At 43.4% G+C, this 111634-nt stretch overlaps 6 protein-coding genes across 20 annotated transcripts; 3 read left to right on the top strand and 3 right to left on the bottom strand.

Moving 5' to 3' along the window:
- Positions 1 to 23989: 23989 nt before the first annotated feature.
- RNF212B (ring finger protein 212B) lies at positions 23990 to 54711 on the top strand. The gene is made up of 15 exons (XM_005211442.5): positions 23990 to 24185; positions 25717 to 25817; positions 28417 to 28469; positions 28944 to 29018; positions 39268 to 39383; positions 40006 to 40066; positions 40734 to 40762; positions 41724 to 41770; positions 42002 to 42044; positions 42199 to 42259; positions 42612 to 42660; positions 50948 to 50987; positions 51287 to 51387; positions 52095 to 52156; positions 54012 to 54711. Exons 2-15 carry the CDS (start codon positions 25718 to 25720, stop codon positions 54075 to 54077), a joined length of 903 nt encoding a protein of 300 aa, XP_005211499.1. The 5' UTR covers positions 23990 to 24185; position 25717; the 3' UTR covers positions 54078 to 54711.
- Positions 54712 to 55109: 398 nt separating this feature from the next.
- On the bottom strand, positions 55110 to 67186 carry HOMEZ (homeobox and leucine zipper encoding). 6 transcript variants are annotated; one of them, XM_024997946.2, is made up of 4 exons: positions 63103 to 63254; positions 62498 to 62805; positions 61360 to 61541; positions 55110 to 57800 (listed from the first exon to the last, which is right to left on the bottom strand). In XM_024997946.2, exon 4 carries the CDS (start codon positions 57766 to 57768, stop codon positions 56221 to 56223), a length of 1548 nt encoding a protein of 515 aa, XP_024853714.1. In that variant the 5' UTR covers positions 57769 to 57800; positions 61360 to 61541; positions 62498 to 62805; positions 63103 to 63254; the 3' UTR covers positions 55110 to 56220. The 6 variants fall into 6 exon arrangements, with proteins under 6 accessions (XP_024853714.1, XP_059746764.1, XP_059746765.1 ...); XM_059890781.1 differs by lacking the exon at positions 61360 to 61541 and having other exon boundaries at positions 62307 to 62805; XM_059890782.1 differs by lacking the exon at positions 61360 to 61541.
- Positions 67187 to 69433: 2247 nt separating this feature from the next.
- On the bottom strand, positions 69434 to 76384 carry PPP1R3E (protein phosphatase 1 regulatory subunit 3E). Of its 4 annotated transcripts, XR_009496155.1 has the most exons (7): positions 76297 to 76383; positions 73905 to 73970; positions 72760 to 73109; positions 71283 to 72440; positions 71116 to 71186; positions 70170 to 70303; positions 69434 to 69867 (listed from the first exon to the last, which is right to left on the bottom strand). XR_009496155.1 is itself a non-coding variant. In XM_024997948.2 (4 exons), exons 1-4 carry the CDS (start codon positions 76313 to 76315, stop codon positions 72018 to 72020), a joined length of 858 nt encoding a protein of 285 aa, XP_024853716.1. In that variant the 5' UTR covers positions 76316 to 76383; the 3' UTR covers positions 70586 to 72017. The 4 variants fall into 4 exon arrangements, 3 of the variants coding, with proteins under 3 accessions (XP_024853716.1, XP_059746767.1, XP_059746768.1); XM_024997948.2 differs by lacking the exons at positions 69434 to 69867; positions 70170 to 70303 and having other exon boundaries at positions 70586 to 72440; XM_059890784.1 differs by lacking the exons at positions 69434 to 69867; positions 70170 to 70303 and having other exon boundaries at positions 70586 to 72440; positions 72760 to 76013; positions 76297 to 76384.
- Positions 76385 to 76837: 453 nt separating this feature from the next.
- Positions 76838 to 87054, top strand: BCL2L2 (BCL2 like 2). Of its 5 annotated transcripts, none has more exons than NM_001076533.1 (4): positions 76838 to 76890; positions 77189 to 77276; positions 77748 to 78187; positions 78782 to 81701. In NM_001076533.1, exons 3-4 carry the CDS (start codon positions 77756 to 77758, stop codon positions 78929 to 78931), a joined length of 582 nt encoding a protein of 193 aa, NP_001070001.1. In that variant the 5' UTR covers positions 76838 to 76890; positions 77189 to 77276; positions 77748 to 77755; the 3' UTR covers positions 78932 to 81701. The 5 variants fall into 5 exon arrangements, with proteins under 5 accessions (NP_001070001.1, XP_024853639.1, XP_024853638.1 ...); XM_024997871.2 differs by lacking the exon at positions 78782 to 81701 and adding an exon at positions 86676 to 87054 and having other exon boundaries at positions 76852 to 76911; XM_024997870.2 differs by lacking the exon at positions 78782 to 81701 and adding an exon at positions 86676 to 87054 and having other exon boundaries at positions 76852 to 77073.
- PABPN1 (poly(A) binding protein nuclear 1) lies at positions 86396 to 93285 on the top strand. 2 transcript variants are annotated; one of them, NM_174569.2, is given in 7 exon segments: positions 86396 to 88841; positions 89204 to 89318; positions 90018 to 90085; positions 90559 to 90665; positions 91133 to 91220; positions 91303 to 91454; positions 92375 to 93285. In NM_174569.2, coding segments are annotated over 7 exon segments (921 nt in total). In that variant the 5' UTR covers positions 86396 to 88490; the 3' UTR covers positions 92415 to 93285.
- An 11895-nt stretch (positions 93286 to 105180) lies between these two features.
- On the bottom strand, positions 105181 to 111381 carry SLC22A17 (solute carrier family 22 member 17). Of its 2 annotated transcripts, none has more exons than XM_010808978.4 (10): positions 111123 to 111381; positions 110419 to 110925; positions 110223 to 110326; positions 107998 to 108152; positions 107257 to 107422; positions 106913 to 107058; positions 106725 to 106830; positions 106341 to 106558; positions 105950 to 106061; positions 105181 to 105820 (listed from the first exon to the last, which is right to left on the bottom strand). In XM_010808978.4, exons 2-10 carry the CDS (start codon positions 110824 to 110826, stop codon positions 105532 to 105534), a joined length of 1704 nt encoding a protein of 567 aa, XP_010807280.1. In that variant the 5' UTR covers positions 110827 to 110925; positions 111123 to 111381; the 3' UTR covers positions 105181 to 105531. The 2 variants fall into 2 exon arrangements, with proteins under 2 accessions (XP_010807280.1, NP_001124227.1); NM_001130755.2 differs by having other exon boundaries at positions 105194 to 105820; positions 110419 to 110928; positions 111123 to 111371.
- Between the last annotated feature and the right edge of the window lie 253 nt (positions 111382 to 111634).

Genomic DNA, 111634 nt, shown 5'->3' with positions numbered 1-111634 from the left:
AAGTATCTGAAAATAGGAGGAAATCGGGGGTGGGAAAGGGGAGTGGAAAGAATTAAGACTAATGGAAAAGAAGTTCATTTAGTATAATTGTGAGCAGCCTTGAAGAGTACAGTGGAAACAGAAGTATCTCTTACTAATATTTAGTGTTAGATGAAACAGAAAAAAAAACACAAACCCTCAACCCTGGTCCCAGGAAAAAAATGACACAAAATCCGGTGGAATGGGGCCTTTTATAGCTTCTAATATTATATTTTTGCATAATGAAATTATTAGAAAGGCAGACCAGAGAGGAGGTGGGGAGTTATCAGCACCTCTCTGATCATGAAGCAGATTGTTGATGTTAAGCGATGACTTACTTCCATATTGATATTGTATCTAGTCTTCTGTGAAGAATTCTACCCAGAAACTCCTGCCTGAGGTGAGAGCAATGATGTCTATTTATAATTGCAAAGTACTCTGAAAAAACAGCAGAAAGCAATATAGCAGACAAAAGTATAAATCTAAAATGAAATTATTTTGAATATGTGTTACATACATTATGCAAAAGCACTTGAGTTTAAAGTGGGTCTAAAAAAGAAAGTTCCCAAGTTGTCACTAAGTGTGGAAATTTGGCCTTACTTTCTGCAGAATGTTCCAAAAGATTTTGGATTTTAAGAAAAGTAAATACTTAATTCCTTAAAGTGGGGATGGTTGAGCTGTTGTAGGAAGGTCTTTTCCAAATGGGGTAAAGTCCAATCAACAATCTTTTCTACTCCCCTTGACCACTCAGCAAGTATTAAGAGGTTTCAAAGGTTGAGAGTTCAACTGCTTCTCCTTCTGCAGTTCATGATACAATAAATTGAAAGCCTCAGCAAAAAAAAAAAAAAAAAGTGGGGGGGGTGGTGATGCAAAAAGGATTTTTTTCTTAACAAAAGGAGCAGACGAACAGACAAGGCAGGGAATATATAGCCCAAAACTCCACAGGAGGGGATGAGTCATGAGAAATAAAAAAAATTTGAATTGCTTTTGGCCTTTCCTCATGACATCAGAGAGCATCAGTAATTTCATTTGGAAACTTCTGCTCAAATTTCAGCAACAAGGTATAAAACAGTCTTTCTGCTCTCAAATATGAATTCTTTCAGTAATGTTTCCATTCAAAATGTGTAGATTTAGTATGAGATAAAATAAGAATGTGATTAATTCAAGGTCTCTTGCCTAAACTGGTGCTAACTGACCACAATATGGTAAGCTTTAGCCATCTCAATTTATGAACTAAGAAGCTAAGAGAGGAATGGGATCAAATACAAGCGTGGAATGCAGTTAAGCACACCCAATTGGAAAGAAAGCGTTGTTGAAGATTAATATTTCTATTTCTTTTGCACTTGAAGTTTATAAGTGGCTTATGATTGTCTACTAATGGTATAATGTAAAAGCTAGAAAAGGAATCTCTACCCCTTCTCCCTCCACAAGACCATTCATGCATATTATATGGCTCCCTCCAGGTTGGGATCTTTTTGTGAAATAAATTCTAAGTGTGTCAAAATTCCACATGGCTAACGTGGAAGTCAGGCAAGAAAGATTCTTCCTGTGATATGTTGAGAAAAATCTGTAAGAATAATTAACTGAAGGTTCAATTTTGAGCACTGAATTCTTCTTTATTAATAACTAATGTACATTTGCCTTTATAACTTTAAATCTACTATCCATATTTAAATAATATATTATCTACAAACTGTTTTCTGCACAATATCTTGATTTTTTTCTCATTAAATACTATGGGTAGACAAGACTATTATTTTTTCCTCTTTTAAAGGTTAGGAAGCTGAGGCTCGGAGAAATGTCTTATCTGAGGACAAAGATAGGGCACCTTTGGACAGACAGGATATCAATGGTTTACACAGAGATCTTTTCCCAGGACACTGCAGCTACTTGCTGATTCCTCAGCTTCTTTCACCTGAGGGAGACGAAGACCTTTGATCAGGGCCATGTCCAAATCTTCTTGAGTTGATATCACAAATGTGCTAGAGCCCCACCTTGATATCACACCTGATATTTGTTTAGTGAGACCCACAGGTTTTAACCTGTCCCCTACCCCTCTACTGGAGAAGGCAATGGCACCCGACTCCAGTACTCTTGCCTGGAGAATCCCATGGATGGAGGAGCCTGGTGGGCTGCAGTCCATGGGGTCGCTAAGAGTCGGACATGACTGAGTGACTTCCCTTTCACTTTTCACTTTCATGCATTGGAGAAGGAAATGGCAACCCACTCCAATGTTCTTGCCTGGAGAGCCCAGGGACAGGGGGAGCCTGGTGGGCTGCCATGTCTGGGGTCGCACAGAGTTGGACACGACTGAAGCGACTTAGCAGCAGCAGCAGCTACCCCGCTACTTGTACCCTTTTCCCATAGTCCCACAGTCCTTTCCAGGTACTTTAGTACAACTCTGTTTCCAGAATCACTGTTTACTGGGTCACTGTTTACTATTGTATTTCATGATTGAGATGAGAAGAAATTAATCTTTTTACCCAGGGAAAGGGTGGGTAAAAGGGTAGTTTTCTTAGGAATCTGTAGTCAGAAAGAGAAAGGCTGTGTGAGGCTGACATCTACTGTACAAAGAGGGGTATAGCATGGGGCCACGCTACTTGTGTAATAGTGGAACAAAAACACTGTCATGTTTCAGTATTCCGCTTTCAAAACAACAGATAAGAAGTAACTGTTAGTGCAGAGGAGTAAAGCACAAAGCACATTCACTCCATTTCTGACTTTTTTTTTTTTGCCTTGTTTCATGGCTTTCATGATTTCAGTTCCGCGGCCAGGGTTCAAACCTAGGCCCTGGCAGTGAAAGCCACTGGACCACTGGACCTCCAGGGAATTCCCTTGACTTCTTTTTCTGGACAAGCATTTTATTCTTGTTCCTTGTACCAGAGCTGTGAAGTCTGAGGTCGCTAAAAGAGGATCCAAATCTCTTTCTGGAGGGAACTCACAGTCCATGCTCCCAATCCACTCTTCTCGCACCTTCCTGCCCAAAGTCAGAAGGGAGCCAGCTTTCTTCCTAGAATCCCAGCGACCAGCCTATAGTGAAACAGTGGCTTCCTGAGCTAGTGGTTCTAAGAGCCTTTGTTTCATTAAAAATGGAAAGCAGATGAAAATTAGTAAAGAAGAAGGAGGAAGGAAGAAAAGGCCAAAACGGGTAAGAAAAAAGGAAGGTGGAGTGAGGAGATGCCCTCAGTTAAGCCCTTTCAAGGGTATGCTCTGTTTGCCTTTCAGACATATTCCTAAATTGAAAGGAACTTGTATCTCCCGGGGTTTATGTCGTCCTGAGAATTTGGATGGAGCAGACCCTGTTTTGTTATGATGGTCCATTAATTCATGCTTTTCTGGAGATAATGATGGATCCTTGCTCTGACACTAGAGATAAAAATTCCACCATATTACTCTTCTGTCTGCTGCACTTGGCTGCTTTCCATGGAACTAGCCCAGCACCAGTGGGAAAGAAAGAAAGATGCACTCCCCGAGGCAGACTGCATGTCCTTCACCCCTTTACTGGCCACATCTATCATGGCACCTTGGTATTCTTTTTAGGATTTAGGTGACTTTAGTTTTGCGTACTTAAATATGAAACTTCCACCTCCTCACTGGTTTTCACTGAGGAGTTGTATTTACCAAAGATGAGGGCTCTTGTCTTTTAAGATATGGAACAGAAGTTCTCTGAGGTCAGAGGTTTGTTTTGTTCAACTGATGTAGCCCTACTACCTTAAGTGGTGCCTGGCACTCAATAAATATGATTCAGTGAATGAATGATGATGTGCATTAATGAATAATAAATTATATAATAACCAATGAACCGTTGTGCTGACTAATTGTAGTAAGATATAGTCCTCAGTGCTGGGAGAGGTACTGGATTGTGGAAAGAGGGGAACAACACCATCCAAGTTTGACTTAAAGATCATTTCTCACAGAGCACACATCTCAAGCAGGCCTTCCACACTGCCCTACTGCAGTCCCGTAGTCATTGCCTCTTGCATTTATCTGCTTGCTGCAAACCAAAACCATCTCCCAAATCCTCACTTTCAGTTGACATCCTTGCCTATTGTTTCATGGTGAAACAGTAGAAGAGAATGGCCATGTCCTCCAACCACTAAATCTGTCCAAGTGCCTGTATCTTTCCCTGCATACTCGACCTTCTCTCCTGTAGAAATGGATGTGGTGTGTTCCTGGGTATCTCCCTGACTTGTGTACTAGCTTCTCTGTCCTTTCTTACCCACTCAGGAATTTTGCTCCTACAATTACTCCTCTCTTTCCAGAATCATGTATTTTACTCTCTCCTGGATCATTCCTATCAGCATGCAAACATGCTGTAATAACTTCAGTTTAAAAAATACAAAACTAACAGAACCTCCCTTGACTTTACTTCCCTCTTCAGCTGCCACCCCACTTCTCTGCACCCTGTTTTCACTTCTTCACCTCCATTCATGCTCTAGTCCACTACCCTTAAGCTTTTGTCTTTATCCACACGATGAAGCCATCTGCCAAGGTCACAGGTAGCCACCACAGGGTCCAATCTAATAGGGATTTCTCAGTCTCCAGCCTACTGATCTCACAGCAGCTCTGGCTCCTGGCATCCTCTCTTCTGGCTTTCCTCTACCTCATTGGCCTCTTAGGCTCCTCAGCCGGATCCTTTTTTCTTCCCAATCTCTCCTCTTCTCCATCTTCCCTCACTACCTGGGTATTCTCGTTCAGTCCCATGACTTTCAGTAGCATCTACACACTGATATTTCCCAAATTTATAGATCCAGCCCTCATCTCTCCCAGAAACTCTGGAATTAGCTATCTATCAACTTGATGTCTTTCTTGGATGTGTGTGTAATAGGCATCTCAAACTTAACATGCTCAATTACTTCAAACCTGCGCTTCCTCCAGTATTCCTCACTTTAGTAAATGGCACTCCTTGGTCAGGCCAAACATTTTGGAGTTAACCTTGACTTACCTTGTCTCTTATCTTTTACTCTGGTTTATCAACCAATTCTATTAGCTGTCAATTTAAACTTACTGAGAAATGACTTATTTCTTACCATCTTCACTGCTACTACCCTAATTCATTATGACCTTTATGACCTTCTCACCAGCTCTCACCTGGACTGTTTCAATCATTTCCTAGTTGGGCTCCCTGTTTCAGACACTTGTTCTCCTAAAATGTCCTGCTATACAGCCTTCTTAACAGAGCAACCAGAATGCTCCTGTATAATCATAAGTTGCCGGGGTCCTGCCCCGGCTGATCCAGGGTATTCGAAGCGGGGACGGCGTCGGCGACCTATTTATTTAAATATTTTATCAAAGATATAAAGAGTAATAGGATGAGGATAGCTCAGTAGGAAAATTCAGTGGAGAAAAGAGGCTGAGTAGCTTGGTTTACGCGGGAGACCAATAAAACTTCAAGACAAGAAGTTTGCACCACTTACATAGGCCGCAGGCATCCTTCCGTTCTCCCGAAGGAGAGGAGACACTGAGGCCTCCCCGGTCGGATCTTAGAAGCCCAGGCATAATTAGTAAGCATGGTGGGTTCCGCGCTCCAGATGGAGACTCAACCAGAGAGAGAGAGCGACATGGGGAGACCAGTATTTCGAGAAACTGATCCCAATTCTTTATTTTCCAGAGTCTGTTTTTATACACTGAGATGTTATACAAAAGTCACGTGGGGACAGCAGTCCTGACTTTTATTAAAGTCAGGTGCTTCAGACAAATGTATACAGAGGTCTTAGGGGTGTTACATCATCTTCTGGCCAGGGGGGCCTGCTGACAATTTACGACCCTCTCCTTGTGACAGCGGTCAGTCAATCAGGACACTTATTTCTCCAGGGCTGATTATTCTCAAAACAGATAAATAAAGTTACACCCAAATAAAGTTACATTCCTACAGGGTGAGGGTGTAGTGGGTTTTAGTTAAGGAAAGAATTTACTTAGCCTAAGGTCTAACGTGATTAATATCAAAGGTTAATACTTATTCCTTCTATATATTCATTAATGTGTGTAAGGGCAGGGGATATGGAGACTTAGCAACAAACATTGGCTCAACAAATGAAAAACCCTTCACCAACACAATTTCTAATTAGCCCACTATACTTATAGTTTTCTAACTTCTCTAAAGAACCTGTTTTTAGAGGGTTTAAAGCATCTCGTGCCTCTCACGGTTGGGAAGCTGTGAGCTCACATGTGGCCCGACGAGCCTGTCAGGCAGGCTAGAGAACCTTCAGAGGAGTTTGTAGGTTAAAACACTCTTGTCACACCCAAGAGTTTTTATTGACTGGAGCTCTAGGTTAACTCCTTCTCCGAAAGAGGTGGTGGGGGACAGCCCCCCGTAAAGTCAGAGGTGTAGGTAAGAGCACAAAGTAGTAAAGTAGGCAGGCTCTGGTTATGGGGGTAGACGCTCGAGGACTTCGAGGGGGACTCCTGAGGCTCGATCCCGCCTTTGCGTATGTCGAGCCTCCTTCCTCATGACCTTTGTCACGGGCGGAGTACCTCACTCTGGCCCCCAACAATAAGTCAAGTCATATCTCTCCCCTGCTCAGAATCCTCCAAACGCTGCCCATCCCACCTGGTTAGAGTCAGGTCTGAAGTCCTTTCTTAAGGCCTCAGGTGAGCATTCCAAAATCATATCCTTGTACTCTTCCTTCCACTTAGTCCTCCCGAACTCCTAGGCCTCTTTCCTGTTCTTTGAACACTGAGCTCCGCCTCAGATCTTTACATTGGCTGGAACTTCAGTGAGGAAGACTCCTCCTCTAGACAGTCCTGTGCTTTGCCCCCTCCTGTTATGCTCATCCATCATCAAATGTCACCTTGCAGGATTTCTTTGATCACCCAATAGAAAAATCAATCTTTATCCCATCACCTGGGCATTATTTGTTGTCATTATTACCTAATATTTTTTACTTATTTTTTCCTTGTTTCCCCTGTTAAAATGTAAGCTACAGATTATTGGATTTTTAAATTTTTAGGTGGGAAAATGATATTATGGTTATAATGAATATATAATTGTATATCATGGCTATTTAGAGTTGTATACCAATATGGATGAAACAATTTGATGTCTTGGGTTTGCTTCAAAGAAATATGAGAGGGAATGGAGAGGTAGTCTGTCAATGAAAGAAGGCCATGAGTTGATATTGTTTAAGCTGGGTGATGGGTAGATAGGAGTCCTTTATAATATCTTCTCTGGTTGTTGTTCAGTTGCTAAGTTGTGTCTGACTCTTCTGCGACCTCATGGGCTGTAGCCTGCCAGGCTCCTGAGGTTTCCCAGGCAAGAATACTGGAGTGGGTTGCCATTTCCTTCTCTAGGGGATCTTGCCGACCTAGGGTTAGAACTCATGTCCCATGCATTGACAGGTGGATTCTTTACCACTGAGACGCCAGGGAAGCCCACTATATTCTCTAGCTTTGTATATATTTACATTTTTCCATAATAAGAAGCAAACACAACCTTTGGTAGATTATCATTATCTCCCTAATGCCCAGAGTAGTACTAGGCATATAGAAGGAATTCAATAAATACATATTTGTTGTACAGCAAAAACCAACACAGTATTGTAAAGCAATTATCCTCCAATTAAAAATAAATTTACAAAAAGAAGAGAGAACATTCTCCAACACATTTTTAAGTTTTAAAATGTTTCATCTGATCCCAATTAAACAAATTTTAATTATATGTATATAAACTGTAGAATATGTTCTTTATTACATATAATAATAAAGGCTTGTATTGATCTATAAAAATTCATATTTATTTAATACTGATTGCATTTTGAATCAGTTAGGAGAGTGAAGGTATATTTTCAAGATAAATATTAACCATTTACTACTAATTGTTGAAATCTAAATTTTAAGTTCCAAAGGAGATTTTATAAAGAGTATCCCCTTCCAGGTTTTGCATTTGAAAATGTTTAATTGTGGGAATACCAAAAACTAAACTTAAGAGCAATTTTTAAAAATCCAGCTTGGGGGCTTCCCTGGTTATCCAGCTTAAGACTCTAAGCTTTCCGTGTTGGGGGTGCAGGTTTGATTCCTGATCAGGGAACTAAGATCCCACATGCCATGCAGCATGGCCAATAAATAAATAAAAAATTAAAAATATACATGTGGTTTAATTTCTTACCTCTTTTTTACCAAATCATGATAATTAACTATCATTTCCTATACTACTACTACAATTGTGTAGCAAATCTGGAAAGGAAATACAAAAGTCTAAAAGGCTACAGTGTAGAGATCACTGATGTGCAATATATTGCCCATAGGAAGAGAATGTGATTGTTAGGGAAATTTTCAATACTTCACAATTAATCAGATTAATATAGAAATAAATTGTAATAGAAGTTGGATTACACATATGGGGGTGTGCTCAATTAACATCACTTGCATAGTCAGCCCATATTTATCAGCTGTTTACTGTGCTGGATACTGGGAACAAAGACCATCTGCTGGGGCTTCCCTGGTGACTCAGTGGTGAGGATTCTGCTTGCCAATTCAGGAGACAGGGGTTCAATCCCTGGTCCCGGAAGATCCCACAGGCTTTGGAGCAACTAAGCCCATGTGCCACAACTGTTGAGCCTGTGCTCTAGAGCCCATGCTCAGCAACGAGAAGCCACTGCAATGAGAAGCCTGTGCACTGCAACTAGAGAGTATCCCCCACTCGCTGCAACTAGAGAACGCCTGCGGAGAAACCAAGTTAAAAATAAAAATGCTTAAAAAAAGAGACCATCTGCCTTCAAGGACCTCAGGGACTGTGATGATTAATTTAAGGTGTCAACTTGACTGGCCACTTGACTGGCATGCCCAGATTAAGCATTATTTCTGGGTTTGTGTAAGAGTGTTTCTGAATGAGAGTAGCATTTGAATCGATGAACTCTAAAGTACCCTAAAGTAAATTTACTCTAAAGTAAATTGCCCTTCCCCATGTGAATGAGCATCACCCAATCTGTTGAGGACCTGATTACAAAAAAAAAGCAAAGGAAGGAAGAAGGAATTCACTCCTTTCTGCTTCCTATTTGGCCTGCTGGAGTTGGGACATGTCATCTCATCTTCTCTACCCCTTGGATTGGGATTTAAAACATTGGCTCCCCTGGTTCCCTGACTTTTGGACATGGACTGACTTACACCACCAGCTTCCTGAGTCTCCAGCCTATAGACAGAGGTTCATGGGACTTCCCAGCCTGTGTATTGAGTAAGCTAATTTGTTATAACTAAATCTCTCTTCCCACCTCCATCTAATATACATATATATATATATCTTCTGCTGGTTCTGTTTCTTTGGGAAACCTTGACTAATACAAGGACTTTAGATGCCAATACTTTATATCTTTCTCTATTCTCCTAAAGTGAGGTACAGCTAGGTTGCCTGTGAAACAGGAGGGAAGAGGGCAAGGCACAACCTTTAAAAGAATGACAAAACCCTTGAAGATAACAAAAAATGGTTAGAACCTACTAAGTCGAAGATAGTGGAAGATTCAATTTCAGTAGACATTGAGGTTCAGTGTACGCTTTTGGTAATACATTGAACGTGAAAGTGTGGGTCACTCAATTGTGTCCGGCTCTTTGTGACCCCATGGACTGTAGCCCACCAGGGGGGTTGCCTGGAATTCTGGCAAGAATACTGGAGTGGGTTTCCATGTCCTCCTCCAGGGGATCTTCCCAAGCCAGGGACTTAACTTGAGTATCCTGCATTGCAGATGAATTCTTTACAGCTGAGCCAACAGGGAAGCCCTTGGAGTGTGTATCCCTCTCTTAAAGAAATCTGCTTTCACTTTACAATGGCTTGCTCTTGAATTCTTTGCTGGGTAAAGCCAGGACCCTCACTTGCCTGTGCATTCCAGAGACTCATCTGAGACGTGGGACCTGACCAGCCTCTCTTGCCCCATTTTCCTGTAACATCATGACTCCCCCAACAAAGGATCACTGGACATTTGAGGAAAGCTCCAGCATGAAAGCCATAGACAATAATAAACACAGGTGATGCAAGGAACAGAGGAAAACTTCCCCCAAATTATAATTACCAGGACCCCGTTCTGAGGCCAGGTAATAGGCCCATTAGGTCATAACAGTCACTGGGTTCAAAACCAAACTCTTCTCCATTCCACAGAGAAAGCCAAACTCCTATGTTCCCCATTTCATCATGGCCACAGTATCATGTTTTTGTTACTGAGTTCAAGCTCACTCTGTTCACCACGTGAGAGGCCAATAAATCTGAGAAATAAGGTGTTGAGGCAACCAATAGGGCTTTATTCAGAAAGCCAGCTGACTGAGAAGATGGCAGATTAATGTCTCAAAATAATCATCTGGTAGGGGCCTGGATGCCATTTTTTTTTTAATAGAGCCTGAGGGAGAGAAGCAATGAGGACGAAAGTCTGAAGGCAGAATCGAGGGAGAGGCAGTGAGGAAGTAAAGGAAGAAGGGTCTTAAGTCTTGCAAAACATCTCCAGGAAGGGCCAGCCTTTGGAAAGGGGTGTGTTAATCTCTTCTTTTTCGGTAGCCATTCACAGGTGGGCAGGGTCAGATTATCTCTTCATGGGCTGAACAAAGATACTTTAGTTCAACAATTCCCAGAGGGGCAGGATCCTTTGAGGCAGGCCATTATGTTCTTCTCTGCAATATTATCATAGCATTGTGCTCTCAATCACCCAAGCCTAACACCTTAATCTTTTTCCTTCTCTCCCCCTTTTTAACCCCGTAGCCAATTAGTTACCAAGTCCTGTTGTTCCGCCTCTGAAAATTCTTTCACATCTGTCTTATTACCCACAGTTGTTGGCCTATTCCAGAACTATTCCTCTCTCTGCAGTCCCATTGCAATAGCCTGCCAATTAATCCCCCGTCTGTGATCGTCCATCATTCTGTCCCCAGAGTTATGTTTCATAAAACGTGGGATTGATCATGTTTCTATCCTGCTGAAAGCCTCTGGTGGTTCTCTATTATATAAAGTTGTGGTCCCTAAAGTTGGCCAAGTGAGCATCACAATCACCCCAGGAACTTCTAAAATTAAAAAACACTGGCCATAGGGAAGGTAGGCCTTCTCCTATGGAATCTTCTGGTGGCAACTTCCTGCAATGGAAGCTCACCCACAAAATTCCCTCTGAGCTTTTAATTCAGATGGATATGACTATTGGTTGGGGGAACCACTAACTTAACAAAGTCTAAACTCTTGGATAGAGGAATCAATCAATCTCTCTAGCTTTTCCCCATAATATTGTCTTTTCCTCATCATTCTCTTTTGGTGTCCCATTCACTCTTCCCTTTAGACACACAAGACCAGCCTGTGCTTCCCCATACTAATGTGTTTACTGACGTTCCTCTCTGCCTGGAAGTCCCCTCTTTTCCATCTCTGCAGAATAAAACTTCCCTATTAAAACTCATTCAAATACCCGTTCCTCTAGGAAAACTGTCCAAATTGTCCTGATCTCTCTTTCTCTCTTTTTGTTCTCATAGCATTCTCTACTTCCTCAGGGAAGCCTTCCTAAACTATATTCTCATAGTTATTGGTGTTTTGATTTATATGACAGTACTCAAAGTACATAATAGTAATACATTTATTTATGAGGTTTAAGAAAACATCTTTGTCTCCTACCATACTGGAAGTGCCTTGAAGGCAACAGTCATATCTGTTACCATGTACTGATGGTACCTAATATAGATGTTCCATAACATTTGTCGACTGGGAAGGAAATTAATGTTTTTGGAATGATCACATATTCTGTTTTGTTGTGTGTGCAATTATATCTCTATATATTCCCTTACTAGGTCACAGGCTTTTTGAAGGGAAAGATAAAATTTATCTTTGTACTATATCCCTATCCTCACCTTGATCTGTGCCTGGTGGCTAAGATGGTGAAGAATCTGCCGGAAATGTGGGAGACCTGGGTTCGATCCCTGGGTTGGGAAGGTCTCCTGGAGAAGTGCATGGCAACCTACTCCAGTATTCTTGCCTGGAAAATCTCATGGACAGAGGCGCCTGGCGAGCTACTGTCCATGGGGTCACAAAGAGTTGGACACGACTGAGCTACTAAGCATAGCACAGCACAGTATCCTAGGAGAATATAGATTCCAAAAGAGCCATGACTTTATATTCTCTCTTGTCATGTCCCCAGGGACTAGAGTAGTGCTTGGCCCCTGGCATTTGCTTAGGAAATGCTTGTTGGATGATTGATTATAATTATCAGTGGCTCCTTCTCCTATAGTTCCTAGTGCTACTGTTATAGCCACGCGTTCCGGGAAACAAACTCACTCGGAAGGACAATGCAGATAGTGGAGTGCAGTTTATTATACCGGCGGGCCCAAGGCAGAGTCCCCTCTTAGCCAAGGACCCCCACCAGCATTTGTGAAAATCTTATACCCCATGTGCACGTGTCTGAACCCACCACCCCAAATTCCTTGAGACTTACATAAATCAAGGAAAATACAATCCCAATAACCCCATCATTCACGTGCTATGTGCTCATGTGCTCAAACAGTCAAACAATTAGCCAATAATCAATAAGCCCGAGGTTACACTCCGATAGATAAAGAAAAATTTATGGCCTGTCTGAAGGAAGGGGTGATTAGCGTATGTTTTCTCTTAGGCAATGAGTAACCTAGATATGATCTTCAAGGTTCCCCTGTCTGAAGGGGGTCTTATCCTTCTGTTGTTGCTTTTCATAGGCACTAAACACAGAGTTCAGAGTCCATTGGAAAGGTGGCCGAGCATGGTCAGCATGAACAGGCCTAAGATGGAGTCCAGGCCCTATGAATTCCTTCTTCACTACCACTAATATTCTTCATTTTATTCCTAGATTTCTCTTCTCCAATGAGATATAGTTCCTGTTTGAATGTACTAAAGTGTGACTTGAAGCAAGGTAAGATTCTCCCTGATAATTTCCTTTCTTATTCCATTGTTTATCAAATATCTACCCAGCACCTGCTACATATCAGACACTGTGGGAGGACTGGTAAGCCCAAATTGCAAAGTGTAGTCCCAGTCTGGTTAGAGGGAGAGGTGAACACAGTGAGACAGGGCCATGACAGTGACATGGAAAAGTTACTCTGGGAGCGCCCCACAGTGGGCAGGCCAGACTGGCATCTGGAGAAAGTGATTTCTGAGCTGAGTCTGAAAGGACGAATAGAAGTTAATCTGGAGAATATGCCAAGCAAAGGAAATAGCTTAAAAGGCACACCGGTGGGAGAGTGTGATTTAAATTCAGTGTGACTGAAATGCACTGCGCTCTTGACCAAACATTGAGAGGTGCAAAAAGAAATGTAAATCACGAAGAGCTTTAGTGCCATACTCAGTGAATTGTCTTGAAAGTATCCGGCAGTTTTAAACAGAACAGTGATTGGATCTGGCAGCTTAGTAGGATGGAATGGATTGGGCAAATCTATAGGCAGAGAGCAGTTAGGAGGTGATTAGGGTAATCAAAACAAAGAATAAGGAGAAAGAAAGCAAGATTAATGAAAATAGAAAGATGATGGATTCCAAGCATATTTATAAAATACATACTTGACGATCACTTACGTCTAGAAAATTAGTTTTAGAAATAATGGCATGGGTGCTTAAAGGTCAATAAAGATGTTTATTATATCGTATTTCTGCAACAGTTAAAAATTGGAAATGTTGTGTGTCCATTAACATGAGATTAATTAAATTAGGATATAACTTATCAAAGCATGCAAACTTTAAAAAGAATGATGTATAAAGGTAAAAATATTAACTAAAAACAAATTGTAGGGCTTCCCTGGTGGCTCAGTGGTAAAGAATCCGCCTGCCAATGCAGGACACGTGGGTTTGATCCCTGGTCCAGGAAGATCCCACATGGTGTGGAGCACTTAATCCTGTGCGCCACAACTATTGAGCCTGAGCCCACAAGTCACAACTGTTGAGCCTATGTGCTGCACCTACTGAAGCCCACGTTCCTTAGAACCTGTTCTCTGAAACAAGAGAAGCGACCACAATGAGAAACCCATGCACCGCAACTAGAGTATCCCCACTTGCCATAGCTAGAGAAAAGCCCCTGCAGCAAGAAAGACCTACAACAGCCAAAAATAAATAAGTAAAATTAAATAAAAAAACAAACTGTAGATATTATGTATGTAATGTCACATTTTCATTTAAATGTGTCTAACATATGTGTATTGTGTGTTGGTATATGCATTGAAAAAATTTCTGAAAGGATTTATATAAGACCTGTCAACCATGTTTGTCTTTGGGGAATAGGGTCGGGGTGATGGGCTTTCACTTCCTGATGTCTAAACCTGTGTTTTCATTTTTTAAAAATTGTATGCAACATGTGAGCCTGAATAGAAAACAAAACATTTTCTTTTTCTATAAAGGACATTTGTGGGACAGTGGGTGAAATTTGACTAAGGTTTCTAGATTAGATAATAGTACCATATCAATGTTAATTCTTTGATTTTGATAATGGTATTGAGTTTATGGGAGAGAATGTCCTTGTTTATGGGAAATACACACTGTATTATGTCTAATCTTGTCATAGTTAGGAGCCATTGTCAAATTCAAGGTCATTAAGATTTGGCCCTATTGCTTCTTCTAAGAATTTTATGCTTTTTGCTCTTACATTTAGGTCTTTGATCCATTTTTAGTTAATTTTTGTATATAGTATAAGTAAGGGTCCAGCATTATTCTTTTTCATGTGGATATACAGTTTTCCTTGCAGTTTGTTGAAGAGATTATTCTTCCCCAATGGAATGGTCTTGACATCCTTGTTGAACATCAGTTGACCATAGATATGAGAGTTTATTTCTGGATTCTCAATTCTAATCCATTGGAGTACCCTTATGCTAGCACCACATTGTTTTGATGATGGTAACTTTGCTTTTTTTAAAAAAATAATTAGTTAGAACTGGGCCTTTGTTGCGTGCAGGCTTTCTCTAGCTGCAGCCAGCAGGGACTATTCTGTAGTTGTGGTGCACAGGGTTCTCATTGTGATAGCTTCTCTTGTTGTGAAGCATGGGCTCAGTAGCTGTGGCTCAAGGGCTTAATTGTCCTGCTGCAAGTGGGATTCTAGTTTCCAGACCAGGGATCGAACCTGTGTCCCCTGCACTGTCAGGCAGATTCTTAAACACTGAATCACCAGTAACTTTATATAGTATGTTTTAAATTTGGAAAAAGAGAAGCTAACGGCAAAGAAGAAAAGGAAAGATATACCCATTTGAATGCAGAGTTCCAAAGAATAGCAAGGAGAGATAAGAAAGCCTTCCTCAGTGATCAGTGCAAAGAAATAGAGGAAAACAATAGAATGGGAAAGACTAGAGATCTCTTCAAGAAAATTAGAGATACCAAGGGAGCATTTCATGCAAAGATGGGCTCAATAAAGGACAGAAATGGTATGGGCCTAACAGAAACAAAAGATATTAAGAAGAGATGGCAAGAATACACAGAAGAACTATACAAAAAAGATCTTCATGACCCAGATAACCACGATGGTGTGATCACTTACCCAGAGCCAGACACTCTGGAATGCAAAGTCAAGTGGGCCTTAGGAAGCATCACTGTGGACAAAGCTAGTAGAGTTGATGGAATTCCAGTTGAGCTATTTCAAATTCTAAAAGATGATGCTGTGAAAGTGCTGAACTCAATATGCCAGCAAATTTGGAAAACTCAGCAGTGGCCACAGGACTGGAAAAGGTCAGTTTTCATATCAATCCCTGAGAAAGGCAATGCCAAGAAATATTCAACTACTGCACAATTGCACTCATCTCACATACTAGCAAGTAATGTTCAAAATCCTCCAAGCCAGGCTTCAGCAGTACGTGAACCATGAACTTCCAGATGTTCAAGCTGGATTTAGAAAAGGCAGAGGGACCAGAGATCAAATTGCCAACATCCATTGGATGGTAGAAAAAGGAAGAGAATTCCAGAAAAACATCTACTTCTGCTTTATTGATTATGCCAAAGCCTTTGACTGTAGATCACAACAAACTGTGGAAAATTCTGAAAGAGATGGGAATACCAGACCACCTGACCTGCCTCCTGAGAAATCTGTATGCAAGAAGCAACAGTTAGAACCAGATATGGAACAATAGACTGGTTCCAAATCGGGAAAAGAGTATGTCATTGCTGTATATTGTCACCATGCTTATTTGACTTATATGCAGAGTACATCATGCAAAATGCTGGGCTGGATGAAGCACAAGCTGGAATCAAGATTGCCAAGAGAAATATCAATAACCTCAGATATGCAGATGACACCACCCTTATGGCAGAAAGTGAAGAGGAACTAAAGAGCCTCTTGATGAAAGTGAAAGAGGATTGTGAAAATGCTGGCTTAAAACTCAAGATTCAGCAAACTAAGATCATGGATCCAGTCCCATCACTTCATGGTAAATAGATGGGGAAGCAGTGGAAACAATGCTTGACTTTATTTTTGGGGTTCCAAAATCACTGCAGATGGTGACTGCAGCCATGAACTTAAAAGATGCTTACTCCTTGGAAGAAAAGCCATGACCAACCTAGACAGCATATTAAAAAGCAGAGACATTACTTTGCCAACAAAGGTCCATCTAGTTAAAGATATGGTTTTTCCAGTAGTCACGTTTGGATGTGAGAGTTGGACTACAAGGAAAGCTGAGTGCCGAGGAACTGATGCTTTTGAACTGTGGTGTTGGAGAAGACTCTTGATAGTCCCTTGGACAGCAAGGAGATCAAACCAGTCAATCCTAAAGGAAATCAGTCCTGAATATTCATTGGAAGAAATTAGGCTGAAGCTGAAACTCCAATACTTTGGCTACCTGATGTGAAGGGCTGACTCATTGGAAGAGACCATGATGCTAGGAAAGATTGAAGGCAGGAGGAGAAGGGGACAACAGAGGATGAGATGGTTGGATGGTATCACTGACTCAATGGACATGAGTTTGAGCAAGCTCTGGCAGTTGGTGATGGATGGGGAAGCCTGGCATGCTATAATCCATGGGGTCTGAAATAGTCAGATACAACTGAGCGACTGAACTAAAATTTGGAAATTGTGAGTCCTCCAATTTTATTCTTCTTTTTCAAGATTGTTTTGGCTATTCTGGATCCTTTGAAATTCCATATGAATTTTTGAATGGATTTTCAGTTTCTGCAAAAAGCACCATTGGAATTTTCATAGGAATTGCACTGATCTGTATATCACTTTGGGTAATATTATCAACAATATTTAGTAGTTTTCCATACATAATCTTGCATCTCCTTGGTTAAATTTATTTTAAGTATTCTTTTCCTTTTGGTGCTTCTGTAAATGGAATTGTTTTCTTATGGATAACTTATTTTTGACAGAGGCAATATAGTTGAGAAAAGATCTTTTCAACAAGTGCTGCTGGAACTACTGGATATCTACATGTGGAAACCAAAAACAAAAGACACAGGACTTTCATGCATACCTCAAATCATGTAGAAAAATTAACTCAAAATGAATCATATTCTTAAACATGAATACAAAACTGTAAGTCTAGATTTCTAGAATTTTAGAAGAAAATGTAGGAGGAAATCCTTGTGACCTTCAGTTAGGCAAAGACTTCTTAGATATGACACCAAAAGTATGCTCCATTAAAGGACCAACTGATAAATGGGACTTCACCAAAAGTAAAAATTTGCTCTTCAAGGGGAATTGCCTGGTGAACCAGTGGCTAGGACTCGGTGCTTTCACGGCCGTGACTGCATGGCATGGCCAAAAAAAAAACCAGAAAAAAACAGTCCCTGTCCTGCCTCACCCTTACTCTTTAAAGACTACTATTAAAAGATTGAAGACACAAGCCACAGATTGGACATGTATTATTTAATAGAGAAATTTCTTCAGAATATATGAAAAACTCTCAAAGTTCAAAATATGAAAAAAAAACCCAACCTAGTTAAGCATGGTTAAACAAAGATTTTAATGACACTTCACACATATTTGGGCTTCCTGGTGGCTCAGTAAAGAATCTGCCTGCAATGCGGGTGACCTGGATTCAATTCCTGGGTTGGGAAGATCCCCTGGAGAAGGGAATGGCAACCCACTCCAGTATTCTTGACTGGAAAAATCCATGAATAGAGGAGCCTGGCAGGCTACAGTTTATGGGGTTGCAAAGAGTTGGACACAACTGAGCAACTAACACTCACACACATTCGTTTCTATATAAGCACACAAATATATGTTCATCATTAGTCATTAGGGAAACAGCAATTAAAGCACAATGAGATACTAGTACATACCTATTAGAATTAATAATAAAAAGACTGAACATTCTGTGCTGGCAGTAACGTGAAGAACCTGAAACTCTTATACATTGCTTGTGGGAATGGAAAATGGTACAACACAATCACTTTGGAAAAGTTTGGCGACTTCTTCAAAAGTCAAACATGTACCTGACATAGTTACTATATGATCTAGCCAAGGAAAAGAAGACATATGTCCAAACAAAGACTTGAATATGAACATTTATAGCAGCTTTGTTATAGCCCCAAACTGGAAACAATTCAAATTGTTTCATGAACAGATGAATGCACAAATTGTGGTATTTACATATTAGTGCTTCCCTGGTTGACTCATCCTTAAAGAATCTGCCTGCAATGTAGGAGACACAGGTTCAATCACTGAGTCAGGAAGATCCCCTGCAGAAAGAAATAACAACCCACTCCAGTATTCTTGCCTGGGAAATCCTATGGACAGAGAAGCCGGGTGGGCTACAGTCCATGGGGTTGCAAGAGTTGGACACGACTGAGCAACTAAAACCACCACTGCTACATATGATAAAATACTATTCAGCAACAAAAATGAAAGAATTATTGACACATGCAAGAACATGGATGGATCTCAAAATCCTTATGTTGAATGAAAGAAGCTCAACAAAAAGTATATATGATTTCTATATGTAAAACTCCTGAAAATGCAAACTAATCTGTAGTGCTATAAAGTACCTATGTTACCTGGAGAAAGAAATGTAGGGGAGGATTGGGAGAGATTGTTAACAAAGAAGCATGAAGAAACTTTGGGGCATAATGGATATCTTCACTATCTTTAATGCAGTGATGCCTTCAAGGCTTTATAATATGTCAAAACTTATCAAATTATGCATTTTAAATATATACAGTGGGTCTGAAAGATAGAAGGGATAGAAGGGATAGGCTACCCACTCCAGTATTCTTGGGCTTCCCTTGTGGCTCAGCTGGTAAAGAATCTGCCTGCAATGTGGGAGACCTGGGTTCAATATCTGGGTTGGGAAGATGCCCTGGAGAAGGGAAAGGCTAGCCAGTCCAGTATTCTGGCCTGGAGAATTCCACAACTCTATAGTCCATGGGGTTGCAAAGAGTCGGACACAACTGAGCAACTTTCACTTCACTTCACATGTCAATTCTGTATCAATAAACTTTTTTAAAAGCTACCAATCTGATGTATAGTTAGGTTCATTTGTTTTAGTCTTCAAATTTTAGGAGTTGCTTTTTAATTCTGTTTCTGAATATGTAAAATAATTGCATTTCTATAGACAAAATTATATAACCAGTTAAATTCAGGGAAACATTCCTTTCATATTTTCACTTCTACAATGTTCCCTTCCTATCTCCAGAGGTAACTTTTTCTTTTTGCAATTTCTGTTTTATCATCTAGAGTTGCTTTTTTATATGCATTTATACTCCCCCATTTTTTGGCCATGTTTTGGCCACAACATGTGGGATCCTAGTTCTGCCCCCAGGGATTGAGCTGGTGCTCTCTGCAGTAGAAGCTCAGAGTTTAACCTCTGGACTGCTAGGTCAGTCCCCTTCCCAAAACAAAGAATTGCACATTATGTAACCTATACCTTTTGTTTTCATTTAACAATAAATTCTGGAAATTGCTGAATATTCTTCTTTTAAAAAATTCTTTTATTTATTTACGGCTGCCTTAGTCTTTGTTGCTTTGCTCGGGCTTTCTCTAGTTGCTGCGAGTGGAGACTACTCTCTAGTTGTTGTGCACGGGCTTCTCATTGCAGTGGCTCCTGTTGTCTCAGGGCACAGGCTCTAGGTGCACAGGATCCAGTAGCTGCAGCACGTGGGCTCGGTAGTTGTGCCTTGTAGGCTCTGGAACGCAGGCTCAGTAGTAGTTGTGGTGCATGGGCTCAGTTGCTCCATGGCATGTGGAATCTTCCCAGACCAGGGATGGAACCCGTGTCCCCTGCACTGGCAGGTGGATTCTTATCCACTGCGCCACCAGGGACATCTCTCCTTTCTTTCTATTTAAAAAAATATTTGTTTACTTATTTGGCTATGCTGGGTCTTATTTGCAGCATATGGGATCTAGTTCCCTGACCAAGGATCAAACCCAGGCCCCCTGCATTGGGAGCCCAGAGTCTTAACTACTGGATCACCAGCGAAGTCCCTCTCATTTCTTTTTATATGTGCATAATACTCAACTGTGATTTGTCACTGATAAACATTTGCTATTATAAATACTAGTGCAAGAAAATAACCTTGTTCATAAGTGATCTCATATTTTTGCCAGTGCATCTTTGAGACAGATTCTTAGAAATGGAATTGCTGGGTTAAAGAAAAATATATGTGTAACTTTCCTAGATAATGTCATGTTCACTACAGAGTGGTTGCTGTGTTTGGCATCCTCACCAGCAACATATGAGTGTCTGTTGCCCCCTAACCTTGACAAGTGAATATGTTACGAAATACTTGGGTCTGCCAGTCTGATCGATGAAAAGTGGTAGTTTGATGGAGTTTGCTTATCCCACTAAAAGTGAGGTTGAATATCTTTTCATATGTTCAAGGGCCATTAAATTTTTTTCTATGAACTGTTTATGCCTTTTGCTCAACTTTCTGTTGTCATTGGTTTTCTCTTTTTAGAAGTTCTTTGTATAGTAAAGTTATTAACCCTTTGTGATTTAAGTTGTCACAATTTGTCACTTAGGTTTTCACTTCATCTATAGTGGGCTTTCTCTGTGTATATGTGTGAGAGAGAAAAATTTGGACTCTTTCTCCAAAGGGTGTTCTTTTATTTTTATGTTGCCAAGTTTATCAATCTTTTCTTTTATTGCTTCTAGACTTGGATCATAGCAAGAGTTCTTTACATGCACACACACACATCTTTTAATCACGTTAAGGAAATATCCACTGACTCTTACTTCACTGAAATTTTAAATCAGAAATGGATATGAATTATGACAAACGCTTTGTTGGCAACTGGAGAGAAGCATATGACATTTCTTCTTAGAAATATTACTATAATAAGTTACATTAATAGATTTCTTAATACTGAATTATCTTTTTTTTTAATGAGCATCACCTGGTCATACTTTAAGAAATGTACTCTATTTTCTATCTTATTTAAGATTTTTGAATCAATATTCACAGGTGAGATTGTTATATGGTTTTCTTGTGTATATGTGTGCAATCTTTATCATTTGTTTACTAAGTTCATTTCATAAAATGTTTTTAAAAGTGTTATCCTTTTTCTATGACCCAGAATGTGTAAGTAGAATTAAGATTATATTTAGGAAAACTATGCAATGGTTTGAGTTATGGGCTGAACTAATCACTTTTTAGTGGAACATCTTTTTAACCTGAAAGAACAACTAACAAACTATACTTATTCAGATTTGGGTATTTGATAGACATTTTCTCAAAAATATACAAACTGAGTTTGTCATTTCAAGGAAAACAGGTGACTTAGTGTAATACTTATTGCCAATGATAAAACTCAAACTTTCAGATGAAAATAAAAATTTTGAGAAACTTGTATCTGTAACTGTGTGCCTGACTACTTCCCAATACTCAAAGATTTTTCTGGTGAGATTGGTAATGATAGTAACAAAGGTGATTTTAAAATATTATAAAATGAGTGTGTCAATATTTAATATTGTTTCATGAAATGTGTCAATGTGTATAACTCAGTGAACTAGTATTTTCCAAATGACCAATTTGGTCTAAATGTAAAACGTGACAAGTTCATTGATACAGTGCAGCTAGCTTTTAACAAACTCCCACTTCTTAAATGTTGATGTAGTGTCAAAGAAAAATATTAACAAAATCTAAATAGGTGAATAGTGGACTCACTGGAAAAGATCCTGAAGTTGGGAAAGATTGAAGGCAAAAGGTGAAAAGGGCAGCAGAGAATGAGATGGCTGGATAGCATCACTAACTCAATGGCTATGAACTTGGGCAAATTCCAGGAGATAGCGGAGGACAGGGAGACTTTGCTTGCTGAGACCCACCGGCTCGCAGAGTTGGACAGCACTTAGCAACTGAACAATAGGCTCTAGGGAAATACTACTCTCTTTTCCAGCTACATACTTGAGTGAGTCCAGATCTTTACACGCTTCAACCAAAACAGTATACTGTAACAGAGTGATTGCAGAAGTACATGTGTGAATCCAGCTGCTTTCTATTAGGTCAGATTGTGTGTGTGCACGCGCGCGCGTGCGCGCGCACACACACACACACACACACACACACACACACGCATGCTCAGTTGTGTCCAAGGCTTTGCAACCCCGTGGGGTATATAGCCCACCGGGCTCCTCTCTCCATGGACTTTTCCAGACAAGAAATACTGGAGTGGGTTGCCATTTCCTTCTCCAGGGGATCTTTCTGACCATGGGATTGAACCCACATCTCCTGCATCTCCTGCGGATGCTTTACCACTGAGCTAGCTACCTGGGAAGCCCAGGTAGCCGGTGTTGTTCAGTCGCTGGATCCTGACTGATTCTTTGCCATCCCATGGACTGCAGCACGCCAGGCCTCCCTGACATCATCAGATGCCTGGTCAGATAGTAAGAGATTATAAAATGGTAAAATAAAAGTGATGCCACTCTTCTCACTAAATTATATTTATTTTGGAACATATAGTTATATTTCACAGGTTATGTTACCACTTAATGGGTTTATTATTGTTGTTTTCAAATAAATTAATAAATATTTTTAACTTTTCAGTTTTAATTGCTAATATGGTGAATATTGATAGATACAATCCACAGAAACCAAAACTTTGTAGGGAGGGAGTCTTCAATATATATATATATATTTTTTGCCACAGCATGCCTGGGATAGAGGATCTTCCTTCCCCAACCAGGGATCAAACTGTGCCCCAGCAGTGGAAGCGCAGAGTCCTCACCACTGGACCACTGGGGAATTCCTTTCAATACTTCTTAAAAGTTAAAAGAGTTCTGAGACCAAGAAGTTTGCAAATCAGCATTTGTTGACTTCCTCAAGAAAATTTCATGTTCACATTTTTTTTTGGTCAGCTACTTTTATAATTGAACAGAGCCATAAAATTCTTGGATCATATTTTCTTTTTGAAAACCTTGAAATGTATCTTCATTGTTTCTAGCATAAAATGATTCTGTAAGGAAGTCTTATGCCAATCTACTTTTCTTTTCCTTATAAATGGCTAGTATTTGTTGTCTGGATGCTCAAAGGGGTTTTCCTTATCTTTTTTCCCCTTATCTTTAAAGACTAATTTAATAGCTTTACTAGAAAATGTTTTGGTTTTGACTGTTCTGGGTCAGTTTTCTCCTTTGCAATAAATATGTAGACTTAGTTCTTATTTCAGGAAAAATTTCTCAAAATTTTGTTTTAAATATTTGTTCTGATACATTGCTCTGGTTTTCCTTGCGGGAATAACCGTGTGTGTAAAATCTCTTTGCTTGTTCTCTATATCTCTTTCTCTTGAAAGTTTTTATTTTTCTTTTTAGGAAAACCGTCCTCCTTTCAGCATTATTTCTGAAAAAAAATTTTTTTAATTTCCTTGATACTGGTTAGTTCTCATTCTATACAAATCACTTTTTAGCTTTTCTATTTCTGGTTTACACTGTTCTTTAAAAGCATTTATTATTTTCTTTATTTCACTTGAAAATAAAGTGAAAAAAGAGAAGAAAAAAATTACGTTAAAGTTTTCATCAGCTTTGTGACCACATTTTTCTAGTGTATTACGTCTACTTGAATATTATTAGGTTTGTTTTCACCTTTTTGTTTGCACAGTAGCACGTTTGGGATTCGACCATATTTCTTATCTTTTTCCAATTTTAAAAGAGGTAGATTTTCCCGGACTCTACTTTCGTCTCTCGGGCCCCGCCCACTCCCGGGCCCCGCCCACGCCGCTCACACACCGTCGAGGGACACGCCCAGCTGTTTGTCTCTCGCTGGTGCCAGACTCTCTATTTTTTCCCGCCATTTCCAGCTCTTCTTGAGAGCTGGTTGATTTCGGTGAGATCCGAGGCCCTCCGGGATCACTGCGGTCAAACAGGTAGGGAATGTAGTTTAAAAAGAGCTATTGGTAAATTTGAGCCTTTGCCTAATCTCCATCGCCCTTAGAAATAGGGCGAGTCTTACCCTCACAAACCCTGTTAACGGCTCTTCTTTGAAAGAGTTCATTTGGTCAACCCATTTGATTAAAATTCTTGCTCCGCCTAACTGGGAGCATTGTAACTGGGACCTTTCCAGTGGTTCTTTAGATTCACTTCTGGGAGAAGTTAGTGTTTCTGTGAGCAACAAATAGAAATCTGAAGCGCGTGCCTCTGTGTAATGTCTTTGCGTTGAAACGTTTGCATGCTTAGTCGCTCCAGTCGTGTCTGACTCTGACCGGATGGACTGTAGCTCGCCAGGCTTCTCTGTCCAAGGGATTCTCCAGGCAAGCATACTGGAGTTGTTTGTCGTGCCCTTCTCCAGAGGATCTCCCCCACCCAGGGATCGAACCGGTGTCTCTTTACAGATCCTGCATTGGCAGTCGGGTTCTTTACCACTAGCGCCATCTGGGAAGCCCTATTGAAATATTTATTCAGTGTTTTTGTCCTGAATCTTGCCCTTGTGTGACAAAAATGTTAAAGTGTGGCGCAAACTAGCCAACATCCTTTGAGCACATGTCTCCATAAACGACTTTATAACGTTTTTAAAGAAAAAACATAAGTGGGGAAGAAAATTTACCCTCTGTTTTGTTTTTTTCCCCCAATTTAATTTTAAATTAAAATCAAACCTGTTTCATTCTTGTAGAATATTCATGAAATTAAACATAAATTCATTAAATATATGAACTAATGACAGATCTGTATCAGTTCTGTATTTTTAATGTCAGTTTCTTCATTTCAAATCTTGCTGTTCAATGAATATCAAATGCATCTTTTATTTTTATTTTTTCAAATGCATCTTTTAAAAAAGGATGGGATTGGACAAAACGTTAAATGATTTTTAAGATCACTTTTAGATCTATGATTCTGAGGTTCTGTGGAGTAGAAGAAAATGTAAACAATCTGAGACGTCATTCAAAAACCATCTTTCTCATAGATAAAATGTGTCCCAAGTGGTTAATATGTGATCTTCTATATTTTGTCCACTACCTCCTCCTTGCTCCATCTTGCTGTATCACAGGAAACTATTAGGAAATAAGAAGATGGTTCTTTTTTTTAAAGATTGTTTTTTCTAATTACAGATTAATACCTGAATTAATACAGAAAACTTAGAAAACAAAACGGTGTAAAGACAGCATATACATACAACAAATATCCATAATCTCACCATTCAAAAAAAAAATCATCACTGTCCTGTTACTTTTCTGAATATGTATACTTTTTAGAAAATGGCATTGCATACTCTGCAGTCTGCTTTTTTACACTTTAGAGATATATCTTACAACCAGTTGAAATACTCCACAAAAATATGCCCATATTCCAATAAGTTAGCAGAAGCTGAGCAAGCATTAAGTAGATTTTGGAACAGCTATAATTATGTTATAGTAAATATAATTATGTTATGCCCAGAGTTGTTCTCTCTCTTTGCTGCAGAATGGATTGGTTTCACTGCAACCGATGTTTCCGAAAAGATGGGGCCCATTTCTTTGTCACCAACTGTGGCCATATTTTCTGTAAAAAATGTGTGATTCTGGGTGAGTGACTTAACTGTTTGCAGATTCAGGCAAAAATGTTTTAAACTTAGAAATAATGATTAGCCATTTCTCTGTGTAACTTGGAATAAATATCACTTAGGAGGTCAAATGTGCTGTGAGTATAATAGGAAACTGTTGATTATGAAAATTGGAGGAATCCATTAACAAAGAATGATTTAGCAAATGGAATATCTATTATTTGAACATCAAAAGGTGCTTGTCCATGTTCTGAAGCCTGTAGCAGGGAAAGCCACAAAATTATCAGACTGACTAGAGAAAAGAGAGAAAAACAAAAATGATGACTAGAAATTGGGAAATCGGTTGATAACAAGAGCCATTTCTAATGGAAAGTGGTATAGTCTGTCAAGTTAATTTATTTAGAAATATTGACGATGATGATAGTGGTGAGTAATACCTTTGTGGTTTTCACGTGTCCTGATTTTGTTAGAAGGAAAGTTATGACCAACCTAGACAGCATATTCAAAAGCAGAGACATTACTTTGCCAACAAAGGTCCATCTAGTCAAGGCTATGGTTTTTCCAGTGGTCATGTATGGATGAGAGTTGGACTGTGAAGAAGGCTGAGCACCGAAGAACTGATGCTTTTGAACTGTGGTGTTGGAGAAGACTCTTGAGAGTCCCTTGGACTGCAAGGAGATCCAACTAGTCCATTCTGAAGATCAGCCCTGGGATTTCTTTGGAAGGAATGATGCTAAAGCTGAAACTCCAGTACTTTGGCCACCTCATGCGAAGAGTTGACTCATTGGAAAAGACTCTGATGCTGGGAGGGATTGGGGGCAGGAGGAGAAGGGGGCAACAGAGGATGAGATGGCTGGATGGCATCACCGACTCGATGGACGTGAGTTTGGGTGAACTCCAGGAGTTGGTGATGGCAGGGAGGCCTGGCGTGCTGCAGTTCATGGGGTAGCAAAGAGTCGGACACGACTGAGTGACTGAACTGAACTGAACTAATTTTATATATCCTTAACACAACCCCAGGAGGTAATTATTAATAGACCCACTTTACAAGTAGGGAGCTGATTCAAAGAGGTGATTTGACCAAGTTCTTGTAACTGTTAAATCTTAGAAGTGGGACTTTAAGATATGTCTTTTTTTTTTATTTAAGTGCTAAAATACTTACAAGGTATGTATGTATTCTGGGTATGTAGGTCCAGAAGAGGGACTTAGGATGCTTTGATCAGGGAAAATTTCATGGAAGAAGTGCCACTTTGGTAAAGTTTTGAGTAATAAATTGGAGTCTGCCAAGCGAATTAGGCAGGGAAGATAATTCTAGTTTAAAAGAACATCATGTATAAAGGAATATAGCATCATAAAACTTAGTACAGGGAAGTACACATGGTTGGGATTGGTAGAACATAAAAGAATAAGATGAGAAATGTGAGAGATGAGGCTAGAGAGGTAGGCAGTGGCCAGATGATGGAAGGCTCTATCTACCAGGCTAAAGAACCTGAACTTTATCCTGCAGGTGATGGAGACCTGTGGCAGTTTCTTTGTTTTGTCTTTTTCTTAAATAGAAGAATGGTTTGGATGTGCTAGCTGATTTTGGCAATAATACAGGAGGAAGACCCGGAAAACTTTATCCCCAAGGAAAAAGAGTCAGGTTAGCTCACCTCTGGAGAAGCTTTTTTGAGGTGTGAATCTCATGACCCTTTTAAGTTCTCTGCTAATGTGACAAAGCTATTACTATGCTAACAGCAGCTCACTTTGGAGCAGTTTGTCTCAGTGAAGCACATGTCATATGATGTTTTCTCCTGACATGGCATTTATCTTAATCAATAACCAGCACCACTACTAAAAATTCAACTTCAAAGGAAAATTAGGAATTTTAATTCTCAAATCTTTCATGTTGAGTCAATTAGACAATGAGGGTAGGAGAGCTCCAAAATGATATCCAGGAATACTAGCAAAGTGCAAACAGGGCAGGAATAATTGGAGAATTTCTTCAGGTACCCGGTGTGTGCCTACTGTCAGGGAGATGGAATAAAAAAATAATAACTTAAAGTTGAGATCATTGGTACTCTTTCTGCTGCTGCTAAGTCACTTCAGTCGTGTCCGACTCTGTGCGACCCCATAGACGGCAGCCCACCAGGCCCCGTCGTCCCTGGGATTCTCCAGGCAAGAACACTAGAGTGGATCGCCATTTCCTTCTCCAATGCATGAAAGTGAAAAGGGAAAGTGAAGTCGTTCAGTCGTGTTCCACTCTTCGTGACCCCATGGACTGCAACCTACCAGGCTCCTCCATCCATGCGATTTTCCAGGCAAGAGTACAGTAAATGTATACCCCTCAATGACTGCTGGGAGGCAACTGTCCCTTATTTGTAGAAGAAAATTGGGAATTTATTTAAAAGGAATGGGTAGAGGTACAGAGTGAAAGCCTTACTTCTTATCAACATACAAGTTTGGAAACGCTGATTTCTGGCATGGTGCTCAAGTTGAGGTCCTTTTTTAGCACAATGACATTCTGAATTCAGTAAGAACCTCTTTTCTTTAGCTAGCCAGCTTGACTGTTGCCACATACTTTGGGAGAATCTTACTTCATGCCCGTGAGAACCAAACATTTTTTTCCCTTTCCTCCCTAGAAAAATGTGCTGTTTGTGGAACTGCCTGCAAGTATCTGGCTCTTTCTGATAATGTAAGTTTTTCCTTCTCTGTCACAATCTTATCCTGTTTCCTGGTGTATAGGAAGTATACAAAGAATACAGTGACTATGAACTGAAAGTTGGGGGGAATTTCCTGTCGGTTCAGTGGTTAGGACTCAGTTCTTTCACTGCAGACCTGGGTTCAATCCTTGGTCAGGAAACTAAGATCACCAAGCTACACCATGCAGCCCCCAAAAAAGAAACAAAATGCATAGATAACAATTGAGGTGGAAAAGGAGGTAAACAAGAGATAGAAGAATTATTTGTGGATTTGTGGCTACTGCCACAGAAGTGTGAGGTAAGGAGGATTAAGACATACAGTCTACATCTCCTGGTTCAGTAGTGATCACACTCTTACCTAGCACAGTGAAATTCTATCTGGTGCTTTAGAAAGGGTGGTACATCTTTAACCATATTTGCCAGTATTTTATTTCATTCCATTGTGATGTGTCTTATTCTCTTGATAGCTGAAACCTCAGGAGAAGATGTACTTCAGAAACCCTGTGGAGACAGCTTTGCAGTACTTTAGTCACATCTCTCAGGTATGAGAAATAACAGTGAAGACATTCTGATTTTCCAGGCAAGTTATAATTGCATCTTATTTCTTTTCCAAAGGTTCTCTTTAAACTGCATTCATACATTTGTATACAGTGGGGAGAAATTGGCTGCCCTATTTGCTTTCTTCCCTGATAATACAAATCTCAACAATTAACTTTTTACTGACCCAGAATCTGTGATAGGCTGTAAAAAACACTATGTAGCTGAATCTTGTAGTTCCTAGTTCTATTAAGTTATTTTTGAGGGTAAAGATGCCTCTAGGCAGCTTCATTATCCTTCTGTGCAGATTTAGTAAATCTTCTAAAAATTTCTTTGAATATATAGGTCTGACCCTGTAGAGGACTTAGCAGCCTGGCTTTCAAAGTTTTGCTTATAGACCTAAGTTCAAGAAGGGATTTCTTGTTCTCTATTCTTATTTTTCAATAACCTTTCTTAGTAATGCTTATATATTTAATTCTTAATTTAGTATTTATAATTAGTTGTCTGAACTTTAGAAGATATTTTTCTTTTCCTGATGCATGATATGTTGTCATGCTATTGACTCAGTCAGGAGCAATCGAGTTGTGGAAGGAGGTGAAGAGGAGACAGGACAGATTTGAGAGAGTTCCCAAATTGTAAAAATTTCGGTTTTTCACTTTCATTCTTTAGTTCTCCACCAAGATCATTTCATGGCCTCATAGGATTCTTATCTGGGCATGTTTCTTGAGATTTTATCACTGTTTTTCTTCTCTATTCTTCTCATTATTTTGAGAGTTATTCTTTTATTAAACATGAAGATGGTCCTTTGTCATGTTTGGCTGAAGAGAGTAGATTTCATTTTTCTTTGATGTCTCCCCTTTGATGTCATCAGTCCTGACTCTGGAGATGGAGGAAGGGAAATGAGGCTTTCACGGCATCCTGTTTTTAGCTGCTTGGGTGAACCATCATATTTGAGATACTATTTAACATTATGAGGAGATAAAATCCAGCTGAGACTCAAGCAGAAATGTAAACAAGGTCACATGGGCAAGAGAAAGAGCAGAGCTTTGGTTAATAACTAAACCAAGGATTAGTTAATGATCAGTAGAGAAATTATATGTAGTCTGAGTTCTAACCTACCTAATCATGGGACCAATTACACATGGTCAAGTAATCAAGATAAAATACATGGAAAGGGTCAGTTAATCATCACTTTAGTGAAGTGCCAGTTTGGTAAAGTCAGCAAGGTCTGAAAATGTGTTTTCCTAATCTGTGAAGTTGAATAACTGATCCAAGTAATGTCTAGATTGTCTTTTGCTCACATTTTCTTTCCTCAGTCAGACTTTTACTGACTTATCTCAAATAGCAGCCCCAAGTTTACTTATCCTGCTTTATTTTTCATTGGAAATCTTATCTCTAACATTTTATAATATATTTGTTATTGTCTGAATTCTGCTCTGCTTTCTCGTAGCATAATGTGTTCAAGGTTCATTCATGTAAAAATATTAGAACTTCATTAGTATTTCATTCCTTTCCATGACCAAGTAATACTATAGATGGATATACATTTCATGTATTCATTCGTCAGTTGAGGGACATTTAATTTGTTTCCACCTTTTGATTATTATGAATAATGCCACTATGAACACATGTATACAAGTTTCTGTGTGGACATATATATTCATATCTCTTGGATGTATACATAGGAATTAAATCACTGGGTCAGATGGTAGTTCTGTGTTTAACTTTTGAAACTGCCAGACTGTTTTCCCAAGTGCTTGCCTATTTTACATTTTTACCAGCAGTGTGTAAGGATTTTGATTTCTCCAAATTCTAATCAACATTTGTTTTATCTGTCTTTTTTTATTATAATCATCCTAATGGTATGAACTTGTATCATGGTGTGGTTTTGATTTACATTTAGAATTGATGCTTTTGAACTGTGGTGCTGGAGAAGACTCTTGAGAGTCCCTTGGACTGCAAGGAGATCCAACCAGTCCATCCTAAAGGAGACCAGTCCTGAGTGTTCATTGGAAGGACTGATGCTGAGGCTGAAACTCCAATACTTTGGCCACCTCATGCAAAGAGTTGACTCATTGGAAAAGACCCTGATGCTGGGAGGGATTGGGGGCAGGAGGAGAAGGGGACGACAGAGGATGAGATGGCTGGATGGCATCACCGACTCAATGCACATGAGTTTAGGTGAATTCCGGGAGTTGGTGATGGACAGGGAGGCCTGGCGTTCTGCAATTCATGGGGTCGCAAAGAGTTGGACACGACTGAGCAACTGAACTGACTGACTGAACTGATGTTGAGCATCTTCTTGTGTACTTATGGGCTATTTATTTGTCATCTTTAAAGTGATGTCTATTCAGATACTTTGCCCTTGCCCATTTTTTTAAAAGATTATCTTTTTATTATTAGTTATAAGGGTTCTTTATATATTCTAGGTACAAGTCCTTATCCAGATACATGATTTGCAAACATTTTCTTCCATTTTGTTGGGCCCTTTCCACTTTAAAATTAAGAAATATAATAGGGCTTCCCTGGTGGCTCAGTGGTAAAGAATCTGCCTGCCAATGAAGGAGACTTGGGTTCAATCCCTGGTCCACGAAGATCCCACACGCTGAGGAGCAGCTAAGCCCGTGCGCCGCCACCATTGAGCCTTTATTCTAGAGCCTGGGAACCACAACTACTGAGCCGCAACTACTGAAGTCTGCTCTTTGCAACTAGAGAAAAGCCCGTGCAACAAGGAAGACTGAGCACAGTCAAATAAAAATTATTTTAAAAAAAGAAATAAAATAAATATCCATTAAGTAAATTCAAATAGGCAGAACAGATAAGATGGGGTATCAGTAAAATAGGAAATAAAGAGAGAGAAGATACTGAGAGAAGAGGGAAAGATGTAAATTCACAAAGAAAGACAAATTCAGAGCAAGAGGCATAAATGAAAATACAGAAAAAGACTTTTATTAGTTTAGTGTTGGGATAGACAAATATTTCTTGAAAGGTCAGTAAATATTTAGGCTTTGCAAGCCATGCAGTCTCTGTTGCAGCTACTCAACTCTGCTGTTATAGCATAGAAGCAGCCATAGGCAGTCTGTAAACAAATGGCAGGACCATATTCTAGCAAAAGGCAAAGGAGAAAAGGAAAGATATACCTATTTGAATGCACAGTTCCAAAGAATAGCAAGGAAAGGTAAGAAAGCCTTCCTCAGTGATCAATGCAAAGAAATAGAGAAAAACAATAGAACAGGAAAGACTAGAGATCTCTTCAAGAAAACTAGAGATACCAAGGGAACATTTCATGCAAAGATGGGCACAATAAAGGACAGAAATGGTATGGACCTAACAGAAACAGATGTTAAAAAGAGGTGGCAACAATACACAGAAGAACTATACAAAAAAGATCTGATCGATAGTTGCCTGACTTTGAAGTCATATGTTTTGCTAATGTACATAAATAACTACCATACAAGTCGTTTGAATAAAATCAAGTCAAGCCCCGATCTCATCAATAGACCAGACCAGTTTCCCATCCTTCACTTGAATTTAAACATTGAACAACTGAGATAATCAATGATGCCTTTGAAGAAAGGTTTTGTTTAGTCAAAGATTATTTTACCTGAAAAGAAAGAGTTTATCTGTCACCATATAAGACTTCTGAAACAGTATAGTTGAGTTCTTTGTCACTACTGAGCAGGTTGAGGAACTTAGGCCCCAATGTAAGAGATAATATTGCTTTGATTACAGAGCAAATACTATTGTTTTGTTCAAACCAAAACTTAACTTTCTGACTGCACTGCACAGCATGTGGAATCTTAGTTCATCAACCAGGGATGGAACTCATGCCCCTTGAAGTGGAAGCATGGAGTCTTAACCACTTGACCACCAGGGAAGTCCCCTGCTTTTGATACAGAAGCATTTAGAAAAAAAAAATCTCTTTGAGCATCATAATTACTCTTGCAGTTACAAATCTGAACATTTAACTGCCTTTTCAAAACCCTTTGATGTCCTATCACCTGTTTCCTTCCGACCCTTCAGAGTGACACCTAGTTCCCTTAAGATGGGGTTCCTCCAGATCTTCTCTCTCCAATGTCATCCACAGCTACCACTTCACATTTTATGTACCACATAAGTTCTTATGTAGGTTATTTATTACCTAACCTATAGGGTAGGTTTAGTTCTTTTATACACCATGTAGTGTATAACAGTTTTGTATCTCTGTGCCTGGAACACTTGACTTCCACACTAAAGTCACCTCTTAATTATTATTTCTATACTTTATACATGCTTCTTCTGTTTTTCATATCACTTTTTGTTTTAGTTATTGATTCATACTTCTGAATGTCTCTTGTACAATATGGTGAAGAGCTACAAAAGTACAAGAGTTCATACTATCCCTCTTAGTATTTCCTATTCCTTATATCCATCACCCTGCTTCACCAATTCCTAGCTCATGGCCAATCTTCCTTTTTCTGGACAATCCCATCTCCTGCCACCCCATCTAGATTATTTTGAAGCCAGTCAGATATCATATCATTTCAATTTGTAAATATTTCAGAGCCTGTCTCTAAAAGATAGGTACTCTTTTCTTAAATATAACCACGTCATGATAAAATAATTCCCTAATATTATCCATTACTGCTACTGCTAAGTCACTTCAGTCGTTTCCGACTCTATGTGACCCCATAGACGGCCCCCCACCAGGCTCCTCCATCCCTGGGATTCTCCAGGCGAGAACACTGGAGTGGGTTGCCATTTCCTTCTCCAATGCATGAAAGTGAAAAGTCAAAGTGAAATCGCTCAGTTGTGTCCGACTCTTCGCAACGCCATGGACCACAGCCAACCAGGCGCCCCCATCTGTGGGATTTTCCAGGCAAGAGTACTGGAGTGGGGTGCCATCGCATTAGTCAGTTAATATTCAGTTTCCTCAGTGTCTCATAATTATTTTTTTTTTCAGTTTTATTTATCTATTCATTTTTTACTTTACAATATTGTATTGGTTTTGCCATGTATTGACATGAATCTGCCATGGGTATACATGTGTTCCCCATCCTGAACCCCCCTCCCACCTCCCTACCCATCCCATCCCTCTGGGTCATCCCAGTGCACCAGCCCTGAGCATCCTGTATCATGCATCAAACCTGGACTGGCAATTTGTTTCACATATGATAATATACATGTTTCAATGCCATTCTCCCAAATCATCCCACCCTTGCCCTCTCCTACAGAGTCCAAAAGACTGTTCTTTACATCTGTGTCTCTTTTGCTGTCTCGCATATAGGGTTATCATTACCATCTTTATAAATTCCATATATATGTGTTAGTATACTGTATTGGTGTTTTTCTTTCTGGCTTACTTCACTCTGTATAATAGGCTCCAGTTTCATCCACCTCATTAGAACTGATTCAAATGTATTCTTTTTAATGGCTGAGTAATACTCCATTGTGTATATGTACCACAGCTTTCTTATCCATTCTTATCCATCTGCTGATGGACATCTAGGTTGCTTCCATGTCCTGGCTATTATAAACGGTGCTGCAGTGAACATTGGGGTACACATGTCTCTTTCAATTCTGGTTTCCTTGGTGTGTATGCCCAGCAGTAGGATTGCTGGGTCATATGGCAGTTCTATTTCCAGTTTTTTAAGGAATCTCCACACTGTTCTCCATAGTGGCTATACTAGTTTGCATTCCCACCAACAGTGTAAGAGGGTTCCCTTTTCTCCACACCCTCTCCAGCATTTAGTGCTTGCAGATATATTCCTAAGTATTTTATTCTTTTCGTTGCAATGGTGAATGGAATTGTTTCCTTAATTTCTCTTTCTGTTTTCTCATTGTTAGTGTATAGGAATGCAAGGGATTTCTGTGTGTTGATTTTATATCCTGCAACTTTACTATATTCATTGATTAGCTCTGGTAATTTTCTGGTGGAGTCTTTAGGGTTTTCTATGTAGAGGCTCATGTCATCTGCAAACAGTGAGAGTTTTACTTCTTCTTTTCCAATCTGGATTCCTTTTATTTCTTTTTCTGCTCTGATTGCTGTGGCCAAAACTTTCAAAACTATGTTGAATAGTAGTGATGAGAGTGGGCACCCTTGTCTTGTTTTTGACTTTAGGGGAAATGCTTTCAATTTTTCACCATTGAGGATAATGTTTGCTGTGGGTTTGTCATATATAGCTTTTATTATGTTGAGGTATGTTCCTTCTATTCCTGCTTTCTGGAGGGTTTTTATCATAAATGGATGTTGAATTTTGTCAAAGGCTTTCTCTGCATCTATTGAGATAATCATATGTTTTCATATTTCAATTTGTTAATGTGGTATATTACATTGATTGATTTGTGGATCTTGAAGAATCTTTGCATCCCTGGGATAAAGCCCAATTGGTCATGATGTATGATCTTTTTAATATGTTGCTGGATTCTGTTTGCTAGAATTTTGTTAAGGATTTTTGCATCTATGTTCATCAGTGATATTGGCCTGTAGTTTTCTTTTTTTGTGTGGCATTTTTGTCAGGTTTTGGTATTAGGGTGATGGTGGCCTCATAGAATGAGTTTGGAAGTTTACCTCAGTGTCTCATAATTATTTTAAAACTTTTAATTGGTTTCAATAAACTCTATATAACTGAGTTGACTATTTTGTCTCTTAAGGTTATTTTAAACTGTAAGTTTCCTCTTGTTTCTTTTTTACTATTGTTGAAGAAAATGGTCTTTTGTGCTGTAAGGCTGTTCATAGCATGGATTTTGCACACTGTATCTACCTGGAGTCATTTAATATGCTTGTTTGTGCTCTATATTTTCTCTAAGTTAATAGTTATTTAGGCTTAATCAGAACCATTTAAGTTGAGGGGAGGGGATGAGACAAGACTACTTACAGCAGTGCTGTGTTCTACCAAGAGGTATGTAATGATTTTCTGTCTCTCATTTTGTGTGATGGTAGAAATTGATGAACTTTACATTGATTCATTAGTTCACTGAGTTGCAAGATGCTGATATTTTAATTCTGTCTTCTCATTGTTTTTAGCTGAATACTTGGAAAGGATAAATTTACATTTTTCAACTATATGATTATCTTAAGATGTAATTCAAACTTATGGGAATTCCCTGGTGGTCTGTTGGTTAAATTCTGAGCTTATACTGCAGGGGGAACTAAGGTCTAACATGCCACATGGCATGGCCAAAAAATAACAACAACACCTAAGACCTGTAGATATTAAGGAAAAAGGGAGTCAATTTCACCAAAGATGGATAAGGGAAACTAATACATTTTGAGTACCTAAGATAGATAGTGAATTTACCAATTTTTTTTATATGAAAGTGAAAGTCGCTTAGTCGTGTTTGATTCTTTGCAACCCATAGACTACACAGTCCATGGGATTCTCCTTGCCAGAATACTGGGATCTTCCCAACCCAGGGTTTGAACCCGGGTCTCCTGCATTGCAGGCAGATTCTTTACCAGCTGAGTCACCAGGGAAGCCCAAGAATACTGGAGTGAGTAACCTATCCCTTCTCCAGTGGATTTTCCTGACCCAGGAATCGAACCAGGGTCTCCCACATTGCAGGTGGATTGTTTACCAGCTGAGCTAAATTTATTTATTTGGCTGAGCCCAGGAGAAGGCAATGGCAACCCACTCCTGTGGGTTTGCCAGTACTCTTGCCTGGCAAATCACATGGACAGAGGAGCCTGGTAGGCTGCAGTCCATGGGGTCGCTAAGGACTGAGTGACTTCACTTTCGCTTTTTATTTTCCTGCATTGGAGAAGGAAATGGCAACCCACTCCAGTATTCTTGCCTGGAGAATCCCAGGGATGGCGGAGCCTGGTGGGCTGCTGTCTGTGGGGTCACACAGAGTCGGACACGACTGAAGCGACTTAGCAGCAGCAGCAACAGTCTTAGTTGTGGCTCTTCGGATCTTTGATCTTCGTTGTGACATGCAAACTCTAAGTTGTGGCATATGAAATCTAGTTCCCTCACCGGGGATTGAACCTGGGCCCCTTGCATTAGAAATGTGAAGTCTTAGCCACTGGACCAGCAGGGAAGTCCCTACTGATGCTTTTAAAGTAAATTTTTTAAACTTAGCAACTCTTCTACAAATATTCAAAGCATCAAAATTGCATGGGTATATAAATCTTCAACTAAAAAAAAAATGACATTTAAAAGTAAAAATTAGGAAAGCCGTTCTTTGGCACACACACACACATACACACACACAAAGCTGGTCAAGCTACTATTCATTTCCAAAATATATTTTATGAGACAAAAGGCAATTTTCAATTAAGGCAATAATATGTACACCCACATTGGATCATATGTCTTATCTTAAGAAACCAATGAGCTCACCTTTACTTCTGTATGGTGACTCTCTCAGTATCTTTCAGTGGTTTCTTCCTTACTTTTTCCAGCCTCTTGGCATTAACTGGATCTAATTCAGAACTGAAATTTAAAAAATAGTCTACAGTAAACAAAAATTATGTCCCATGTTATCAATTCTAAAAGGAGTGGGAATCCAGAGCATGAGAAAACGATGATGCCTTTACCTAGTCCTAATATGAAGACACAGGAAAGGAATCTGAGTATTAAAGTAGGTAGTTCCATGCATTGTTCCAAGGAAATAAACAATATTTAACACTTGGCATTATACAACGTTTAATGTTATCAACAGAACTACTTTTGTTACTATCTGCTCTGTTGTTATATGAATAAAATTATCCCAACTAAAAGCAAGTAGGCAAAACTTGTCCTAAAGAATCTATAACCTTTTTATGAGGCTGAAGGATTTGAATGAGACAGAATAATGAATTTGCTCACATTTGAGATTTGTAAAATACTGAGATTCATTACTGAGTTTAGAATCTCCTTTAGTAGATATATTTGAAATAGATCAAACATTTGTACTCTAGCTTTGGGAAAAATCACTTGTTTTCTCCTCTAATTTTTTTTGCTGATGGTTGTTTACTGAGTGATCTTTCTTCCTCTTGGAATGGTCAGATCTGAGGTTTGGGTGTTAGTTTTTTTGGTTAAGTATGTGAAGCAGGCCTACTTAGCCCTAGGCAAAAGGTTCCCCCAATAGTCTAGTCTTGTCCCCTGGAATTCCACAGTAGGGGAGGGTCTGTTCCCCCTTCACACAGGACTAGGGGAGGAGTAACCAATCTAGAGAAAGATTTGGGCTTTCTTGGCCCAAGCCTGATGCTAACAATTTTATCACAAACTGATCCCAAGAGTAGGTTAGGATGTTTGGGGTACTGGCTTTTGGCTATATATTATATCTACCTGTAGTATCTATTTCTTCTTAATCCTTTGCCGTTTTAGATGACTCTCAGGAGTGAGTGCCTTTTTTTCTGCTTCTGCGTTATTCAAATTTTCTAAACTGAATATGTTTTTACTTTTATTGGAAATAAGAACAATTTCAAAAATAGACTACAGTGAGTTCTTGTCTATATAGAATTAGTTTAGTTTGTTTTTGAGTAAAAAATTGAGTCTGGAGACTGTATAGATTCGGAAATAGAATTCTTTAGTAGGGTAGCAAAAGCAATTTGCAAATTAGACAAGAATGAAAAGTTTATGGCCAAAACTACCAGATCTAGGAAGGACCTCAGACAAAGGGTTTATGGCTTGAATAGGTAGGAAACAGATGAGACATAAATACTGCTGTGTATTCAAAAGTACAGCCTGACAAAGCTAAAACGCTTTCTAAATATTAACTTTTGATCTGATTCAGTAATCCCATGATGGGCACATCAGTACATCAAATGGTGAATGAAAACAAAAGATAAAATTATTTGCCCATGCCCAGAAATAATATTCAGGAAAAGTCATCTCCGTCTGTGTCTCTTTGCCCTCTACTGTAGCAGTATAAACAGCCTGGAAGTATCTGTATGTATCTTAGGGAAAGTAAATTGGTTACCAGTGCTCTCCAGTATCTAGGAATGTGGAAGCTGAGTCCAAACTAATTGTAAACGAGTAAGGTCAGAACCAATTCTAAACTTGGAAACTTTTTTTGTTGTTGGTTGTCACGCTTCTTGCTCATGATGAATGGTTATATTTTAAAAGGGCTGATCTGTGTCAGTATTCTCATTAAGATATTAAGAAGGTGTTATTCTGGAAATATAAAGCTTTGGCTTTCCCTAGTTTTGGGGAACCTCGAATTAGGTCAGATGCTCCAGAAGAAAACAATCAGTAATAGAGTATGAATTGAAGAATTCCTGTTTGTTGCTGGAAGTAAGGGGAAAGGAGTTATGAGGTTGTATGTCAAAGGCCTGTTTTCCCCTAGTAGGTGTGGAGTTTCCAGAAGAAACAAACAGATCTCCTCATCGCCTTTTATAAGCACAGAATTACAGAGTTAGAAGCAGCCATGCAGGAGTCACAGCAAACACTGACCAACCAGGACAAGTAAGTGACAAATCAGGTCACCCAAGAGCCCTTTCCAGGGAAGCTAGAGCCTGTATATCCTTATGGTTCCAAAGCCTGAACATTGCTTCATGTGTGTTTATGTTTATCTTGGGTAAGTTCAGTACAGAATTTTGTTCCCTCAGTCTCCATTTTCTTTTTCTCTTTCTTCCCTCTTTATAGCTTTCCTCTTTTACTTCCATCTGTCAAAAACTGCTTCTTCAGAGAAATCAGACATGGCTTTTTCACAGTAATAATGATGGGAGATAGCATTTAAAATGTTACGTGTAGGAGGATGTGTTTTGGAAGTCTTAAGCTAAAAGATGGAATCCCTGACAGAAATGTTCAGACATCTTCAGGCCAGGGGTGCATGTGGAGAAGAGATGCAATTCTGTATAAAAGCCTCTGAAACCATACCAAATGATGCTTATTTTCTCCACCTGGTTCTTCTCACCACCAAAACCCTGCCATTGCTGACCTGAATCACTAGGTCTCTGTCAGAATTATCTTGTATAGTGGCAAACATCTCTCTGGAAGCATTAACTAGATTTGATGATAAATAAAAATCAGGATTTTTTTTATTCCACTGACCTGCTGAAGCTCACCGTTTCCATCTTTTGCCTAGAGAGCTGTCAGTCTTAAGGAAAGAGAATGGAGAACTGAAGAAATTTCAAGCCATCATGAAGGTGAATAAAATAGATTTTCCATAGTATTATTTTCTCCTCTATATTGCCCATCTGTCTAGCTGACTGAATAGAATAGTTTTCCATGGCAGGTATTAATTGATAATGTTTGTAAAATAAACATAACTGTAGTAAATGGACAAGGCCACAGAAGACCTTGAAGGGATGAGAGGACAAAATTTAGCACAGTGGTAACCCATTCTCGAACATCAATGAATCATGACATGGCACATGGGGAAGCTCTTTTACAGAAGAGTTATCTGTTGTAACTTAAAATTTCTCTTCAAGAATCCCAAGGCACTCAGGACCCTTCTTCTCCATCAAACTCTATTTCCTAGACATTTCTCTCTTCCCAAGAGTGTTCTTTGTGTTTATATAGCATGCCTTTTGATCTTTCTCTTATATTTTCCTTTCTCTCTCCATAGATTCTCTATATTTCTCCATGTATATCAGTCTTCAGGATTCCCAATATGTTTTTGTGAAGAGAGACTAAAATTTTCTTCCCCTAAAGCTAAGTGTTTCTAAGGAAACACTGCAGCTGTTTTCTTCTATTGGAAATCTTAGTAACCACAACTAGAAGACATTGCAGCTTAGTTATCTGACAAGTAAGATCCATTGATGGGGACTCTTGAGCTAAAGCTTCCTTCACCCCCATTTTTTTCACCTACAGGAATCTCCAAGTTGGTACCAAGGAAGCAGGTCAGTTTTATCAGGCGCCATAGCTTCCCTCTTTGAAAATATCTATCCTTTCTTGACACTTGGCTCTAACTCTTATGTGGGCTCTGAGGTGGAGGAAATGGTTTATGAATTTATCTTTCACTTAACCATGAAAGAGTTACTCACTGAAAAGCACTGATGTAAAATCTTGAATGCAGTGCTCACCCTTGACCGTCATCTTATGAAATTCTACTCATCCTTCAAAATTCAACTCCTGTGTCATTTCCTCTGTCAAGACTATTAGGCAGAGTTAGATGTTCTATTATTCATTTATTCAATAAATATTCATTAATTGCCTATTCTTTGTGATGTACCGTGTTAGGTGCTGGGTGTACATCACCAATTTTTCTAATTATAAATGTCTGTACCCTACCAATCATTAAATATTTTTAGTATCAGCTCTGTATTGATGGATTAAAAAAGCATGGCCATTGATTCACAGAAGCTAAAGTCTAATGTTCTAGCATACTCTGTACTTCTAATACACCCATTATTACATTTAACGTTGCTTTTTTATTGCCTTCCCACTAAGCCTCTCAAAAACAAACCACATTCTAGTTATCTTTGTAACCTCAGGATCTAAGATACATGAGCACTAATAAATGCTTGTAGATAGATGGAAGAGGGGATGGAGGGAGTGAGGGAATGGTGGATGTGTAAATGGGTGGATAGATGTACGTAAAGTTGAGAGTATCTGGTAAAGCACTAAGGGAAGGATGAAAGGACTTCAGAACTTCTATTACGGGGAATAGAGAAGTGGAGAAGATTTCATTTAGGGAATTGGAGAGCCAAGGAGACCCATATGGAAAACTTGTTTCCACCATGCTCAGGGAGGAGGCTATTATTTTTATAAATAAATGGTGTGATTGATCCTCTAAGGTGGCAGGCACTAAGTTCTGCTTACAGAGATTAGAACTGCCTTTGTTTTTTTTCTTCCTTGCAGGTTAAACACACCTCGACCAGTGGGCATCACGTCTCCATCTCAGTCAGGTAGAGACCATGTTTTGCCCAAATATAAGCGTGAGATAAATAAATATCCTTTTTCATAAACTATGAACCATAAGGAAGATGCTTTCCTCTCAGAAAGTATAGTGTGATTTTCCTATTATATATGATATGGAAAGGCCAAACTCGCAGATACTAACTTGCAACAGACAGGCTATGCAAAAGAGGGCACACCATTAATGGCAACTTTTCATCCTCTGTTTTATTCCCTTTTAGTTACTCCACGACCCATTTCTCAGCATAGTAGCCAAGTGGTCAGGTGAGTAGAAAGCTACACAGAAACATTAAAACTGTTGGCAGAAGATGGAAGATGAAAGAAATGCCTAGATGTGGCTGAGATAGGGACTGAGGAGACTTTATAAAGGCTTAATACCAGCTTTATTTGCTTTTCGTTTTTGTTTCACTTCATACAGTCGGTCCTCCTCAGTGGAGTCTACCCCTTATAGAATGGCTGGCTTTAGTAACTTGGGACAAGTAAGTAATGTTTACATTGTCTTTCCAGACTGAGATTTCTAATGCTAAATGAAAGCCAAGATTAAAGCAAGAATATTAAACCGATTGGTTTTGGCATGAATTGTCTCTCTTTTCGCAATGCAGACCTGATATTAGAAGCAGACCTGATTCATAGCTTGGAATGAATAGAGGTGAAAATAGTGGACCACATTAACAGTGTCCATCATGTTCATTTTGGAAGGATTAAAATGTGGGTCTTTCTTGGACTTGTGCACTACCCACTCTGGGAGAACAACATATTCTTCAATGTATATGTAGCATGAAATATGGAAGCCAGAGAATCAGGATCTATTTCCTGTTATTTTTCCCTCAGGGAGCCAGAGGTCTTCAGGGAAGGAGCACTCCGAGGGATTCTTTTACTGGTAAGAGGGGGAGAAAAAGGTTTTCAGAAACCAACATATTCTGTAAAACTACCAGCAGATTTTGGGTTTTCTGTGCATAATATAATGCCATTTTACTTCCTTTTTCTCTATACAGTGATCCCAGGTATCAGACACTACTTTTGAATAATATTTCTGTTCTCAAACTGATAAGGAGAAAATTGAAACTTGAGTAATAGGAAGTATTTGAAACCCTCTGGTCAGGAGATAGAACTTTTGAGTAATTGACTTTGGGTTTTTTTTAATTGCCACAAGATGGCAGTAGAAGTTAGAGCTAAAAGAAGATTAACTAGATGTCAGTTACGTTAGCCTGAAGAGTATCTGGCTTCTTCAATTCAGTTCAGTTGCTCAGTCATGTCCGACTCTTTGAGACTCCATGAACTGCAGCACGCCAGATCTCCCTGTCCATCACCAACTCCCGGAGTCTCCCCAAACCTATGTCCATTGAGTTGGTGATACCATCCAACCATCTCCTCCTCTGTCGTCCCCTTCTCCTCCTGCCCTCAATCTTTCCCAACATCGGGGTCATTTCCAATGAGTCAGCTCTTCATATCAGGTGGCCGAAGTATTGGAGTTTCAGCTTCAACATCAGTCTTCCAATGAACACCCAGGAATGATCTTCCTTACGATGGACTGGTTGGATCTCTCAAGGATCTCTCAAGAGTCTTCTCCAACACCACAGTTCAAAAGCATCAATTCTTCGGCGCTCAGCCAGTGCTCGGCTTTCTTTATAGTCCAACTCTCACATCCATACATGACTACTGGAAAAATAATAGCCTTGACTAGACTATGTCTCTGCTTTTTAATATGCTGTCTAGGTTGGTCATAGGTTGGTCAAAACTTTCCTTCCAAGGAGTAAGTGTCTTTTAATTTCACAGCTGCAATCACCATCTACAGTGAGGCCCCAAAAATAAACTCAGCCACTGTTTTCACTGTTTACCCATCTATTTGCCATGAAGTGACGGGACCTGATACCATGATCTTAGTTTTCTGAATGTTGAGCTTTAAGCCAACTTTTTCACTCTCCTCTTTCACTTTCATCCAGAGGCTTTTTAGTTCTTCTTCACTTTCTGCCATAAGGGTGGTGTCATCTGCATATCTGAGGTTATTGATATTTCTCCCGGCAATCTTGATTCCAGCCTGTGCTTCTTCCAGCCCAGCGTTTCTCATGATGTACTCTGCATAGAAGTTAAATAAGCAGGGTGACAATATACAGCCTTGACATACTCCTTTTCCTATTTGGAACCAGTCTGCTGTTCCATGTCCAGTTCTAACTGTTGCTTCCTAACCTGCATACAGGTTTCTCAAGAGGCAGTTCAGGTGGTCTGGTATTCACATCTCTTTCAGAATTTTCCACAGTTTATTGTGATTCACACAGTCAAAGGCTTTGGCATAGTCAATAAAGCAGAAATAGATATTTTTCTGGAACTCTCTTGCTGTTTCGATAATCCAGCAGATGTTGGCAATTTGATCTCTGGTTCCACTGCCTTTTCTAAAACCAGCTTGAACATCTGGAAGTTCACGGTTCACATATTGCTGAAGCCTGGCTTGGAGAATTTTGAGCATTACTTTACTAGCATGTGAGATGAGTGCAATTGTGCGGTAGTTTGAGCATTCTTTGGCATTGCCTTTCTTTGGGATTGGAATGAAAACTGACCTTTTCCTGTCCTGTGGCCACTGCTGAGATTTCCAAATTTGCTGACATATTGAGTGCAGCACTTTCACAGCATCATTTTCCTGGATTTGAAATAGCTCAACTGGAATTCCATCACCTCCACTACCTTTGTTCATAGTGATGCTTCCTAAGGCCCATTTGACTTCACCTAGAGCCAGGATATCTGGCTCTAGGTAAGTGATCACACCATCGTGATTATCTGGGTTGTGACGATCTTTTTTGTATAGTTCTTCTGTGTATTCTTGCCATCTCTTCTTAATATCTTCTGGTTCTGTTAGGTCCATACCTTTTCTGTCCTTTATTGAGCCCATCTTTGCATGAAATGTTCCCTTGGTATCTCTAATTTTCTTGAAGAGATCTCTAGTCTTTCCCATTCTATTCTTTCCCTCTATTTTCATTGATTGCTGAGGAAGGCTTTCTTATCTCTCCTTGCTATTCTCTGGAACTCTGCATTCAAATGGGTATATCTTTCCTTTTCTCCTTTGGTTTTGCTTTTTTTTATAGCTATTTGTAAGGCCTCCTCAGACAGCCATTTTGCTTTTTTGCATTTCTTTTTCTTGGAGATGGTCTTGATCCCTGTCTCCTGTACAATGTCACGAACCTCAGTCCATAGTTCATCAGGCACTCTGTCTATCAGATCTAGTCCCTTAAATCTATTTCACACTTCCACTGTATAATCATAAGGGATTTGTTTTAGGTCATACCTAAATGGTCTAGTGGTTTTCCCTACTTTCTTCAATTTAAGTCTGAATTTGGCAATAAGGAGTTCATAATCTGAGCTGCAGTCAGCTCCCGGTCTTGTTTTTGCTGACTGTATAGAGCTTCTCTATCTTTGGCTACAAAGAATATAATCAATCTGATTTCAGTGTTGGCCATCTGGTGATGTCCATGTATAGAGTCTTCTCCTGTGTTGTTGGAAGAGAGTGTTTGCTATGACCAGTATGTTCTCTTGGCAAAACTCTATTAGCCTTTGCCCTGCTTCATTCTGTACTCCAAAGCTAAATTTGCATGTTACTCCTGGTGTTTCTTGACTTCCTACTTTTGCATTCCAGTCCCTTATAATGAAAAGGACATCTTTTTTGGGTGTTAGTTGTAAAAGGTCTTGTAGGTCTTCATAGAACCATTCAACTTCAGCTTCTTCAGTGTTACTGGTTGGGGCATAGACTTGGATTACCGTGATATTGAATGGTTTGCTTTTGAAATGAACAGAGATCATTCTGTCATTTTTGAGATTGCATCCAAGTACTGCATTTCGGACTCTTTTGTTGACCATGATGGCTACTCCATTTCTTCTGAGGGATACCTGCCCGCAGTGGTAGATATAATGGTCATCTGAGTTAAATTCACCCATTCCAGTCCATTTCAGTTCGCTGATTCCTAGAATGTCGACATTCAATCTTGCCATCTCTTGTTTGACCACTTCCAATTTGCCTTGATTCATGGACTTGACATTCCAGGTTCCTATGCAATATTGCTGTTTACAGCATCGGACCTTGCTTCTATCACCAGTCACATCCACAGCTGGGTATTCTTTTTGCTTTGGCTCCATCCCTTCATTCTTTCTGGAGTTATTTCTCCACTGATCTCCAGTAGCATATTGGGCACCTACTGACCTGGGGAGTTCCTCTTTCAGTATCCTATCTTTTTGCCTTTTCATACTGTTCATGGGGTTCTCAAGGCAAGAATACTGAAGTGGTTTGCCATTCCCTTCTCCAGTGGACCACATTCTGCCAGACCTCTCCACCATGACCCGGCTGTCTTGGGTGGTCCCACATGGCGTGGCTTAGTTTCATTGAGTTAGACAAGGCTGTGGTCCATGTGATCAGACGTAAAAATATTGCAGAGAAGAAATACTCTGCCAAACTCCAACTTAATTTCTTGTCTCTTTCCCCTTAGAACTAGTATTCTTACTACTGTTTTTTAAGACATTAGTCAGTCCATAGAGAATACTTATCAGAGAGGATTTCCCTTTCTTTCCCAAGAGGCAATTTTTAAATTCACAGATCTCTTCCTGAAATAGCCATTTTTGAAATTCACCAAATAGTCTTCCTCTGATTCTTTCGTACTCACCCCTTTGAAGAGTAGGTGTTTTAGCCTATTTCTGTCAAGTTAGTAATACTCTCTTTTATTCCTGATTTTAGTTATTTAAGGCTATCTTTTTTTCTTGGACAACCGGCTAAAGATTAGTCAAATGTTTTAAACAACTCTAAGAGTTTTAAAAATTTGTTATTGAACTATAGTTGATTTATAATATCATGTAAGTTTGAGGTTTACAGCACAGCGATATATGTATATATATTTCAGATTCTTTTCCATTTAGGTTATTGTATAATATGAGTATAGTTCCCTGTGCTATACAGTAGGTCCTTGTTGGTAATCTATTTTAACTAACTATACATAGGAAAATCCATGGATGGAGGAGCCTGGAAGGCTGCAGTCCATGGGGTCGCTAAGAGTCGGACACGACTGAGCAGCTTCACTTTCACTTTTTACTTTCATGCATTGGAGAAGGAAATGGCAACCCACTCCAGTATTCTTGCCTGGAGAATCCAAGGGACAGGGAAGCCTGGTGGGCTGCCGTCTATGGGGTCGCACAGAGTCAGACACGAATGAAGCGACTTAGCAGCAGCAGCAGCATACATAGTAGTGTGTATATGTTAGTCCCAGCCTCCTAATTTATCCCTCCATTACCCCCCCAGGATTAGTGAATTTTGTTGATAATTTCAAAGAACCAACTTTTGGTTGTCTTGATTTTTCTCTATTATTTTTCTATTCTCTATTTCCTTTATTTCTGCTCTAATCTTTTTCTTTGCTTCTGCTTTTGGGTTTAGTTCTTCTTGTTTCTTAAAGTGGAAGGTTTCATTGTTGACTTGAGATCTACTTTTTTAATATAGATGATTACAGTTATGTTTCACTCTGAGCACTGCTTTCACTGAATCTTTCAAGGTTTAGTATATTGTGTTTTTGTTTTCATTCATCTCAAAGTATTTTCTAACTTCTGTGATTTTTTTTTTCTTTGACCCATTAGTTATTTAGCAGTGTTGATTATCCATATAATTGTTAATTTCCCAAATTTCCTCCTGTTTTTTATCTTAATTTCATTTCACTGTTGTTGGACAACATATTTTGTATGATTTAGATCCATTTAACTGTATGGCCTAAAGCATTGTTATCCTGGGGAATGTTCCAGGTACAAGTGGTGTTCCAGGTACAGGTACAGAAAAGAGTGTATATTCTGCTGTTGTTGGATGGAGTGTTCTATAGATGTCTGTTAATTTAGTTGGTATATAGTGTTGTTGTGTTTTAAAAAATATTTATTTGTTTGGCTGCAACAGATCTTAGCTGTGTTGTGGCATGCAGGATCTTTCATTGTGGTTTCTCTCTGGTTGTGGCTTGGGCTCCAGAGTGTAGGCTCTGCAGTTTTAACACATGGGCTTAGCTGCCCCACAGCATGTGGGATCTTAGTTCTCTGATCAGGGATCAAACTTGTTTCCCCTGCATTGGAGAGCAGATTTTTAACCACTGGACCACCAGGAAAGTCCTTACAATGTTGTTTAAATCTTCTATTTTCTTGCTGAACTTGTCTAGTTGTTTTATCCATTATCAAGAAGTATCTTAATTTCTCCTTCATTTTTGAAAGATAGTTTTGCTGGATTTAAAACTTTTGGTTGACATTGTTTCATTTAGCATTTTGAATATGTTATCCTCCTGTGTTCTGGCCTCCGTGGTTTCTGAAGAGAAATCAGTGCCAGTTTTATTGAGAATCCCTTGCATGTGATAAATGGCTTCTCTTTTGCTGCTTTCAAGGTTCCTCTTTCTTTCTTTTTTTTTTTTTGTCTTTAGCTTTCAACAGTTTATGATGCATCCAGGTATGGATCTCTTTGATTTATCATCTTTGGGATTTATTGAGCTTCTTGGATGCATAGATTAATATTTTCATCATTTTGGGAAGTTGTCAGCCCTTATATCTTCAGATAATTCTCTTTGCCCCTTGTCCTCTCTGTTTTCCTTTTGGAACTCCCATTTGTTTGTGCTGGTATGCTTGATGGTATTTCATCAAGTTCTCTGAGGCTCTGTTCATTATTCGTCATTCCTTTTTATTTCTCTTCCTCAAACTGGATAATCTCAATTGATTTATCTTCAAATTTGCTGATTCTTTCTTATGCCTGCTCATATCTGTAGTGCAGTTTACATTTTAGTTAACTTATCAATTCCAGAATTTATATTTACTTAGTATTCTCTATTTAGTGAGACCATTGTCATACTTTCATTTAGTGCTCTAGACATGGTTTTCTTTAGTTATTTGAATATGTTTAAAATAGTTGGTTTAAAGGCTTTCTCTTAAAAGTCTAATGTATCTGTGTGTGCATGCATGTGTGTGCTAAGTCACTTCAGTTGTGTCCAACTCTTTGCAGCCCTATGGACTGTAGCCCACCAAGCTCCTCTGTCCATGGGATTCTCCAGGCAAGAATTCTCCATGGCAAGAATTCTCCAGGCAAGAATTCTCCATGGCAATGCCCTCCTAACGTATCTGCTGCTGCTAAGTTGCTTCAGTCGTGTCCGACTCTGTGCGACCCCGTAGATGGCAGCCCACCAGGCTCCCCCGTCCCTGGGATTCTCCAGGCAAGAACACTGGAGTGGGTTGCCATTTCCTTCTTCAGTGCATGAAAGTGAAAATGAAGCCTCTCAGTTGTGTCTGACTCTTAGCAACCCCATGGACTGCAGCCTACCAGGCTCCTCTGTCCATGGGATTTCCCAGGCAAGAGTACTGGAGTAGGTTGCTGTTGCCTTCTCCACCTAATGCATCTAGGCTTCCTCAAAGACAGTTTCTACAGCTTTTTTCCTTTACTTTATATAGGTTCTACTTTCTTGTTTCTCTCATGCCTTATAATTGTTGAAACCTAGACAGCTAAATAGAAGGCAATGGCACCCCACTCCAGTACTCTTGCCTGGAGAATCCCATGGATGGAGGAGCCTGGTGGGCTGCAGTCCATGGGGTCGCTAAGAGTCGGACATGACTGAGCGACTTCACTTAAACTTTTCACTTTAATGCATTGGAGAAGGAAATGGCAACCCACTCCAGTGTTCTTGCCTGGAGAATCCCAGGGACGAGGGAGCCTAGTGGGCTGCCGTCTATGGAGTTGCACAGAGTCGGACACGACTGAAGCAACCTAGCAGCAGCAGCAGACAGCTAAGTAATATAACATGGCAACCCTAAGAATCAGATACTTCCTCCCCTCCCAAAGTTTGTTGTTGTTGTTTGTCATTGTTTGTTTAGTGACTTTCTAAAACTAATTCTATAAAATCTGTTTTCTTTGTCATATGTGGCCACTGAAGTCTCTTTTCAGTTAGCTTAGTGGTCAGCTAATGATTGGACAGAGATTTCTTTAAACACCTGATACCAATGAATCTCTCAGTGTGTGCTAAAGGACTGTATATTGAAGTGCACTTTCAACACTTAGGCAGTTGACTCCTGTGCCACAGCCTTCCCTTTCTGCTTGTGTGACCTCTACGTAAGCCCAAGATGACAGCTTAGGGTCTTTTTAGGTCTTTCCTGAGCATGCGTATAGCCCTGTGCACATGGCCTTGATTCCCAAGAACCTGTTGTTCCTTTTCAAAGTCCCTGAAGATAACTCATTCCCATAGCTTTTCTTTTGATGCTTTTTGATTAGCCTTTTATTTGTTCTAATCGATAGTCAACTCAGGCAGCCTAAACAAATGCCTCTAATTGTTTGCAACAAACACTCGTGGGGAAAAGGCTTTTCCCGCTCGATGAACTCTAAGCTCCAAGTCCTGGTGAGTTTGGCACTTTGTTGCGGTTCGGTTGATAAGTCATAAACTCTTTACGACCTCATGGACTACAGCACGCCAGTTTGGCACCAAGTCAGGTCAAATAAAGGCAGCCTTGCAAGTGAAGTCTTCCAGTGAACTGCTAGACAGGTGAAGTAATGACAGTTTTCTGGGATGAGGCTTTGAAAGAGTTCTGACCCCATTCCATCCCCTATGATGGTGGCCAGACTGTTGGTTTTCAATGCTTCCATTGAGCTGGACAGGGAAAAGTGGGACTAGGGCAAGTTAAAATGTCACAAAGCTCACTGTTCTTACTCACATTCAGTTATTTTTCTGGAATAAACTTTACCCAGATTGTTAAAAACCACTTGTTAATTTCCAGAATTCTGAAAAAAGTCCACTCTGACAATTTTTGCCAGATTTCTCATTCCTTTTATGGAGAGACCCTGTGGACGTCCTTACTCTGCCATTTTTACTGATGTCACCAATTTAACGACACATTGTGTTTAGACATTCTTTCTGGTAATCTTCAACTTAGAGGGGAAATCAAAGCACAGATACATTGGAGCACATCAGGGCAGTGTGCTCATGATCCTGGCCTACAAACTCATGAAAGGGAAAAGACAGTTTCATAGTGATCTGCTGCTAGGTGATCTGTGGGCTTTTTCACTTGCCTTTAACCTCAAAGCCAAACATATATGCTGAAAATCTTTGATCCCTAGTTCCTTTGCCCTGGGCCCCAGAATATCTGTATCTCTTCTCAGTTCATGGATTATCTCACAGACTCGTTTTTATGCTTTCCAGTAACGCCTTCACCAGCTTCTACTCACAGCCTATCTTATAGGTAAGTAACAGTGTGTTTCCTTTCACTTGAGATCTGTTCCCACTGACATTCTGCCGGCAGCCCTGGAGTTATTATCTCCGCTGACCTGTACTACTGAAATTTATAATCTACCTTGTAAACAAAAGAGAAGATTGAATAGTACTGTGTCTAATACACATCTAAATTATTTATTTGTATTCTCAGTTGCAAGCAGGGGATTTATTTCCTCTATGGCTTAAATGTGTAGGCTCTTCCTTTACACATGCCTTTTACTTTAACTTTTCCTTTTTTCTGTTGATGCTCTTGTTTCCCCTCTTTAGAGCTTCATCTGCCTCCTCTGGACAGGGGGTCTTTGCTTTCAGACCGTCTCTAAATAGTGGGGATTTAGGTCACACAAGAGTCTTCACTCCTAATAATCCAGGTAAGTTAATTTAACATTCCTAAAGAAGTGATGCTTCAACTATTGACATATATACTAAAATGACGATTTCAAGGTGAAAAGAAGTTGAGATTTTTTTACATGCTATTCTAGACCCTGGAAAAGCATTGTCTCAAGTTGTACTCCTTAATTTTCTTTAAGACCATTTCCTTCACTTTGGATTGTGAAGGCAGGCTTTGGATTGTGCCTAATTTTCACTCATCTTATCCCTTATACCAGTCTGCTATAATATTTAACCAGAAGATTTGCCTGTAATATTAAACTGGCTTTTTTTTTTTTTTTTTTTTCTGTTGCTTTTGAGATCCCTATGTTGGAACACTGCTGGGAGCTAGTGCTCAGTGAAAATGATAAACCAGCATCTTTTTTCTCATGTTTTCCAAGATACTTTTGCTACCAGTCCTTGCGATAAGGGTCTGTCACCTTCCATAGCTCACCAAAATCTTGATATTGTCTTTACGTCTTTCTATTCATAGTTAAATTCAAATCTCAGACTTCCATGTCAATACCCCATCCTCAAAGGAAAATAATGGGCATTATAACTCACCTCTTGAGTTACTTAGCTAACAGCCTTTTCTCTCCTGAGTAGTGTACTACAGATTAAGAACCACTTATTTAACCTGATCCATCAATAACAATACTGAGGAAATACCCCAGGAAGTTATCTTTCATCATCCCATTCCATCCTTAAGGTCAGAGGCAGAACAGAACCACACTGGAGAGCCTTCCTAGTTTCCAGCTACCAGTCCTACAGGTGAGCCAGTCTAACTTGTCCGCACATGAAAACCTCAGTTAGGCCTGCACACTAAACGCCTCATTCTGGTGTCTTGTTAAGGTCATAAAATGTAACCAGTGAAGAGGGAGGTAGATTTCAAGTGTGGTAATTTTTCAGAGTGGTCTTAAGTTTCAAAGATTCTATTCTACTGTCAGAGTAGCCTCCTGGTTTGGGGTTTAAAAATTAGGTCACACAGTTGTTGTTTAGTCGCTAAGTCATGTTTGGCTCTTTGCAACCCCATGAACTGTAGACTGCCAGGCTCCTCTGTCCTTGGGATTTCCCAGGTAAGAGCACTGGAGTGGGTTGCCATTTCCTTCTCCAGGGGATCTTCCTGACCCAGGGATCGAACCTTTGTCTCCAGCATTGTCAGGTGGATTCCTTACTGCAAGGCTTTAAACTGAGAGGTCTTGGCCATGGTGAACCTAATAAGTATGCTAACACAAATAACATTCACCAAAGTTTCACAGATAAAGATTTTCAGTGGAATATATCTTTTGGATAGAGATACTGAATGAACTAGGGAAAGCCATTTTCATTTCTCCAGAGAGAACTAGAATAATGTTTTGTAAATTTGTGAAACTATGATTCTGATCCAGAAAACAAAAGGAAAAGGGCATGGGAACAAGAAGAACGGTTTGTAAGGAGCTCTAAGTTTACTTTTAAGTCTTGGGTTTTTGAGAATATTTAGACCAAGCTCCTGGTGACCTACTAAAGGTAGGTAAATATTTTGCTCTCAGACTTCAAAATGCCCTTTATTTTCATCAGCAAGAAATTAGGGTCTAAGCCTTAAAAGGCAACACTGGGGGAAATAACATCCCTCTGTGTGTGTGCATGCTAAGTAGCTTCAGTTGTGTTGGATTCTTTACGACCCTACAGACTGAGAGCCTGCCAGGTTCCTCTGTCCATCAGATTCCCAAAGCAGGAATACTGGAGTGGGTTGCCATGCCCTCCTCCAGGGTATCTTCCTGACCCAGGGATTGAACCCACGTCTCCTGTGGCTCCTGCCTTGCAGGCAGATTCTTTACTGCTGACCCACCAGGGAAGCCTCTCTAAGATCCTTGTAAATGGAGGGATTAATCTACAGGTGAAAAAAAGACTTGAGGCATATAAACCATCTGCAAGTAAATGTTCTTCAGTTGGATCTCGATTGGAGTACACTGTATAAAACCATTTTATGAGACAGTTGAGGAAAACTGAATATTTAGTGGACATTTGATTAAAGAGCTTTTAATGGGTTTTTTTGGTAGGCATGATGCTATTGTGGTTGTTTTTTAAAAGTCTGTCTTAAAAAAATGTCTATCTTTTGAAGATGCATACTAAAATATTTATGGATAGAAAGTTGAATGATTATCCTAGTTTTGCTTTAGCTTCATCTAGTGGAGCAGGGCAGTGTGAGGGAGCAGAAATCAAAGAAAATTTGCCATGAGTTAACTGTTGAAGTTGGGTGATGGGTACATGTGAATTCATTATATTACTGTTTTTGTATTAAGAATTATTGAAGAAAGTACCACTCACCCAGAGACATAATTCTGCCTCCCTGGTAATGGTCTCTGGGTATGGTAGTCATGTTCCAGCTTTCCCCAGTTTGATTTTAGAAATACTCTGCCTTATCACCGTAAACCAACTGAAACATTCCAGTTTCATAAGTGGCGACATAGCCTTTGTCACACTGGATGTATCAAATCTTATAAGTTTTCTTGCCATGGAAAAAACTATGGGGAAGCAACAGCAATGGTTTACTGTCATGCTAAACATCATATAATGAGTTAAAAGGGCCTTACTTGCCCTTTTTTATTATAAACGCCCTTAACTGCCTTCCTGTCCTGTGCTGCAGAATCTCTACCAACAGAGGCAGATGGGATTAGCCAGAGGGAGAGAAGCATGGAACACTCCCAGATAGACCACCTTCAAGGTCTCACCTATGCATACTGCTGAAGTATGGACAGAGGCATCTCATACTCACTTAGGTGTGATGCCCTTGGAAAACGTACCCCTGCCTACACCCCTGTTTCATTGTATACTTTCTCTCAGTCTTTACCCTATACCTGCTGTATTACTTCCTATGCAAGTGATCGGGTCAGACCTTCAGGAAGATGTTTACTATCTCTCCCACAGGATACAGATAGCTCCCTTATTTCCTGAAACTTGAAACAAAGGTTATAAAAACAATTCTTGGCATCATTGGGGTGGTGTGGGGTGATATATTTATTAACCATGTTTTATTTCTGGATTTTACTTTTTAGCTTTGTATATATTCTCCCGTTGTCAGTGTTAACAAGCAATAACTCTGTTCCTTGGCCTATTATAATTTTTCTATTTCCCTATTGTTTCCTCTGTACCTAGATACTGTTAAATATGTTGATTTTCCTTTCTTTCTGTTTGGTAACAGTTGGAGACACAGGCTTGAAGCCCTACTAAAGTATACAGATAATGAAACAAAGAGGATGCCCTTTTATTGCTACTGTAACTCTGTTGACGTCATAAACTCTCAAATGGTGGGATAAGCAAAGAACACTACCACTGAGATCAAACATTTATTCTTCTTTGGGTAGTAAGGGGTAGAAATGAGGGATTAAATGGGTGGGCCATAGCAGGTATACCTTAAGTGAAAATACTGGAAAATTGAAGATAGCATCCGCTAGAGATAAATTAGGTCTTAAGAATGACCTTGTAGCTGAATAGGATCCCATTACCCTTTCTGAAACTGAGCTTATTTTTAAAGGCATTTCTAGACTCCCCCTCTTCTGAGATAGAGCCTACGCTGTTGCAGGTGCAGAAAGCAATCTACCTAGTAATAGGTACTGATCTATTTCAAGTTTTGTTCATTTACTTTACCTCAGTATATCCTGCTGCTTTGAAAATAAAAAGTATACTAAATCAGAAAGTGGATGAATTTGGTTCCATTAATCTTTAAAGGAGAGAAATGGCAAAGTGGAGAGAGAAACAATTTTATTTTTGGCCTTTTTATTATTAGTCTAGCAATTTGGGGCTTCCACTCTTTTATTTCTAGATGGTTAATCCACTGATATCTTTATATCTGACCCCAACTGATCAAAACCACTCTAAAACAAGGACTTCTGTCCCCAAGACAGATATTATAAACAGGGGGTAAAGTCTCTTTTCTGGACACAAATTAAACCAACACCAAAAAGATTAAAAAATCAGTTTCTGTCAAACTAGGCAGGAGGGAGTGTCAGGTTTGTAAAACCAAACCTGGAATCTATCTGCACCGTCCTCCCGAACAGCAGACACCATTCCCTCTCCTCTACCCCTCTGTAATCTATAATTCTACTTTTTTAAAAGGACATCTCCCCTAATTCCCACCTCCAATAAATATCCAGTCTAAATTATTCTCCACCCAATTATTAAACTTTTTCACAAGCTCCGGGGGGAAGATTTACCCTGAGACAAACAATGAACAGAATGGGGATTTTTGGAAAGGTACAAGGCATAGTGGTCCCAGTATCAGAAATGAAAACATTCTGCTCCCTGTGAGATTCAAAAAGCAGCAGAAAAACGTAGAAAGTCAAGCTGGTATGAGGAGAGGAAGTATTTGTGATTGACTGGGACGTAACTGACATTCTTAGCTGCATTATGCATGAACTTGTGCTCAGAGAGAAATGGGATGCAAGGCAGCCTTATATGCCGGGAAAATGCTGGGACTGGAGTCGTATTAGAAACTTTACTCCTCCTTTACAGAACTCCATGGCTGTGGGCCAAAGCCTAGCCTCTCTGTAGAACAGTAAGGGGAAAGAACAGGGATATGAAAAGAGCAAGAGCTTTTTCCCAGACCCATAGCAAGCCCCTCACTGAGACTGGAGGCCTAGATTTCTGCCCATCCGATCCCCACCTCGTTCTGTACTCCATGGTCATCCTCCCTGGTCTACCCTTACTATATCCCTGTCCCCCATCCTCAAGAACACAAAGTTTTTCAGTTTTTTGCCACAAGGTAAGTTAAAAAAAAAAATGTGGTTTCTTTGTTTAAACAGTTACTCAGTTGGTTTGTCTTTTAGTAACAGACCTCCCCTCCCCCAGCCTCCCACTCAGTCCTGGATGATCACATCATCGTCATCATCGTCGTCGTCCTCCTCCTCCTCCTCTTCACCATCTTCTGGCAGTTCCTCCTCCTCCTCTTCCTCCTCTTCATCTAGACAGACCACCACTTCAGCTGGCTCAGGTAATCGAGAGTCAAACCAATCCAGTACCTGCTGGGTGCTAAGCCTTGATGCCTGACTCAGTTGAGGGATATCACTTTCCCGGAGCTGTTGGTGGGTTGCCCAGTACCTCTCCAAGGGTCGTATATCCGGTGGGGGTGGGGGATTTGGCAGAGGCGGTGTCTCAGCCCATTCATTCAAGGAGCGGGTTGAAGGTGGTGGTGTGGGAACTGCTGGATCCTGGAAACTAGGGGCACCAGGTACTGCATTGTCCCGAAACCACTTTAGTTGCCCATGCTTCAAGGCATAGCGTGTGTCACCAAACCACTGAATAATCTCAGGCCGAGGTAAACCAGTGATCTGCTCTAATTTATGGTAATCCTCTCGCCGTGCCCATTGGCACTGTAGAAAAAACGATTTGAGGATAGCCAACTGCTCTTTGGTTTTGCGCTTGGTCTTTCGCTGGCGTTGCATGTCTGGGGAAAGATACTCTGCAGGGCCAATCCTACCTGATGCTGAGTTATGCCTTAGCCCCTGGGGCCAGGCTGGCTCCAGCTGTGGGGGTAGTGCCTGTTCATTGGGTGACAATGGTTGTGGGGCACAGCCCAGTGGCTGAAGGGGCTTAGAGGTGGCAGGAGCTCCATTAGCCAGTCCCTGGAAAGAGGAAGAGGTAGAGGAAGGAGGAGTCACATTAGATGCTGACTCCTTCTTACAACTACTGGCAAGTAATGAGATGGATTGAGGCTTATCCCGAGCACGGGGCTGGTGGACAGCTGTGGCGTGGTTCCAGGAAGCAGTAGCTAGGCTGTGTGACTGGTCGGGACACCTGCCTGCCTGCTCCTTGGAGAGGCCACTGCATTGATGATCCTGCCAAAATTGTGATTGGTGGGGAAATGCCCCACTGCCAGGTACCATCAAGGGCTCCTTTGCTTTCTGGTGACTCAGTGACTCCTCAGGCTCTACCTTCAATCCTTTCATCTGGGTGGGCTCGCTAAGAGTCAGGGGCACTATTCCAAGACCAACTTGTTCCGGAGGTGGCACAGGAGAAGGAGGCATTTCCTCTGGCGGCCGCCCTGCATGATGAGTAAAAGAGAGAAGGGATTTGAAATGGAGTTGGTCCCGATGGTAGACTACTCGGGCTCGAGTCTCTTCAATTTCTTCAGATGACCAGCTAATGCCACAGCGAAGGCGCTGGGCCATGAACCAAGTCTTGACTTTCTCCATCTGCAGCCCATAGCGTAGGCAAAGAAGGGCAATGTCTGCTAAACTGGGATAGGGGAAGTAGCTGAAGGTTTGGAGCAAGTGTTCATTGCTGTCCAGCTCACTGGTCTGGGCTGCTTGGGTCCACACAAGCTGTAGCTCCTCAGAGATTGGAGGGAGGCAGATGAGGCCCGCAGGGGAGCTATTAAGACTGCTGGCCTCTTTATTAGGAGGCATGGTGCTTTCTGATTTGTGCCCTTCAGAGATAGCTGTAATAAGAAGAGAAACAGCTCGATCACTGGGGTTCCCCTTTCAGGCCATTGCTCAATTTCTACCAAACAAAACGCTGGACTCCAAAAACAATTTTCTATGTGTACTGTACTGGATTGCTTTTAAAGTATTTAACAATTTCTCATTTAATTTTCATAACCTTATAAATCATCAGAGCCTGCTATAATTCCCCCTTTAGGTATGAAATAACTAAAGTCCAGAGAAGTTAAATTATTCCAAGTCACAAAACTAGTGAGTGTTGTCACCAAGATGATAACCTGATTTCTGAGGTTAAAAAAAAGGAAAACATCCTTAGAGCCTTATCTTTCCCATTCAAATTCACTTCACCCTCTAAGTTCATGCAACAAGAGTGACAGAATGAAGACTCACCTAGAAAACCAGAGAGATGTATGTAATCTCAGAACACTTTATCTCCTAACAGATTATTTCTTGAGTTATCTCTAGATTTAGATTATCTCTAAAATGTGGAAAGATTAGGATGTGTGAGAACGTGTGTGAGAATGTAGATTCTCTACAATGTGTGAGAATCTAGAAGGTAGAGAAGGTAGAACAGCACTGTCCCTCTACCCAGCTCCCTTTTCTTCTTGGTGGTGGAGTGTTGCGGGAAGGTGATTGATAGTTTAATTTGTTTCTAAGTCTCAGTAGGATGAGATGGGTCAGTGATCTGGGATGTACGGAGTTCCCCTTGGTTTTGGTCCAGAGAGGGTAGAGGGAGGTGAATGTTTCCTTCCCCAAGACATCCACAGAACAAAGGTTATTCCCCTCTTCCCCAGCCTTTGTCTCTTCCAACTGCTGAGTCTCTCTCCAGGGAGCCTAGAGAGCTCCCTCAGACCTTAATAGCCCCCTCCACACAGGGCCGGAGGCCTGCAGCTCTTATCTCTTCAGTCCAGCTTTCTTCTTAGAACCAGGTGGGCAGGCTCATTATAAACTGTAGCCAGGTCCTGCAAGCTACCCAGTGGCACCAGGGCTCCCAGGCTCAACATGGGTGTGGGGACCGCAGAGAAAGCCTCTGACTATGCTTCATTCCTGGAAACCTGCCCAAGCTCTTTCCCAGAATAATTCTGGGCCCCAGTTTGACCTTTTTTTTTTTTGCCACGTGGCTTGTGGGGATCTTAGTTCCTCAACCAGGGATTGAACCCATGCCCCCTGCATTGGAAGTGCTGAGTCCTAACCACTGGGCCACCAGGGACTTCCCTGGTAACTGAGTTTTAACTCAACTCCCTGTTAAATGCTCCCTATGTGGGCATTAGAGACTAACATTATCTGTCACCCTTTACTTTTCGAGGACTCCCATCTGAGTTTACAAATAGTCCTTCTAATACATTACAGAGAGGACAGCATGCCTATGTAAAAGTTACAGATAGAGCAGTGTAATATCTGAAGTTTTATATGATGAACAGAAAAATTCGGCAGCATTCTAATGCATGTCACCATTCCCTTTTAACAAGAAAATCTTAACAAACTGAAGGCCATGCAGACCTTGAATGCAATACAGTTTGAGAACCTTCAGAGGGTAAGTGGAGGCAGCATGGCATAGTGGATACGAATGTGATTAAAGCCAGCATTACATAGGAAGTTTGAATCCCAGTTCTGTCTGAACTTACAGGTCCCTCAGTTTCCTCATGTGTAAAAACTGAAGATAATGTTGAGCGTATGTAAAGTTACATATGTTTTTACAGAGCACCTACTGTGTGCTAGGTGTCGTATAGGCGGGGCCTAGAGCTGTTAGAGGTAGAGGTCTAGGGTGAGACAGATCTGGGATGAATCACAGCTTCACCACTCCCGAGAATGCTTGCCTAAGCCTTAGTTTCCCATCAGATTAAAAGGTCATAACAGCATCTACCTTGCAAGGTTATGACTAAAAAAATGCAACTGACATTATCCCTATACTAAAGGCTCAATAAATTAGAGTTTTTATCATTGCTTCAGCATCATGGGATGACTCTGATATAAGGTAATGCTCCTCCTAGACAACAGGGGAATGAGGCAAAGATGGAATATTTTAAATTACTGTAGCCAATCTGTTATTGCAGAGTCCTAATTCTAATGAGGAGTGGGGGAAACCAAGGTATCTGATTTTGTACTTTTTATATTTGGGGAGTTGGATATAATTCCAGAAAGGATTTTGCTGCTTTTAAAAAAAAGTATCAAAATGACTGCTTTAGAACTGAATCTATAATTTAGATATAAATCCTTTTTGATTGCTGCCAGGTGAATTTTGATTGCTGCTACCCAACAGGTTCATCTCAAGACACAGCTGAGTGGCTGTGAGGAAGTGCCTGCACGGCTAGGTACTTAAAACCACCATTTGGAAGTTGTGGCCCACCAGGAACACCACCACATCTAAGCTGGAGAATACTTGATGATCCAGTGCTCGACACCCACTCAACCTTATTTGTGCCCTATTTTTCTAAGGTCATGGCAACAGTTTAGATGTGAGGAAAAGGTAGCACAAGGAATAAAGCAGTCCAGCGTGAGGATGAAGACTGCTAGACAGGGAATAAGGCAGGTGCAGCTATAAGCCAATAAGGAAACAGGTTGCTTTCATTCATGTGGTCTGCTATCCTTAAGATTCTCATGGCTTGATAGTTCAGTATAACAGTACTGCAAAGGTCATATTTGGTATACTGCATATATCCACATTTCTTCAATAACACAAAACACAAGTTGTGAAAAGACTTTTTGATACAGAATGGTGCCTTAAAATTAGGACACAGCAGTAGAGCTGGTACCTCCCTGGAAGAATCTGGCTTTGATATAGGAGGAAACTAGAACCAGGGAATAGCTCTTGAGAACTATAACAAGGAGAGTAGATCCTACAGTAATCAAAAGCACAGTGAAGACACTATAGCATCTTGTGTCCTTGTACCTCATTTGGAGAAAGTAGAAAAAGAAAGAAATCAGAGCTGGAGAAATAAGGACTCCTCTGGGTAGAGTTGTCAGTGATGGTGGTACTATCAATTCTGAATTTACTAAATCTGTAACCATGCCAGATATGTCTTACTGCTACTTAAAGTCACCAATAAAAAGTACAGAGTCAGGGTAACACCCTTATTTCCCTTTGGGCTTTCCATACCCCTGGACAAAAGGCAGAAAAGTATTAATGGGCTGCCTTAAACTTGCAGTGTAGGTGTTCACACAAGGCTAGGAAAAAGAGATCTTCAGAACTTGAGCCTTGGCTAGGAATTTACTGGTGGTCCACTGGGTAGGACTCCACACTTCCACTGCAAGGGGCATGAGTGTGATCCCCTGGTCAGGAGACGTAAGATCAAATATGCGGTATGGTGTGGCCAAAAACAAAAATCTTGAGCCTAGGCTTAAGGTTAAAACAGGTGACAGTTCAAGTGAAGACCAGATGTGAGCCTGCTAAGTTCTCTAAGTCTTTATTCAGAGAACTGAAGAATGTTCCTGAATGAAATGTGTTTTCAGGGCCTTAAAGGACATTTAGTGATACTCAATTCATGTGCTTGTCACTTTGTGGATCATGACTCTCTTTGAAAATAAGAAGTTAAAGGTTTTCAGAAAGTTATGACTTACCTCGCACCCCGCCCCAAACATTCAAATTTACAGATTATAAATTATAATCTCAGGGGGTTCGCTGATTGTCCAGAAGCCCCTGTTAGAAATTCTGTCCTGTGTCCTCCGAACTTAATAAAGGCAATGGTCGTAAGTGCTTTAAGAAAACAGTTAATGAATGAATGGAAGGAGTGGCTGGAAGCCTGAAAGAGAATGTAAATTAGTTTAGAAGGGACTAGGTACTAGTGCCATTAGCTGGACAGAGTAGAAGCGAAAGATGTTCAATTGGTCCAGGAGCTTGGTTTAACTGACCCCCACTGGATTACATAATCAGTACCCACAGTGCACTGGACACTAGAGGCTGGTAGTCTATTCTCTAGCATGGCAAAGTCATCTGCTTCCTTCAGCTGCCCTATGTGCTGAGGCCAGTTGTGTGTGATTCCAAACCTGCTTATGCCCCTTGTTTGTCTCTATATAATTAAACATCCTATAAACCTATGAAAATTAGTGCATTAAGAATTGTTTCTGAAAAAAAAAAAGTCAGATGCTTTGAAAGACATAATACAAAGAAATGCACATTTTAAAAAAGTTGTTGAGTTGGGAGTAGGCAAGAAAACTGTAAAAGACTGAGGGCTAGGAGACTTAAAAATCTCAGAAGTATTCTGCATTCATATTGCTTCAAAAGTGTTTAAATTCAGACTCCACTTTAAAGAAACCAAACCTGGAAATCACAGATGATGATGCAGTGGCTCCAGTCTGACGGCTTATTAGAAAAATTACCCGGGGAAACTTAACCCGCGGCATCCACCTCGTTCTGATTTACTTAGCCTGGATTGGGGCAGATGAAGGTAGTTTATTTTAAAGTTCTCAGGGTGTAGCCAGATTAGAGATTTGCTTATGTAGTTGATATTAGAAAGACAATTGGGACTGCCAATCAGCAAACACAAAGAAAACGCTGGGACACTTACCCAAGAAATTGGTGAGATGAATGTACTTTTAATGACAACGCTTAGGATATGTATGCATCATTTAAAAAATTCCCAACTTTAACTGGCTTACTTTCAATTACTGCCATCTACCTATCCTCAGCATAAAAAGCCCTTCAAATGTATGGTGAGAAGAGGGTTCATACAAAATATATCATCTGGGTCCACATTACCAAATAGGTCTCAGCTTGAGTCTTCTTTCAGTTTAGAAGTCTCTGATTAGGAGGCAACACCAGGAACCTTTGAGGACTCAGGTTCTTACTTTTCTGGTTGGTTTTCTGAGTATGGCTGGGTAGAGGTCAGAAGGGGCAGTTTCTCTCAAACCTTTCATTCCCAAAGGCCATGCTCCCCAGGAATAAGGCCAGGTTTCTGTACGTGTGTTGAAGTCGCCAGGAGGCAGTCATGGAGGGGAGGAGGGGAGGCCTGGGAAGGAAACGTTTCTCCTATCCTCCATTTCGCAGGCAGTCTAGAAGGCTCCAAACTGGGTCAGAGAACAAAAAGTTGCTGCACTTGGGGCGATGAGCCCCAGGGAGCAGGCAAATCTCAACCCTCTCTTCGCCAAGGGCGTCCCAACCCGGCCTTCCCCTCCTTCCATACACCCACTCACCCTCCCCCAGTTAAAACAGGGAACCGAAAAGTCCTGAGGAGAAAGGAGAGAGTACCGGACCACTTCGAACCTAGAATTCTCCTCCTCCCCCCAGCGCGGAGATGGGGCTCCGGAGGTCGGAGATCGTACAGGGACTGGAAGGGGAAGTCGAAAGGGCTGGGGATCACTCACCGCAGTCCAGCCCGGGCGGCGGCTCCCAGCCTCGCACCATGGGCCGGGGGGAAAGGGGGAGAAAGGGCAGGGGGCCTCCGGGGTGAGAGTGGGGTTGCTGCCCAGCGCGGCCTGCTCCGAGCCCACCCGCGCGGAAGGCCAGGACCGGGACTGCCCCCCCTCCCCGCCCCCGAGAGCGCGCCCGTCTAGCCCAGCCCTGCTCCAGCGAGTTGGAGGCGGGGCGGATGGGTGGGGTGGGCTCCAGGGGTGGTGCCAAGGTGGCCCGAGTTCTGATTGGTGGGAGCAGGCAGGCGGGCCCTCGCGGAACGGGCTGGGCCGGCCATTGGCTGAGTGGGTCTTGGTTGAAATCGGCTATTGGCTGCATGGGCCTCAGCCGGGATGCCGATTGGCTACATGGGGCAGGGAAGATGTCCCCCCGGGCTAGGATGCCGTGAACAGTACCCCCTCCTACCCTCGCCTTGTGGGCGCCGGATCTTCGGGGGTACGCTGGGCAATGTTCCTCCTGGAATTCCCCAAGAAATTCAAAGCAGTTTGCTGAACTGTCCAAACCGCCTACAACTACTCCCCATTTGTTTCCTCCGGAAGGAAGACGTTTTCAGTATCCCTTTGCCAGTTTCGTATAGGAGACAAGCGTTCCCAACCTAGGGTCAAACCTCCGTCAGCAGCGTCAACTGTAAACGAAGCACCTAGAGCAACCGTTAACTTGTTCTCGAGATGGATCAAGTGTCTTGGCCACCCAGAAAAATGATCCTAGCAGCCTGGCACCTTCCGCCGCTTCCCGGGTCCAGTTGTCACCAGACAGGTGTTCTCAAAGATGAAGTTCTAGAGGGGGTCACCTCATTAGCTCTTGCCAGCCCCCCCCCCCCCCCAGGCCCTCCTAGTAAAGACTACCTGGAGTTGTGCCTCATGTTGGGGGGCCTTGATTTTGCTGTCAAGAAAGGGATTATAATAAAACGGGCTTTCTAACGACTTAGTATTGCACACACTGCAAAATTCTGGGCCAAAAGTTTGTATAGTTAGGATTCTGTCTTCTGACCAAAACTTGGGAACAATACTTTCTGAAGTGACTCTTCTGTTCTCATGATAGTCTTCTCTTGTTTATTTAGGTCACAATAGCTTATATACTCGGAGAAGGCAATGGCACCCCACTCCAGTACTCTTGCCTGGAAAATCCCATGGACGGAGGAGCCTGGAAGGCTGCAGTCCATGGGGTCGCTGAGGGTCAGACACGACTGAGCGACTTCACTTTCACTTTTCACTTTCATGCATTGGAGAAGGAAATGGCAACCCACTCCAGTGTTCTTGCCTGGAGAATCCCAGGGACGGGGGAGCCTGGTGGGCTTCCGTCTATGGGGTCGGTCGCACAGAGTCAGACACGACTGAAGTGACTTAGCAGCAGCAGCTTATATACTTAAAATAATTTATAAAACAGTTTCAGAATGGTGCCCTGTATTCCACATATCTCGCCACTCCCCATATACCCTGTAAAAAGTCAACCATCATAACTGATACTTCTGATTCTTCATTGCTCCACACTAAGGTCTAGAGCTCTTTAAAGGTTGCCAAGCATGAGAAATGTATCTCTAATTCAGCTTTTCCTGTTGACTCTGCATCTGCCCCTTCCTCCCTTCTCTCAGTACATTTGGTAACAATCCCAAGTCCTAAGAGCCATGCCCTTCAAACTAGTATCCCTTAAAAGCATGATAGGAGTAAGCAACAGAAATAATCTTCTCAGCTTTACAGTTAGAAACTTTTGATCACTTAGGATTTAAGCCAAGGCCGGTGCTATATACAAACCTCCAAACTCAAGACTTATTATAATAACCCCAATGGTTTGTATGTAAGGAAGAAAGGGAAAAGCGAAACATTTTAGGCAGTGACAACCCTCAGCTGTCAATGGAGGGCTCATTCTTTTAATCCAAACAATGAGGCTGGATATTGAGTGGGAAGAACTCAGTTTGTTTGGCTAGAAAGCCAGGCAGGAACTGTGAAAATTTAGTGGCTGCTCCTGGGGGGTTAAGTCAGTCCTTCTGGGCATCACAGATCATGGGCTGGGAATTATGAAATGTAGACTACTCAGTCACATTTGCCTCAGAAGGATACACACTTCCAAGTCAGGGGTATGCAGAAGAGTCAAAGACCCAAGATTTAAGAGAAGAATCATCCAAGGAAAGAAATTCCTGTGCCCTGGTTCTGGAAAGCAGGCTGAAGACTCCCTCTTTTATGTTGGTTTCACCCTTACACGTAAGAAGATGATGGAGTGGACTGGAGTAGGGGAGTGGAAGAGAGGAAGAGGTCCAGACTTGACATTATCAGAGAAGGAAGTTAGCAAGTCAGTGATCATCGAAGCAGTTCCAGGAACTAGTGCTGAAGAATGTGGACCTACCACGTCATCCTCAATCTTTAGTGAAAACTCCCTCCCGCTTTGCATGGCTCAGTAACATTAGCAGGACTGACCAGATACACAATTACCCAATAGCTAAGGAAGCTGGAGGAAGTTAAGAGTCCTCTCTTGCACAGATCTCTTCCAAAGCACTGGAAGAGTCTCAGCAATGTGTTAATATGTTTTTGTAGAATTAAAAAAAAAAAATTCAAACTGCAATTGGTCAAGATCAATGTCTCTTTCTGACTTCCCCTCTATCACCCTTCTCTTTTTGTCCAGTGGCAGTGAAGAGGCCATGGGCATTTTGGGATTGACTAACGAAGTTGAGTTGGGAATACATTTAGTTTGGGTTTAGGAGTCACACATCTGTCATTTGCAGTTACTTCTTTGAACGGTTAATAGTATTTATAATGTTACAGGCTGAACTGTGTCCCCCTAAAATTCCTGTCAAAGTCCTAACTCCCAGTACCTCAGAATGTAACCATATTTGGAAATAAGGTCTATTCAGAGGTAATTAAAATAAGGTCTTTAGGGTAAGTCAATTCAGTATAACTGCTATCCTTATAAGAAGACGGAATTTGGATGTAGACATGCAGGTAGGACAGACCATATGAAGACATAGGGAGAAGATGGCTCTCCACAAGCCAAGAGAGAGGAACCTCAGAATGGAATCAACCCTGCCAATGTCTGGATCTCAGGCTTCTAGCCTCAAAACCGTGAGAAAATTTCCATATTATAAGCGACCCAGTCTAAGTATTTTGTTATGGCAGCTCTAACAAACTAATATACAGCCTCCAGGAATACTACTAATGTCAACAATTCAGTTATGTTATTCATTATTACAAAATTTGAAAATGCTCCAAAATCTTACACCACATATACTAAAGAAATTTGGTAGGGTTTTCCCAAGTTTGACAAAAATCCTCCCCTCCCAATTATGTGAACATAATTGTTCACTTACAAGGTGTGAAGGTGAAATTTTTTTAAATGATCCAAAAAAATTTTTTTTAAGTGATCATGGTGATGGAATTACCTCTTTGTGCAAAAATTATATGTAATCATATTAAAAGACTGGATATCAAAGAGTGTGCAGCCAAAAACAAAATTGTAGGGGAAAATATTTAGGTTTGCCACATAGATAACTTTAAAATTTTGTTTTTCTTGATTTTGTGATCTTTATCAGTTTTTTAAAAATTATAACTTTTATATTTTTTCTCATCCTGAAATATATTCACTCTTGTGCCTCATGTATTTTATTTTTCTTGAAAAAAGGGTCCATAAGTTGTGTGCTTCAGACAACCAAAAACTTGGATCTATCCCTGGGAATGAAATGGATATGGTGAGTTTCTGCCCCATTTAGGGAAACCCTGCTCTAATGTTTTGTGCTCTGTCCTGAGAAACACTGGAGGGGAGGGCTGACCAATCACAGCTGCCAAGTATGGAGGACTTAGGATAGCAAAAGCTGCAATAAAGGAGTTTGCAGAAGAAAGATTTCAGACAAACCTATTACCAAACGAAGATGTGACAAGTCTAGAAAGACATTAGGGCCATGGAGCAACCCTAGGCAATAAGCCATGGAGGGAACCCCTGGAAAGCCCTCAGTTACCTCTCCTTGGGTGTCTGCTCCTCATGCCAATTCTACTCTTCAGCATATCTGGTTTCAGTTACAATGTGTACTAAAGAGTGGGTACTCTGCAGTGACATCACAACTTGGCCATTATGATGTAATGACATGGCATCTGATTAATCTAGGGCTAGGGCTTCCCTATAATGTCCTTTCATTACTTTGAGGGTAATTGGACTCTTTCATCATTCAGGTGATGTGGGAGTCAATAACTATTTTAGAACTCAGTCTTTTTCAAGGTTACTTCCCTTTAGTATCTATTTCTGTCACTTCATTTTGTATTAGACAAAGGTCTTTGCTTTTCCTCTCCATTATGCTTCTTGTTCTTTGTTTTAGGGTTACCCTTGACAAAGGGGCTTTGATCTTCCCTCTACTGCCTAAGGAGCAGAATGTAATTTAGATGATCCCTTAAGAGCACCCCACCAAAGGGGAAACCTTTTACCTGAGGTATTCCCTTTAATTGCAGCAGCAACTGGTTCTGGGTGCAGGGTAGAGGGGAGCTAAGCACCAGGCCTGGTAACTTTCCCTACCACTGCCCAAAATGGTAGTGTCATACAATAGGGGTGTCTCGTAACAGGGCTGCCCAACTCCTCCATTATCTCCTTCCCATCTCAAGAAATGAGATGGTCAAGCAATGAGGGGTGAGAGAGGGGAAGAAATCTTGCCTCTGGGTCTCTTGCCACCCTCAGCCCCCCCAAAATAATACTTATCAACATCTTATACTTTCTTTTCAAATTTCAGCTTTATTTCAAATATGAGGTCTTTTATTCAAAAGGGAGGGCAGTTGCATGAGGAAGCTGAAATGAGGTACAATACCAGCAGGTATGGGGTCCAGAGTACCAAGCTGCGCTGTGAAGGAGGTGGGGAGGTTCAGGGAGGGTCTGGTGAGAACAGTGGTTTGGGGGGATTCACAGAACACACTTTTATTTCCTCTCTAGGTTAGCTATTCAATGGGTAGATTATCTAGTTGTTTCTTTGTTTTAGCAACTTCACTGTTCTTCAGCAACATCACTGAAACAAGTGCCAAGGCTAATGATATACTGGTCCCTTTTGTTTCTCTTTCTGACTAAATGCAGTAGGGAATGGAAACTAGAAGCAGAAAATGAAACACTTCTGATGTATCCCTTGCCAAGAAAAATCATGGGTCTGTCCCTGTGGAGAGAGGACTCTTCGGGAGCCTGGGAATAGAATGTGGTCAGGAGGCTTGGGTTTAAGTCCCATCTGCAGTTGTACTAACAAATTCTCTGACCCTGCTGGTGTCCCTTCTCATCTCTGGACCTGTGTCCTCATCTCTAGAGGAATCTAGAAGACAAGCCTTTTCAGGTCTCTGAATTGTGATCTATGGATTGCCAAGATCCAGAGGAGCTCCAGAGAAACAGGAGTTAGAAGAAAGGGAATGTGGGATAAGATTGGAAAGCTGAGTTAGGGCTTATTAAAAAGATAAATGATGAGCTACATTCATAAAGGAAAACAAAGGAACAGGAAGAGTATGTAGGAAGGACATCTGAGGTCTGGATGAGAGAGGAAAGGGCAAGAGTGTTCCTGCTGTGTTGCTTTAAGGACCCAGCCCGTGACCATGGTACAGGTTTCTTATATGGCACTTCCCAGGCCATGGCTGACAGGTTATACCCTCAACTGTTCCTGTTCGTAGTCATCAGGCTTTACAGGAAAGTCCTGTGCCTAATACATGACACACTTCTAAAGATTCTGCCGAATTCCTAGTGTTTCTCATGTCAGATTTGACTTACAACTTACCACCTTCCCACCACTACCCTGTGTGTCTTGGCTCTATAAAGCTGAGAACATTGGAATGGGTGAGCAATGGTAATTCTTAGAGATAAAGCTCAAGAACAATGAATTCTCTTTGGTTCCCTAACCCCAGGTCCATTTGCATTTATGCCCTTAGTATTACTCGGGCTCTAGGAGACCAACCATCCAGCAGACCATCCAGCAATGAGCCTGTTCATGAACCCTTCCAGTGCAAATATTAGGGAACTGGGCAATTCAAGGCTAGAGTCGGGCGGTGGGGAGGGAGGGTAAGAAGGTGTGTAGCACGTCAACAGGTGTGGACGACCTAGGGCCAGAAGAGAATCCCAGTGTATGGGAAGGCTGGAGTTCACATGGGTTCCTAAATTCTCCAGCAGGCAGGCGAAGTGGTTCCTTGCTGATCACAGGGTCACAGAAAGCAGCAGCAAGCTTCTGGAAGGAGCAGATGAAGCTTGGGACCCTCAGTGCTTTGCCTTTCCCAAGCCAGTTAGGGACACTGGGAAGGCAGAGCACAATTAGAAACTGGTCTTTTCCTAGTACGAGATATGTGGCAAGGGTTTCTGTTTTTTTTTTTTTTTTTTAATGGCAAGGTTTTAATTTTGTTTTTAAAGGAAAATATTATGGAATCATGCTTATGCACAGAGGCTCTGGAGATCTCCTGCGTTCACAACCCTAGCTCTGCCATTTACTAGTTGTGTGATCTTGAATAAATTACTGAGCTTTTCTGAACTGTTTTCTCTCTAAAACAAGAATAACATTACTCAATTCATAGGGTTGTTTTGAGGAAGATAATGCATGCAAAGCACCAGATTTTAGTGGATAAATAATGTGGGCTCTTGAGATTGCTAAATACAAGCTAACAGTCATGCATACACAATAAGCAACCCTCCCGCTTCATTATCCTCCCTTGGGTTCTTCACTGGTGACTAAAAAGTGCATTGCTTGGTGGCTTCCAGTACACTTTGTCTCTTCACTCTGCTGGAACTCTGACCTGAAGGTGATCCACAAGATACATGAAATTCTTTCTTTATAAGGATAACATTTAAATGGGCATTTGAGTGACTTGGGGTTTCTCTTTTAACCTTTTTTTTTCTTTAAAGAATTAGGGTTTTGAAAAAAAAAAAAAAGAATTAGGGTTTTGGAGAGGAGGGGCACGATAAGCCCCATACTCTATTCTGAATGCATGTATGGGCACATATGTGTCTACCTTCTCTCGCTGAATGGTAAAAGGGGAATCCAAAAGTTTCTGAGAAATCAGTAACAGAAAGAAATGGGTTTGGGGGAGCTGGTTACCTGGGAACTCCATGCTCATCTGTAGCATCAGGAACTGCTTCTTCTCCCTTCTAGGAGACTGTCAAGAAGGAGCCTGAGAGAGGAAAGTGGACCAACCATGGTCTTGGAGAAAAGGAAGCAGGTTCTCCACTCCTCTGGAGGGAGAAGAAATAGCAGAGATCAACAAGGATGAAGAGGGAGGCAGATGGAGTTAGAGGAAATGAAGGTAAATACCCTACATGCTAAAAGAAAATGAAAATGGTGAGAGGGGCAGAAGGAAAGAGAAGAGCTTAGAAACAGGGTGAAAGGAGCGAAAAAACAAACACCCAGCAGAGGTTAACTAGGAGACATAAAGCATGAATGGGAATGGGTAGGAGAGTCCAGCTTTCCCATTCACTTGCTCAGGGTATGGAACAGACTGCTATCTTCTGACACCATTTAATTTTCAAGCTGCTCTGTTTATTTGAAATGTTTTCCATTTCTTTTTTTTCCCCATTTCTTATACCAATAATCCTTTAACCTCAAGAAAGTCCCCAACACTGTTTCATCTTAGGGGCTCCCAAGCATCATTTTCCCCAATAGAGGCACCTCCCCCAAGCTGTCTCATAGCACCCAGGCTGGAAGTCTGTGGGGCAAGAGCAAAAAGCAAGGGGGCAGAGGATGTGCTGTGGTTTGAAAGAGGCCCTGGAATACCCTGAGACTTCAGGCTGGTTATGGGATGTTTCCTGGGCTCTGGAACATGTGTCCAAAACTGGAGGACCATTCTCAGGCCCAACCAGACGCTTGGGGTGCTGTGTGTTCTGAACTGTAAGCACTCCAACTGCAGGCTGGAGAATGTGGCTTCTAATCCACACTCTGCCCCTCACAGATATACAATGTCAGAGCAAGAAGGGGCCTAAAAGATCAGCTAATCCAAATGCTGTTTCTCAAGGAGGAAACTGGGGCCCAGAGAGGTGAAGTAACTTGCCCAAAGTTATCCAGCTAGTCAGTGATTTCCTTTTCTTCTGAGGCAGAAAGAGTCCCGTGTTTCGCTTGTCCCTTCACAAATACAATCCATAAAGTGCTTAGAGGTCATTAGAAGGCACCCAGAAAGGTAAGGCTGGCATTTTTCTGGAAGCCCCGGATTGCACTCACCCCTTAGGCACCACATTATTTAGCTACAAGGCCTGGAGTTGGTTTTGCTTTCATTTTCATCCCACGGCTGCCTGGAGGAAGGAGCTCTGACTGTTACCTGCCATCACTCCCCAGCCAGTCATCAGAGACTGAAACCAGGGATTGCAGGGATGACAAGGGAATCCTGTCATTAAAGCGGGGGCTGGGGAGCAATGGCCAAATTCCTGGAACTTAAGCAAGGTAATTATGGCTGAGTTAAAGCTAGGACAGCAAGGCTGTGGGACCTGGGGTGGCAAAGACCAGTAAGAGGGAGTGAACCAGCAATCTAAATGATTTCAACTGCGGTATGTTTCTAGTTCACATAAAATACCTCCTGAGTACCAAAGAGGTGTCCTCAACCTTTGACTACCTAGGCCTGACCCACCTACTCACTTTCTCCCAGTACCCACTCACGGAAGAGAACGTCACCATCGTCCTTTTGCTTCTTTCCTAATATTCCAGCATCCCTTCCGTCTCCCTTTTCTATGACGTGGGTTCATCCACTCACATCCACCCCCCAGTCTCCTCGGCTTTCTTTAAGTCCACGCACTCCCTACACCCCTTTGGTTTCTCCCATTCTCCTCGCCCTCCCTGACTTGACTCCTTAGGACAGCTCCCCGCCAATCCCGGTTTCTCCCATTCCTCTCAGGCAAATGTTTGGGATCTCCCAACCCTCCTGGTGCCTTTGATTTTTTTCCGCCGTCGGCCGCCTGCGTCTCAGATAAAGTGGATCCAGCCCTGGGGCTCCGCGTTTCCGCCACTGCCCGGGTGCTCCGGCCCACGCAGAGCATAGTCACGGCCGCCGTTGTTGTCCCAGAACTCGCGGCCAGTCACGCGGTAGCGTAGGGCGAAGAGCAGGGACCCTCCAATGGGTGGCGCCGGCAGGCGGAAGGAGAAGCGGTCGGCGCGCGGCGGGGGTGGGGCCGGGCCGGCGTAGGCGGCGGGCGCCTCTCGTTGGCTCCGCCAGCCGTCTGCACTCCAGCGCACGCTCACGCGCTTCTCGTAGGCCAGGTCCAGCACGCGCGCGCTCCCGGCCACGCCCAGCGGGCCCGCCTCGACGCGTTCTAGGCAGATACGCTGAGCCTGCAGGCGGGCGGCGAAGCCGGGCTCGCTGGCCGGCTCCAGGGCGGCGCGCGCCTCCTGTAGGGAAAGGAGGAGCTGGGAAGAGGGAGCCGGGGGAAGGAGAGGGGCGGGGGCAGAACGGGGGCGGGGTCAGGGTGAGGCACCGGACCAATCGGAGGCCGACCTTGGCGTCCGGGCAGTCGGCGGGAGGGGGGGGGTTGCGGTTAGCAGGGAGAGTGGCCTAGGGAACTCGCCAAAGGGAACCCCAAAGCGGGTGAGAGAGAGCAAGCCCAGGGTTGGGAATGGAGATGGGTGCTTCTAGGTAAATCCACTCCCACACTTCCGCCGAGGCCAAGCTGAGGAAGTCCTGGGGAAGCGGAGTGCCCCTGCCGCCTACCTGGAGGCCTCGGGCGCGGGGTTGGCACGGCGCGAAGTGGCGGAGGGCGTCCCTCTGCAGTTGGACCTGCACGTGGCGGGGCACCCGGGGCAGCTCTCCCGGGCGGAAGCGGCGCACGGCTGCCAGCTCCAGCCCCAGCGCGTCAGCGAAACGCACTCTCTTACGGGTATCGGGGCTGTGGTTGCGGAGCGCCCGGGTCCCGCCGCCTCCGGCGGGCGCAGAACGAGCCCGGCGCCCCCGACTGGGACCTGGAGCTCGGGATCGGGCCCCGAGACGCGTCCCTCCCTCGCTCGGTTCCTCCTCTGGCTCCTCCCCGAGGCTGGGCCGCTGGCTGAGGTAGTAGGCGCGCTCTGTCAGTGAGGCGATGAAGCTCAGGTTGCGGGGGATGTCGGTGCGGGGGTGCCGCTCGCGAGACATGGCACTCCCCCCACGCCCGGGCGTGACCCTCCGGCGGCGCCGGCGCGCTGCCCTCCTTTCCTAGCTCGCACCCGGCCGGTGTTCGCACAGAAGCTTCAGCCACCCCTCGCAGTTGTGTGCTTTCCTTGCTGTCACCACTAGAATCCTTCACTTCCTGCAGCTCTGCCTCGTCTCCAAGTGACTACCTTTCCTCCCACTGGCCACCTTCTCCCAGGGTCTTTGACCATCACCTCCTGCAGGCTGTCTCCTCTGAGCCTGCGCTTAGCCGCGCTCACCCTCCGGTCCCGCGGCCCTCGCGGGGCCTGGCCCCCGCCCACAGCCCTGTGACAAGTGACTCCCCATCTATCATTGATGCTGCTGCACCAGGAGGCGGGCCCTCCACTCTATCGGTTCAGAGTGGGACCACTCTTCCTTTTTTTTCTTTTTAACGGCCTCAGCCTTTCCGGGGCCGGAAGAGTTAACGCAAGGAGTAGAGCGCAATCTTTTCTTTAAGAGGAAGGTTCAAACCGCCAAGCCTGAAACTTTCTCTTCTGTGCTCAATGTTTTCTTTCCTAAACCCTAGGCTCCAGGTTTGGGAGGATGGTAGTGGTGGGTGCAAATATGGGAAAGTCACAAAAGCTAGGTAGAGTCTCAAATAGAAATTGAGATGTGGCGCTCAGATAGGTGGGTGGCCCTTTGGAAAGAGTTCTGAGCTGAGAGTTGTGGAAAGACCTAGTTTCTGGTCTCACCTCTGGTGCTATTCAGCTGTGTGACTTTGAGCAAGGCACAACTTCTTTGGACCTCAGTTTTCTCATCTGTAAGAAAAAGTGGATTAAAATTCTGATCTCTAACCTAACTGTAAGCTCTTTGACCAGCAGAGGCTGTGTCTGATTCATGGTGAGTTTCAGCACATAGTAGGCCTTCAAATTATTGAATGAATCATCACATATCTTTCTTGGAATTGAGACTGTGGAGTTGTAGTTCCAGTGAGAGCTCCAAGAAGAGCACAGAGCTGCTTTTTACTCCATTTTTTTTTTTCTGTATTTGTGGAAAAAAGTGAAGTTTTGTTTAGTATTTTTCTAATTCCCTACTGATCTTATGTAGCACTTACAATGTGCTAGGTACCATTGTTTTACAAACACTAACTCATATAGTACATTCATCATAGGAGAGGGAGTATTATGCCTAATTTATGGATGAGAAAATTGAAGGAGGGGGTAGGTCTCTTCCCCAAGGGCACATAAATTAATATTTGGGGAGCTGGAATTAGAATCTCAGCAGTTCCGTTCTAGAGTCTACTATTTTATACCCTTAATTATATTAAGTGGATTAAAACATTTCATGGTAATAATTAACTATCCAAGCACTGAAATATGGAATGTTAGAGTAGAAATGGAATCTCCAGAGCAACAAGGGAGTTCAACTGTAAAATCACAAGTGACTAAGTTGGAAATAAATAGTGAGACATATACTGTTTATTAAACAATTTATTTCTGTTGGCATTTTAACTCCAGTATTAAGCATAGCAATGCTCCTTAACCAGGACTCATTTTTAAAGTGATATACTGAGTTTTATTTTCTTCTTTTACACATACATATGTAATCCACAGAAAACACATTCTTTTCATATTTTAGGGTATGAAATAATGCTACAGTAATTTGTGCTATAGTAAAGCAGTTTAAAACTGTCTTCCTTGCTCTGGTGCCATATGTCACTGACGGAACAGGTAAGGTTCAGTGTCAGCCTACATGGCCCGGGGTTTTCTGAGAAGAGCTCTGTTGTCTCAGCTGCCATTCCTTGGCTCTGTGGTATTGGTCTGAGAAGATCCTTGAGGCACACAGCCTTGGACCTGGTGTAATTTGTGTTGGTCCAGCAGTCTTTGTTTCTTAAGTAGCCACTGCAATGATCTTCAAACATCTGACTAGGCCTGCCCAATAACTGGCCAGAGGCATCGAGTGATTTCTTCAGTCAACATTTACTGAAGGTCTATTAGGCCATGAGGACATAAAAGTGAGTACGATTCAGTGCCTGCTCTCACGGAGCTTATAAATGAATGGGCCAGGCAGAGAGAAATCTGTTTGGATCCTGAGACTTAAAAGTGTTTTTATTTCAAGTAAACATCTTAGAAGAAATCAAGACTGCAAATGAAGGACTAGATTATTCTCTAAAAAAGGAGGCACCCTTGCTGATGGCATCTGGAATGACTATTCCAAGAGCAAAGAAGAAATGCAGATGGTTGAAAGGATACAGTCATAAAGGAGCGAAATAGATGCTAGGTTCAGAATATTGGGGAGAACTGAGTTTGGGTTTGTAAATGGTGTGGATTTGGCTTGGCTTCATAAACAGCATGATAACAACATTGATTACCGGAAGCAAAGAGGGACCTTGAAGCAGTACAATGTTAAAGTTAAGACAAACTTTCAAATCACAATTAGGTTGAGGCCTATCTTCTCAGTATGTGGCTTTGGGAAAATTACTTAACATCTGCAAGCCTCACTTTGCTCATCCATAGAATGAGAATAACACAACATAAGGACCAATGTGAGGATAAAATATTAAGCATGTAAAGAAAGCATTTAATACCTAAATAAGTCTTTAAAATGTGTTAGTTGTTACCATCGTTGCAAAAAATACCTTTCTTCTTTAGTTTGGGGCAGATGGGAATACCAAGGCTTGGACTGGAGGTAGAAGCAAAGGAACCAGCAGGGAAGGAGAATTGGGTTACCTCTTTTGGTCTGGTTGGAGAGTCCTCCAAATGGAGCTGTACTATGTGCCAGCTGCAAGAGCCGGTGGGCCCCAGCCAGAATGCCTGAGGGTGCCTTTGTGTGGATCGGCTGTAGTCAGGTGGCTTCACACCCTGTGTAAACATACTGCCTGGTATAAATAATAGACATTCATGTATGTGTGTACATATATGTAATCTGAAAGGATAAACGTCAACCTTGACATTAGCAACTTGCAGGAGGGAAGTGGAATTTTGGGAGCAGCAGAGGGACTGAGGACTGGTGTTTTTTTCTCTACACTTCTATATTATTTGACTTTTTCATAATGAGAGTAAGTTCATGCACTGGGTAGAAAGAATTAAAAAGAAAACCAATCTGATTATTTAAAAAGGAAGAAAGAAGATGAAGAAAAGTTACCTGCAGAAACTGCTCGCATATCCGAGTCTTGGCTCCCCGATGCTTGGCTAAAGCCCCAGCTCACACAGAGGCCACTGGGTTAAAGGTCCTGGAGAGAAGAGGAAGTGTCTGCTGTCTGTGTCACGTCTGCCAGTCCCACGGGGTAAGGCGCCTGGCAGGCAGTTCCCACCAGTATGGGAACGGTTCTCTTTTCTGGGCACCCACTCCAGGGCTGGAAGAGTTCAACAAGTGCATGGAACGTCAGAGACCTTCTGGAAATGCTGAATTTACTCCAAGGTTTCATGAGGCCCAGCCGGCTTCTCTTCACAGCCTCCAGGGTCAGAAGCCCTGCCTGGCCCTTGATGCCCTCCCGGCCCTGTTCTTCCTGGCCTCCAGCAGCCCTCTTCTTTCCTGAGTTGTGGCTCTTCCCAAGCCTGCGTCCCAGCCCCGCCCCTCTCTCTGGACGCATCTCTGGGCCCCATCATCACCCGGCGCCGGGCCCTCCCTCCCGCCCCCCCTTTCTCCTCCCTCCTTCCTTCCCTCCCTTCCTCCCTGTCTCCCTCCCTCCCAGCTCCTGCACCAGGAAACAGCCGGATCCCGGCAGCGGCCTGACCCGTGAGATCCCTAACCTGGCAGGCAGGCGGGGTTGGAGCCTGGCTGAGGGTGGGGGTGAGGGAGGAGCTGGGCCTCTGGGCTGCACTGAGGGGAGCCGGGAGCAGAGATGGTGTCGGCAGGAAGCCCTTGGCCCTGGGTTTCCCGGGAGGACAGTCATTAAACATGGATTCGGCCACACAGCTGGTAGAGCGTTGGGGGCAGGGGCCTGGTCCCGGGAGCTGCGACCCCAGCCCTTCTCAGCCCAGACCCTGATTCCTAGTCTTCCCCACCTAGCTCTGATCTCCCCTCCCCTTCCCAGGGCTCCAGGCTGGGCAGGAGGATGAAAGGCCCCAGCTGGGGGCTCCTTGCCACCAGTGCTGGGTCCTAAGAGCTGCCATCCAGGCTGGGTGAGTGTCCCCTTCCTTCTCTGTCCCAGGCAATCCTTTGGTTCTCCTCCTTTCCCTTCGGCCCCTGTCTCCTCCCCCATCTTGTGTCTCTGCCAGCATCTTTGCATCTTGCCCCTGGGGAGGCCCCAAGCCCCTTCCTCTAGCCAAAAAGGTGTGTACTGGAGGGGGAGGGGTTGTAGGGGTGTCTTAGAGCTGCTGTTGTCTTGTTATGGAAAGAATCTAAAGTATTTTAGATGAAATTTACTTGTTTTATATTGAATTTGGCATATTACGAATTTAAGGGCCAGCCCCTCTGGCCGTGGGGCCCCTCGCCATGGGTTAATTTCCTTGCTCTTAACCCTCCCGGCCCAGAGGTCTCTGAGATTTCCCCTCACCTCCCTGCCTGTCTCATGGGCTGGCCAAACCTGAAATACCTCCTTCTAGGCCTCTGACCCTATATTCATGCCAGTCTTTTATGTTTGACTCCAACAGCCGCCCGGATGGCGACCCCAGCCTCGGCCCCAGACACACGGGCTCTAGTGGCAGACTTTGTGGGCTATAAGCTGAGGCAGAAGGGGTATGTTTGTGGAGCTGGCCCCGGGGAGGGCCCAGCAGCTGACCCGCTACACCAAGCCATGCGGGCAGCTGGAGATGAGTTCGAGACCCGCTTCCGGCGCACCTTCTCCGATCTGGCAGCTCAGCTGCATGTGACCCCGGGCTCGGCCCAGCAACGCTTCACCCAGGTCTCTGATGAACTCTTCCAAGGGGGCCCCAACTGGGGCCGCCTTGTGGCCTTCTTTGTCTTTGGAGCCGCGTTGTGTGCTGAGAGTGTCAACAAGGAGATGGAGCCACTTGTGGGACAAGTGCAGGAGTGGATGGTGGCCTACCTGGAGACGAGGCTGGCTGACTGGATCCACAGCAGTGGGGGCTGGGTAAGAACCTTCTTGATTGCTGCTCTGCACATCCCTCCGAAAAGTTGGTTTCCAGGGGGAAGACGGGGGGCTCTGGCTGGAGCTGGGGGGCAGCTGTGCTGGGAATGAGGCATGGGGGCCAAGTCTGCCTGTTTGGGTGGAATCAGGTGCCCTCACTATGGGCATCTCTGAACCCTGCACTCCAGGGCTGCCATGCATTCATCATTTGGTGGGCTCATGATCCAAAGCAGAGGACAGAACACACAGTAGCCAGGTAGTGCCTGCACAGAAATGGCATCCAACCATCACAAATTTTTTACATCTGAGTACATGGCATGGGCAGGGTCGGGGATCAGGGATGGGTGGGCCAGACAAACCTTGACAAAGGATGCCAGTTCTGAGCAGAATTTTTGGCCAGGGAAATTTCAGATGGGATTCACCTGAGGTAGAGAAGGGCAAATGAGCCAGGTGCTCATGGGGGATCCAAGGGGCTGGGGGTGGGGTGGTGCTTGCAGTGGACGGAACTGGAGCTCTTCCTCTCGTCTTTTCTCCACTTTTCCCCCTCCTGATCTCCCTTTCTCCTTCTTTCTCTCCTGCTTCCCTTCTCTCCCACAGGCGGAGTTCACAGCTCTATACGGGGACGGGGCCCTGGAGGAGGCGCGGCGTCTGCGGGAGGGGAACTGGGCTTCAGTGAGGACAGTGCTGACGGGGGCTGTGGCACTGGGGGCCCTGGTAACTGTAGGGGCCTTTTTTGCTAGCAAGTGAGAAAGTCCAGGGCCAGGTGGGGTGAGGTGTGGCTGGGGGGCAGGAGAGCAGGAGCAGAGTGGAGGAATGCCCTTGGAAGAAGTGGGGAAAAGAATGGGCATGGAACGGGAATTGGAAGGGGAAAGGTGGCGTGTGAGGGAGCTGAGTGTGCCAAGCAGGCTGTTGAAAGAGTGAGCTGGAGACATTGTGGAATGTATTTGGAAAGTCAGGAGATGGAGTCATTCCAGGGCTTGGGGGAGGTGGGAAGGATCATGCCTGTAGGTATAGGCACAGGAAACTCTGCCTGGAGCTTGATTTGCTGCCTTGAGGGAGGTGGACTTGCAGAGGGGGTTGGTATCTCCATTCAATAAGTGGGATTTGGGGTAAATACAGAAGGCACATCCCTTTGGAACGGGAGCTCGGGGTTCTCAGGGGCTAGGAAGAAGTGCTGTGACTGAGGGCTGCTGAGACATGAGGGTGCATGCTGGGCTGCTTGTCTAATCTGGTGGCAGTGAGATTCCTTGAAGAGAAAACATTCACTCCCTCTTGCAGTGGTGAGAACAAGGGTAGCTCTCTGTCCCTCCTCCCAACCTTCCCCTCCCTCTCCCCCTTGTTTTGCTGCCTCAAGGCCGAGGGAGAAACACTGTATCCAGGCTGAGGGCTCTGGCCGCTTTTTTGCAGAAAGTTGTCAGCAGGGCTTTGGAGAGAAGAGCAGTTCTATAGCTGACCTTGTTCCTTCATCATCCCCCTTCCTTGTGCATCAACACACTTGCTGCTGCCTCCTGGGCTCTGACAGAAAGGCAGGGCTGTGGAGCCTGCGGTGGGTGGGGGCTTTGGGAGCTGGAGCTGCCCCTGCCCTCCTCTCCCACTGGGGCGCCTTGGTGCCTAAAGGGTTCCCTATATCTCTGGGACCTTCTGTATCCAAACTTAAACTCTAAATTGGGGCTTTTAACTAATTTTCCCTTTGAGTGTGTGGATGTAAATGCAGACCTGGAATACAGTCTGGTCCTGCACTGTGTCTCGGAACGACCGTGGATGCCTTGAGAGGAACATTCCAGCTCTGAACACCATGCGTGTGAGGGTGACGTGTAAACTCTGTGGCTGGCCTGGTCCATGTGGTGGGCAGTGGTGCTGCTTCATTAAAGGCCAGGTGTCTGGGTTCCAGAGTACCTGCCATGACCTAGAAGCATTGCTATCTTCTTGGAAGCCACACTGTTTGCATGGGTGTTACTTGTCTGTACCTCAGAGTCTGAGGACGTTAACTTCAGAGCGCACAGTCATCTAGAACAGATTCAGATGACGGCTTTTTCTTTTGAGAAAGACATGGTTGAGTTCACTCCAGATGCATGTCCTGAGCCAGATCTCACTGCTGCACTTTCCAAGGTGCTAAAATTGCTGCTTTCCAATGCTGACTTCTTCTGACACAGTGCTCTAGAACCCTGCCCTTGATCCTGAGCACTGACCTGCTTAGCTAGACCATGGTTGATTCTTGGAGATTTTCAGTGGTCCTAGAATGTGGCGACACAGTTGTACTCACGAAAACGTGGGACCAAAATTGGCCTCAGGTGTTTAGCTCAGACTTTTGCTTTTGAGGAGGGCTGCACTTTTTAATGATATTTATAGGGGAGGTGGTGGACTGCATGGGCCACTTGGTCTGTTGTGAGTATGCTGGTACCAGGCTCTCAGAGCTGGTCTGTGGCAGGCAGTTTTGGGGTGTGTGTTGGGGGGTCTCTGACTTGCTCAGGTCAAACTAGGCCATTGGTTTTCCACCTGCTTGGCAGGACCCTGAAGTTTCCTAGGGGTTGCCTCAGGAGTCCTTGGGGGAGACGAAGCTGGGTTGCTGAGCAGGCTAGGCGACTTGCCCTCAAACAGAACAGCTCCCCTGTAGCTGTCTTACATATCGGGGTTCAGGGTAAGATTTTATTTGCATTAAGGGGTTTGCTGCTGAAAAAAGAAGAAAGTTGGAAAACCACTGACTAGACCATCCAAATTGGAGCCTGTGCTCCCCCAGGTTTGGGGCAGACTTCCCCCGCCCCCTACCACAGAACGTCTCGCCCTCGTAGTTTTCCTGGAGCCTGTAGCAAACAGGGGAGGCAGGGACCATGGTCAGTTACCAAAAAGCCCTGCTCGGAGGCCTTCACACCTGGGTGGAAGGAGAGGCTGTTTTCTGAAAGGGAAAAGGGCGTGGGCTGGATTTCCAGAGGTATAGCTTGGATGGGACCACAGAGGGCAGTTTTGACATGTCCTGCCCTTCTTAGCCTGAGAGGGAATGGAAACCCCAGAGACTCTTCTGTCAGGGAAAACTAGAGACTCTCTTTTAGAGCCATATAGTTCCTTGGGATTAGCTCTTGGCCAAGATGGCTGAGTATGGCTCCCAATTTTTAAATCCATTTCATTTTTTAAAAAATAAGGGAAATAAATCTTATTACCATTTTTCAGAGATTAACTAGGTGGAGAGGGTGTTTCTTGCTCTCCAGAGCCCAAAGGGACAAATATGGACTTTGCTTAGGCCAAGGAAGGAGCAGAAGTAGGGCAGCTAGGTCCTGCACTTATTAACCCCACTCCCCACTTATCCTGGGGCATACACTATTTTACTTTTTTAAAATCATAAAGCGGCGGGAGAACAGATTTGGTTAGTTTAGAAGAGAAGAAAAGCTCTATAAATATAAATATATATTCCTGTATTTTTATTTAATAATTTATAAATACCAAGTTCATTTGACTTTTATTTTTGTGTAATATGTAATGGTCGTATTAAAAAAATAAATAAAGCCCAGAAGTTTAATGAGAAGGACTGAGCAGGGTTTGTGACTTCTATACTATATAGCCTTCGGTCAGGACATTTCTTGATCTAATCATTTCATCATGACCTTGTTAAGGCCAAGAATTAGATTAATAGGGATTTGGGAAAATATTGAGATAAAAAATTAAAAAAAAAAAAAAAGGAAGAAATTCCCTGGCAGTCCAGTGGTTAGTACTCCATACTTTCACTGCCTAAGTGCCTGAATTTGATCCCAGGACAGGAAACTCAGATCCTGAAAGCAGGGCCAAAAGAAAATCAGAGTTGTTCCTCCACCCCATCTCGGCCAAATGCCAAAGCCAAGAACTGCATCTGTGCCAACCCAAGCCTTGAGAGGGTGTGTGTATATGGTGCTTTGGGATAGCCACAACAAAACCCAAAACGAAACAAAGAAAACCTATCAAAAATCTTTATGATGGAATCAAGTCCCCAGTTGTGGTTTAGCCCCTGATCAGAAGTGTGTGATGATGAACATTTCTCAATATCCTGCTACCTCTTCAGACTTAAGTCTGGCAAAAATGGAGCCCTTGTTTACTTTCCTGGTCCCCTTAGATATTTGGTTTCAGCCGTTTTAATGTGAACTGCTAAACTGGATGGGATCTATAGAATTGTTTAGCCTATCCCTCTGTACTTCTAGTCTAGGACCATATCAAAGTCATGTCTAACAAGAATACTATCTTAATTTGAAATTACAAGTGGGAGTTTCTAGTCTTTCTATAATCCAATGCAATAACATGGTATTTGGTTTATGTGTTAAATTGCAGTGAGAAATACACTGCTTAGAGGAATGCACTGTTGCATTTCTATTCTCTCTATATAGAAAAATGTACAGGACAAGCCATTAAAATCAGAGAGTGGCTTAGTGAGCATGGCTTTTGGGAAAAGGGAATTAGATGGTCTTAACAGTTCCTATCACCAGGCTATATTAGCTAGTGTATTTATTCCTACTGTGGTTTGATTGGTTTATAATTTGCCTAATTCCAAAAAGCATTTGTAATATTTTACTATAATACAAAAGACAAAACAATAGGAAAATACAGTTTTTTGAAGTAAGGGTAAAGGGAAAATTGAAATATTATAATAAAATGACAGCAAAAGGAAAATTAACACAGAAAAGCATTCTATAAGCAGTATTGCCAAATACTAAAGGTAGGCTATGAATCCAACTCTGAGCTTCTTGGCAGCTAAGGTAAATGGGTGAACAATGAGATTCACATCCCTTTTAGAATTTATAAAACTTTTCAGTTCCTCAAGATAGCAAAAAGTTTTGTGGCTCTTCTGAGAAGACACTGAGTGCCATTAGTGGACATCACCATCTAGAATGCCTAATAGCAGTACGATGCTGAGTTTTACACTCCCGTTGCCTGCAGAAACACCAGAGGGGGATTCAGTAGGTCCTGAGCTTGTTCTATCAGAATCACCACAGTTTAGCCCAAATATGCTCTGATGCCATAGTTTAAAATAGGGCTCCATTTTAGACTATCTAGATGGACAGATGGATGGTTTATTCTTCACACAGTTCTCTGTGAATGTTATTTCTCCAAATGCCACTTCTGATGAAAATTGGGCAACATCTAGTTATACTTTCTAACAAATGGATGGATTATAGATATTCTGTTTTTAGTTGAGAGCAGATCCTTTGAAAACTTTAAAAGCTGTCTTAAATGTGGTTACAGGTGAGATGTAAATAAAATAACAATATTTAAAAAATCAACCAAAACAGATAATATAATGGAATATGATATAGTTTTTTATTAATCCAGTCATTCATTCAGCAAACACTCAAGCATCCTGTGTGTGCCGAGGACAGTTTTAGGCACCGAGCTAGAGAAGTGAACGAACTGGCACAAATTTCTGCCTTCATGTTACTTGTATTCTAGTAATGGAAACATATAAAGCTAAATAACTATCTACCTACATAAATAAATAAATTTCACAGCATTAACTAACATAACATTTCATGTTAGGGGCAAATGCTATGGAGAAAAAATAATTCATTAGGGTAGGATTGGGAAGGTGTATGTATAGGTTTCAATGATAAATAGAGTGATCAGCAAAGTCCTCATTTCTAAGGTAACTTCTGAATAAAGTCATGAAAAATGAAATTGGAAAAATATTTTTATTGACATGGAAGAATATTTCTGTATCTTATTAGGTAAAAAAGAAAATAAGAGTAGAAAACAATATATACAGTATGATCCCATTTTGCTAAAAAAATATGTATACACACACATACATATATATACCTCTATATCTATTTGTGTATTGAAAGTTTGAGGAAGGGCATATGCCAAAGTATTAGTGATTATCTCTGGATGGTGGATTTTATGGGTAATTTTATTTTTTTTGCTATCAGTATTTTTGGAAATTTTGATAAGGAACACATTTCATAAGGTACAGCATATTAAAACAAGGTTTTCAGGGCACAAAGTTTTCCAAAAGTTAACCTAGCAGAATGGAGATTAAGCAGCCCAACAGAGGCTCCTTCTCACTAATGGCAACCCCACTTCCCCTCAAGGTTGGACCTAGGGAGTTAAGGTAGGCCAGGGCAGACTCTGCATTAGAAAATAATTGGAATGGACTCAAAACAGAGGTAAGTAAATGATCAAGGCTCCAAGGTTCTGTGTCAACACTGTCCATTAGAAACAGAATGCAAGCCACATAGGTATTTTACATTTTTTAGTAGCCTCATTAAAAAAAGCTAAAAGAAACAGGTAAAACTAATTTTAATAGTATTTTTTACACCCAGTATATAAAGACTACTATAATTTCAATCTGTAATTAATGTTGAACAGTTATTAAGTCATTTTAGTCACTTTTTCATCCTGAGTCTTTGAAATTCAGTGTATATCTGACAGTTGCAGTACATCTCAATTCAGACCATTTCACATTTTAAGTGCTCAGAGTAACCATGTGTGACTGGTGGCTACCATATTAAACAATGTACTTATAGATTAGAGGGAATTATTGCAGCAGTCAAGGTGAAATTTTCAAAGCAGGAGTTAAAAATAGGGATGAAACTACATTAGGAACCTAAGTATTTATATGTTTAGTGAGAAAACTTTTCCCTTCTGGACAGAACTGGACATGCCCTCATCCATTTTTACGGATTTAATTCTCCTTTTCTCAACTAGACTGACCATTCACTTTCCTTAACGCATTTTTCCTCCTAGGGCACAACATCACTGAGTTAGAGTTCTGAAACTCCATGGCCTTCTGTTTACAGGTTATTACTGAAGGAAAGGGGGCTTCTCTAGTAGCTCAGGACGTAAAGAATCTCCTGCAATCAAACCAGGAGACCCTGGTTCGATCCCTGGGTCAGGCAGATCCCCTGGAGAAGGGAATGGCAACCCACTCCAATATTCTTGCCTAGAGAATTCCATGGACAGACCATGGGGCCGCAAAGAGTAGGACAGGATTGAGCCACTAACACTTTCACTTCCACTGAAGGAAAAGTATATTTATAATGGGTGAACCTTGTATCATTACATACCAATTTTTAAAAAATTCATTCACAGAGGAAAACATCTCTTTGATGTTCTCTATGCATCAACAAATGCAGGATATAAGATTATTACATGTAAAGCAATTATCCTCCAATTAAATATATATTAAAAAGATTATTACAGAAGATCATCCATTCAGTTAGCACCTATTGAGCACAGTGGTAGCCAGTGGCAATGCAAAGATAATTAAGAAGGTGCCCCTGCCTTCTACCGTTTACAGCCTAATAGGAAAGTATCTTACAAATCACCATTCAAATATCTTTAAAAAATGTGTTTGTAAAAGTAAATGTTTATTGAGTAAGTTGGGAAGTTGGAGTGTTTTTTAAATTTTAAATAAAAATAATACTTGATAATTATGGAAAAATCATAGAACATGGGAAATTATAAAGAAGATCAATCATAATCCTACTATCCAGAGAGGATCACTGTTAACATTTTGGTATATTTCTTTTCTGTTGTCTCTGCTTATATTTTGTGATCATACTGTATGCATAATTTTGTATACTGCCGTTCTGCTTACCATTATATTGCGAGCATTTTGTCATTACACGTTTTGAAGACATAATGACTTTATAAAATTACAATATATGCTTGTATAATAATTTTCCTGAAAAATGCCCACTTGGACAATCAAGTTTATATTTTTTTTCACTTTGATGAACATCATTATTCTCAAATTTTTATCTAGGTTTTAGATTATTTCTTTAGAACAGATTAGAAGAAACACAATTACTGGGTTAAAAATTTCAGTATTTTAAAAATATGTTGCATATTGCCATAGAAAGATTGTCTTGGTTCTTATTCATTTTTCCCCTCAATGCCCAAGTTGTTATTTTTTTTTTTAAACCAGGTATACATAGCTTTAATCACATTTTATATACAATTTTACATTCTGCTTTCTGGCCTAACAAAAATTTTTGCAAGTTATCACAGTGTAAACCTTTTTTTAAAAAACCAGTGCATAATCTTATGATGTAATTATAGGTTGCCTAAACATTTGTTTATTGTTGGAATTTAGTCTTTTTCCAACTTCAGCATCGTACGTAATGTTCTCTTTGTATATTAAAACAGACCTTATAGCAATTTTGATCTGAGCTTTTAAATCTGGTTTTGAATTCCCTGCTCACTTCTGATTAGTTCTGTGACTTGGACAAATTACTTCATTCTTTTCTCATCCCTAAAAAAGATTATGGTTTTGTGATTCCTTACTTCATAATGTTGTTTTGAGAATCCAATGAGATAACATAATAAGGAGTCTAGGATGGTGCCTGTTACAAAATCAAGTGCTTAACAAAATTGGATTTAAAGGCATTATTTTAAAAATCCCATTTCCCTTAATTGGCTTTCTTAAACTAGGTACCAATGAACATCCAAGTCTTGACTTAGTTAAAATCAGTAGAAAAGATTTTTCTTCCAGCCAACTCAGTTTTTTAGAGCTTGTCTTTGGTGCTAAACTTAGTTCTCCCAGACCAGTGAAGCTGAGATGGTTCATGAAGTATTTTTCGGTGAAATTTTAAGCAACTGTGACTCTGCTCCAAGTTCTCCTGTTCCTGAGGTAAGGATCTGTGGGGGGGGTGGGGGGGGGAAATTGAGGGTGAGGGGAATAGTGGGGTATACTGTGAAGCTCTGACTTTTTGGTTTGCTAACAGGAATCTCCTCTTATCCAAAACCCCCTACCAAGCTATGTATATCCTTCCAGGTTGTTTCAGTAACTATTTGGTTAGGCTCAGGTGAATCTGGCTTTCAAACTGTAGCTTGGTCTGGCTATAACTATCCCTCTTGCCAACTTAGCACCGCCATTCCTTCCTTTTTAATAAATGTATAGGAACACCACTAAACTATGGCAACCCTGTCTTGCAGGGCTAGATTTCATTGGTATCTCAGAGTGCAATGGTGTGGTGGAATTCCTCTGGGGTCTGAACCAGGGTCTGAAATCTCGGAAAGCGTGGTAAATGAAAGGTGACACCCAGCTCCCGTCAATGTATCTTCTGGTCAACAAACATTTATCTGGACACTTACTATGTGCTAGGCATATTGCCCTAAGGTGGAGATGCAAATATAATTAGAGACCAGCCTTTCATCTCCAAGCTCTCACAAGCACTAGCTAGGAAAGGCTGCACAAAATGATTAACTGTTCAGAGGAGGTAGGCCCGCTTGTGATGGCAGAGGAGGGAGGGTAGTGAAAGGCTTCGCAGGGGAGGTGATGATGAGGCTTGCTCTGGTTGAAGAGGGACTGTATATGCAGAGGCACAGACCTGGGTACAGATACACCCACTGGAATGAGAAGCGTGGAAATAACATTCACGAAGTAGCCTGGTCTGGAGTTCTCTAAGATCTAGCTAAGGAGTTTTGAGATTTTATCTGGTGTGAACTGGGGTCATGACCCATTGGAAGCTGATCCATTAAGGGGCTGTAAATAAGAGAAGAACAGGCTGAAACTGGGGCATGAACAGAATGCTTGGAAAGTATGCCTGTGCACAAAGACAGCACATAGAGGACTCATGACTGGTACTGGAGTGAGGATTACTCCCTGCTTTCTGGTTTGGGGAGACCTGACGGATGGTGGATAGATAGTGGTGCCAATAACCTAGGTAGGAAAGGTAAACTCCGTTCTGGACAGCGCCGTTCAGAACCCTCTGCTGCAACAGCCCATCTACTGGTGCATTCCTGATAAAAGACCGGTTTCCAGAAATCGCCGCAGTTTCCGGCCTCTACCTTCCAAGAGCTCACTAGCTGGCAACCAGCAGCATCAAGATGGCGACCTCCTAAAGACTAGTCATGTGACCTCGGGTTTCCCTCGATGGGAGCCCAGCAGTCCGTTCGGGGGCAAGGTTCACCTGTCGCGAAATGGGTGTCAGCTCTTCGAATCTCGCGAGCCAATTGGCATCTGAGACTGGGCCATTTCGGCGAGGCGATCGGAAGACTGTTTCTTTCCCGTCGCCTTGCCAGCGGCCAATCACCGAGCGTTATACTTCGCAGATCCGCCCTTAGGCGGGGGAGAAGCAGTAACGTCGTCACAGCTTGGCGTTATTGTTACCTAAGGACTTGAGAGGAGGTGGGACGTGTGTTGATTGACAGACCGACTTCCCCTACCGGGATTTGAGAATTTGGCGCAATTCCCCGCCTTAGAGGTGGGGTCTCATTTGATTGCCAAGTAATATCCCCCAATGGAGCCCTAGCTCATGGTGACGGGCAGGCTGCTTGACTAATGAATCCTCGGCGAAGCCGGCGCAGCTCTCCAATCGCTGGGCGGCGGGCCCCAGTCTGAGCGGCGATGGCGGCGGCGGCGGCGGCGGCAGCAGCAGCGGGGGCTGCGGGCGGTCGGGGCTCCGGGCCGGGGCGGCGGCGCCATCTTGTGCCCGGGGCCGGTGGGGAGGCCGGGGAGGGGGCCCCGGGGGGCGCAGGGGACTACGGGAACGGCTTGGAGTCTGAGGAACTGGAGCCTGAGGAGCTGCTGCTGGAGCCCGAGCCGGAGCCCGAGCCCGAAGAGGAGCCGCCCCGGCCCCGCGCCCCCCCGGGAGCTCCGGGCCCTGGGCCTGGCTCGGGAGCCCCCGGCAATCAGGAGGAGGAGGAGGAGTCGGGACTGGTCGAGGGTGACCCGGGGGACGGCGCCATTGAGGACCCGGTGAGGGAAAGAGGGCGAGCGAGGAGGCCGGCGACCGGCCGGGTCACGGGAGGCACAGAGCTCGGGCGAGCGGGAGGCGGGAGGGGGGTGGGGGTGGGGGTGGGCGGGGAATAACGTGGCTGGGGCCGGGCCGGGGACGCAGCCTCGACCGCCAGAAGGGGCCCAGCCGGGTTGACTTCGGCGTCATGGGTGCCTAGTGTTGTACTAAAAAAGGTAGCTTTCTTTTCTTTTCTTCACGACCCTCGCGTGGGGCGAAGGAAATGGCCGAGCATGGCTGGGGCCGCGCGCGGATCGAGAGCAGGGCAGAGCCCCTGCGTTGGTTCCTCTTAAGCTCTTCTCCATACCCTCCCCACTCATTGTAGGAGCTGGAAGCGATCAAAGCTCGAGTTAGGGAGATGGAGGAAGAAGCTGAGAAGCTAAAGGAGCTACAGAACGAGGTAGAGAAGCAGATGAATATGAGTCCACCTCCGGGCAATGGTGAGTAACTGGCGGTTGCACGCGGAGCCCAGGTCCTCGGATGGGAAGGGTTATGAGAGTACGGTTTATATGGAATTAGATACTCGGAACCTTGGAGCTGCTTGTCTGAGCAATTACTGGGCAGTTGCCGTGGTTATAGTCCATTGTGCGTTTCTCTGACCTTTGTGAGACAAGGCCTATGTTTTCGTGATGGTAGTCTTGTGCTTCCCTTTGTCCTTGTTACAAATGTGTTGCTCTTTGTTCTTAGTCTTCCTCTACTCTTTGTGGAGGTTGCCAGCTGGTGTTTGACCTTCAAGTCTAATAGTTCTTCGTTCAGTCGGAGACCCTTTAGTTAGGAGTTCTAAGAGAAAATGCCCAGCTGCAGGGGGCTTCTCCTCTAATCTCGAAATGTCCAGTCTCAGCCCACCTAATTTTGTTCATTTTTCAAATCATTTCAACCAAGGGTACAATAGGGACTTGATTTGGGAGCAGGAGGGGATTCATGTACTGTTTTCTTTGAATTTAAGAATGTATTCATCTGTTCCATAACTTGTCAAATATTTAATAAGCACCTACTATGTGCTAGACTTTGCTAGGTAACGGGTACAGCAGGGAACTGAACAGACCAAAATCTTTACCTTTGCTAATGGTGGTGGTAGTGGTGCATATATTGCCCAAGTAGAAAACAAGGGTTATTTTCTGATTATTTTTTCTTCAAAGCTGGCCCAGTGATCATGTCCATTGAGGAGAAGATGGAGGCTGATGCCCGTTCCATCTATGTTGGCAATGTATGTATGAGGGCCTTGATTGGGGTTGGGGGAGCTCTTAGTTTGGGAGATTATTTAATAGGAGTCTTGATGGAAACTTTCCAGGATAGGTGGTGGATTTAAGGAGTGGAGGGAAGGTTAGAATGAGGTGAAAGTTAATGGTGATTAGCAGAGGCTGTGGGGTTGGAAGAAGAAGAGTCCCTTAGAGAACTAGATTTGATGTGCTTTGGTGTATATGGGGGCTTCCCAGGTGGCACTAGTGATAAAGAGTCCTGCTGCCTCAAAAGATGCGGGTTCTATCCCTGGGTTGGGAAAATCCCCTTGAGAAGGAAATGTCAACCCACTCCAGGATTCTTGGCTGGAGATTTTCAGGGACAGAGCAGTCTGTTGTGCTACAGTCCATGGGGTCGGAAAGATGGCTCAGCCCAAAGGCTTGGCAGGGTATCTGTTGAGATGGGAGTTTGCCTATTGCCTGTGAAATGTACCCCCAACAGGTGGACTATGGTGCAACAGCAGAAGAGCTAGAAGCACACTTTCATGGCTGTGGTTCAGTCAACCGCGTAACTATACTCTGTGACAAATTTAGTGGCCATCCGAAAGGGTAAGTGTGGGGAAATTGAGGTCATTTTAATCACAGTTAAAAAGTAGGTAAATCATGCTTTATATTGAGCAGTAAGTTAACTATATGTTAAAGTAAGTAGTCTTCGTCTTTTTAAGATACGGCGTTAACGTTATGTATCAGGGATTATACTAAAAATTGCTTTCAGAGGCCCAAGAGGTAACAAAGATGAGGGCTGGGTGTGGGTGGGGGTCATGAACTAGAATGGAGGGGCGGCTTCTACTTGGCTTTACCTTGTTCCGCCCTCTGGACATCCAGGGCCCTTTGTATCCTATTTTATAATTTTCCAGGAGTAGGTGCAAATTTTGATTAAAGAATTCCATTAAGAATTGTTTTGGACAAGTAGTTAAAAATGTGAACACATTGTGCTCAAAGCATGCCTGCAAACTGGATTTTATCTATGAGCTACTGTTTTTGACCTCAGATAAAGTGACAGTTACTCTTTTCAGGTTTGCGTATATAGAGTTCTCAGACAAAGAGTCAGTGAGGACTTCCCTGGCCTTAGATGAATCCTTATTTAGAGGAAGACAGATCAAGGTAAGCCCCATCCCATCGTTCTGGTTGTCAGTAAACGCCCCGGGTTTACTCTAAGGCTTTCTGTCGCGCTTGTCACTCTCAGGTGATCCCTAAACGAACCAACAGACCAGGCATCAGCACAACAGACCGAGGCTTCCCACGAGCCCGATACCGTGCCCGAACCACCAACTACAACAGTTCCCGCTCTCGATTCTACAGTGGTTTTAACAGCAGGCCCCGGGGTCGCGTCTACAGGTCAGGATAGATGGGCTGCTCCTCTCCCCCGCCTCCCATGAACCCTTCCTTTTCTCCTCACCTGAGGAACCTCCCTCCTTTACCCTCCCCCTTGGTTCCAGGGACTTGGTCTCCTGCCTGTGCAGGGTGAGGAAGGTAGTTGCAGGCCAGGCGGCCAGTCTCATCTTTTTTCTGGAGCCGGAATTGGTGATAAGGGCTGGATCTCTCCACTCTGTTCTGAGAGATGCTGCTTCTCCCAGCCTTTTTTTTTTTTTTCCATGAAAGTTGATGGCAGTGAAAATGTTTACACAGGAGGCCCGGGAAGAACAGGGCCTCAGAGCAGTGAAAGTGCTGCTTGGACCTTTGCTTCCTTTCCCAGAGATAGGGAAGGGTTGAAGAAAGCCAGAGGCTAGTTGATCCTCCTGGAACGCGGTGTGGGAGGATCAGGATAGTTACACTCTAATAACTAGCCAGGCTTTTGCAAGGTTAACCCGCATGCTGGGCCTGGTGTGGCATCCATGTTGTTACTGCACTTCCATCTTTGTACATTTAAATAGAGGGATTAGGTGGATAGATCTTGGCTTTTCGAAAGATTTGCCTCTCTGCTCCCTGGAGGAATTAGGGAAGATCTGTTGGTGAGAGCCTTGCATTTAAGAGCTATGGAGAACTGAAAACTGGATAAACAAGGAGTCCTTTTTCTTGCCCCTGTGTCTCAGATTATTTTTTTATTGCCACTGTTTGGCGAAGTAATAACAGTTAATTTCCCCTCCCACTTGCCAGGTGTGTCACTGTTTCTGGGATTGTGGGGATCAGTTTTAGGACTTGGCAACTTCTTTCCCCTCTTCCCTTCACAGAAACTGGGGCGAGGGCCCACGGGGGAGGGGCTTGTGCTGAACTCTTTAGTGATCATGTTAACACCTAACTCTCCTTCTTTCTTCCAGGGGCCGGGCTAGAGCGACATCATGGTATTCCCCTTACTAAAAAAAAGTGTGTATTAGGAGGAGAGAGAGGAAAAAAAGAGGAAAGAAGGAAAAAAAAAAAGAATTAAAAAAAAAAAAAGAAAAACAGAAGATGACCTTGATGGAAAAAAAAATATTTTTTAAAAAAAAAAGATATACTGTGGAAGGGGGGATAATCCCATAACTAACTGCTGAGGAGGGACCTGCTTTGGGGAGTAGGGGAAGGCCCAGGGAGTGGGGCAGGGGGCTGCTCATTCACTCTGGGGATTCGCCATGGACACGTCTCAATCGCGCAAGCTGCTCCCCTGTTTCCCTGTTTCCCTTTGCCCCCTTGGGGGCTGCTCAAGGGTAGGTGGGCATGGGTGGTAGGAGGGGTTTTTTTACCCAGGGCTCTGGAAGGACACCAAACTGTTCTGCTTGTTACCTTCCCTCCATCTTCCTCACTTTCACAGTCCCCTCCTGCCTGCTCCTGTCCTGCCAGGTCTACCACCCACCCTGCCCCTCTTTTCTGGCTCCCTGCCCCTCCAGATTGCCTGGTGATCTATTTTGTTTCCTTTTGTGTTTCTTTTTCTGTTTTGAGTGTCTTTCTTTGCAGGTTTCTGTAGCCGGAAGATCTCCGTTCCGCTCCCAGCGGCTCCAGTGTAAATTCCCCTTCCCCTTGGGGAATGCACTACCTTGTTTTGGGGGGTTTTGGGGTGTTTTTTGTTTTTCAGTTTTTTTTTTGTTTTGTTTTTCTTTGCCTTTTTTTTTCCCTTTTATTTGGAGGGAATGGGAGGAAGTGGGAACAGGGAGGTGGGAGGTGGATTTTGTTTATTTTTTTAGCTCATTTCCAGGGGGTGGGAGTTTTTTTTTTAATATGTGTCATGAATAAAGTTGTTTTTGAAAATAAAAAATGTTTGGCCTTTTGGGTGTATGGATTATTTATCTACCTGTCCTTTCTTAAGTCTCAGATGGCTGTTAATTCTCATTTCTGGAAATGCTGGTGGTGTGGAGGGGAAATTGCGACCTAAATTAAGGAGCAGGAGTTAAAATTACAACTAGCAGGAACATTATGTGTTTAGTTTGAGTTTTCTGAAAATCATGCAGTCTTGTTTGGCATTTGAGAGGTGAATTAACTGAGCCTGGGAATATAAAAGAATGGCTAGTAACATTTATGTACAAATGAATTACCCATACCAGCATTAGATTCTTACATTGGGGTCTGGGTAGCCTTTCTTGGTTTCTCCACCCCAAGGTACCCTCAAAAAATGAAAACTAATGTTTAATGATAACTGCAACGCTTACATTGTCTTCTCTAGCAAATTGTGGCCACTTAATATGTTCAGCTAACTTACTTTGGGTGGTTCCATTAGGACAACTAGTCATTGACTATCCTTTAGTTTAGCTGCTTGGTAATATTAATAACCTGATTTCTCCATTTTATATTCCAAGTAAAAGTCCTTGGGTACTGCATCACACGCCCCAACCCTTTGTAGGCTGCATTACTTACAGGGTTTCTAAATATTTAAACCTCTGTTTTATTGAACCATTCCCTTCTGTTCCTAGGATGTTTTGTTCATGATTGATGTAGATGCTCTTTTTTATAATCTTAGGTTAAAGAAACAGCTTAACATATTCATGGAGCCTTCGTCTGCCTCTGAAATGGCTTGAAATTTCAGGTCAGTATTGACCATCCAGTAATTGAGCATTTGATCATTTGTACTACCTGCTGTTATGTCCTTTGTTAGATATTTGGGAGTCTTCTCTATATTGAAGTAGAACAGTGTCTTCTAAGCTGAGTATGGAAATTTCAGAGGCTGATTAGCAAGAGACTGGATAAGTAACTTAGGAAAATGTGCAACATCCTAATGCTTGATGTTCCTAATGCTGGGGAGGTATTGTCTATCCACCAGGGGGCAGTAAGTTGATATATAAGTTCTGTAAACTTGTTTGATCTTGGGAGGGTGAGTTGCTTTTTTGAACCTTAGTGAAGTTGCTCAGTTGTGTCCAACTCTCTGCGACCCAGTGGACAGTAGCCCACCAGGCTCCTCTGTCCATGGGATTCTCCAGGCAAGAATACTGGAGTGGGTTGCCGTTTCCTTCTCCAGGGGATCTTCCCGACCCAGGGATCGAACCCAGGTCTCCTGCATTGCAGGCAGACGCTTCACCCTCTGAGCCACCAGGGAAGCCCTTTTGAACCCTAGTTTTTATAATTCTCTGTGTTCAGTCAAGTTCTCAACATCCTATATGTCTTCTGCTTTAACTGTTTGAACAACTCTTGCCTTCATTGTAAGGTAAAGATCCTTCTCCAGGGGATCTTCTCCACGGGAAGATCCCCTGGAGAAGGAAATGGCAACCCACTCCAGTACTCTTGCCTAGAAAATTCCCTGGATGGAGGAGCCTGGAGGGCTACAGTCCATGGAGTCGCAAAGAGTGGGACACTACTGAGCAACTTCACTTTCACTTACCTTCATTGTAGTGGTACGACAGATTGGTGGCTCCAATTCATGTTTCCGGAAAGGCCCATATGCTGTGAGGTGTGGAACTAAGGTTTCTCCCAATTTGATCTTGATTGATTTTTCCTGCCACATCCTGCTGCACATCTGATACACTGTGCACTCTTGTTGAGTTTTTACTTTATTTTCATGTATTGCTCATGCTGTTTAGCCTGCTATGCATATCATATCTGTTCAAATCCTAAGATAGAAGCCAAGGTGTATAAGCCAAATACCACAGCCAGGAAACTAACTTGATTTCCTGGGCAGAAAGAATCACGTCTGCACTCAGGGCAAATTGCTCCTCTCTTTGGAACTTAATGGTTTCATAATTTAAATGATTCCGTCCCTGTTACCCCACTGGACTAAAAATTCAAGGGCATGGATTGTGCCTTTGTATGGCCTCACAGCACCTGCCACTTAGGTGGTCAGAAAGTGTTAATTCACCTTGGATGGTCCCTTTATCCTGGACCTGCTGATCCTATCCTTACAAGAATTACATTTCCTATTCTACCTGGTCTCTTCATTATTCATGTATCATCCTCAGTGATTTTAGAGGAAGTAGCTTGGGAAGCAAGTTGCTTTCCTTGAAAAACATTGGTTTTCTGTCAGTCATTCCTAGTAAACTCTCTTAACCAAGGGGCAGGAATAAGTCCAATCTCATTTGGATTCTATAGGCAGGAAGTGTCCTTGAGGAGAGAAGGGAAGCCAGTCTAAGATTTCTCTGGAATGAGTCTGAATCAGAGGCAATGTGTGATACAAAATGAATGAGGACAGCCCAGTGCTTTCTCAGAATTTGCCTGACTTGTCACCAGCAATAGAAAAAAAGCAGTGGCTGGGTTTTTTCCCATAATGCCATAGCTTTCCTCGGTTTTATATGGTTAGATGAGTAACCTTTCTCAAATTATCTAGTTTTAAAATGTTGACCCAGGTAATGCCTTTTTCTCCTTCTTTATGCCTATGGTAATCATTGACTCAACAGACATTTGACTATTTAACCAAGTACTGGGCACTGTTCTAGGTGCTCAAATTTGTCACAGTAAAAGGAGATACTAAAGGACACTAAAGGAACTTGAGGGACTTGCCTGGTGGTCTAAGTGTCTAAGACTCCACATTCCCAGTGCAGGGGGCCTGGATTTGATACCTGGTCAGGAAACTGGATCCCTCATGCTAAAACTAAAGATCCTGAGTGCTGCAACTAGGACCTGACATAACCAAATAAATAAAAATTCTTAAAAAGATGTAAAAAAAAAAAAATTTTTTTAAAGTAAAGGAAATTGTGTTATTTGCTGAAGAAAGCTTGCAATATTTCTGACTTTTGACTTTCATCCCACCAGAAGGCTCTATGGATTTATTTGTGTTTTTTTTGAGATATAATTCTTACACCATAAAATTTGCCTTTGAAGTGTACTTAAATTTCAGCAATATTTAGTACATGTATTTATAGTAAACATAATTTATACATATATATGTACATACATATAGAGTAATCATCACCATTACCTAATGGTGCATTACCTAATTAGGGCATTTTCATCACAGCAAACAGAAACCCTATACCTATTAGCAAGCATTCCCAATTTTTCCCTCCTCCGAGTCTCAAGCAACCACTAATACACTTTATCTACAGATATGACTTTTCTGGATATTTCATATAAATGGGCTCATATAATACATGGCCATTTCCACCTGGCTGCTTTTATTTAGCATAATGTTTTCAAGATTCATCCATGTAGTGTTTACCAATACTTCGTTCCTCTTTATGGCTGAATATTTCATTATACAGTTGATCATGAACTGCATGGGCTCACTTAAATGTGGGTGTTTTCAGTAAATACGTACTAGAGTAGTACATGGTCAATGGTTGGTTGAACCCATGGATGCAGAGCTACCTATGATATGGAGGGTAGGCTGTAAGAATTTTGCAAATTTTGAACCACATGGAGGGTCGACATTCCTAAACCCCCAAGTTCAAGGATCAACTATATAGATGCACCACATTTTGTTTATCCGTTCATCAGTTGGTGGATATTTGGGATATTCCATATCTTTTTGACCATTAAGAATGTGTGCTCCAAACATCTGTGTATAAGTTTTTGTGTGACCATATGTTTTCATTTCTCTTGGGTATATCTTTTCATGTACTTACTGACCTTTTGTATATCTTCTGTGAAGAAATGTCTAGTAAGAATCTTTGCCTACCTTTTAATTGGGTTATTTGTCTTTATTGTTGAATTGTAAGAGTTCTTGATATAGTCTGAATACTAGACCTTTATCAGATAAATGATTTACAAATACATTTTCTCCTATTTTGTGGATAGTCTTTTTCACTTTCTTGATAGTGTCCTTTGAAGCACAAAAGTCCCTAAGATTTATGCTTATGTTTTTTTCCTAAGGGTTTTATAGTTCTGGCTCTCATATAAAGCCTTTGATCCATTTGAATTAATTTTGTGTGTGGTATGAGTAGAGGGCCAACTTCATTCTTTTGCATGCAAATGATGGATTTATTCCAGCACCATTTGTTTAAAAGGCTATTCTGGACTTCAGTGGTGGTCTCGTGGTTAAGAATCCGCCTGCCAATGCAGGGGGACACTGATTTGATCCCTGGTCTGGGAAGATCCCATAGCCATGATGCATCTAAGCCCCTGCACCACAACTGCTGAGCCCACACACCTAGAGCCCTTGCTCTGCCCCGGCACCGCTACCAGAGAGTAGCCCCAGTCTCACAACTAGAGAACGCCTGAGTGCAGCAACGAAGACCCAGTGCAGCCAAAAAAAATAAAGATAATTTTTTTTAAAGGCTATTCTTTCCCCGTTGAATGGTGTTAATACTCTTGTTGAGAATCGGTTGACTGTAAGTGTGCAGGCTTATTTCTGGAGCTCCGTTTTGTCTCACATATCTATATGTCTGTGCCAGTAGCACACTGTTTTCGTTACTGGAGTTTTGTTGTTTTTTTTTTTAACTTTTGGCTGTACTGAGTCTTTGTTGCTGCGAGGGCTTTTCTCTAGTTGCAGTGGATGGAGGCCACGCTTCGTTGCAGTGCATGGGCTTCTCATTTCAGTGAGTGGCTTCTCTCGTGGCACATGGGCTGAGTAGTTGGGGTTTTCGGCCTCTAGAGCACAGGCTCAGTAGCTGTGGCTCAGGGGGCTCCACAGCTTGTGGGATCTACACTGTGTATCCTACCTTGCCGGGTATATTTTTACCACTGAGCCACCAGCGAAGCCCTTTGTAATAAGTTTTGAAAGTGAAAAGTATGAATTCTCCAATTTTGCTCTTTTTCAAGGTGGTTTTAGCAGTTCTGGGTTATTTACATTTCCACGTGGATTTTAGAATCAGCTGGTCAGTTTCTGCAAAAATGATAGCTAAGAGTTTAACAGGGATTGCAGCTGATTGTTCCTGAGTATCCACTACTGTCTGGTGCTGCCTCGGGTCTGGGGAGCATGGTCCTGGCCTGCAAGAGCTCAGAACACTGGGGAATAATTACTGTCCTATACAGACCATGCAGAGAAATACATTTCTGTAGAATCTATAGATCAATTTGTAGAAGGTTGCATCTCAACAATGTGAAGTCTTCCAATCTATCACAGTGTACAAGTCTTGCACTTCTTTTATTAAATTTATTCTTGAGTATTTGGGGTTTAGCTATTTTAAATGGAATTCTTTTCTTAATTTCATTTTCAGACAGTTCATTGCAGTTATTATAAAAATACAGTTAAAAAAATAAAGATCGAACTGATCTTGGGAATTCCTTGGTGGTCCAGTGGTTAGAACTTTGAGCTTTCCCTGCCGGGGGCCCAGGTTCAGTCCTGGTTGGGGACCTAAGATCCTATAAACTGCATGGTGTGGCCAAAAAAAAAAAAAAAACCCGCAAAACCCAGAATACCCCAGTTCATTTTATATATTGATCTTGTGTCCTTCAAGTTCAATCTCAAGTTTAGTAACCTTGCTGAACTTGTTTATTTAGTTCTTAAAGGTGTTGGTTGTTTTCTTTTTTGGTGTGGATTCTTTAGGATTCTCTATATACAAGATCATGTCACCTGCAAATATAGTTTTACATCATCTTTTCCTTTGGTGCTTTTTACAGGCATATCTCATTTTATTGGGTTTTGCTTTATTGCACTTTGAAGATAATTACTTTTTTTTTTAATGAAGGTTTGTGGCAACCCTGCCTTAAATGAGACTGTTGGCACCAGTTTCAGACAGCATTTGCTTAATTCATGTCTCTGTGTAACATTTTGGCAATTCTGGCAGTTCTCACAATATTTCACTCCCTCCACCAATGGAAACATTACAACTCAGCAAAGCTTCAGGTGATGGTTAGCATTTTGTAGCAATGAAGTATTTTTTAATTAAGGTATGTATATTGTCTTTTATAGATAGAATGCTATTGCACGCTTCATAGACTACAATACAGTGTAAACATAACTTTTATATGCACTGGGAAACCAAACAATTTGTGTAACTTGCTTTATTGCAGTGGTCTGGAACTGAGCCCACAGTATCTTCCAGGTATGCCTGTATTTCATTTTCTTGCCTCATTTCTCCAGCTAGAACCTCCAGGACAACGTTGAATAGAAGTGGTGAGAGCAGACATCCTTGTCTTGTTCCTGATCTCGGGGGAAAAGCTTTCAGACTCTCACTGATGAGTACAGTGTTCAGTTCAGTCGCTCAAGTCATGTCCGACTCTTTGCGACCCCATGAATCGCAGCACGCCAGGCCTCCCTGTCTGTCACCAACTCCCGGAGTTCACTCAGACTCACGACCATTGAGTCAGTGATGCCATCCAGCCATCTCATCCTCTGTCGTCCCCTTCTCCTCCTGCCCCCAAACCCTCCCAGCATCAGTCTTTTCCAATGAGTCAACTCTTCGCAGGAGGTGGCCAAAGTACTGGAGATTCAGCTTTAGCATCATTCCTTCCAAAGAAATCCCAGGGCTGATCTTCAGAATGGACTGGTTGGATCTCCTTGCAGTCCAAGGGACTCTCAAGAGTCTTCTCCAATGCCACAGTTCAAAAGCATCAATTCTTCGGCGCTCAGCTTTCTTCACAGTCCAACTCTCACATCCATACATGACCACAGGAAAAACCATAGCCTTGACTAGACGGACCTTTGTTGGCAAAGTAATGTCTCTGCTTTTCAGTATGCTATCTAGGTTGGTCATAACTTTTCTTCCAAGGAGTAAGCGTCTTTTAATTTCATGGCTGCAGTCACCATCTGCAGTGATTTTGGAGCCCAAGATAATTAAGTCTGACACTGTTTCCACTGTTTCCCCATCTATTTCCCATGAAGTGATGGGACCAGATGCCATGATCTTCATTTTCTGAATGTTGAGCTTTAAGCCAACTTTTTCACTCTCCTCTTTCACCATCATCAAGAGGCTTTTTAATTCCTCTTCACTTTCTGCCATAAGGGTGGTGTCATCTGCATATCTGAGGTTATTGATATGTCTCCTAGCAATCTTGATTCCAGCTTGTGCTTCTTCCAGCCCAGCGTTTCTCATGATGTACTCTGCATGTAAGTTAAATAAGCAGGGTGACAATATACAGCCTTGATGTACTCCTTTTCCTGTTTGGAACCAGTCTGTTGTTCCATGTCCAGTTCTAACTTGCTTCCTGACCTGCATACAGATTTCTCAAGAGGCAGGTCAGGTGGTCTGGTATTCACATCTCTCTCAGGATTTTCCACAGTTTATTGTGATTCACACAGTCAAAGGCTTTGTCATAGTCAATAAAGCAGAAATAGATATTTTTCTAGAACTCTCTTGCTGTTTCGATGATCCAGCGGATGTTGGCAATTTGGTCTCTGGTTCCTCTGCCTTTTTGAAAACCAGCTTGAATATCTGGAAGTTCACGGTTCACGTATTGCTGAAGCCTGGCTTGGAGAATTTTGAGCATTACTTTACTAGCATGTGAGATGAGTGCAATTGTGCGGTAGTTTGAGCATTCTTTGGCATTGCCTTTCTTTGGGATTGGAATGAAAACTGACCTTTTCCAGTCCTGTGGCCACTGCTGAGTTTTCCAAATTTGCTGGCATATTGAGTGCAGCACTTTCACAGCATCATCTTTCAGGATTTGAAAGAGCTCAACTGGAATTCCATCACCTCCACTAGCTTTGTAGTGATGCTTTCTAAGGCCCACTTGACTTCACATTCCAGGATATCTGGCTCTAGATGAGTGATCACACCATTGTGATTATCTGGGTCATGAAGATCTTTTTTGTATGGTTCTTCTGTGTATTCTTGCCACCTCTACTTGCCATATCTTCTGCTTCTGTTAGGACCCTACCATTTCTGTCCTTTATCGAGCCCATCTTTGCATGAAATGTTCCCTTGGTATCTCTGGTTTTCTTGAAGAGATGTCTAGTCTTTCCCATTCTGTTGTTTTCCTGTATTTCTTTGCATTGATCGCTGAGGAAGGCTTTCTTATCTCTTCTTGCTATTCTTTGGAACTCTGCATTCAGATGCTTATATCTTTCCTTTTCTCCTTTGCTTTTCACTTCTCTTCTTTTCACAGCTATTTGTAAGGCCTCCCCAGACAGCCATTTTGCTTTTTTGCATTTCTTTTCCGTGGGGATGGTCTTGATCCCTGTCTCCTGTACAATGTCACGAACTTCAGTGCATAGTTCATCAGGCACTCTGTTTATCAGATCTAGTCCCTTAAATCTATTTCTCACTTCCACTGTATAATCATAAGGGATTTGATTTAGGTCATACCTGTATGGTCTAGTGGTTTTCCCTACTTTCTTCTATTTCAGTCTAAATTTGGCAATAAGGAGTTCATGATCTGAGCCACAGTCAGTTCCTGGTCTTGTATTTGTTGACTGTATAGAGCTTCTCCATCTTTGGCTGCAAAGAATATAATCAATCTGATTTCAGTGTACGGTGTTAGCTGTGGGTTTTCACAGATGCCCTTCATTCCATGGTTCTCTGTGGATACCATGTTCCCCATTCTGTGTTCTCCATGTACACCATGTTCTGTCATATCTCTAGTCTTTGCACTGTTTCTTCTTTCTTTCTGTCCTTGGCAAGCTCAAGACTTTACCTGTAGGGTCCAATCCAAATATCTGAGAAGCTTCCCTTGACTTCCTCCAATAGGATACATCCAATCCTCCTTGAGGTGCTACAGCACTTCTTCCATTTCTCTGCATGTTCTGTATAGGACAGTAATTATCCCCCAGTGTTCTGAGCTCTTGCAGGCCAGGACCATGCTCCCCAGACCTGAGGCAGCACCAGAAAGTAGTGGATAATCAGTAAAAATCAGTTGCAAGGTAGCCAGGCTAGGTTGACTGGAAGTGGCTTTCATACCACTTTATGTAACTTTTTAAGGTTAGAAATGTAAACCTGTATATCTTTTTAATCTCTCCCTCAATAATTCATTGTGGCTTTTAGTTGTGAATCCAGCTACTTAGAAAGCATTTCTAAAGCAGTTCATATTTCATCAGTACAACCTCTTCAGGGAAAGTAGTTGTTTCCTTGTTTGTCTGAAAATGATCTCCAGGCTCCTGGGGGTACCTTCTCAATTTAATATTACAGAGTAAGTAATACTTTCTTTCATGGTGTTTAGAATTATTTACTATGCAGTAAGAAGTAAACTATGCAGTAAGAAGATTGCAGGCTCTCATTTCTCAAGATCTGGCTACTCATTACCAGTCACTGCAAAAGTGACTGAGGTCCAAACCTCAGTCTCCCCATCTGAAAAAGCATGAAAATAACGTTTCGTGGGGTATTGATAAGGATCCAAGGAGATCACGTGGTTGGTGAATTTTAGAGCAACTGACAAGGTGCCAGTTGCAGCTACACACGTTGCTCCTTTCCACATAGACCATGAATTGCTTGGGGAAGAGGGACTGTATCTTTCCCTGTGGTTCCTTGATGCTTCCCAAATGCTACCATTTTTTTTGCCTTTACCTCTCTGCTTGAAGTCAGAGAGGCTGGCTGTCTCTTACCTACTCTGCTACAGGAGCTGCGCTAGCTTCCTGAATATTTTTATTTTCCTTACTTGGACCTTTTTTTAGCGGTATGCAAAGAATGTGTTCTTTGAAATGCCTCTTTGACACTGTTTCTCACAGTGTGCTTTGGAGATCATATAAGTAACTCCTTGGCTTTACATGGGATCTTCCAAAGTGTATTTATCTACCATTCTGTTGGTTCTCGCAGAATCTCTGGAGGCAGCGATGAGTATGCTCTCTTGTGTTATTGACCACTCAGAGCTAAAAAGTCAACATTGGGACTTTCCTGGCAGTCCAGTGGCTAAGACTGCGCTTCCATTGCAGGGGGGTGCAGGTTTGATATACCCAGTCAGGGAATGAAGACTCTGCATGCTACCCGGTATGGCCAAAAAAAAAGTCAACATTGGAGTCAGTTCAGATGGCACAGACACTGTTGGGCAGAATGTATGATGCAGAACATCTAGCTGTGCGGGAACTATGGTAGTAGAACAGTCAGAAAGCTTGGGTTTAAGTCCTGGCTCTGCCTTTCACAGCACTTCCTTCCATTTCTTTCTTTTCCATTCCCTTGGTAGCTAAATAGGATAAAACTACTATTACCTATTTCAGGGTATTGTGAAGATTAAATGAGAAGGATTCCCATGAGTTCTCCAGTGGCTGAGAACTCAGAAGCATGGCTCAGTCCCAGCACTCTGGGCCTGGGATGTGGACTGGCAGAGGGGAAGGAGATAGGAACTGCAGGAATTGGGTAATGGGCCTCCCTTACGTGGAAGAGGCTGGCCTCAAGACTTGCTTTTCCTAAGAATTCCTCCTCTAGGACCGCCTCACCCTTTCCTCCCTCCAGGCCTCTGCTCTCCTTGTTGTTTAGTCACTCAGTTGTGTCTGACTCTTTTGCGACCCCATAGACTGTAGCCCACTAGGCTCCTCTGTTCATGGGATTTCCCAGGCAAAAATACTGGAATGGGTTGCCATTGCCTTCTCCAGGGGATCTTCCTGACCCTGGGAATGAACCCGCATCTCCTGCATTGGCAGGTGGGTTCTTTCCCACTGAGCCACCAGGGAAGCCCCCTGCTTTATGGCCTTTGAATTGAAAACAATGTACCTGTCTCCTGGGTCTTTGCCTGAGGTCTTCCTGCCTTTCTGAGTCCCACTTCCTTCAAGAGGCAGCCTTTCGATGCTCCAACCACTGCTGTCTTCTTCCTCATTAATATTCCCAGTGTTAGGTGGATTTCAAGCTCCTTGAAATCCTAATATCCAGGATAGTACTGGTCTGTAAATCTGGCACAGGAAAGATTTGCCAAAAGAATGAACAAATACAACTTTTTGAACAGCTATCATGGGTCAGGCTCTGGTGTTTCAAAGTTGAGTAAGACAAAGTTCCTGTCCTCAAGGAACTTACCATCTAGTGGGATAATTTGAGGCACATACAATATATTATCTTGTTTAATACTCATAGCAGCCCTTGAAGGAGGCTAGAGGTTGAGAGATTGGCCCAAAGCCAGGCCAGGGTTACTCAGAGGCAGGCCCTAGCACTGAGGTGGAAGACGTCTCCTACTGCCCCCTCCCCAGGCGGGGGCGGGGGCTAGAGACTCTCTGCTTGATTCCAAGGGTAGTGTACAGAGATTGGAAGGATGGGGAAGGTGCCCACAGTGTGCATCACTAGAGAGCACCAGCTCCAGGATCCAATTACATCCCAGCGATTACTCCTTAACTTTGCAATGTTGGGCAAGTTATTGAGTCCCTGAGTGTCAGTTTTGTCATCTGTAAAAGAAGAAGAGTACTGTGGTGGGCATCCACTGTTCTTACCTGGACAACACCCAGTCTTCTAGCAGCACTCAGGGACTGCTTCCCCCTCTACAGTTGGCAGTAATGGGGGTGGGGTGGGGTGGGGGTGGTTGTGATAGGCAAGCTAGCCAGTCACTGACTCTCTTGCCCTTTCTGGTTCTTGGCCTTTACTAGTTCTGCTTTTCCTTCTACCCCATGAGCTTCCGCATAGGGTAGAACCACAGCCTGCCCCACCAAATCCCTCTAATAAATTCGCTTTGTTGCTCTAAGTTCATTAGAGTCAGTCAGTTATTACTGCTTGCAAAAACAACAACAAAAACTTTAATAGATCCAGACACCTACCTTGCAAGGTTGCGAGGATTAAATGATTAAATGAAGTTTGTGAAGTGCCTAGCCCAGTCCTAGCAGCAGAGCAAGCAATCAGTAAGGGGTGGTAATTGTCTGTAAGTTAACATGGAGGTGGGGGCAGGGTGGGAAGAGGGGACAGGGCACAGGGAAGGAGAGGGGGATGGTTAATGGTTTGGATTCCACTGAGAGAAACCTTCCCCCGAGAGACAGGACAACAGAAGGGAGGGAAGTCCAGGCTATGGTATGCTCATTTATTCAAAATGTCTTTATTGAAACAGAATGATAGAGCAAGAAAGAATGAGGTCTGGGAGGATGTGGTTGGGCACAGGATGGAGCCCAGACCTGGTGGTACAGTGTGGAGCTCTCTCCCTGCCCCCTGACTCTAGCCAAGGGAGTGAACACCAAGCAGCAGCGGGGGGAGATGGGGTGAGGGCAGCCCCCTGAGCGCCCCTTCGTGTCTGGCCCGAGGTGCCTCTGAGCCTCGTGGGCAGCCCTGCCTCGCTCACTCAGTCCTCCCACTCTCCTTGCCAGGGCCTTGTGCTACTTTTCGGTATGGGCCAGCCTCCTGCCAGGGTGCTCAGAGATCGCTCAGAGGGCGGGGTTGGGGGTGGCAAGCAGCGGGACGTGGTCACAGCGGTTGGGTGGGGGCTGCTGCAGCAGGGAAGGCCGACGGCACAGCTCCCCATCCCGGAGCACCTCCGGCAGGAGCTTGCGCTTGGTCTCCGGCAGAAGCATGATGCTGAGGATGCAGAGGAGCGCACAGGCCGCCAGGACCACGTGCTGCAGGAAGGCCCCATGGCCCATGTGGAGGCGCTGGGCTGGGCCACTCAGCCCGCCGAGCGCCCCCAGTGCCATGATGAGGCCCAGGCCTCGGCCCCTGGGAGAGACGACAAGGCCCTGAGCCTGCGGCTGTGGGCCTCATCCCCACCCTTCCCCAGCAGCCGCTCCTCCGGCATCCCTCAGGCCCTGTCCTCAGAGGTTGCCCTGACAGCACGCCTGCTCTCACCGGACCGTGGTAGGGATGACTTCGGCAGCAAGGAGGGTGCTAAGGATGCCGGCAGCTTGGGAGGAGAAAAGCCCAAGGACAGAGAAGGTGGTGATGGCAGCCTCGTTCAGATCTGGAGGGCCAAGACGGGGCGTGTGAGTGGAGGCGGCAGATCATGCTTGGCCTCGTCTCTGCCGTCACCCCTTCTGATCCCTACCCGGGTGTGTCTGGGCATTCACTGATCAGTTGGAGTGTGTGGCCAGGGGGAGAGTTGTGAAAGATCTGGGCAGGATCTGGTCTGGTCCTGGGAAGCCTGAGCCAGGGAAGGGAGGGAAGTGGCTGAGTCCATGTGGGGCACCTCTGCTGGGGTTCCTAGGCTGAGCCCACAATGCGGGGAAGGGAGGGTGCTTACAATCCCACAGGCCCAGCAGGGCCAGGGATGCAATGCCAGTGAGTGTCATCGAGAGAAGCAGGATGCCCCGGCGGCCAAATCGGTCCACGGTGACCCCCAGGAAGACACAGGCCAGGGCCGCTGTGCCGCTGGCCAGCAGGGAGCACAGGTAGAAGTCCGATGGGCTCCCTCCTCCTCCCACAGGCTGGTAGCAGTGGCGAATGGCATGGGCAATAAAGCTGTGAGACAGGGCGGGGAGGCACAGGACAGCGTCTGTGGTGTCTGCATTGCCACCTGCAGCCTTTCACCACCCTGGTTGCCCTCTGCAGGGGTCCTCAGGCCTTCCCCACCCAGCCAGCCCCCATCCTAGCTACCGGCGTGGCCCTTGGCCCTGACAAGGCTCACTTGGTGAAGCCCAGGATAAGCAGATTTTTCCAGATGTTGCGGTAGTTGAGGAGGGAAGCGAAGGAAAAGGAGGATGTTGCAGGGAGAGGGCAGGTGTTCTCCAGGTCTTGGGAGAGAGAGAGGAGCTGTTAGAAGGAACAGCTGAGCACTCAGGGTCCTCCTACATGGGTGGGACCCCTGTCTCTTACCCTGCAGGGCCTCCTGGGCCTCCTCTCCCAGCATCTGCCCATGGGGCCGGTTCCGCTCAGCCAGGATCCTCAGCACAGACTGGGCCTCCTCAATCTGTCGCTTCACTATCAGCCACCGCGCGGACTCCAGAAACAGACCAGGCCAGCTGGGGGAGGGGGAAGGGGATGCACTGTGAGGCTTCCCGTCTCCTGACCCAGGATGGAAAACTCCCACCTCTGAGGGGCTGGGGCTAGAGCAGGCCTGGATGAGGGTCAGTGGAGAAGAGGAGGGGTCTGCAGGCTAGAGCTACAGGTAGGAGGTAGAGAAGGGAATGGCCAGACAACAAGTAGAGGGTGATACTGACCCATAAAACAGGAAGAGGATGCAGGGAGCGGTGATCATTCGCTGAAGAAATCGCCAGTCCTTAGAGACAAGGGCCAGGCCCAGGAACAGGAAGTGCCCCCCTACCCCCACCAGCTCCCCCGCCAGGGCCACCCGAAGCCTCTGGGTTGGGTCGCACAGCTCCAGCCCTGGAGATACAGCAGGGACAGGGAGGAGAGGCCGGGAGGAAGGAGGTGTGGAAGAGAGGAGGGGAGAGGGAGGGAGAAGGACAGAGAGCAAGGTCAGACCCTGCGTGGAGGCTGCAGCCACTGCCTCCCACAGACTAACCTCTAAGGCAGAGTGGAGAGGCTGTTTGGACCTCTCCTCTCTCCTGCTCAAACTTGGGAGGGCTTGAGGCTCAGAGTCCCTGTGGGGGCTCAGCACTCCCAGTTTTTGGGCCCTTTCACATCAGACCTCTTATTTGACTTTCACATTAACCCTTGTTCAAGCTCGTACAGCTACTCAGGATTTCATTTTTAAAATAAGGCTCATTTCCTGACAGCAGTAAGTCCAGGGCAAGGAAAGCTTTAAAGATCAGGGAAGGAAAGGGGTGTGTGAGAAGCAAGACCCCTGGATCCTTTAAAGGCCTGGCCAGAAAGAGCCAAGATTCCAGACAGCTGAAGAAGGGACTGAGGGGGTCCTAAGGAGCAGTGGCAATGACCTGGGGATACAGACAGGCAGGCATGAGCCCCTAGGGAAGGAGCTCTGGAAGGGTGCCACTCACGCATCAGGTAGACACCAAGGTCAACGCCAGCAAGCAGGAAGCCCAGGAGGAATCGGAGGGCCATGACACCCGTGGAGGAACCTGCAGCAGCACCTCCCACTCCACAGGGGCCCACCAGTCCCAGAGTCAGCAGCACAATCCCACGTCGGCCAAACCTGGAAAGCAGGGAGAGCCTCTGGTCACCCAGACTCTCTGTGAGAGGAGTGGCTGTGTGGGGTCCAGCTGTCCACTTTAGAGATAGAGACACGAGGATGAGGCCCAGGGGACAAGGGTTGGACTAAGGCTACAGGAGATGGGGAAGATGGGGACCCCGGCTACTGGGCACTGGGGCGTGGCTATTGTTCTGTGGGGGATGAGACCACGGACTCTCAGGGCTATTGGTCAGAGATGAAGGCATTTCTTCATGGAAGTGAGACCAGCCATCAGTGGGGATGGGATATTAGGGGAATTGGATCCAAGAGATCTTGGGAATACAGATATTGGTCAGTGGGGATGGAGCTTGTCTTGCTCAGACTGATCAGAGGAGATGGGCTCATTGACATACAGGGTTGGAACTACTGATCTAAGGAGGTAGGCCATTGGCCACTTGTCCATGGGGATAGTATTGGTCAGTGAAAATGGAGCTCTTGATCTTCAGGAACTGAGTAATTGATTTTGGGGGGTGAAGCCGTTTTTCCATGGGATTGGGACATGGGTCTACTAATCCATAGGAGTGGTCAGTGGGATGGGGTCACTGACCAGAAGATGGAGCCATTGATCCATGAGAGTGGAGCTCTTAATCCATGAGATAGGACTATTAATCAGTGGGGCTGATCACTAACTTCTGAAGATTGGACAGTTGATCTTTGGGGATGTAGCTATTAATTCCTGGGGTAGATATTTCAGTCAAGATGGATGGGACTATTGGCCAGTAGGGATGAATCTATTAATCCGTATGGATAATCAGTAAGCATGGGGTCACAGAGCAGAGGAAAGAGAGACTATTGGTCAGTGGTGATGGTCACAGACTGTGAGTCAGTGGGGACAGGGTTCCTGATCCTTGGAGGCTAGGCTACTGGTTTTTAGGGGTAAGAGCATTGGTGTAATATGGATGTAGACTGGGGTCACTGGTCACTGGGAAGGGGACACTGATGCCTGAGAGTGAAACTACTGACCCAGTAGGGTGAGACCATTTCCCATGGGGTTGAGCTTATTGGCTCAGGCTACAGAATTTAGGAGACTGAATTTAGGTCTTTGGGTATGAGGCTATTACTCCAGAGGAATGATGCTACTGGTCTGTGGGTATGAGGCCACTGATGGCTATTGATCTGTGGGTTTAGGATCATTTGCCCACAGGGGTGTATGACTATTGGACAGTGAGGATAGATGTTGTTTTTAGGGAACTGGATTATTGAATGGTGGGTTGCCTTTGAGCCATGAGAGTTGAACTATAAAGCCATTTGGATGGGACTGTAGACCAGTGGAAATGTCTAATAATCCCCAGGGATGGAGCACCTGGTCAGTGGTGATGGTGTCAAGGACCAGAGATGGAGTTTTGACCCCTGGGAAGAGCTGCTGGTTGGTGGGGATGGGTTTGTAGATCTTTGAGATGAAACCACTGATTCCTGGAAATGAGACTTTTGATCTGAGAGGATCTGAGAGCACTAATGATCTGTGAGGATGGGACTATTAGCCTGGGGTGAGGGGTGCTATTGTGGTCATTGATCCATGGGGGTTAAACTATGGACCCTCCCCAAGAGGGTGGTCATTTGTTTGAAGAGTTGAGCTACTGGTCAGTGTGAATGGGGCTGTTGATATTTAGAAATTAACATAATGATCTTTAAGAATGAGGCCACTGAGACAGAGCTAACAGTCCAGGTAGACAGTACTGTTAACAGGGATTAATCTATGAAGATGGCAAGGGAGGAGCTTGGTGGTAACAGGACAATAGAGGAGGAGTTAGGACTTCTGCGGACCTAGGGGTTTTGGTCAGGAGGGATGGGGCCACTGATTCATGGATGTGGGACTGGCAGAGCGGGGAGAGTTATTCTGTGTGGAAGAGGTATGGTAAGAGTATTTCTTGGTGGAGAGTGAAGTTGAGACAGTGCTGGGGCCACCTGTCAATGAACAGGAGAAATCCAGAGGACACTGCAGAGTTGAACAAAGCCTCTTCAGCCTCTTGCAAAGGCTAGCTGCCTGGGCCAGCCTCCCTAGCAAGCCCTCCTCTCTACTTGCTGAGCCCTCACCTGTCTGCTGGGTAGCCCAGGAACAGGTAGCCGGAGGCGAAGCCCAAGATGAAGAGGATCTGCTCCAGGATCACCTGCCAGCCCAGGTCACACACCAGATCCCACTGGGGACGTGAGAGGGAGGAGCGGGTGTGAGACCCCCTCGCTGGTGGCGCGCAGCCCGCCCCAAGACCCGCGGCCCAGCGGGCCGCCTCACCTGGCCGATGGCGTTGGTGGTGAGCACCGGGAGGCCGTTATAGTCCCAGTCCTTGAGACAGTGGTTGAAGTCCGGCGGAGCGAAGCCGCTGCACGAGGGGTCCGTACTGGTGGCGAGGCGGCTGGCGGCGCTGGCGGCTAGGGCCGCGCTGGCGACGCTGACGCCGCTGGCGTTGGGGGGCTGCTCCCAGCCGGAGGCGTTGGGGGGGAAGGCCCCGTAGTGGCAATGCAGCGGGGGTGCCAGCGTGAAGATAGGGTCGGAGGCCAGGCCCAGCGCCACGAAGAGCACGGGCAGGCAGCAGAGGCCGAGCTGCAGCTGCTGGCCGCCGCCCAGCGCCCCCACCTGGGCGAGCAGCGCCTCGAAGCTGAGGGGGCCGGGGGGCACGGCCAGCGACAGGCTGCTGCCCATCCCGTCGCCGCCCGCGTGGCCCTCCCCCTCCCGCTCGCGTTCGCGCTCCCGCTCACCCTGCAGCTGCTCCGTGGGCACCGCATCTCCAAGGGTCCCGACCTGCTGGGGGTGGGAGTGGGGGTTGGATGGGTGGTAGGAGAAGGGTGAAGCGGAGAAAACCGCAGGGTAAGGGAAGAGGGCGGGCGCGAGCGGGAGGAAGGCGGTCTGCCGCGGGGGATGCACGGGAGGAAAATGCCAGGCGCTTGTCCGGGGGTGCGGGGAGATGATGGCGTAGCCCCCAGGGCGCGGGCACTTACTCCGTTGGGGCTGGGGGTGATCTCTACAGTGCTGTCGATCTTGCTGCCGCCCCCGCCATTGGGCTCGGGGGTCCCGGTGGCCACCCGGGGAGCCAGTTTGTCGACCGCAGGGGCCCAGGCGGCCCGCACGGAAAGGATGCGCTGTCTTCTGGCCCAGTGGCGCGCCCGTTGCCCGGACAGAGAAGCCGAGAGACCCCGCTCTGCAGCTCTGCAGCCGCGGGCGCCACCTCCGTCTCTGCGATCTCTGCGCCGCTTTCCCCTCCCCTTCCTCCAGACTCTCCTCCCCTTCCAACGTCAGCAGAACCTTCGGTCCAGACTCTTCGTCAGAGAGAGGAAGGGGGGCCAGGACCCAGGGGAAGGAGAAGATGGGGCTCTGTCTCTGTTTCTTGGGTCTGCGGGCCATTGCGGTATAAAGGGAATAACTAGAGGATAGTACATCCCAGGCAGGTGCCAGCGATTCCTCTTTGCTTCCAGTTCTTCCTCCTCATCCATCTATCCATCCATCCATCCAC

Source organism: Bos taurus, chromosome 10 (assembly GCF_002263795.3).
Source record: "Bos taurus isolate L1 Dominette 01449 registration number 42190680 breed Hereford chromosome 10, ARS-UCD2.0, whole genome shotgun sequence".
Taxonomy (NCBI): domain Eukaryota; kingdom Metazoa; phylum Chordata; class Mammalia; order Artiodactyla; family Bovidae; genus Bos; species Bos taurus.
This window is presented reverse-complemented; position numbering and strand designations above follow the sequence as displayed.

Coding starts and splice junctions, on each gene's coding strand:
- RNF212B (XM_005211442.5), top strand. CDS start 25,718: ATGGATTGGTTTCACTGCAACCGATGTTTCCGAAAAGATGGGGCCCAT. Junction 39,384..40,005: donor ACACTGACCAACCAGGACAA/GTAAGTGACAAA, acceptor TCTTTTGCCTAG/AGAGCTGTCAGTCTTAAGGA. Junction 40,067..40,733: donor AATTTCAAGCCATCATGAAG/GTGAATAAAATA, acceptor TTTCACCTACAG/GAATCTCCAAGTTGGTACCA.
- SLC22A17 (XM_010808978.4), bottom strand. CDS start 110,826: ATGGGCAGCAGCCTGTCGCTGGCCGTGCCCCCCGGCCCCCTCAGCTTC. Junction 107,059..107,256: donor ATCCTCTTCCTGTTTTATGG/GTCAGTATCACC, acceptor CCCCTCCCCCAG/CTGGCCTGGTCTGTTTCTGG. Junction 105,821..105,949: donor GTCATCCCTACCACGGTCCG/GTGAGAGCAGGC, acceptor CGTCTCTCCCAG/GGGCCGAGGCCTGGGCCTCA.
- HOMEZ (XM_024997944.2), bottom strand. CDS start 67,137: ATGCTGAAGAGTAGAATTGGCATGAGGAGCAGACACCCAAGGAGAG. Junction 57,801..67,091: donor GAGCAGACACCCAAGGAGAG/GTAACTGAGGGC, acceptor TTCTTATTACAG/CTATCTCTGAAGGGCACAAA.
- PABPN1 (XM_024997278.2), top strand. CDS start 89,237: ATGGAGGAAGAAGCTGAGAAGCTAAAGGAGCTACAGAACGAGGTAGAG. Junction 90,666..91,132: donor TTTAGTGGCCATCCGAAAGG/GTAAGTGTGGGG, acceptor TACTCTTTTCAG/GTTTGCGTATATAGAGTTCT. Junction 91,221..91,302: donor TTAGAGGAAGACAGATCAAG/GTAAGCCCCATC, acceptor TGTCACTCTCAG/GTGATCCCTAAACGAACCAA.
- PPP1R3E (XM_024997948.2), bottom strand. Junction 73,110..73,904: donor ACAGCTGAATAGCACCAGAG/GTGAGACCAGAA, acceptor CCTCACTGACAG/AGCGCGCCTACTACCTCAGC. Junction 72,441..72,759: donor CCCGCGCCCGAGGCCTCCAG/GTAGGCGGCAGG, acceptor CTTTCCCTACAG/GAGGCGCGCGCCGCCCTGGA.
- BCL2L2 (XM_024997871.2), top strand. CDS start 77,756: ATGGCGACCCCAGCCTCGGCCCCAGACACACGGGCTCTAGTGGCAGAC. Junction 78,188..86,675: donor TCCACAGCAGTGGGGGCTGG/GTAAGAACCTTC, acceptor TGCTAAACTTAG/TTCTCCCAGACCAGTGAAGC.